The sequence below is a fragment of the Pelophylax lessonae genome (assembly GCF_965119305.1).
Source record: "Pelophylax lessonae genome assembly, chromosome: 1".
NCBI lineage: Eukaryota > Metazoa > Chordata > Amphibia > Anura > Ranidae > Pelophylax > Pelophylax lessonae.
Genome location: NC_138768.1, coordinates 60,812,195 through 60,956,373, shown reverse-complemented (window position 1 = coordinate 60,956,373; position 144,179 = coordinate 60,812,195). Strand labels below are relative to the sequence as shown.

At 44.3% G+C, this 144,179-nt stretch overlaps 1 protein-coding gene across 1 annotated transcript; it reads left to right on the top strand.

Annotated features, from left to right (window-relative positions):
* Positions 1–44,296: 44,296 nt before the first annotated feature.
* CCDC68 (coiled-coil domain containing 68) lies at positions 44,297–114,281 on the top strand. Its single transcript, XM_082274444.1, has 11 exons — positions 44,297–44,409; positions 75,642–75,797; positions 77,665–77,739; positions 85,055–85,201; positions 88,070–88,195; positions 88,518–88,646; positions 94,736–94,818; positions 98,598–98,703; positions 102,350–102,433; positions 108,603–108,679; positions 113,936–114,281. The coding sequence occupies exons 2-11, from the start codon at positions 75,666–75,668 to the stop codon at positions 114,006–114,008; spliced, it is 1,032 nt and encodes a 343-aa protein (XP_082130570.1). The 5' UTR covers positions 44,297–44,409; positions 75,642–75,665; the 3' UTR covers positions 114,009–114,281.
* The last annotated feature ends 29,898 nt before the right edge of the window (positions 114,282–144,179 follow it).

The window sequence follows — 144,179 nt, the reverse complement described above, 5'->3', positions numbered from 1 at the left end:
GGGGGGGCATCACCTGTCTGGGCTTGTATGGTGTAGTCTGATGTTTAGATTATTTTGCCACAGGGATGTCGCTATGGGGGCATGTATAATTGATAACCCAATATCTACATCCTGTTGTGGTATGAAGGTTGCATATGTGGGTGTAACTCTGTAATCTTTATAATAAGATACTTATCTCGATGAATATTTTGGTAATTACCATCTATATGACAGCATGGTTTTCATCAGTGGATAGTGTGTTTTTTTTTTTTTTTTCACTGATTTAGGTTTTTTCTTGGTACATTTATGTTGTAACGGATGTTGAAAGTGGAATTGAAGTAATATACATATGGGGATTTACAGATTGATGGAACTAGAATGATACTGCTTAGAATGATCACACGTTAGAAGTGGGGACTTTTTTATACTCCTCTATGTCTATCTGAATAGGTACAAGTTTGGTCCCCTTTCTCTGTGATCGCGGGCTATCAGACTTTGATTCCTCTCTTCCCCTCCCCTATGCTGGGGATGAGGTACCTTGACTAAGGACACATTTTGGATGGTGGTATCTTCTATTACAGAATTGGTGGGTAAATGAATCCCCCTTACTTTTCTTAAACAGCACCATCTTAACTATGCTACAGTGGAAGGTTGGGCCATTTGTTTCTTCCTCCTCTCCTGCCTTGGTTGGATGCCCTTTGGGCGGGCCCCCTTTTTCTGGGCTTAGACTCACCTTACCTTCATGTCTTGGTCACTGGGGGCTATCTGACTAGATTGAAGCAAGCATCCAAAACTCCCTCATAGAAAGTAATTCATCTCTGTAAGTTAAAATAAATTTGAATACTAATTGAATACTAATTTTAATGTTTATTATAAAGAAATATACTTTGTATTAGTTTGCATTTTTTCTTTTTGCTTTTGTAGTAACTCACCTAAACCCGCTCTATAAACACCCCTTAGGAAGCCATAAGGCAAAACGCATTGGAAGGAGTCCCGTCCTCTTCATACACTGTGATACACAGCAGCAGAGTTGGCAGGGGAGGAACTCCTTTAGTTTGAGTGTGGTGTTCCCATGAGTTATTTACTATGATGTGCAATATCAATTTCTGGATTTGATTTTATGTCATTTTGTTATGACCAAAACTTTAACTATCAATGTTTGGATTTAAATAAAGCAATAATTTTTACGATATGTATGTCTATTCTTAGTAGCACTGAAGGGGGAGGTCAATACCTATAAAGTCCTGTTGTTTCCAATTTTTTCATGTTTCTCTGCTCGCATCCAGGAACACATTACCATGTTTTGACCTGCAAAATATTGTCTTTCAATAATCTGCCACATTTTGTTGTCTGCTACACCTACTGCTTGCAATAAAACCTGTGAATGGAAAAAGACACGTTTTGGTGAGTTCAGCTATCTGATAATGGCTGTCCGTGGTGATTATATCTGCTTATACAGGCCAGGCATAGGTCTCAGCAAGGGATAAGTCACTATTACAACAGTTGGAGTCAGAATAACCACAAATGTACTTGGTTCTGTATTCTCTAAAAAGGGCCATACTGGGAGGTGGGTAGGGGTTTGAACCAAGGAATGGTGCTTGAAGGTGGGTAGGGGGTGGAGACAAGGGGTGACTCTGAAAGGGGGAGTTCCTGCACCTATTCTTTAAGAAAAAAGCCCTGCTTTATGCCTATGTATTCTATATGACTGTTTTCCTTTGTTTATAAGGGGCGTACTTTGTCATGATAATATGCTCTTATACCCTTGAGAGCTTCTTTGTCTTGTCTTATTGTATTCTTTTTTGCACTTGCAATAAAAAGATATTAAATAAAAATTTATACGGGAGCTGTTAGTCACTATGTCCAATTTTTCATGAAAAAAAAAAAAAAATTCACAGTTAAAATTTAGTTGGTTTAGGGAAAAAAAAATCTCCATCCTGCTCCTTCAAATTTTCTCGTCACTTTAGTAAACGATGACTGTCGATTTGACCCCATCATTCACAAACTGAACCAACATTCCTGAAAATGAACATTTTCAAACAAAATTCACTGGTGTGTGGTCAGTTTTAATCCTCAGTGAAAATCATCAGGATTGTACAAAGGCAATGCGGCCAAAACTTTGTTGGCGCCTGTGCGTATTATATTTCCCAGCCGGGAGAAGCAACAAGTTCTGCAGCTTTGTAATGTGATATTCTTATTATATTCAGTAATTAGCACCGTGCTAATCAGATAAATAGAAATAATGCTTGCATTGTTACCATCATCCTGCAATTATGTGCTGTAAAGCCAGGCTGTATAAACAAACACAAAGTACAAGCTGCTTGGAAGTAATGCTGAGTAGTGTTGAGCGAACACGGACTGTATTATTCGTGTTCGTACCGAATAATTGGATTTTTTGTACCCGAACACGGACACGGACACTTTACTGTATGTTCGGGTAAAAATCCGTGTTCGGTCGTTTTATTTCCGGGTTTTGCATGCTTTGGCGCTCTTTTCATGGCGGGCTTTCAACAGCCAATCAACAATCGTTTAACTGGTGTGCCTTAAGCCATCCCAGCCATGCCTGCAAATGTCTCAGTAGCTGTGATTGGCCGTCTGAAGCATGTGACCAAGTCTTTATAAGTTCGAGGCAGCCGCAGCGGCGTCATTATGCTGCTTAGATTCAGGGACAGAGCACACATCAACGTGCTGGCTGCTGATTAGGGAAAGATAGGCAGGAAAAAACCATTTGTGTCCGGATAGAATTGAGGGACAGGTCGGAGTGTTTAGGCAGGGCGAGTTGTAGGCATTTTAGGGATAGAGTCTGCTGAATTATATAGGGTCAGTGTCTTCTACAAACTACAATCGATATTGCTGTGTGGGGGGTGGGGTGAATCTGCACTCAATCCTGATCTACGATCTCTTCTCAATCCTGTTAGGGACAGAGTCTGCTGAATTTTAGGGAAACTGTGTTCTACAAACTACAATCGATATTGCTGTGTGGGGGGTGGGGTGAATCTGCACTCAATCCTGATCTACGATCTCTTCTCAATCCTGTTAGGGACAGAGTCTGCTGAATTTTAGGGAAACTGTGTTCTACAAACTACAATCGATATTGCTGTGTGGGGGGTGGGGTGAATCTGCACTCAATCCTGATCTACGATCTCTTCTCAATCCTGTTAGGGACAGAGTCTGCTGAATTTTAGGGAAACTGTGTTCTACAAACTACAATCGATATTGCTGTGTGGTGTGGGATTGGAGATAGGCAGGTGTCAGTGATCCACATCCATTTTTCTGTGTGTGAGCTGCAGTGAACACAATCTTTTTGGGCTGCAGTGAACACAATCTTTTTGGGCTGCAGTGAACACAATCTTTTTGGGCTGCAGTGAACACAATCTTTTTGGGCTGCAGTGAACACAATCTTTTTGGGCTGCAGTGAACACAATCTTTTTGGGGTGCAGTGAACAAAATCTTTTTGGGGTGCAGTGAACACAATCCTTTTTGGTGTGCAGTGAACACAATCTTTGTGGGGTGCAGTGAACAAAATCCTTTGTGGGGTGCAGTGAACACAATCTTTTTGGGGTGCAGTGAACAAAATCCTTTTTGGGGTGCAGTGAACAACATCCTTTTTGGGGTGCAGTGAACACAATCTTTTTGGGGTGCAGTGAACAAAATCCTTTGTGGGGTGCAGTGAACACAATCTTTTTGGGGTGCAGTGAACACAATCTTTTTGGGGTGGAGTGAACAACATCCTTTTTGGGGTGCAGTGAACAAAATCCTTTTTGGGGTGCAGTGAACAAAATCATTTTTGGGGTGCAGTGAACACAATCTTTTTGGGGTGCAGTGAACACAATCTTTGTGGGGTGCAGTGAACACAATCTTTTTGGGGTGGAGTGAACAACATCCTTTTTGGGGTGCAGTGAACAACATCCTTTTTGGGGTGCAGTGAACACAATCTTTTTGGGGTGCAGTGAACACAATCTTTGTGGGGTACAGTGAACAGAATCTTTGTGGGGTGCAGTGAACACAATCTTTGGGGGGTACAGTGAACACAATCTTTGTGAGGTGCAGTGAACACAATCTTTGTGGGGTGCAGTGAACACAATCATTGTGGGGTGCAGTGAACTCAATCTTTGTGGGGTACAGTGAACACAATCTCATACTGAAGGTTTGAGGGTGCTGCCTGTTCCATACTCCCCCTACTCCTCATCTAGCCTTTTAGGGGTACAAACAATAGTAATTGGGGCCTAGTGTGGTTGTGTACGTGTGATATACATACACTTTTTTGGGATCATATTTTCTATTCCGCTATTTAATCAAAAACCTTTGGGGATCAGTTAAATTGGGGGATAGTCTGTGTTGGTACGTGTGAGAGAGATCCACCTTTCCAAGTTGTTGGGGTTCATCTCATACTTCTGAAGGTTTGAGGGTGCTGCCTGTTCCATACTCCCCCTACTCCTAGCCTTTTAGGGGTACAAACAATAGTAATTGGGGCCTAGTGTGGTTGTGTACGTGTGATATACATACACTTTTTTGGGATCATATTTTCTATTCCGCTATTTAATCAAAAACCTTTGGGGATCAGTTAAATTGGGGGATAGTCTGTGTTGGTACGTGTGAGAGAGATCCACCTTTCCAAGTTGTTGGGGTTCATCTCATACTTCTGAAGGTTTGAGGGTGCTGCCTGTTCCATACTCCCCCTACTCCTAGCCTTTTAGGGGTACAAACAATAGTAATTGGGGCCTAGTGTGGTTGTGTACGTGTGATATACATACACTTTTTTGGGATCATATTTTCTATTCCGCTATTTAATCAAAAACCTTTGGGGATCAGTTAAATTGGGGGATAGTCTGTGTTGGTACGTGTGAGAGAGATCCACCTTTCCAAGTTGTTGGGGTTCATCTCATACTTCTGAAGGTTTGAGGGTGCTGCCTGTTCCATACTCCCCCTACTCCTAGCCTTTTAGGGGTACAAACAATAGTAATTGGGGCCTAGTGTGGTTGTGTACGTGTGATATACATACACTTTTTTGGGATCATATTTTCTATTCCGCTATTTAATCAAAAACCTTTGGGGATCAGTTAAATTGGGGGATAGTCTGTGTTGGTACGTGTGAGAGAGATCCACCTTTCCAAGTTGTTGGGGTTCATCTCATACTTCTGAAGGTTTGAGGGTGCTGCCTGTTCCATACTCCCCCTACTCCTAGCCTTTTAGGGGTACAAACAATAGTAATTGGGGCCTAGTGTGGTTGTGTACGTGTGATATACATACACTTTTTTGGGATCATATTTTCTATTCCGCTATTTAATCAAAAACCTCTGGGGATCAGTTAAATTGGGGGATAGTCTGTGTTGGTACGTGTGAGAGAGATCCACCTTTCCAAGTTGTTGGGGTTCATCTCATACTTCTGAAGGTTTGAGGGTGCTGCCTGTTCCATACTCCCCCTACTCCTAGCCTTTTAGGGGTACAAACAATAGTAATTGGGGCCTAGTGTGGTTGTGTACGTGTGATATACATACACTTTTTTGGGATCATATTTTCTATTCCGCTATTTAATCAAAAACCTCTGGGGATCAGTTAAATTGGGGGATAGTCTGTGTTGGTACGTGTGAGAGAGATCCACCTTTCCAAGTTGTTGGGGTTCATCTCATACTTCTGAAGGTTTGAGGGTGCTGCCTGTTCCATACTCCCCCTACTCCTAGCCTTTTAGGGGTACAAACAATAGTAATTGGGGCCTAGTGTGGTTGTGTACGTGTGATATACATACACTTTTTTGGGATCATATTTTCTATTCCGCTATTTAATCAAAAACCTCTGGGGATCAGTTAAATTGGGGGATAGTCTGTGTTGGTACGTGTGAGAGAGATCCACCTTTCCAAGTTGTTGGGGTTCATCTCATACTTCTGAAGGTTTGAGGGTGCTGCCTGTTCCATACTCCCCCTACTCCTAGCCTTTTAGGGGTACAAACAATAGTAATTGGGGCCTAGTGTGGTTGTGTACGTGTGATATACATACACTTTTTTGGGATCATATTTTCTATTCCGCTATTTAATCAAAAACCTCTGGGGATCAGTTAAATTGGGGGATAGTCTGTGTTGGTACGTGTGAGAGAGATCCACCTTTCCAAGTTGTTGGGGTTCATCTCATACTTCTGAAGGTTTGAGGGTGCTGCCTGTTCCATACTCCCCCCTACTCCTAGCCTTTTAGGGGTACAAACAATAGTAATTGGGGCCTAGTGTGGTTGTGTACGTGTGATATACATACACTTTTTTGGGATCATATTTTCTATTCCGCTATTTAATCAAAAACCTCTGGGGATCAGTTAAATTGGGGGATAGTCTGTGTTGGTACGTGTGAGAGAGATCCACCTTTCCAAGTTGTTGGGGTTCATCTCATACTTCTGAAGGTTTGAGGGTGCTGCCTGTTCCATACTCCCCCTACTCCTAGCCTTTTAGGGGTACAAACAATAGTAATTGGGGCCTAGTGTGGTTGTGTACGTGTGATATACATACACTTTTTTGGGATCATATTTTCTATTCCGCTATTTAATCAAAAACCTTTGGGGATCAGTTAAATTGGGGGATAGTCTGTGTTGGTACGTGTGAGAGAGATCCACCTTTCCAAGTTGTTGGGGTTCATCTCATACTTCTGAAGGTTTGAGGGTGCTGCCTGTTCCATACTCCCCCTACTCCTAGCCTTTTAGGGGTACAAACAATAGTAATTGGGGCCTAGTGTGGTTGTGTACGTGTGATATACATACACTTTTTTGGGATCATATTTTCTATTCCGCTATTTAATCAAAAACCTCTGGGGATCAGTTAAATTGGGGGATAGTCTGTGTTGGTACGTGTGAGAGAGATCCACCTTTCCAAGTTGTTGGGGTTCATCTCATACTTCTGAAGGTTTGAGGGTGCTGCCTGTTCCATACTCCCCCCTACTCCTAGCCTTTTAGGGGTACAAACAATAGTAATTGGGGCCTAGTGTGGTTGTGTACGTGTGATATACATACACTTTTTTGGGATCATATTTTCTATTCCGCTATTTAATCAAAAACCTTTGGGGATCAGTTAAATTGGGGGATAGTCTGTGTTGGTACGTGTGAGAGAGATCCACCTTTCCAAGTTGTTGGGGTTCATCTCATACTTCTGAAGGTTTGAGGGTGCTGCCTGTTCCATACTCCCCCTACTCCTAGCCTTTTAGGGGTACAAACAATAGTAATTGGGGCCTAGTGTGGTTGTGTACGTGTGATATACATACACTTTTTTGGGATCATATTTTCTATTCCGCTATTTAATCAAAAACCTTTGGGGATCAGTTAAATTGGGGGATAGTCTGTGTTGGTACGTGTGAGAGAGATCCACCTTTCCAAGTTGTTGGGGTTCATCTCATACTTCTGAAGGTTTGAGGGTGCTGCCTGTTCCATACTCCCCCTACTCCTAGCCTTTTAGGGGTACAAACAATAGTAATTGGGGCCTAGTGTGGTTGTGTACGTGTGATATACATACACTTTTTTGGGATCATATTTTCTATTCCGCTATTTAATCAAAAACCTCTGGGGATCAGTTAAATTGGGGGATAGTCTGTGTTGGTACGTGTGAGAGAGATCCACCTTTCCAAGTTGTTGGGGTTCATCTCATACTTCTGAAGGTTTGAGGGTGCTGCCTGTTCCATACTCCCCCTACTCCTAGCCTTTTAGGGGTACAAACAATAGTAATTGGGGCCTAGTGTGGTTGTGTACGTGTGATATACATACACTTTTTTGGGATCATATTTTCTATTCCGCTATTTAATCAAAAACCTCTGGGGATCAGTTAAATTGGGGGATAGTCTGTGTTGGTACGTGTGAGAGAGATCCACCTTTCCAAGTTGTTGGGGTTCATCTCATACTTCTGAAGGTTTGAGGGTGCTGCCTGTTCCATACTCCCCCTACTCCTAGCCTTTTAGGGGTACAAACAATAGTAATTGGGGCCTAGTGTGGTTGTGTACGTGTGATATACATACACTTTTTTGGGATCATATTTTCTATTCCGCTATTTAATCAAAAACCTCTGGGGATCAGTTAAATTGGGGGATAGTCTGTGTTGGTACGTGTGAGAGAGATCCACCTTTCCAAGTTGTTGGGGTTCATCTCATACTTCTGAAGGTTTGAGGGTGCTGCCTGTTCCATACTCCCCCTACTCCTAGCCTTTTAGGGGTACAAACAATAGTAATTGGGGCCTAGTGTGGTTGTGTACGTGTGATATACATACACTTTTTTGGGATCATATTTTCTATTCCGCTATTTAATCAAAAACCTTTGGGGATCAGTTAAATTGGGGGATAGTCTGTGTTGGTACGTGTGAGAGAGATCCACCTTTCCAAGTTGTTGGGGTTCATCTCATACTTCTGAAGGTTTGAGGGTGCTGCCTGTTCCATACTCCCCCTACTCCTAGCCTTTTAGGGGTACAAACAATAGTAATTGGGGCCTAGTGTGGTTGTGTACGTGTGATATACATACACTTTTTTGGGATCATATTTTCTATTCCGCTATTTAATCAAAAACCTCTGGGGATCAGTTAAATTGGGGGATAGTCTGTGTTGGTACGTGTGAGAGAGATCCACCTTTCCAAGTTGTTGGGGTTCATCTCATACTTCTGAAGGTTTGAGGGTGCTGCCTGTTCCATACTCCCCCTACTCCTAGCCTTTTAGGGGTACAAACAATAGTAATTGGGGCCTAGTGTGGTTGTGTACGTGTGATATACATACACTTTTTTGGGATCATATTTTCTATTCCGCTATTTAATCAAAAACCTCTGGGGATCAGTTAAATTGGGGGATAGTCTGTGTTGGTACGTGTGAGAGAGATCCACCTTTCCAAGTTGTTGGGGTTCATCTCATACTTCTGAAGGTTTGAGGGTGCTGCCTGTTCCATACTCCCCCTACTCCTCATCTAGCCTTTTAGGGGTACAAACAATAGTAATTGGGGCCTAGTGTGGTTGTGTACGTGCGAGATACATACACTTTTTTTGATCATATTTCCTATTCCGCTATTCAATAAAAACCTTTGAGGATCAATTGAATTGCGGGATAGTCTGTGTCGGTACGTGTGAGAGAGATCCACCTTTCCAAGTTGTTGGGGTTCATCTCATACTTCTGAAGGTTTGAGGGTGCTGCCTGTTCCATACCCCCCCTACTCCTCATCTAGCCTTTTAGGGGTACAAACAATAGTAATTGGGGCCTAGTGTGGTTGTGTACGTGCGAGATACATACACTTTTTTTGATCATATTTCCTATTCCGCTATTCAATAAAAACCTTTGAGGATCAATTGAATTGCGGGATAGTCTGTGTCGGTACGTGTGAGAGAGATCCACCTTTCCAAGTTGTTGGGGTTCATCTCATACTTCTGAAGGTTTGAGGGTGCTGCCTGTTCCATACCCCCCCTACTCCTCATCTAGCCTTTTAGGGGTACAAACAATAGTAATTGGGGCCTAGTGTGGTTGTGTACGTGCGAGATACATACACTTTTTTTGATCATATTTCCTATTCCGCTATTCAATAAAAACCTTTGAGGATCAATTGAATTGCGGGATAGTCTGTGTCGGTACGTGTGAGAGAGATCCACCTTTCCAAGTTGTTGGGGTTCATCTCATACTTCTGAAGGTTTGAGGGTGCTGCCTGTTCCATACCCCCCCTACTCCTCATCTAGCCTTTTAGGGGTACAAACAATAGTAATTGGGGCCTAGTGTGGTTGTGTACGTGCGAGATACATACACTTTTTTTGATCATATTTCCTATTCCGCTATTCAATAAAAACCTTTGAGGATCAATTGAATTGCGGGATAGTCTGTGTCGGTACGTGTGAGAGAGATCCACCTTTCCAAGTTGTTGGGGTTCATCTCATACTTCTGAAGGTTTGAGGGTGCTGCCTGTTCCATACCCCCCCTACTCCTCATCTAGCCTTTTAGGGGTACAAACAATAGTAATTGGGGCCTAGTGTGGTTGTGTACGTGCGAGATACATACACTTTTTTTGATCATATTTCCTATTCCGCTATTCAATAAAAACCTTTGAGGATCAATTGAATTGCGGGATAGTCTGTGTCGGTACGTGTGAGAGAGATCCACCTTTCCAAGTTGTTGGGGTTCATCTCATACTTCTGAAGGTTTGAGGGTGCTGCCTGTTCCATACCCCCCCTACTCCTCATCTAGCCTTTTAGGGGTACAAACAATAGTAATTGGGGCCTAGTGTGGTTGTGTACGTGCGAGATACATACACTTTTTTTGATCATATTTCCTATTCCGCTATTCAATAAAAACCTTTGAGGATCAATTGAATTGCGGGATAGTCTGTGTCGGTACGTGTGAGAGAGATCCACCTTTCCAAGTTGTTGGGGTTCATCTCATACTTCTGAAGGTTTGAGGGTGCTGCCTGTTCCATACTCCCCCTACTCCTCATCTAGCCTTTTAGGGGTACAAACAATAGTAATTGGGGCCTAGTGTGGTTGTGTACGTGCGAGATACATACACTTTTTTTGATCATATTTCCTATTCCGCTATTCAATAAAAACCTTTGAGGATCAATTGAATTGCGGGATAGTCTGTGTCGGTACGTGTGAGAGAGATCCACCTTTCCAAGTTGTTGGGGTTCATCTCATACTTCTGAAGGTTTGAGGGTGCTGCCTGTTCCATACCCCCCCTACTCCTCATCTAGCCTTTTAGGGGTACAAACAATAGTAATTGGGGCCTAGTGTGGTTGTGTACGTGCGAGATACATACACTTTTTTTGATCATATTTCCTATTCCGCTATTCAATAAAAACCTTTGAGGATCAATTGAATTGCGGGATAGTCTGTGTCGGTACGTGTGAGAGAGATCCACCTTTCCAAGTTGTTGGGGTTCATCTCATACTTCTGAAGGTTTGAGGGTGCTGCCTGTTCCATACTCCCCCTACTCCTCATCTAGCCTTTTAGGGGTACAAACAATAGTAATTGGGGCCTAGTGTGGTTGTGTACGTGTGATATACATACACTTTTTTTGGATCATATTTTCTATTCCGCTATTCAATAAAAACCTTTCTAGGGCAAGATCTTAAATTACAGAAATATGAGGAGACCGTCAAATAAGGGCCGTGGCCTGGGTCGTGGTGCTGCTGGTAGAGCTCCTGTTGCAAGGAGAGGACATGGTCGATCTGTGCCAGCTACACGCACAAGTGAAATACCTTCCTCAAGTGTGAGTAGGCGACAGAACCTGCATCAGTATTTGGTAGGGCATCAAACGCCCCTAGAAGTGATGAGGCCAGAACAAGTTGAGGCGATAGTAGATTGGTTTGCTGCTGACAGTGCCTCCAGTTCCTTCACATTGTCTCCCACCCAGTCTACTGCAGAAAGGTCAGAGTTGGCACCTGCAGCCAATGTCCAACCGTCTTTCACCTCACCCCCTTGCAAATCAGGCCAGCAGTCTGAGCCCCAAGCCATACAGCAGTCTCTTATTCTTTTTGAGGACTCTGTCAGCAGGGTTTCCCAGGGCCATCCACCTAGCCCTGCCCCAGAAGTGGAAGAGATTGAGTGCAGCGATGCCCAACCACTTATTCCTCAAGATGAGTACATGCAAGGATCATCGCAGCACGTCTCCGATGATGACGAAACGCAGGTGCCAACTGCTGCGGCGTTCAGCATTGTGGAGACCGACAAGGAGGGCAGGGGTGAAGACTGGGTGGAAGATGATGTGGAGGACGATGAGGTCCTCGACCCCACATGGAATGAACGTCATGCAGGTGAACTGAGTAGTTTGGAGGAAGAGGCGGTGGTCGCACAGAGCCACCAGCACAGCAGAAGAGGGAGCAGGGTGCAGAAGCGGAGCGGCCGTGCCCTAGACACTACGCCCGCTACTGCCCAACGCAGCAAGGGAACGAGCGCACCAAAGTCAGCTCAAAGGAGTTCTCTAGCGTGGAAGTTCTTTAGAAAATGTGCTGATGACAGGACACGAGTGGTTTGCACCCTGTGCAATCAGAGCTTGAAGCGAGGCATGAACCTTCTCAACCTGAGCACAACCTGCATGATCAGGCATCTAAGTGCAAAGCACGAGCTGCAGTGGAGTACACACCTTCAAAACCAAGAAACGTCTCTGGCTCATCCTGCTTCCTCTTCTGCTGCAGTCTCGGCCGCTCCAGCCACATCTGTAGTGATACCGGCACCTGCCACCCCGCAAACAGACGATCTGTCAGCAACACCACCACCTGGGTCACCAACAACCATCTCCACAATGTCCCGTGGAAGCGTTCAGCTTTCCATCTCCCAAACACTTGAGAGGAAGAGGAAGTACCCCCCTACCCACCCGCGATCCCTGGCCCTGAATGCCAGCATTTCAAAATTATTGGCCTTTGAAATGCTGTCATTCCGTCTGGTGGAGACGCACAGTTTTAAAAACCTTATGTCGGTGGCTGTCCCACAGTACGTCGTGCCCAGCCGCCACTACTTTTCCAGGCAAGCCATCCCTTCCCTGCACAACCAAGTGGGGGAAAAAATCAGGTGTGCACTGCGCAACGCCATCTGTGCCAAGGTCCACCTAACTACGGATACGTGGACCAGTAAGCACGGTCAGGGGCGTTATATCTCCCTAACGGCACACTGGGTAAATGCAGTGGCGGATGGGCCTGAGGCGGATAGCAATTTGGCGCATGTCCTTCCACCACCGAGGATTGCAGGGCGCTTCAGTTTGCCTCCTGTTCCTAACTCCTCCTACTCCGCTTCCTCATCCTCTACCGCCTCCTCATCCGGACAGCGTAACACCTTCACCACCAACTTCAGCACGGCCAGGGGTAAACGACAGCAGGCAGTTTTACAACTTGCCTGTTTGGGGGACAAACCACACACCGCGCAGGAGTTGTGGAGGAGCATGGAACAGCAGACAAATGAGTGGTTGCTGCCAGCGAGCCTCAAGCCCGGCCTGGTGGTGTGCGATAACGGGCGAAATCTCATAGCAGCTCTGGGCCTAGCCGGTTTGACGCACATCCCTTGCCTGGCGCATGTGCTGAATTTGGTGGTGCAGAGGTTCCTTAAAAACTACCCCGATATGTCAGAGCTGCTGCAGAAAGTGCGGGCCGTTTGTGCGCACTTTCGGCGTTCTCACCCTGCTGCTGCTCGCCTGGCAGCGCTGCAGCGTAACTTCGGCCTTCCCGCTCACCGCCTCATATGTGACGTGCCCACAAGGTGGAACTCCACCTTGCACATGCTGGAAAGACTGTGCGAGCAGCAGCAGGCCATAGTGGAGTTTCAGCTGCAGCACGCACGCGTGAGTCGCTCTGCGGAACAGCACCACTTCACCACCAATAACTGGGCCTCCATGCCAGACCTGTGTGCCTTGTTGCGCTGTTTTGAGTACTCCACCAACATGGCCAGTGGCAATGACGCCGTTCTCAGCTTAACTATCCCACTTCTATGCCTCCTTGAAAAAACAATTCGGGCGATGATGGAAGAGGATGTGGCACAGGATGAGGAGGAGGAGGAGGATGAAGAGGTAACATTTCCAAGGCTTTCAGGGCAGTCATTCGCAAGGGGCTCCGAGGGTGGGTTCCTGCACACGCAAACGCCAGGGACGCAATTGTCCAGCAGGGGCACAGTTCTGGAGGATGAGGAGGATGAGGAGGAGGAGGAGCTGGAGGAGGAGATGGAACCATGTTCACAGCAGGGTGGCACCCAGGCCAGCTCATGGCCATCACTGGTGCGTGGCTGGGGGGATACAGAGGACACGGACCATACACCTCCCACAGAGGACAGCCTTTCGTTGCCTCTGGGCAGCCTGGCACACATGAGCGATTACATGCTGCAGTGTCTCCACAACGACCGCCGAGTTGCCCACATTCTAACTTGTGCTGATTACTGGGTGGCCACGCTGCTGGATCCCCGTTACAAGGACAACGTACCGTCCTTAATTCACTCACTGGAGCGCGATCGCAAGATGCGCGAGTACAAGCGCACGCTGGTAGACGCCATGCTGCTGGCATTCCCATCTGACAGCGGGGCCACAGTGGAAGCACAAGGCAGAGGAGGAGGAGGAGGAGGTCGCCAACGCAACCAGGGCACCGCCAGCACCTCAGAAGGCAGGGTTAGCATGGCCGAAATGTGGAAAAGCTTTGTCAGCACGCCACAACAAACAGCAGCACCAGCAGCTCAGATGGAACGTCTTAGCAGGAGGCAGCATTTTACCAACATGGTGGAGCAGTATGTGTGCACACGCCTACATGTAGTGAATGACGGGTCTGCCCCCTTCAACTTCTGGGTCTCCAAATTGGGCACATGGCCTGAGCTTGCCCTTTACGCCTTGGAGGTGCTGGCGTGCCCTGCAGCCAGTGTATTATCTGAACGGGTATTTAGCACGGCTGGGGGCGTTATAACAGACAAGCGCAGCCGCCTGTCCAGAGACAATGTGGACAAGCTCACGTTCATTAAAATGAACCAGGCATGGATCCCACGGGACTTTTCCGTACCTTATGCAGAATAGCAATGGATACCGACCTTACCCACCCATTGTTCCATTTTTGCTCTTTCTCACTCTTTTGGGGTGTACCCTCATTTAAAATTTGTGAAAAGAAGCAGTGTTGGCTACCTCGTCCTCCTCCTCAGGGCCAGATTAATGTAGGGTCTATTGGAGCTGCAGCTCCAGGCCCCTACCTTTTATATAGGCCCCGGGTTGGCCATATTCACTGTTACCGCTCTTCTGTCACTTGTAAACACAGAAGTCTGGCTTCTATGCTCGCTTCCCCAGGCAGCACCCTCAGAACCTCCCCACACAGCGTGAAGGCCGGACAAGGAGGGACAGTTGGCGATGCATGGATGTGTTTATGGGCTTCAGAGACAGCATCCCATGTTGAATTAGGCATGCATGGCTGCACCCTTCCTCCTCTGGGTGCATGGCAAGGCACGGCCCTAAGGCCCTTCAAAATCCTCAGCACCAAGCCCATGATGCTGTTAATCCGGCCCTGGTCCTCCTCCACCGCCGCTTCCACCTACACCGCCCATAGGTGTGCGCAGCCTATTGCATTAAGGTGTGCACCCCAAAGTTGAAATACACATGCATGTGTTTGCCAGCAGGGAGAGTAATGTATCGGGGCCATGTACCTGTAGGCAAGGAGAAATAGAGCAGAGCAGGTCCCAGGGAGATCTTTCCCATCTCCTCACTGGCAATGCTATGTGCCCTAGGTGATTAGGGTGTGCCCAGGCACACCCAGCACACCCTGTGCGCACGCCTATGTCACCGCCACATCCACCACCACCTCAACCTCCCTCCTACTCCATATGGGCCTCGTCCTTCAGAGATGAAGAAGAACATTGTTTTATTTTTCTGTTTTTTTTTGTTGTTTTAAGTTATTTCCCTATCCACATTTGTTTGCAGAGCACTTGCCATGCTCTTAATTACGTTTTGCTGCCATTTGCAGCACTCTAGCCCTTTCCTTTGGTGTTTTAGAGCCATTTTAGTGCCTTAAAGTTCGGGTCCCCATTGACTTCAATGGGGTTCGGTGTCCGGGAAAAGTTCGGTAAAAGTCCGGGACACGGACCCGGACTTTTTTTTAAAGTTCGGCCGAACCCGTCGAACACGGACATCTAGGTGTCCGCTCAACCCTAATGCTGAGCAGAACTGTAATACACAGAATACACACAGGAGGGACCAGCTATGTGTGTGTTTAGTGAAGAGTCAGACACACCTTGATCTGTGACCTGTGGGATGTTGAAATTGCCTCTTGTTACCATGCCAGAGATCTCTAGTAAACACAAGCACATATATTATATTTAATCAGCTGATGGTAGACAGTTACAGGATGTCCAGGAGAATTTAAAGGGATTGTCCACCTAACACAGAGACTTTGGTTTAAGGTGGATGTTGATGCCCTGATCACCCTCCCATCACCTTTCTACTCATCACTTATTGCAAAGTGGAGGAAGGATAACCCTTTTGTCGTCTCTCTACCTCAATGCAATCTTACCTTATTCTTATTTTCACTAACGTTCACTATAACCCTAACACTAACTCCCTGTGACCCAATAACACATTTTCACTATAACCCTAACACCAACTCCCTGTGACTCTAGAACTAACTCTCTCTAACCCTAACACTAACTCCCTGTGACTCTAGAACTAACTCTCTCTATGACCCTAACACTAACTCCCTGTGACCCTAGAACTAACTAGAGATGGACGAACATCGGCAAGGGCGGTTTGCGAACGTCAGCCGCAAATTTTCTCAAAAGTCCGTGAACCGCAAGTTTGCGAAAATGGGTCCGCATCCATTCCACAATTTGGCAGAACCTACAGACCCATTGTTTTTCATTTCCAGTCTGAAAAATTAGGCATTCACAGGATAAAGAAGTAAGTGTCGGCCATTCAAGGCCCCAAAAATTAGCCCACATGCGTTTACCTGACAGCTAAAAACGTAGTATTCTGTGGCTGAAGGTACATTAGGCATTCACAGGATACAGAAGAAAGTGTCGGCCAGTATTGGCCCCAGAATTTAGCCCACATGGGTTTACCTGACAGCTAAGAACGTAGTATTCTGTGGCTGAAGGTACATTAGGCATTCACACGATACAGAAGTAAGTGTCGGCCTGTATAGGCCCCAAAAATTAGCCCACATGCGTTTACCTGACAGCTAAGAATGTAATATTCTGTGGCTGAACGTACGTTAGGCATTCACAGGATACAGAAGTAAGTGTCGGCCTGTATAGGCCCCAAAAATTAGCCCACATGGGTTTAACTGACAGCTAAGAAGGTAGTGTATTTGATGGCTAGAGGTACATTAGGCATTCACAGGATACAGAAGTAAGTGTCGGCCTGTATAGGCCCCAAAAATTAGCCCACATGGGTTTAACTGACAGCAAAGAACATAGTGTATTTGATGGTTAGAGGTACATTAGGCATTCACAGGATACAGAAGTAAGTGTCAGCCTGTATAGGCCCCAAAATTTAGCTCACATGGGCTTAACTGACAGCAAAGAACGTAGTATTTGATGGCTAGAAATACATTAGGCATTCACACAGTATAAAGAAGTAAGTGTCGGCCTGTATAGGCCCCAAAAATTAGCCATTCAATGGACATGAAATGCCTTTTATGCCACTGTATTTAGCGAAGACAAGGACCAGGAATTGTTGTGGGTGGATAGTGGTCTGGCAGATATTTGTGGCCTGTCATGAGGAATTTCAATAAAACATGGTCTACTGGTCACATGTATTGAATTCCTCAGGGATCCATGCCTCATTCATTTTTATAAATGTGAGGTAGTCTACACTGTCATGAGCTAGGCGAGTGCGCTTATCGGTCACGATCCCCCCTGCTGCGCTGAACGTCCTTTCGGACAGGACACTGGACAGGGGGCAAGCCAACAGTTCCATTGCAAATTGTACAAGTTCTGGCCAGAGGTCAAGCCTGCCCAATCAGTAGTCCAGGGGTTCATCACTCCTCAGAGCGTCCACATCGGCCATTAACCCAATGTAGTCGGACACCTTTTTTTACGCTCCAACATTTGAGCCACAGAAGCCTGCCTTTTTCCAGAACAACGTGACGATGGCATCATGGAAGATGGAGTGGAGGACAACTGTGAGGAGACAGGAGAAGGAGAAGAGGCTGGACAGTGAGAGCCTGGAGTGTGGCTTTGTGGGTTCTGACGGTGTTGCTCCCACTGGGCTCGGTGATGGGATTTCAAGTGCCTTCTTAAGGAGGTTGTCCCTAGGTGAGTGTTGGGCTTACCGCGACTTATGCGTTGACTGCAAAGGCTGCAGATGGCAACACTGTTGTCAGAAACGGACACATTAAAAAAAGCCCACACTGCGGAGCCATGTGACGGCGTCCTGGGAGCGCCAGATGTGACTGTACATGGTTGATGGCTCGCTCCTGATACTTTTGCAGTCCGCTTTGTACCTCTTGTGCAATGCAAGTTCTGCCTGCCTCTCCTCCCTATCTGCCGGTCCGCCAGTTCTACAATTAATTGGCCAGCAACTGTTGTCACTGTGTGTAGCACAGTTAACACAGCAAAAGAGGCCAAATTTTTGCAGAACTAAAATACAATCTTAGAAAATTATACCAGTTGTTCAAAAAATTGGCCAGTGAGTTTGGCACTGTGTGTACCAGACTTAATACAGCAAAAGAGGCAATATTGTTGCAGGACACAAATACACTTGTAAAAGTATACTCAGATAACACCCCACTTCAATCTGTGGTATTGGGGGGCCACAGGTTTATTACAACAGTTCTACAAATAATTGGCCAGTAACTGTTGTCACTGTGTGTAGCACAGTTTACACAGCAAGAGGCCAAATTTTTGCAGGACTAAAATACACTCTTAGAAAATTATACTGTTAAATAACACCCCACTTCAATATGTGGTATTGGGGGGGGGGCACTGGTCTATCACACCAGTTCAAAAAATTGGCCAGTGAGTTTGGCATTGTGTGTACCAGGCATAGCACAGCAAAAGAGGCAATATTGTTGCAGGACACAAATCCACTTGTAAAAGTTTACTCAGATAACACCCCACTTCAATATGTGGTAATGGGGGGCCATTGGTCTATCACACCAGTTCAAAAAATTGGCCAGTGAGTTTGGCACTGTGTGTACCAGACTTAACACAGCAAAAGAGGCAATATTGTTGCAGGACACAAATACACTTGTAAAAGTTTACTCAAATAACACCCCACTTCAATATGTGGTATTGGGGGGGCATTGGTCTATCACACCAGTTCAAAAAATTGGCCAGTGAGTTTGGCACTGTGTGTACCAGATTTAACTCAGCAAAAGAGGCAATATTGTTGCAGGACACAAATACACTTGTAAAAGTTTACTCAGATAACACCCCACTTCAATATGTGGTATTGGGGGGCCATTGGTCTATCACACCAGTTCCAAAATTTGTCCAGCAATACCAAAACATTTGCAACCCTTTAAATGACTTTTGTGGACATTAACAGAGCGATTTGTGTAACTGCAGCCGATCTCTCTAACTGCCCCTAAAGCACAGACTGGATACCTGTCCCTAAGCTGAAAAGAGACTGGACCTATACCAAAATACCAGCCCTGAAAAATACTTTTGTGGACATTAACAGAGCAATTTGTGTGACTGCAGCCGATCTCTCTAACTGCCCCTAAAGCACAGACTGGATACCTGTCCCTAACCTGAAAAGAGACTGGACCGATACCGAAATACCAGCCCTGAAAAAGACTTTTGTGGACATTAACAGAGCGATTTGTGTGACTGCAGCCGATCTCTCTAACTGCCCCTAAAGCACCGACTGGATACCTGCCCCTAACCTAAAAAGATACTAGTAGACCTATACCGAAATACGTACCAGCCCTGAAAAGGACTTTTGTGAATCTTCACAGAGCTATTTGTGTCTGGCAATCTCTCCCTAATGAGCACAGACAACCTCCCCCTACGCTGGCAAAAAGCAGAATGTGAAATGGCCGACAGCTCAGGTCTATTTATACGGTAGGGGGCATGTCCATGTGCTGAAATGTTTTAATTGGCTGTCCCGTTCCACCTGACGGCTGTGTCATGGGTCAAAGTTCTCCCCAATGTAAACGAATATGGCCGCCGCGAACAACGCCATGTGTTCGCAAATTTGGAGCGTAGCGAACAAGCAAAATTCGCTGCGAACCGACCACCGGGCGAACCGCAAGGCCATCTCTAGAACTAACTCTCTCTATAACCCTAACAACAGCTCCCCGTGACTCTAGAACTAACTCTCCCTATAACCCTAACACTAACTCCCTGTGACCCTAGAACTAACTCTCCCTTTAACCCTAACACTAACACCCTGTGACCCCAGAACTAACTCTCCCTTTAACCCTAACACTAACTACATGTGACCCTAGAACTAACTCTCCCTATAACCCTAACACCAACTCCCTGTGACCCCAGAACTAGCTCTCACTTTAACCCTAACACTAACTCCCTGTGACTCTAGAACTAACTCTCCCTATAACCCTAACACCAACTCCCTGTGACCCTAGAACTAACTCTCCCTATAACCCTAAACACCAACTCCCTGTGACCCTAGAACTAAATCTCCCTATAACCCATTAACTCCATGTGTCCCTATGGCTAACTCTAACTAACTCCCTGTGACCCTAGAACTTTCACTATAACCCTAACTCCCTGTAATCCTAGAACTAACTCCCACTATAACCCTAACACTAACTCACTGTAACTCTAGAACTAACTCTCACTATAACCCTAACACTACTTCCCTGTGACCCAAGAAATAACTCTCAATATGACCCTAACACTAACTTCCTGTAACCCTAGAACTAACTCGCTAAAACCCTAACACTGATTCCCTGTAACCCTAGAACTAACTCTCACTATGACCCTAACACTAACTCCCTGTGACCATAGAACTAACTATATATATGCTCTTGGGGGCTAAGAATATGCATGCATCATACATACTAGGTGGAGTAGAACTGGGGGAATCCATAGCGGAGAAGGATCTGGGTGTTCTGGTAGATCATAAGCTTAATAATAGCATGCAATGCCAAGCTGCTGTTTCCAAAGCAAGCAAAGTCCTTTCTTGTATTAACAGAGGCATAGACTCCAGAGAGAGAGATATAATTTTGCCCCTGTATAAATCATTAGTAAGACCTCATCTGGAATATGCAGTTCAGTTGTGGGCACCAGTTCTTAAAAAGGATATTGGGGAACTGGAGAAAGTGCAGAGAAGAGCAACCAAACTGATAAGAGGCATGGAGGAGCTCAGCTATGAGGAAATATTAGAGGAACTGAAGTTATTCTCTCTTGAGAAGAGGAGATTAAGGGGGGATATGATCAACATGTATAAATACATAAGGGGTCCATATAGTGAACTTGGTGTTGAGTTGTTCACTTTAAGGTCATCACAGAGGACAAGGGGCACTCTTTACGTTTAGAGGAAAACATATTTCGTCTCCAAATACGGAAAGGTTTCTTCACCGTAAGAGCTGTGAAAATGTGCAATAGAATCCCTCCAGAGGTGGTTCTGGCTAGCTCACTAGATTGCTTTTAAAAAGGTCTGGATTCTTTCCTAGGTGTACAAAATATAAATGGGTACTAACATTTTTTTTAGGTAAAGTTGATCCAGGGAATATCCGATTGCCTCTCGGGGGATCAGGAAGGAATTTTTTTCCCCTGCTGTAGCAAATTGGATCATGCTTTGCTGGGGTTTATTTTCGCCTTCCTCTGGATCAACAGCGGGTATAGAATTGTGTATATGGGATTGTATGCTTGGGTTTTCAATACTGTTTTTTTTTTTTTTTTTGGTTGAACCGGATGGACTTGTGTCTTTTTTCAACTTGACTAACTATGTAACTATAACCCTAACACTAACTCCCTGTGACCCTAGAACTAGTTTTCACTATAACCCTTGACCCTCAAACTAACTCTCCTTCTAACACTAACCCTCCCTATAACCCTAACACTACTCCCTGTGACGCTAGAGCTAACTCTAACTATAATCCTAACACTACTTCCCTGTGACCCAAGAAATAACTCTCTCTATAACCCTAACGCTAACTCCCTGTGAACCTAGAACTAACTCCATGTGAACCTAGAACTAAGTCCCTGTGACCCTAGAACTAACTCTCTCTATAACTCTAACACTAACTCCCTGTGAACCTAGAACTAAGTCCCTGTGACCCAAGAACTAACTCTCTCTATAACTCTAACACTAACTCCCTGTGAACCTAGAACTGAGTCCCTGTGAACCTAGAACGAACTCTCTCTATAACCCTAACACTAACTCCCTGTGAACCTAGAACTAACTCCCTGTGAACCTAGAACTGAGTCCCTGTGAACCTAGAACGAACTCTCTCTATAACACTAACTCCCTGTGAACCTAGAACTAACTCCCTGTGAACCTAGAACTGAGTCCCTGTGAACCTAGAACTAACTCTCTCTATAACCCTAACACTAACTCCCTGTGAACCTAGAACTAACTCCCTGTGAACCTAGAACTAACTCCCTGTGAACCTAGAACTAACTCTCTCTATAACCCTAACACTAACTCCCTGTGAACCTAGAACTAACTCCCTGTGAACCTAGAACTAACTCCCTGTGAACCTAGAACTAACTCTCTCTATAACCATAACACTAACTTCTTTTGAACCTAGAACTAACTCTCTCTATAACTCTAACCCTCCCTATACCTCTAACATGTACTACCTGTGATGATAGAACTAACTCTCACTATAATCCTTACTCCCTGTGACCCTCAAACAAGCTCTCCCTCTAACCCTAACATTAACCCTCCCTATAACCCTAAAGCTGGATACACACTATACAACTTTTGTTTAGATTTCCTTTACACAACTATGAAGTGCAAGGGGCTGCCTGATTGCATACAAATTGAAAGTGTTTCGATCTGACCTCATATTATATAGTTTTGGTAAATCTAAAGGAAAAAAAATCTAAAGACAATTGTATAGTGTGTGTAGCAAGGTTTCCAGGCCTATGGCCTGTTGTAGGTCTGCCATTAGTACCGGAATGCTCTCCAGCCCATGTGAGCTGAGTCCCCAGGTGTGACAATTGAAACAGTGACAACTCCGGCATCTTTGTTTGTGGTTTTTATTATAAATTAAGGGTATGGGAGAAGGGAATGAGTGGGATACTCCTTTAGGCTTGAACTAATTACAATTGGGACTTTGATCCTGGAAAAATGCCCGTTGGCGCTTCCTTGACAGTTGACACTAGCCAGCTCCAGCCAATGCTCACTGACTCTGAGAACACTCTGTATAACAGATGAAGTGTTGAATCCCTGACCTATAGTCCAGTAGATCCAAGACTGAGAACTGTAGAACTCCTGACACTGCTTCACTTGTGTAAGTCTTTGAATACTTTCCCCCGCCTGGCACAGCTTGAGGTAGTATTTTGTAGAACTCCAGATAGCTATCACTGTAACTGGCACACACAATACAATTCAGGGCCCCGACTGCTGGTGCCCCCTTTGCTCCTTGAACTCTTCAGGGTCCACTGACTACGTACCCCCTTTACACTTCAGGGTTCTCAACCTAGGTACCCCCTTTACAGCTAGCTGACCTTGGATCCCCAAACCTCTTCCGGAGTGGTCCCCTTTGACTCTAGGCAGACCCCCAGGGGCAATCCTCAGTACTCACAACCTTTGTAGGCTTTCCTGGGACTGGACCCCTCTCTCTCTCTCCGCAGGCCCTTGGCACACCGGATCCCCCTCAGCTCAACTCCGCACCCTCTGGATTCTCAGGTGACACCCCAAGACATCCGCTTCCTCAGACAGGAGAGACAGCCGCACTCTCCTTCCTGAGACTCTGCTCCCGCCAAAGACACCGTGCCACGCACTGCCCCCCAAACTTATACCCACTCCCAGAATCACTTGCAGCGTAATCTGCCTTCTGGGGTAGTTACAAGCTGGGATGTGTCCCCTGATTGGGCTTCCCACACTGGCCTATGAGAAGCCTCTCATAGGAGTCAGTGGGGATACTTCTCCCTTCAGCAGGCACACCTAGAAGCCATGACACCCTGACTAGATAAATCACAGCCCTGCTGTTAGGCAGACAAAGCCCACTATAGTTTTACCTAGCACCTATTTGTAGGGTGCTACATGTGTATGGCCCATTAGGCTCCTTTCACATGGGCAGTGCGTCCGACGGAGTCCATTCTGCTCAGTGGGGGATCAATCCGCCAATCCCCGCTGAGCAGGCGGATGACAGATCCCTCTATGCTCTGTGTGCATAGACGGAGCTGTCAGATCCCCACTCTCCTCTATGGGGAGATCGGATGAGAACGGGCCACCTGTCCGTTCTCATCATATCCCATCTGATCCGATCCTCCAGATGGATGTAAAAATTACATTTTTGTAAGAACTTACCGTACAATTCTTTTCTCTGAGTCCTCTGATAGATGCATTGATTGGTTTGCACAAAAGTTATCGCATCTACAAACTAGGGGAAAGATTTATGTCATTTTTACTTATTCTTTTACTAGTAATAGCTGCGATCTGCAATTTTTGGCGAGACTGTGGCATTGCTACGGACAGATCGGATCCCTAAATGACATTTTTTACACTTTTGGTGTGACCTGTGACGTTACTACAGCAATCAGTGCTAAAAATATGCACTGTTACTGTACTAATGACACTAAAAGGGAAGGGGATAACCCAGGGGCGTTAAAAGGGTTAAGTGTGAGCCCAGGGGGTGTTTTTTAACTGTGAGGGGGATGGGCTTGTCATATCGACACAGAAACCTGTGATCCTAAATAGGAGGAACACAGGGGCTCTGTGTTGATAGCAGAATGCCCAGATGAAATCTTTTTTATGACGAAACGTTGGCGACTCCAGACGCAATTGTCCATGAGCCGGCTACCATAATTTCTATGCTGATTGGATACATGCGGGGCGCCGCTGTTTGGATCCCCAGCTACTAAATCTATGTGCCTGTTCTTATCTACTTATATGTGAGTAGTTTTTTTAATAAATATACTATTTTATATCTTAAGGGATTACGCTATGGTCTTTTTGTACCATTTTTTTTTTCTTACACCCTCATCTGACCTTTATGGAGCTTTCTTGAGGAATATATTATCTTCTGATGTTATCCATGACCCCTTGGAGTTCCTGAGATCCATGCTATATCTGGTGAGGCTGTCTCATTCATTTGAGTAGCCATGGCTATTTGGTAAGCTGCTTCTCACACTTGTGCACAGAGGTGTCCCCTACTCACAGAATTCCTGGGTGTCATAAGGAGGAAGAATTGATTCATATTTCTGGATTCACTTTCAATATATGGGACTTTTTTTTCTTGGTTCTTCAGTCACTCCCGCTTTATTGTTCTCTTTATATGAACTTTTAAGTTTATCATTTTTTATGTCACAAATTATTTTAGCGCTGCACTTTTTGGATTATAGTGTTTACAACAGCAGACTGCGTTCAGTGGCAGCTGGTGTTCAAAATTTTTTTTTGGGGGGGGGGGGGTGCAAACAGAAAAATGTAATAGGCATTGCTTTGCGGCAAAAAACGCTGTAAAAAATTGCATGACTTTGAGGTCAGTAATTAAGGTATAGTGTGCCCCCTTCAATTCAGAGTGACCACAGCGTGCCCCCTTTCAATGCAGAGAGACCAGCGTGCCCCCTTTCAATGCAGAGATCAGCGTGCCCCCTTTCAATGCAGAGATCAGCGTGCCCCCTTTCAATGCAGAGAGACCAGCATGCCCCCTTTCAATGCAGAGATCAGCGTGCCCCCTTCAATGTATAACTGCAGCGGCTTGTCCGCAAGTCGTTAAAATGCAAATCAACTTTTTTGAAATGCAGTTTTCTGGATTTTTTTGTTGTTATTCTGTCTCTCACTGTTAAAATGAACCTACCATTAAAATTATAGACTGATCATTTTTTTGTCAGTGGGCAAACGTACAAAATCAGCGGGGGATCAAATACTTTTTCCCTCACTGTATATCGTATTGTTTGCACTCCCACCACTCAGCACTGCACACCGATATTTTAACCCTTCCTGCGCAGAAAGATACCGAAGCCAATGCCAATCCACATTCCCTGACATACACACTCAGATGACACATGACAATGATGAATGATTGTAGTAAAACTGACAAGTTCCTGGAAACCCGAGCCATCCATCACATAGTAACAGGTCGCTGGGAAAGTTATTTGGATGAAATGTCACAGGATCATGCGGTCACCACTCGCACACCCTGACTATAACGCATCAAATTACTGGGTTTATGTGCTCCTGTCAGTCGTCTGGTGGGTTTGTAATCCGTAAATTGGGCTGATAAAAAGATTGGTGCAATCTGTGACATTCAATTAGTCACAAAAGGTTGACAACAGTCACTAAGTGCCTCGGGTGTTCGCTAATTGCAGCACATTAAGATGCGTATGTCTTTTCTGCGTTACCATGGAGACCTTCTAGTCACAAGGTTAAACGCGCCATAAACAACAACAGCAACATGCTCGCCTCCGGGCTATAAAAACTTTTAATGCTAACCAAAGCATGAGCTGCGTGTTTACTGAAGCTGGCCATAGATGGATTGAACCTTGGCTGGTTCATCAGGGACTGGACCAATTTTCATCCATCTATGGTCACTCCTGCTCAACAGAAGTCAATCTAAGGCCTCAGGCACAGTGGATGTTATAAAAAAACGCCAGTAGCTTTGTAGTGAGTTTTTCAGCATTTTTCAGCCTTTTTTTGGCATTTTTAGTAACTCCCACTTTCCCACAATGCAATGCTTGCCAGACAATGCTTGCCAGAATTTTATCGCATGAGTGTTCACACCCATGCGATAAGATTTAGGAGCGGGGAAAAAAGGGTCCTACAACATTTTGGTGCAAAACTGATGCAATTTGAACCATACAAAATATGTGTCTCAAATCACATTGCACAGACATAGCGTGTGATGTGCACAGGAATGCGGTGCGTTTTTGGTGCAAATCCCATGCGGTGTTCAGCATGCACCAGTGTGAACCCAGGCTATGTTCCATGAACGACACCTTGAAACAGAACCCAGGCTTAAAAAAAGCAATGGAATCAAAAACGTCAAAAAACGCCAGTTAGCAGCCTTTTTTGGAGTTTATCAGCGTTTATCGACGTTAGAGCGTTTTTACAGCTGAAAAACATCACTCAAATCCACTAAATTTTGGGGGTTTTTTTCCAGCCAGAAACTGCCCGTGCCAAAAACTGCTGATAACAACCTATGTGTGCATGAACACTAGCCAATACTAGCCAGCAGTACCCACCAGCAGTACCCACCAACAGTACCAGCCAGCAGTACCTACCAGCAGTACCAGCCAACAGTAGCAGCCAGCAGTACCCGCCAGCAGTACCACCAATACTAGGGGTTATTACTGTGTAAACTGGCACCAATACCACGGAAAAGAAAATGGCAGTAGTCCCAATTTTTGTGTCACACAATATTAACACAACAGTTTATGAATTTTTGGTAAAATATAAAAGATGAGGTTGCATCGAGTAAATAGACACCCAACATGTTAAGCCATAAAATGAAATGCGCCCATGAAATAGTGTCAAACTTTGGTACCCTACATTTTCCATCGGCGACATGTTGAAAATCCCTACAAGTCATCAGTTTAGAGTTAACTGTAAATAATGGGCCTAGAATTATTACTCCCACTCATATGAAGAGATAAGTAAGTAACATGTGCAGTCAAGAAATTTTTTCTTGCGTAGCCGACGACAACTTGTGTGTTTGCGGTTGTAAGTGTGTATACATGGGGTGGGGGGGGGGTAAAACATTTTTTTGGGGGGTGGGGTTCAGGTGCTTGATTGTAAATTAATTTTTTAACATTTTTTTTCACTAAGCTTTATTTGTTATTTTATAGGGGACAAAAAGTCCCCTATGTGATACTTTTTTGTAATAGATTCCCTTTTTTTTTTAATAATATTTTTTATTAAAATAAATCAACATACATGAAAAGGAAAAACATGAGGCAAAACGTATACAAATGAGACATTGCATCGAATAAACATTTGTGAATGTCCAACGAAAAGAAAGAAAAGGAAGGGAGGAAAAAAGGGGGGAGGGGAGGGAGGGGAGATGGGGAATGGAAGGCAAGGATCTGGAGGGGGAAGGGAAGAGGGATGTTCTGACCACATCAGAATCAGTAGCAGTCAAATAACAGATGCACAGTAGTCAACAGAGTCAAGCAACTCTAATACCGGCATTCACTTCAACTATAGAAGGCAAGGCTAGGAATACACTAAGCAGTAGGTCTATTCCCTGTATTATACCAGGAGGCTGGGGGAGAAGATGAGAGAGACAGAGGGGGGAGAGAGGCAGCACCCCCACAGCATCCAGTGGGAACATAATCGCCACAAGAGTACCGCCCCCCCCCCCCCCCCCCACCACCCCCGAAACTAACAGCATCAAGAGGAGTATTTCAAGTGCAGCCAGGCATTCCTAAACTTCGGGTAAGAAAGGCGTTGAACGCCAGAGATCTCTCCATGACATAGTTAGCAGTAATAGATTCCCTTTAATAAAAAACCCCTAACATCTCGCCTCTCTTCCACTGGAGCTAATGGAGCGCAGATTGCGCCAACTTAACTTCTTCTCTGGCCACAGCAGTCGAAGAAAGTGACAGCCAAACCAGGAAGTGACATAATACATAATGCTTCCATGTTTTTACAAGGTAGGGGAGAGGTCAGCGAATGGATGGCATTGTCTGTCCGCCAGTGGGAGTATAGGAAACATGGCGGGGGCGCACGTGGGGGAAACTAATGTTTTATGGATGTGTGCAAGAGATCAAGCACCTGCACAAAGCACACCAAGATCCAAGAAAGAATACAAGACTCTCTTGTATTTACACAATTTTTGCTCATCCCGGAGTTCAGCTTTGGGCTGGAGCGTCCGTAGCTAAATTTAGTGTGGTTTTGCAGCTAGGCTGTTACAAGCCTGAGCTTTGTTTAAGTTTTCAATGTTTGTTGGGTTCCTCCTAAGCATAGGACATTGATTATTCCTGCCAATTGCCGTTGGGTTGTCTCCATTAGTTAGTGTGAGAAGTAACAATTTATTAAGTTATAAATAATTATCTGCTTTGCCTAATGACTGAGGATTATAATCCTGGGATGTGCGCTAGGAGTAGAGGATAAGTATTAGGAAAGACTTCTAGAAGGGCCCATGCCTCCCAGGCTTTGCCTATTAGGACAGCCATTGGAAGCATTTGTACTTGCCTACCAGGCTTTGCCTGGAGTGGATTCCACAATTGAGAGGTCTCTTTCTGGGGCATGGTACCAGCCAGGTGCCTGAGCCAAGGCTCACAGAATCTAAGCTGATCTATATAGGGCTTTGCATGAAGTGGATACCATAATAGGGAGGTCTTTTTCTGGGGCATGGTCCCAGTCAAGTGCCTGAACCAAGACTCACAGAATCTAAGTTGGCCTATGTTATGGCTAAGAGGATCTTGAAGATGGCTACTGGTCTGGAGCATCTTCAGAGGAGTGTGCTATGCAGAAGAATGTTCAAGAAATCTTGGGGAAGCTGCTGTCAGATGGACATTTAGGCTGGGTTTGCATGTCAGGACACTGTGACTGGCTTTCAATAGAGCTGGTTTGCACAGCTCCAGGACAGCTGCGGAGTGGTTTGCACTAAATGCGTGTGAGTCTTCTGGTCCGTTTCAGGTCCGAATTCAGCCAAAAATTCAGACCAAATTCAGACCTGAAACAGTGAACGGGACACAATGGACCTCCTGCTGCAAGCCACTCCGCAATAAAGTGTTAACCCACCCTAATGGAGAATCAGCTCTTTAAGGTACCTATGACCACTTTAATAGGGTCAAAGGGTTCATTCAGATTGGGAGACCACTACTGAAAAATCAGGGACCACCAGTGGTTGCTCTTAAAGGATCTATTGTTATTGGAAATCTGCTTCTGAAGAACCTTGGGTCATCAACCATTCTTGTTGCTGACATACATAAAATGGCCTGCTTTTGAGTACCCTGTATAAACTACACAAAGACAAAAGTGAGACAAAAGATAATAATTAATGCAATTGGTGTGCCTCTGAATTGCTGAGTAGTACATAGAACGTCATGAAAACCAATTTTAAACCAGCAGCTCCATTGAGAGTAAGTGCTACACTGTCAGGTGCAGGAAATTAAATCTTTGTTCCTGTGTGTGGCCAATCCTCCTCAATATAACTGAGCATGCCAGAACCATGCAAAAAAATCCCTGAAATAAAACAATATAGTGGGAGCTTTCCATGATATGTCAGTCATTATGATGCAGTGGTGCAAAGCACAGACACCCAGTGGTGTATTTAGGTTTTGTTCTGCCCTAGGTCTGACTAAACTTGTGCACCCCCTAATTGAAATATGACTCACCCCTTCCTGTAAAGGCCACACTCCTTCCTGTTTATGACCCGCCCTTTCATCTGTAAATCACAGACCATCAGAGCCCATCAGTGCAGCCTTATCAGTGCAGCCTCATTACTGCCCATCAGTGCAGCCTCATCAGTGGCCATCAGTACAGCCCCATCAGTGGCCACCAGTGCAGCTTATCAATGCCGCCTCATCAGTGGCCATCAGTGCAGCCTATTAGTGCCCATCGGTGCAACATATCAGTGCCCATGAGGGCACCATATCAGTGCAGCCCCATCAGTGAAGCTTATCAGTGCCACCTTGTGCCCATCAGTGCAGCCTCATCGGTGCTCATCAGTGCAGCATATCAATGCAGCCTCATTAGTGCCCATCAGTGCAGTTTATCAGTACCCACCATTGGCTGCTCATTAGTGGCCTTCGGAGCAGCATATTAGTGCCCAACAGTGCAGCATATTAGCGACCATCAGTGCAGCATATCAGAGCATATCAGTGCAGCCCCATCAGCTCTTTTAAGATATTTGGACCTGTGTTTGCTGCCACTGATTGTAATCATAGGATTATGTCACTTATTTGTATAATAAATAAGAAGTCCAGAGTCATTATACAAATAAGTGAAATAATCAGTGGCAGCAAACACAAATCCAAATTTTTTGCTGCCCCCCCCCCCCCCTACAAAGTGCTGCCCTGGGCCTTGTTGGCCTAGGCCAAGATACAGCACTGCAGACACCTATGTATTGAGCATATTGAGAATTTCTAAATAGATTAAGCTTGACAAGAAAGGAAAAAATGTCCTTTAGAATTTTGTAATATAAATATGTTGGCCATTTCACCATTTTTTTTATTTTATTTAAAAAACACATTATTTGAACTAGACTAGTGCAATAATGAATAGTGCATGCTCATGCCTATATAGAGAATTTAAATAGAAATTCCACGGGCATTTCAGACTTTGTTGTTTAATTGGAGAACCTCCCATGTTTTGATTCTTGACTCACCCCAGAGCTCATAAATTAATGATTTTTTTTTTGGCTGTAAAATATTTATGGTGATTATTACTGAGTGCATACATGCTATAAACCTAAACTGCACATAATCGATACATTTTATGTTTAACTAGCTGTCATCACAGCTCATTGTTTAGTGTCAGAGCTTGCTGTGACATTGACGTGTGTAATTCATGAGATTGAAAATGCTGCATAGGAAATACCGGGGACAGGGAAATATCTGAAAAAAAAAAATGCTGACAGTTTACAACTTTTGCAAAAATCACACAGAGCTTGTCATTATTATTGATTTGCTTATCTACTGGCATTACATTTCACTGAATGACTTGCATTTTTTTTTCTAAGAATAATATATTGAGCTATAAGAGTATACTGTATTAAAAACTTTCCATTGGTAGTGCCAGGTCACATGGGCTGTACCAGCAACGTTGACCTACTGTCCAAATTGGAAACAATTCTTCACTATACTAGATGAACAAAACTGATACTAAGATGTCAACCTAGAGATGTTCTTTTCAAAAGATTTGGGCTTCTCCAGAGGTGGATAGGGGTTACTTGAGAAGTTAGAAGTGGCAGATTGATTACCCGCCTTGAGTATCAAATACTTACGGTACACTACATTCTTTTTCTATTATTATATTCAAATTTACAGATCATGCTGATGTACCATGATGGCGGTTCCTCATTCGGGGAGGGTGTTCGTTGTCTACACAGGAGCTCATGCATGTACCTACCCAATTGGATTTGTAGCTTGTACTTGCGTCCTTTACCCATTTTTATTGTGGCTGATCGATGTCAGCTAAGCATCCATTAACCCTTGGATGCTATTTCCCATGCGGCTAAGGCCTTATTTTCTACATATCTTACCTGCTCCTGTTCTGATCTGCGGCACCCTCCGCGTTAGTTATATCTGGCGCTATTGCGTTATTTTCCTCCACAGTATTATACAGAATACCTTATTATAACGCTCCAGACGAAGCTAATTGTAGCGAAACATGTCGAGCAATGTGAATATTAACAATTTGAATATTTGAATACAGCATCAACCGATCTTGTTGGATGGAAGTCTCATCTTCTGTCACCCTTCATCAGATCTTCTTGATGTGATGTATCTATTCGTACTCTACTATAAGAGCCGGTTCACACTGGGGCGACTTGTCAGGCGACTTGGTCGCCTGACAAGTCGCCGTGGGTCGCCTGCCATAGATTAGCACAGGACCCGTTCTAATAGGAGCGACACAAGTCACTCCGACTTAGAAAAAGGGTCCTGTACTACTTTGGGGCGACCTGGAGCGACCTGCATTGACTTCAATGATATGAAGTCCGTGCATGTCGCTCCGAGGTCGCGGTGCACGCTGTGCATCGCGACTTTCAAAAGGCGGCCCTGGCAAGTCGGATCGCCTCAGTGTGAACCGGCTCTTAAGAGTTTTGTTTGTGTATAGTTTGTTATTCTGTATCAAACATCTATTAATTCTACTGTTATAGTGAATTAGTCTGTGCCTTATTTAAGGCTAAATGTTTACACTTTATTGTACAAAGAAACCCCTCCTTGCTTTTATAAGAATTTATTAATAAAAATGTATTTTTTTAATACTTTCGTGCCATTAAAATCCTTGCCTTCCCAATCTTTCCATACTGTCCAAATTGGAAACAATTCTTCACTATCCTAGATGAACAAAACTGATACTAAGATGTCAACCTAGAGATGTTCTCTTCAAAAGATTTGGGCTTCTTCAGAGGTGGATAGGGGTTACTTGAGAAGTTAGAAGTGGCAGATTGATCAAATACTTACGGTACACTACATTCTTTTTTTATTATTATATTCAAATTTACAGATCATGCTGATGTACCATGAGACCCAAAAAATATTTTAGGAGTTTATTGTTGTTAAAGAGGTTGAGAAAGAAAAACAACTGAGCAACACAGAACTTCCCCTAGGGCTGCATGATCAAGACTTTCAACAGTAGTCACTAGCTCATCAACTTCTCCTACACCATTTTTACACCAGCTCCAGGGGCGTAACTACAGGGGTTGCAGGGGTTGCAATTGAAACCGGGTCCCATGCTCCAGGGGGGCTGTGCGGCTCCCCTGTACACCTGGATAGGAGGAGCAGCGGGGGCAGCATGTAGAGAAATCACTGTCCTCCTTTTTCCTCCTGTAGCTGCAGGAGGAAAATGGAGGAGATTGGTTCCTCTGTATGCTGTCCCCGCTACACCTCCTATCCAGTTCACTTGTGTTCTGCTGTCTCTGGGCCCCTGTGAGCTCCCATGCCCCCCCCCCCCACTGTGCTGCCCCCCCCACTTTGCTCCCTCCCTTCTGCTGCAGGGGATGTGTCACAATGGAGAACCAGGAAGGGGTCGGTAAATATGTAATTTACCAGCTCCTTCCTTTTCTGAATGGAGAGAGTCATAGTCAGTGACATTGTAAAAAAATAACATGAAATTATAAAAAATAATACAATCAAAATACCAAAAAATAAAAACCACTGACACCAGTGGGTGAACTTCCAGGATCGCAAAGGTCCCATTTGGCATTCCACCACCATGGGGAGGCCCCAAGATGGCAGGAAGGGGGCCCACTGCAGAACTTGTGAAAGGGTCCCGCTGCAGGACCTTAATAAAGGGCCCCGCAACGAGAGTAAAGGGCCCCAGGATTAGTGGGAAGAGCCCAAGGCTTGAAGGGAAGGGCCCCGGCCAGGGGTCCGGGGGGAGACTTCATGGTTTCTTGCACCGGGGGCCCTGAAGATCCTAGTTACGCCTCTGACCAGCTCCAAAACCAAACCCCTCCAAGACCTTGTGAGAAGTGAAATTCCACAAGACCTGGATGACTGGAGCCATCTTAACTTGCCACACTTCTTTCAATTCCACCCAAAATCACTACACTCTTTACTAAATCTTATCCCCATAGAAGAACTGCGATGCCTTCTACAACCTCCTTCATATAGCATCCCACAACTGCAATATGAGCTTTCTGACCATCCAACTTACAGCTCTTAAGGGCAGCAGGAACTCCACCAACCTATCGACAAAGAGCAAGAACAAAAATCATCCTGCAATTTACACATTTCCTCTTTAATCTCCAAAATTGAGAAAATTAACTTTAAATGCCTCAATGATATTGAGGCTCTTTCAAACTCCACTCTATCTATCCCCAAAACTAAAACCCCTAGCAATACCCTTGGAACTGGCCTTTGCCTCTACAGAGAAGTGAAGATAAGTGGCAGTTGCACTTCTACTGACCATCTTGAAATCAGCAACAACATCACAGAATCCTATCACAGTTCATAGTCCTCAGATTTGGCCTAATACCTCCTAGGAGAAACTTCACAGGTTCAGTAGAGGCTTAGAAATTTCGCACAACCAGGGAATAAATATAGGGACATGGACTCAACATATTATAGGCATTGTTGAAATCTGGCCCTAAGATTTCTTTTGTTTATCTTAGATTGGTGGTTTAATATTGACACCAGTAACTGTAGCTTATCCTCACAATTCCCCAGAACCCTGTTGGTTCAATCTTTCAGCCCCTTTAGTATCAATGTACTCTTCCTTTGAACTGGCATTACCTTTCCTTCAACCACTAATCAACATCAGACCTGCTCTGAAATCTTAAGCTGGATACACACTATACAACTTTTGTTGTTCGATTTCCTTCAGATTTACCTTCAACTATGTAATGCAGGGTCTGCCTGACTGCATACAAATTGAAAGTGTTTAGATTTGACCTCCTATTATATGGTTTTGGTAAATCTAAAGGAAAAATCTAAAGACAATTGTATAGTGTGTATGGCCCATAAGACTGCATTCACATCTAAGCAGCCTGTAGCAGTGTGGTGCAATCACCTACTGCAGTGAACCCGCAGCAACCCTAGGATTGTTATACAGATTAGGCCTATTCATAAGTCTAAGCAGCAGCATTGTGTATTGTTGGAAACATTGCCTTCCTGAACTTAACTCATCACCCTAAGATGTGGCCCCATAGAAGTGATTGCAAAAATGTGCTATACTGTAGTATGTTCTAACATGGTATACTATATGACTAGTAAACAAAGGTATTTTAGTCTAGGTTCACATTGAATGCAGCTTTGAAATTGTGCAAATTCACTTTAAATCACACAATTTCAAAGCCGCATGCCAGTGCGACTTGGCTGACATCTGTGCGACTTCATGCACAGATGTCTATGTAAGTCGCACCTAAAATCGCCAAAAGTACCAAAAGTAGTGCATAAACTACTTTTTCAAATTGGTGCGACACTGCAAAGTCAGCATCACACCGATTTGAACAGCTTCATTGCCGATAATAGGGTGTGAACTGTCCTGCAATTTAACCTGTCAAATCGCAGGACAAGTCACACCAGTGTGAACAGGGGCTTACAGAAAAACATGGAAAAGACACGCTGGGGAACATAGCAAAATACAATAAAGCAGCATTAAACCTAAGACCAAAAATGTAATATTTTGCAGCTTACCAATCATTAGATGGCTGCATTAGTTTTCTTTTTGGGGGGCTTTTTTCTGTTTCCACCTAGTGATCTGGCCAGTGACACACCTCCTGTAATAGAGTGCCCCTACTCTGGATGAAGGAGCACGGGGGACACATTTGGACAGCAGTATTAATAAAGTTGGGGGGAGTACCGCGCTTTAAAAGTGCTTAAATAACATAAATAAAATATATAAATATGTAAATAAGTGAAAAAGTGCCAAAGTGCTTCTTAAATAATATTAAAATTGATGTGTCTTAATGTATACAATAATACAATCCGATATAATTTATACAATAAATATAATAGGTGATGAAATATTCATTAAAAAAATATAAATCTTATTGAAACCAACTATATCAATCCATTATACAGTGAAAAATTTATATAAAATTAAAATCGGTGACTTATTTAATTATAAAAAGTGCTCTAAATAAGTGATAACCAATAAAGTGCTGAAGTGTCCTTTTAAAATTATTTTTATAAATATATAATGTGATGAACACAATCTTCTTAATCCAAATTTCACATGCAGGTGTTTCGTGCGGTGCCCACTAGGTGTCCTAAGCGCTCACCTCACTGCTCCTTTAAAAGAGCCTTAGGTTGTATTCCCCAGTATGCTGTTCCTTCCTCCTTATTGGCATATATGTACCATTATAAATCCTTGGTTATATCTCCCTTGTAAATGCAGCTATCTTCCAGGGGATATAAGCGGTTCTTTGTATGTCCAAAAAAATCAAATTGGGCCCAACATAGTGAAGTACGTCCCATAAATTTTATTTAAAAAAAGGATAGAGTAACACTCACATTGCTTTTCGTCTTGTTTCAAGCATAACATACGATCCTTTGCCGATACGTCACTTCCGGTTTAGCTATCCTACGCGTTACGCTGCGTCATCACGCAGCTTCTTCCAGGGAAGATAGCTGCATTTACAAGGGAGATATAACCAAGGATTTATAATGGTACATATATGCCAATAAGGAGGAAGGAACAGCATACTGGGGAATACAACCTAAGGCTCTTTTAAAGGAGCAGTGAGGTGAGCGCTTAGGACACCTAGTGGGCACCGCACGAAACACCTGCATGTGAAATTTGGATTAAGAAGATTGTGTTCATCACATTATATATTTATAAAAATAATTTTAAAAGGACACTTCAGCACTTTATTGGTTATCACTTATTTAGAGCACTTTTTATAATTAAATAAGTCACCGATTTTAATTTTATATACATTTTTCACTGTATAATGGATTGATATAGTTGGTTTCAATAAGATTTATATTTTTTTAATGAATATTTCATCACCTATTATATTTATTGTATAAATTATATCGGATTGTATTATTGTATACATTAAGACACATCAATTTTAATATTATTTAAGAAGCACTTTGGCACTTTTTCACTTATTTACATATTTATATATTTTATTTATGTTATTTAAGCACTTTTAAAGCGCGGTACTCCCCCCAACTTTATTTATCTTTATTGTGTAGGTTACCAATTTTAGTACCTGCAGCATTAAAGGTGCCTATTTTGTAGACAATAATTAGAGAAGACAGCGCGAGAATTTCACCAACCCTCTATATGGACAGCAGTATTGTCATTCTGGGGGGAGGGGAGTATTAGACTATCAGATTTAAATACACTAACAAACTGAAGCCAAACTCCAGCCAATTCTTTATAAGCAGTTACAGCAAACAGTTGTTCCTGTTTGGGATACAGGCTTTATAGAAACAAATAAAACTTGTAAGCATAGTATTAAATGGTTTGTTTCATCCCTCTACATCTGTAAGAGAGCTTGTTCGTTTGAAAAACAACAGATTTACTGATCAAATAAACAGATGAAAAGAGAAGAAAGAAAGCCTAACAAAGAAAACGAATGCAGTCATCACATCTAAGAATTGGTTTACTGCAATATAATAAATGTTTGCTTTTGGGTTTAGTACTGCTTTAAAACTCCTTTAAAGTACACTGAAAAACATGTCATTATGCACGATAATTGGAAATGAAACTGCATTACCACAATTTTAGTGTTACTCCAGCTCTTAGTGTTAACAACTTAATACACTGCTCAATGTGATATTAATCTGGTCAGTTAAGTAGCAGAGGGGGTTGTAAATCAGTTTCAGCTGGTTTGGTGTTAATGAAATTACCAACAGGGGCACTTAGACTCCATTCACACTGCCGCGACTTGTGTGCCCTCAAGTCACCCCAAGTCGCTTGACATAACAAATGCAATGTAAATCAATGAGAGCCATCTTAATTGGCACTACTGAAGTCGCTCCAACTTCAGAAAAGGGTCCTGTACTACTTTGAGGCGACTTGTATCCGACTTGTCCCAATAGACTTCAATGGGAGTCGCTTCCAAGTCGGATCCTTATCTTATTTGAAGCGACTTGTGATCCGACTTTACATGAAGAAGAAGGAAAATTAGCCAGGCATTCACCACATTGCAGCCATGCCTACAGTTCCTATATACCATTATCTCTGCCTGGTCTGTGGCACTGGTGGACACATACGTGGCACTGGTGGGCAGTGGCACTGGTGGACACTGAAACGTGGCACTGGTGGGCAGTGGCACTGGTGGACACATACGTGGCACTGGTGGGCAGTGGCACTGGTGGACACTGATACGTGGCACTGGTGGGCAGTGGCACTGGTGGACACATACGTGGCACTGGTGGGCAGTGGCACTGGTGGACACATACGTGGCACTGGTGGGCAGTGGCACTGGTGGACACTAATACGTGGCACTGGTGGGCAGTGGCACTGGTGGACACTGATACGTGGCACTGGTGGGCAATGAGGAAATGAGTAAAAAAAAACAGAAAAGGGGAATTAGGTCACAACACATCATATTCTGATTGGCCAAATACAAAGTCGTCTGTCATATAAGTCGCGCAAAATAATTCACAAGTCGCGCTGAAGTCGCGGTAAAGTCGCGGTAAAAAAGTTGCTCCAAAATGGGGCGACTTATGGTCGCGGCAGTGTGAACTGGCTCTGAATGGGCAACAATGAGATGACCTACATAATAGGAATGGTTTTTACAGGTGGAGGCGGCTAAAAAAAATTTCCCTACTCATCTTTTCTGACTGTTTATTATTTGCATTTGGTCAGTATCACTACTGGTAGCATGAGGCGATACCTGGACCCTACAGAGCAGGGATCCTCAAACTACGGCCCTCCAGCTGTTGCGGAACTACACATCCCATGGCACATTGTAAAATTCTGACATTCACAGACACGACTAGGGATGATGGGAATTGTAGTTCCTGAACAACTGGAGGGACAAGCAGTTACTCTGGACAGGGCCATAGAAGTTCCTTAACCCGTCAGCAGGACCGATATCTGCTCCTTTATACAAGGAGGAACAGGATGAGCACTGCCAGAGCCCTACAAAATGATCTCCAGCAGGCCACTGGTGTGAATGTCCCTGACCAAAACAATCAGAAACAGTGGAGTTCCGGCCACAAAAAAAAAATTTCAATGAACATACCCCCGGGACAGTCAGGGCTAGTACATTCCACAATGGATAGCCTCTGATCTGTCCCGGGTCGCACTTACCTTTTAGAAGAAATACTTACTTTGAAAATTTCTTCTCCAGCGCTGCCATCTCAGGTGTGGGCAGCTTGAAGCCAGCGCGATCCTCTTCTGCGTCCTCTTCCGTCCTCTTCAGTCCCACGATGCACTGCGCCGGCCCCGCCGTCACTTCCGGGGCTGCAGCGTCATCCCTGCACAGCTTCTGGGCATGCCCAGAAGCTCTTAAGTAAGGTATGACGGCACCTGCACCGGAACTGGCGTTGGGGACGGTGCAGGCGCATTGATTCCTGGGAGCGATGACGTTCAGCTCCCAGGAATCATTGCAAAGCGGAAGTGACGGCGCGGGCCGCCGAGGGAGGAAGTGGAAGAAAGGTGAGTATATTTTTCTGCAATTACAAGGTAAGTAAAAAAAAAATAAAAAATCGTAACTACCCATTTCTGTTTCAGGTGACCTAGAAGAATGCGGATGGCCCAAAATCGACTATGTTGACTAGCGTTGAACTCCGTTTTAATGAGGGTGGCCTGAGGGCCCGACATCCTCTAGTGGGCCCTGTACTCACTGCTGGGCACCGTGGAGCTTGATTGGCATTAGCCATTGAACACCAGAACAGGCAGGTCTGCCACTGGCCCCGTGTGCTATTCACAGATGAGAACAGGGGACAGAAGTGAAAGGGTCTGGAGAAGCCATGGAGAACGTTATACTGCCTGTAATACTGTGAACTACTTTTCACCACTGCCCCCCCCCCCCTCCAGCTCTGCACACTTTTCACCTCTGCACTCCCTTTCACCAATGCAGTCTTTCTTCTACCATTTCAGCTCCCTTCACCTCTGCAACCCTTTCTACTTTTGTACTTGGCTTTGGTATCTAGGCACCCAGCAAGAGATGTGGGGCACATGCCCTGGGTGCCAAGTACTAGCGACCCCCCCCCATACTGCCTAGCTCCTGGAGATGCTCTTGGGGGGGAGGGTTGTACCCCCTTATGGCTTGTACACAAAGAAAATCGGGGGAACATTTTCGCCCAAAGAATTTTCGTACGATTTTCGTATAGTGTGTACAGAACTTTCTACAAACAATTCGGAATTTTCGTATGAAAAGTCTCAAAGGGACAAACTCCAAAATGTTTCTCGTACGGGAAAAAACAAACCATTTTCGTTTAATGTGTACCATTTTCCTACAATTTTTGTACAAGAAAAATCAGAAAAGAAAGACTGCGCATGATCAGAAACAATAAACAACAAAAAAAAAGCTTTTGTTGTACGAGAATGTTTGTACGAATTTGCGTACGAAAATTCTTTTATCGGTTCCGATTTCTTGTGAAACGAGGAAAATCAGACAATCGTTCGCCCGTTTTTCTCATAGTGTGTACTAGGGATCGACCGATTATCGGCAATGCCGATATATCGGGGGCCGTTATGCACTTTCCCCGATATATCGGAATCGCCCCCTGAGGGTACCGATATTACCGATATTTCGGGAAAGTGCTTGTACCGGAGTGATGCCTGCAGCTACCCCGGTACCGGCGTCCATAGCCGACGGTCGGCTGTCTTGTAATGACAACTGATGCGGCTGGGAAGCCGCTCGGCTGTCATTACAAAGAGCAGGAGGAGACGTCCTCCCACTGCCTTCCGCGGCTCGCTTGGTCTCCCATCCCTTTGGGAGACCCGGGCATCCTACCTGCACGACCGCCGAAGAGAAGACTCGATCAAAGCTGCATTCGGCTCTGATCGAGTCTCCATGTAAAAATCCCAGAAGTGAGGTTATGACATCTCTTCCGGGAACTCGGCGGCAAATTCAAAAAAATGTGAGAATTCAAACTTTGAATTTTGAATGTGTAGCACCCTACAAGATAGGTGCTAGGCAAAAGTATAGTGAGCCTTGGCTGCCTAACAGCAGGGCCATGTTTTTCAGCTGGGCTGTCATGTCTTCCAGGTGTTGCTATTGAGAATGGGGAGTCTCCCCACTGGCTCCATGAGAGGGTTCTCATTGGGCAGTGGAGGAAACCCAATCAGTGGCACATTTAGGCTTGTATCTACCCCAGAAAGGCAGATTCTGCCGCACAGGATTCTGGGAGTGGGTATAAGTTTGAAGGGAGCGCATGACGCAGCGTCTTTGGCAGGAAGCAGAGTATGGCTGTCTCTCCTCCTGTCAGAAGAATCAGGTTTCCCAGGCGGCTTGCCTGAGGGGACAGAGAGTTGGGCTGAGCTGAGCTGCAGAGAGGTTCCGGTGTGCCGAGGACCATCGGAGTAGAGGGGGTCCAGTTTCAGGAAAGCATTTCAAGTTCTGCAACTGCCCCTGGGGGTCTGCCTAGCAAGAGGGGACCGCTCCGGTGAAGGTCCAAGGGATCCAGGAGCCAGCTAGCGTTAAATAGGGTGCCTAGTGAGAAGACCTTGAAATATCAGAGGGGGTGCCTAGTGAGAGGACCCTAAAGAGTCAGTGGGGGTGCCTAGTGAGAGGACCCCGAAGTGTAAAGGGGGCGCCAACGGTTGGGCCCTGAAGAGTTAAAGTGTACAGCGTGCAGTGTACAGTGTTGAGAGTTGCAGCAGCACCAGCAGTTACAAGGAGCTACCTCAGTCAGTGAATGGCTGGAAGGAGTTGTTCACAGGACTTTTGAGCTAAACAGAGTGTCAAGAGTCAAGTCTTACTACAGTCCAGGATCTTTTGAGTTAACGAGAGTGTTAAAGCGGTAGTATACTCAATGTTTTTTCTTTTACCTACAGGTAAGCATATAATAAGGCCTATAATAAAACTTACCTGTAGGTACAATCAATATCTCCTAAACTTGCACGTTCAGAAGATATTTGCTCTACATGCAGCCGCTGATGCTAGTGGCGCATGCGCTCTGAAGGTCCGGCGGACTTGCCGGAAAGTGACTCCTACGCGCATGCACAGGAGTGACGTCATCGCGGCTCCGGCCACTCACAGCGCCGGAGCCGCCGAACCTGGAAGAGACGCCGAGGGAGCATGCCGGGTCGGGACTTCGTTTTAAGGTAAGTATTTCATAATGAGCTAGTATGCAATGCATACTAGCTCATTATGCCTTTGTCTTGCAGGGTTTTTTTTTTTTTTTTTTTAAAAAGCCAAGTTCTAGCACAGTTCAGCAAGACAGCAGTTTTCAAGCGCCAGTAATCGTTGGTCGGCATCCAGCTGTTTTTAACATTTTTTTTATATGAAATCCCCCCCCCCCCCCAAAAAAATGTAAAAATCTAATTTTTTTAAAATTTTTGGCCAATTTGTTTTCTGCTACCTATTTTTGGTAAAAAAAAAATCAAAATAAGCGTATTTTGATTGGTTTGCGCAAAAGTTATTGCGTTTACTAACAAAGGGAACGATTTCTGTCATTTTTGGTGTTTTTTTTTTTAACGCGTAATGGCGGTGAGCTGCGATTTTTTTTTGCGGGACTGCGTCATTGCGGCGGACAGATCTGACCCTTGACTGACATTTTTGACACTTTTGGGGGTACCAGTGACATTACTGCAGTAATTAGGGAAAGGAAGCTGCGCTAAGTGACACAAACATATGACAAGAGTCCAAAAAGTCCCAATGTTTGTTGTGAAATTGTTTGATTCAAAGTCCAATAAGGTAAGAATTCAGCCGAATTACCGACCGTGCAAAAAAATATATAGATTTACTGCTTACCAGAAGTAGCAGTAAAGTGTGCCTTGAATAAGGATTGACCAAGCCAGATGAAGAATTCCTCCCCAGCGATGGCCGTCCCGGGATCACGATATATTGAGTGAGTGAATAAAAAACAAATAAAACATAGCGTTATACTGTATATAATTCAGGTGAGTCACTCCCGAATGTGCCAAATTGGGAAAAAAGGGAAGGTGCTAATACAACCCACCACCAACACAGGCTGCTTACCAGATGTTGATATAAATTAGCCAATACAAGTATATTAAAAGATGATAGAAGCTGTGAATGCACCACCACCTTAATAATGTAATTACCAGATAGTTGTTAAATGAAGACAGATCAAAAATTAGCTCAAAGAGGGTCTTAAGGATACGCCACCACCTAGATCCAAATGCAATTACCAGACAATGAAAATGGATGTGCATATAGAGTGACTTCCAATGTGCTGAGGACCCGCTAGGAGGCACCACCAAAACAATCTGCTTACCAGAGAACGGACAAGTGAATGCAAAATCTCAATTCCAGATGTCCCCTGGGAATAACGAAATCTCCCATACACTAACGGTCCCTGGTGGTAGAGGCCGACCCACAAAGATGGCTCCAACTTGTCCCTCTGGAAAAGCGTAACCTGTGTGTATGTATATCTATGTGCCTGGGGTCCCGGCTCTCCCTCTCCCCATCAATAAAGGGAAGTCTGTGTATGCTGGAGCAATCTACATGCACACTGCAGTAATCAGTGCTATATATATGCACTGTTACTATAAAAATTACACTGGCAGGGAAGGGGTTAATTTTATTGGAGAGGGAGGGGTTAATGTATGCCTGGTGCTTACTAACGTGTGTGTGGGGAGGTGACTGAGTGACAGAAGGACAGATCGCATGTTCAGCTATGCTGAACTCTGCAATGTGACCCTGCCTGTCACTTAGGAGATCCGCCCGCTCTGTTTACACAAGGGGGCGGATCTCTAAACTAGATTCCCCGACGATCGGGGAAGAGCAGCGGCGATCGCCGCCGCTCCTCCCCTGGCCCGACTCCCGCTGTGACTGAAAACAGCGGGAGCGAGCCTCTGGCGGCGCGCGCGCGCCGCCGAGAGAGGGGAATGTCTGGTGACGTAGACCTACGTCGCCAGACGATAACGAGCCACTGTGCCGCAGTAGCAGCACAGTGAGCAGTGGGAAAGCGGTTAACTACCAATTGAATTGTGTTGGGTGTTTATTTTAGATTAAGTTATATTTACATTAATAGTGCAGTCTACATTCCCATGTGTACCCTACTTTATTCCCACTGTATCTGTTCCCAAATAAGGCAGGCTGCTAGTAAATGGTGAATTGGCCATCATGCACAATGTATCTGATTGTATTACTCCAGCATTTGTAGGTTTTTTTTTTTTTTTTTTTTTATGTCACCAGTACCAATATACAATACATATAATCACATTCATTGATATTATATTAGTATAATTTGTTCTAATTATTTTGGGCCACTTTGTATATCTATTTTTTAACGTGCAGATTGTGATTGCTTTTCTGATTGAATTGTTTGAATTTTGAAGCAGCGGTTGTGTTTTGTATGTGCGTTTGTCAGGCAAGGATTGAATTCTACAAGCGGTGATGTGTTTCCTCCTCCTAGTCCTGGAAGGTTGGGAGGTATGTGTATGAGGTTATTGTGTTACACCATAGGCTCACCTGCACACAGTGGCCACACCTGCAGGGGAAGGGTAGGAGCTGCCTATGGAAATCAGTGTATTTTATCAGTGACAACAGGCTGATGTCACCCTCACTGCAGGGAAGGTCCTCTATACACAACTAATAGGTGGAAGTAAAGCTGACCGATACTGGGGAGAGAGAAGAGGAAGAACGGCTGAACTTTGCCCAGGTGTGCTGGGAGGGGTTGTCTCACCTGAGCTCTGCTTTACCTGGATGAAAGATGTGAAGACTCCTCCAGAGAAGATGATGCATTGCACTACTGCGGAGCCCAACAGGTAGGCAGCTAATATGTTATTTGTAAGTCTGAAACAGGCAAGAGGTGGCTCTACAGCTGCAGGGGAACTACAAGTCCCAGGATGCCAAAGCTTGCTGAAAGGGGAGAATATCCAACATCAGAGGAGGTACAACTTATTTAAGTAGCTAACTTCAGAAATTTTAAAGGGATCTGTCACAAAGCCTAGGTTGTGTCCAGGTGAGAGCTACAAAATGCTTCCCTCAGAGGCTTTTCAAATAGGTGTTAAATTTCCTGAACTTTCTGCATTCTCATGGCCATTAATGAACCAGTTATGGGAACGTCAATTTCCATCCCTGTCTAAAATCACAAATATATGTGTGAGATGTTATACTCTTTTCTTGCAGACTGACACACAATTCCATTAACTGTATCCCATAGGCATGCTCAGGGGGTGTGCCAGGTGTGCCTGGGTACCCCCAATCACTCTGTGTTGTAGCAATTCCCCCTACTGCTCCAGCTTTCTGCAATGTTCCGTGGTTAAAGAAAGCCTGGACACACAGCTGCCGTTGCTGGCTTCTCCTTCCAAAAATACTTAAATTTTTTTACTAAGGCTGCGCTCACAGATTTGCGAATTGGATGCGGATTTCCACTCATCCGATTTGCATGAGAGTGTGACCGGTTCCCTATGGATCTGGTTCACACAGCTCCGGGGTGGCCACGGTCCGCATTTGGAATGGGTCCTGTACATCTTCGGTTCCGATTCAGGCAAAAATTCAGATCTAATTCGCACCTGAATCGGTGAACAGGGACACACCGGACCCCCTGCTGTGAACCGGGAGTGCAGCATATGTGTACCCAGCCTGATGGTACGGTCACACTGAACGCCGGTTTGAAATGCGTGTGGGTTCAGCTGAACTCACACAATATCAAACCCGCATTTCAGTGCGAGTTCGGAGGCGATTCGAATGATATCTGTGCGGGTTCATGCACAGATGTCTATTGAAATCGCCCCCGAAGTCGCCAAAAGTCGTGCAGGAACTACTTTTGGAAATCGGTGCGGTGCTGCAAAGTCAGGGTCACACCGTTTGGGGCAATGATGCTGCGGGCTATAGGCTGCAATTTGGCATACAATGTGACCAATGGCAAAGCTGGAGAATGCAAAATCTGGTGCAGCTCTGCATAAAACCAATCCGCTTCCAGGTTTTATTGTCAAAGCTTAATTGAACAAGCTGAAGTTAGAAGCTGATTGGCTACCATGCACAGCTTCACCAGATTCTGCACTCTCCAGGTTCAGTCAACCCCCTTATGAGTCACTGGTGAACAAGCAAGCAGGTAAGGACTAGTGATCGACCCATATCGATTTTTCATTGCCGATACCGATATTTTGCCCAATGCATCGCATCGGCCAATACGCAATGATATTTTTGTACATTTTTAAAAAAAATTGTATTTATTTTTTTTCTTGACAGGTCCTCTTGTGGAGAGACCTGGGGGTCCTGGGTGGCTGTCATTTTTTTTAATCTGGCGCCAAACAGTACCCGGAAGTGATGTCATGACATCACTTCTGGGTTTTAGCATGGAGACCCGATGAGAGCCGAATGCGAGTCTTCGGCAGCCGTGCAGGCTGTTTGCCCGGATCTCCTGGAGGTACGGAAGACCCGGCGAGCCGCGGGAGGGGGGGGGGGGACGTCCCCTCTCGCTCCTTGTAATGACAGCCGAGCGGCTTCTCAGCTGCATCGGTTATCATTACAAGACAGCCGACCATCGGCTATGGACGCCGGTACAGAGGTGATGCCTCTAGCTGCAGGCATCACCCCGGTACAGCACTTTCCTAAAATATCGGCAATATCGGTAACCTCAGGGGCCGATTCCGATATATCGAGGAAAGTGCATATTGGCTTTGCCGATAATCGGACGATCCCTAGTAAGGACTGCTGACTTTATCCGTCTCCCTGATTTCAGTGAGTGACTTAAGCTGGCCATACACTATACAATTTTCTTATTCAATTTCCTTTAGATTTACCTTAAACTATGTAGTGCAAGGGCCTGCCAGATTGCATACACAATGAAAGTGTTTAGGTTTGACCCTATATCACATGGTTTTGGTAAATCTAAAGCAAAGTTGAACAAGAAAATTGTATAGTGTATGGCCAGCCTTAGGCTAAGTTCACATGTAGACATTTTGGGGCGTTTTTCTGCTCTAGGATCAGCTCAAAAAACGACCAACAAGAGAAATCCTATTCATTTCAATGGCGCCTGTTCACATCTGAGCATTTTGACGTTTTAAGCAAAATGCCCAACGCTCAAAAAAAGAACATGAGCTTCTTTTTGGGCAGATTACAGGCGTTTTTTAAATTTTTTTTCCATTGGTCACTTGTCAACGTAAAAACACCTCTAAAACGCCCATAAAAACGCTTGAAAAAACACCTGTAAATAGCAACGCCAAGATGTGAACGTAGCCTGATACTTTGCTGAAGCCAGGGGGTCAGAACAGCCAGGCAAACCACCTTTTTAAGCAGGTCAGCAGTGGCTGCCTCTGTTCTCTCTAATCTCTGGGTTGCTTTAGGCTACGTTCACATATGGGCATAGCGGATCTCGGGCAGAATCGCCGCGATTCTGCCCACAATCCGGAAATCATTGCAAATCGCGAGATGCATGATGCCCCAAAGAAGCTCTTGTACCTTTTTTGGGCATCATGTGATTTTGTTTGCGCGATGTTACTTTGATTCGGCAGGCGGAAACCTCGCACAGCGTTTGGGGTGCCATTGCAAATCACGGGGAAAGCACAGGCGTCCCGCGATTTGCAATGATTGTAGAATCGCGGTGATTCTGCCCACGATCCGCTACGCCCACATGTGAATGTAGCCTTAGGGATCATTTATACTGTTGCATTTTATACCGTGCTAAAACGCATCCAACTTCCCCCATAAGAAAAATAGCAATCCTTCCCATCTCAGTCCTGCTGTGCAGAGTGTTTTGAAAAATACATGTCCTTTTTTTTTTCTGCTGTTTAGTACATTAGAAGGCCCATAGAAGTAAAATAATATAACAATTTGATGCGTTGGTAACAGTATTATCAAGATTTTGTCAAAGACTGTTAACCCTATTCAGTCCAAATTCTACATTCAAAAACACTTTAACCACTTCAGCCCCAGAAGGTTTTACCCCCTTCCTGACCAGGCCATTTTTTTGTGATACGGCACTGCATTACTTTAACTGATAATTATGCGGTCGTGCGACGCTGTACCCAAATAAAATGTATGCCCTTTTTATCCCACAAATAGAGCTTTCTTTTGGTGGTATTTGATCACCTCTGAGGTTTTTAATTTTTTGCGTTATAAACAAACCAAAAGCAATAATTTCGAAAAAAATAAAACAATATTTTTTACTTTCTGCTATAAAACACCGCCAATAAAAAAAAAAATAATAATAATAATTAAAATCAAATGTTTTCATCATTTTAGGACATTGTGTATTCAGGTACATATTTTTTGTAAAAAAAAAAAAAAAAAAAAAAAAAATGCAAATCAGTGTATATTGATTGGTTTGCATAAAAGTTATCGCGTCTACAAACTAGGGGATAGATTTATGGCATTTTTTTTACTAGTAATGGAGGCAATCAGTGATTGTTAGTGGGACTGTAACATTGCGGTGGACAGATCGGACGCCTAACTGACACTTTTGAGGGAACCAGTGACACTAATACAGTAATCAGCGCTAAACATATGCACACTCACTGTACTAATGACACTGACAGGGAAGGGGTTAACACCAGGGGCGATGAAAGGGTGTAACCCTAGGGGGTGCTTTCTAACTGTGGGGGATGGACTCACCTGGTGAACACAGAGACCTGTGTTCATCTCTGACAGAACGGTGGTCTGCCTTGTTTACAGCGGCAGACCGCCGTTCTGTCTCTCTGGGGAGCGTTTGCGGGTGGCCAGTGGACACTGCATAAACCGGACCCGCTTATTGGCTCCCCCCTCTGGCCAATCAGCATCATCCTTCTTATACAGGATTTATGTAGCGCAAACAGTTTAAGCAGTGCTTTACAAAATTAGAGTAGACAGTACAATTTTTAATACAGGAGGAATCCGAGGGCCCTGCTCATTAGAGCTTACAATCTAAGAGGGAGGGTCAAGAGATACAAGAGGTAATAACTGGGGGGATGGACTGATGAAGGGCATAAAAGTACAGTTGTTGGTTGGGTGGGGGCCAGATTGGCCTCTCTGAAGAGATGAGTTTTCAGGGATCATCTGAAAGTGGACAGATTATGAGATAATCGGACAGATTGGGGTAGAGAGTTCCAGAGGATGGGAGAGGCTGTGGAGAAGTCCTGGAGGCAGGCATGGGATGAGGTGACAAGAGAGCAGGAGGTCTTGGGGGAACAATGTGAATGATTAGGTTGGTATTTTGAGACTAGGTTAGTGATGTAGCTGGGGGCTGAGTTGTGGATGGCTTTGTAAGTATCTTGAATTTAATTCCTAAAATGCCCATTGCCAGACTGTCTTAAATACAGTTCTTTAAAGGTAATGGCAAGTTTGCAAATCAAGAGTTCTGACTCTGTTGGCTGCATTATTGTCCCAGGGCAGTGACTTATTAATTTCAGTGCACTTTAGGGGTATATTTATAATGCAGCCAATCTAGCATTCACCAAACATTGAAGGTATGGAATACTCACATGGATTTATTCTGTATATTTATATACTAATACCATACCAACATTTGAAAAAAAATTTCCAGGGACACTTTGCAGCACAGCTATCAATTACTTACCACACCCACTTCCCTGAAGCTCCGCCCACTCCGCATAATTAATCTCCACCTATTTATCAGATTATAGGGTCTACTTCATAAAGAGAGAATTACAGGAAATTGAAAACTTAAGGCCAAAGTAGCAGAGTTGGAATAATTCTCCCATTCAGCTGCACTACTTCTGCCTAAAGTTTAAAATTCTCATCACAATTCCCTGCAATTCTAAAGTGTGAAATGTGCTCAGGTGTGACCATAGAAAAAATGTAATATGGAAATATAAATAAAGTGCAAGGTGTTAATAAGTATGATTATACTATCTGGTATAATTAGGTTTTATCGTACTTATTTACACCTAATACTTTATTTAGATTTACATATTCCATTTTTTCTATGGTCACACCTGAGCACATTTCACACTTTATTCACCTGTCTTTGAATTCAGCCCTCTGTAGGGTGATAATTTTCATTTACATAAAACAACGTGGCATCCTTTCCTTCCTAACACATTACCCAGTCCATACCAGTATAGATCCTAACACATTACCCAGTCCATACCAGTATAGATCCTAACACATTACCCAGTCCATACCAGTATAGATCCTAACACATTACCCAGTCCATACCAGTAAAGATCCTAACACATTACCCAGTCCATACCAGTATAGATCCTAACACATTACCCAGTCCATACCAGTATAGATCCTAACACATTACCCAGTCCATATCATCCTACACATTACCCAGTCCATACCAGTATAGATCCTAACACATTACCCAGTCCATACCATCCTAACACATTACAGAGTCCATACCAGTATAGTCCATACCAGTATAGATCCTAACACATTACCCAGTCCATATCATCCTACACATTACCCAGTCCATACCAGTATAGATCCTAACACATTACCCAGTCCATACCATCCTAACACATTACAGAGTCCATACCAGTATAGATCCTAACACATTACCCAGTCCATATTATCCTAACACATTACCCAGTCCATACCAGTATAGATATCCAGCATGAGATTTTTCCCATTGAGGATTGAGGTCTGTTTTCATTTTTTTGAGCTATATATATATATATATATATATATATATATATATATATGCACACACATACACATACACGGATATGTACACACATTTATCTAGAGCTAGAAAACTATATATATATATATATATATATATATATATATATATATATATATATATATATATATATCAATTAACAGGTGTATAAATTATATCTATAAAAAAACATTATTGATAGTAGTAATTAATGGAGTGTGAGGCCTCCAGCTTGTCGGAAGGTGCTCTGCCTCCCCCTGCTGGCGGATTTTGGAAAGTGCACCATGCTGTCACCCTGCCTTCGGTGACACGTTAAATTTGCGACAGGCAGGAAGAGTGAGCGGGCACAGAGAGAGAGAGACAACCTGCTGCCAGAACTACAACTCCTAGCTGGGGTGAGAGCGACACTGTGTGGCACAAAATTTAAAAAAAATTTTTTTTGTGATTTACATTGTCCCTGATTAACAGGGACACTGTAAAATACCCGGGACAGGCCGGGATTGTCCCGGGAAAAACGGGACAGTTGGCAGGTATGTAATACATTGATTTTTGTACTTCAAGCTGCTTGGTCCCTTTGAAAGCCTTCTTTATACAGACTGTACTATACAGCTGTATTCCCCACTTTTTTAATTTTATTCACCAAACATTCACTGAAGGGGAATCTTCTAGGGCAGGGATCCTCAAAACTGCCGCCCTCCTGCTGTTGTGGAACTACATATCCCATAAGGCATTGTAAAATTCTGACATTCACAGACATGACTAGGCATGATTGGAATTGTAGTTCCTGAACAACTGGAGGACCATAGTTTTCAAAGGTTAAAGACCCCTGTTCTAGGCGGGTCATGTGTTTAAATAGCAGTGATTCCCCACCAGAGATCGTATGGTGAAAGTCACATTCACTGCTTTTTATAGACCCCCCCCTAAGGCCCCATTTACAGTTAGCTGGGGGAGACCCGGTGGGGGTTCTCTGCGATTTAGCTGCAAGTGGAAAGCAATGGGAGGCTGACAGCTTCTGCAGCTATTAGCGGCTTCCTCAAGTGTAAACTCTCCAGGACAGTCTACAACCAGGGCCGATCGCCTTGGACTGTCCTGGAGCAATTATGTGCAAGTGGCCACATAACTGTCCCCCTCCTGTTACTTACAATGGAGCAGCTAATCACAAATGGCCCCGTTTGTAAGTGTAATGGGTCCTTGAACTGATTTAATTTGTCTTCCAAATGTTGTCATCGAAAAGGGTAACTTCTTATCATTTAGTATTTGAAAATCACACATGGAGCTGAGCCCAATGGGATCTCCTGTTTGCTTTTATGTGTCATATGCTAGTCACACAGAAGCAGATCTGTCACTGGGAACAACAAACAATGAAGATTTGTTCATGCTCTATTGGGCAGCCACATCCCCAGAACCTGAGGTTAGTGTTTGTCTTTACTCATCCAACGTATAGTGCACGTGCAGTGTAACTATTCTTCTCATGGAGAGAAAAGGAAATGATTACTCAACAACAACCGTAGGTTTGCAGACTATGTTGTTTTGAGTTTGTACCCTTTTATTTTTTTAAAGCACTTTTTTTACTAGTAATGGTGGCAATCTGCGTTTTTTTTTTTTTTTTTTTCTTTTTTTTTGCGGGACTGCGACATTGCAGCGGACAGATCTGACCCCTGACTGACATTTGACACTTTCTGGGGGAGCAATAACATTACTACAGTAATCAGTGCTAAAACTATGCACTGTTATTGTAATAATGACACTGGCAGGGAAGGGGTTAACATGGGTCATCAATGGGTTAAATGTGAGCCTAGGGGAGTGATTCTAACTGTGGGGGGGCTTCTGAAATGACCATAGAGACATGTGATCCTTTATAGAAGGATCACATGGGCTCTGTGATCATTTCAGGGAGAAGAACGGTCGGCTGTGTTTTACAACAGCTGGCCGTTCTTCTCTCTCAGCGGGGAATGATCGCGGGTGTCAGACGGCAATCGGAGCCGCCTGATACACGCATTGGCTTCCCCGCTGACGAGCGGGGGCGGGAGTGCGCCGCAGGCGGCGCGCGTTCGCCCCCTAGCCTTCTGAGAGGGAGCGACGTAGACCTATGTCGCTTTGCCCATGAGCGGCTCCCTGCGGTGGGCGGTTGTAAACTGGTTGATATTATTATTATCATTATGTGTTATTTAAAGATGATAATAAAGATCATATTATTATTATTATTATTATTATTATTATTATTAATATTATCCTTTCTTATTTAGTGTTGTGCTGTAAAAATTGTTAATATTATTATCCTTCCAAGGCATTTTCTAGGCACTTCAGCACCATGACTATGATTCACATTCGGGTGCGATGCTTGAACCCACAGTGGATTTGCATCGCACCAATGTTAACCAGCACTTAAGTAGACTTCTTGTTCCCCAACAACCTGAAAGTGACATTTGCTAGTTACCCCCTTCCCCCACCCTGGCGTCCCTTTAAATGGGCATTACGCATGGTGAGGGAGGTCTGTCCAATCACGAGTCAGGAGAACGCACCCATGAGTACCCCTCTAGCAGCCACTTTGCAATAGGGGCACCCGGAAGAGAAGGGCAGAGATGGCTCCAGAGGTCCAGAGACTGACAGCAAGTGTGTTAGTGGCAGAATCACCAGGTAAAAAAAAGGGGAAAAGCCTAAAAAAACAAAAAAACAAATGCAGCCACCATCTATGGATTAATAAGCTGCCGCTTACCAGCCGCCTAACTGTAAATATACATAATTACTTTGACATTGAATACTGGGGTTATGGCAGCTCGCTGCTAAAGTGTTCTGGTTTGGCTTGAAGAAAAGGTGGCAACCCTAAGCCCGGTGCTAGGGCCTCTGGTGCTTAGCTGGGGGCCAAGGGCTCAGGTGTCAACACTTTTTTTTTCTTTTTTTTGTAGTATACAAAACAATGAAAAACAAAATGTAATACAAATAGACGTAAAACCTGATAACCTTTTTAAAAATTGTGCTGCACAAAAACGCATAGTAATTTGTTGCTTTTGCAGGTGAATGAGCGCAAAGGCAAGGTGTGTGGTTGTGCCATTAAGAAAGAAAAGGCTGTATGTGTGTTTGTGCATTGCAGGAATGGACACAATTTTTCATACGTTTCTTTAACACAAAAAAAATGTCCACCTAGGGCAGGGGTAAAGAATTAAAATTCAAGAAGGTTCAGTTGCTAAAAATTTCTTCCAGCCCATGTTCGAATTGCTGTCTAATATACCATAAAAGTAGGCCAATCATATTTAAAGTAAAAGAAAATAAAAACACCTTTCGTCTGGTGCCCCCATCGGAGTGCCCCCCTTTCGTCTGGTGCCCCCATCGGAGTGCTACCCTTAAGTCTGGTGCCCCCATCGGAATGCCCCACCTTACATCTGGTGTCCCCATTGGAGTGCCCCACCTTACATCTGCCGCCCCCCCCCCCTACGTTTGGTGCCCCCATCGGAGTGCTACCCTTAAGTCTGGTGCCCCCATCGGAATGCCCCACCTTACATCTGGTGTCCCCATTGGAGTGCCCCACCTTACATCTGCCGCCCCCCCCCCTACGTTTGGTGCCCCCATCGGAGTGCTACCCTTAAGTCTGGTGCCCTCATCGGAATGACCTACCTTACATCTGGTGTCCCCATTGGAGTGCCCCACCTTACATCTGCCGCCCCCCATGTCTGGTGTCCCCATCGGAGTCCCTTCTTACAGCTGGTGTTCCCATCGGCGTTCTCCCTTACATCTGGTGCCCCCTCTACGCCCGGTGCCCCCCCCACACATCAGAGTTGTCCACCCCTCCCCCCTTCCTTTTCCTCTGTACTGACAGATCACAACCTGCAAAGAAAGCAGCTCCTCCTTCCTCTCTCCAGTCTGTCTTCACTCCCCTGCAGATTCAGATGAGTTCTCAGTGTCAGTGTCAGCTCTCTATCGCCCCCCTGCAGGCTGGAGAGAGGAGAACGCCTAATCCTCTCTCCAGCTATCTTCGGGAGCCACCATCCAATTCTGAATAATGTGTCTGGTTTTCAGGCGGACAGATGATTTAAAACCTGGACTGTCCGAATTAAAACCCAAACAGGTGGCAACCCTAACTGGGCTAAATGCCCAGTGTGGCCTAAAACATTACCATTACAGAGATTTTTCATTGATGGAAAGAAAGGTGTTAAATGACAGCCAGGCTTGGAAGGGATGGTGTGTAAGAGTTAACCCAAGAGTAACAAAATGAGGATATGGCTGTTGTAGGTTGTCACCAATAGATGTGAGTCACCAAGAGGGCGGAGTCATCTGTCAAAAAACCTCAGGCAGTGACGGATAACTTTAATCACCCGGCTAACCTAGGGACTGTGGGAATGATGACTGGGATACTTGTTGGGATTGACAGGTTATATGTATAAGATTAGTCTGGCGCCATGTGTTTTTTTTTTTTTTTTTTTAGGGATTTAACTAATATGAATATTTTTGGTGATAATTTGGTTCTGTAGGAGTTAACGAGTGAAAAAAGGGATGAGCTGCATCCTATATTAGGAGAAGAAGAGGAGGTGGTGAGGAACTGCAAAAATGCCATCATACCGATCATAGACCAAAAGGAAAAAACCCTCCAAAGGTGGGACTATTTGTAGGCATAATCGGACACCAAAAATATCGACAAATATGTAAAAAACGTTTTTTTATTTGAAAATCAACAGTGTAAAATATCCACAACTAGGTGGAGATGCGGGCTAAAGGAGTATAGTCATGATAGAAAAATACAAAAAATAACTTCTACATAAGGAGAGACACATGAGATGAGACATCCGTTGGATTAAAGTATCTCCACCTAGTTGTGGCTATTTTACACTGTGATTTTCAAATTTTTACATATTTGTCGATATTTTTGGTGTCCGATTATTCCTACAAATAGTCCCACCTTTGGAGGGTTTTTTCCTTTTGCATCCTTTATTAGACCCAGTCTGTCTGGACAAGTATGCTCCTCTGCAGACTTGGCACCATCCACACACAGCTTAAGTCTTTTATAATTTTTGCAGTGCGATACTTTAACTGACAATTGCGCGGTCATGCAATGCTGTAATCAAACAGAATCAATATCATTTTTTCACACAAATAGAGCTTTCTTTTGGTGGTATTTTGATTAAAAATCTATTTATTTATTTTTTTTCATAATTTTTAGGCCAATATGTATTCTGCTACATATTTTTGGTAAAACAAAATCCCAATGAGTGTATTTTGAATGGTTTGCATAAAAGTTATCACATCTACAAACTAGGGGAAAGATTTATGTCATTTTTGTTTATTTTTACTAGTAATGGCGGCGATCAGAGATTTTTTTTTTTTTTTTTTTTTTTTTTTTTTTTTTTTTTAGAGGGACTGCTAACTGACATTTTTGACACTTTTGGGGGGACCAGTGACATTACCACAGTAATCAGTGCTAAAAATATGCACTGTTACTGTAATAATGACACTGGCAGGGAGAGGGTTAACCCAGGGGTGATCAAAGGGTTAAATGTGAGCCTAGGGGGTGTTTTCTAACTGTGGGGGGGGGGCGGGCTTGTGAAATAATTTCAAAGACCTGTGTTCCTAAATAGGAGGAACACAGGAGCTCGGCATTGATTCCTAAGAGAACAATGGTCTGCTGTGTTTACAACAGCAGACCGCCAATCTCTCTTCACGGGGAGCGATCGTGGGTGCCCGGTGACAATCGCGGCTGCCGGCCCCCATGGATCTGCTTCCCTGCTGGTGAGCGGGCACGTGCATGCTGCTGGAGTCAGGTATGGTGATTTGCGGGAACCTGCCGACCTGCCGCCGTATATAGGTGGCGGCTGGTCAGCAAGTGGTTAAACAAAAAGTAATTTAGTCCCAACTCTGGTGTATGGAGAGATGCCAGTACTCAGAGTTGAACATATTACAGGGCTTTCTGCACAGGGTTCATGGTTGCTATGATGCTGGTGGACCCCGGCTTCCTAGCAACCCATGACTCGTCCCTGTTCCCATTTATCTGCTCACCAGGAGATTTCCAAAGGGACAAGGGGATGGCAATGCTAGTAAAATAACTGTCCATTTATGGCAAAGGCAATAACCATATTTGGACAATGATGTCACCAGCATGCCACCCCTTTGTTTACTCTCAGCTTTGGACAGGGAAAAGGAAACAAAGGGGCAGGAATGCTGGTGGTATCATTGTCCAAATATGGGTATTACTATGTTTGTATAATGATGCCACCGGCATCTTCATCCCCTTATCCCCTTGGAAATCTCCTGGTGAGCAGATGAATGGGATTAGGAATGAGTCATTGGTTGCTAGGAAGCCAGGTGCCACCAGCGTCCTAGCAACCACAAGCTGGGGATGAGCCATCCGTTGCTATGACGCTGTAGGTTGAACACACTGAGGATGCAGTGTTTTCATGGTACACAGTTCTGACCCCCTTTATGGGAGAGTTTCATGTATCTATTCCTGACAGGTATGTGAATCCACCACCCTCACTCAGGGCTGGAACAAGGGGTGGATGGGGGGGGCGGCTGCCCTGGGTACTGTGGTATCATGTGAGAAGGGGGGGGTTTGGGTTAGGCAATGGAATTGGGGGGGGCAGCAGGGGGTATGTATTTTTCTAGGAGGGGAAATTTGGGGGGGGGGGCGGGAGTGCTAAGAGTGGTGATTTAAGGGAATTTGTGTTGGGAGGGGAGAATATTTGTGCTATGAAGGGGGATTTGAAGTGGGGGGAGAAGATGTGTACTAGCAGGGGAAATTTTAGGGGTGGAGAATTTGTTTGGAGAAATTAATGTTTTTTATAGGGGCATTTGGGGGATGGGGGGGCTGAGATAGGGGGGGATTCAGCAGGGGGGCGGATTTGTACTGGGAGGAGGGGGGGTTTATACTTAAGGGGTAGGCATGCAGATTATTGCTCTGTTTTTGTGGGGGGATTTTTGCTGGCACATATTGCTCATACATCTTGGGGGGAGGGGGCGCAGTTTAGCATGTTCACCCTGGGCTCTAGATGACCTTGTCCTGGCCGTGCCCACACTGACATTTGTTATAAGGAGGAACAAGGAAATTCTAAGGGATGTCTATGACACTGAATTCCCCATGTGTGTATACAGAGGGAGAGAATTCCTGACAGGAAGTAGGGAGAAATCTCCTCAGTTGGGACACAGATCACAAATACCCAGCAGGGGTCCCTCTTCTAAGACACAGAATGAACGAACCAAAACATTACCGACACTCAAGCTTTTCCATCAATTGTTCTTTATTGAAGATCCACCTTGTATAGGGTGACCAGATGTCCCCGGTTTCCGGTGACAGTGCCCAGGCTGGGGGAGACACTGTCCCCGGACCAAGTCTGCCCCCGGTTTTGTCACTGGATTCAGGGCTAGATTACATAGACAGGGCATCCTATGCTAGCTGAGAAACAGCCTGTGCCCAGCGCTCTGTGTATTATGTAGTCCTGTGCCCAGCGCTATGTGTATGATGTTGACCTGTGCCCAGCACTCTGTGTATTATGTAGTCCTGTGCCCAGCACTCTGTGTATTATGTAGTCCTGTGCCCAGCACTCTGTGTATTATATAGTCCTGTGCCCAGCTCTCTGTGTATTATGTAGTCCTGTGCTCTGTGTATTATGTAGTCCTGTGCTCTGTGTATTATGTAGTCCTGTGACAAGCGCTCTGTGTATTATGTAGTCCTGTTTCCAGCGCTCTGTGTATTATGCAGTCCTGTGCCCAGCGCTCTGTGTATTATGCAGTCCTGTGCCCAGCTCTCTGTGTATTATGCAGTCCTGTGCCCAGCGCTCTGTGTATTATGCAGTCCTGTGCCCAGCGCTCTGTGTATTATGCAGTCCTGTGCCCAGCGCTCTGTGTATTATGCAGTCCTGTGCCCAGCACTCTGTGTATGATGTAGACCTGTGCCCAGCGCTCTGTGTATTATGCAGTCCTGTGCCCAGTGTTCTGTGTATTATGCAGTCCTGTGCCCAGCGCTCTGTGTATTATGCAGTCCTGTGCCCAGTGCTCTGTATATTATGCAGTCCTGTGCCCAGCGCTCTGTGTATTATATAGTCCTGTGCCCAGCGCTCTGTGTATTATGTAGTCCTGTGCCCAGCGCTCTGTGTATTATGTAGTCCTGTGCTCTGTGTATTATGTAGTCCTGTGCCCAGCGCTCTGTGTATTATGCAGTCCTGTGCCCAGTGCTCTGTGTATTATGCAGTCCTGTGCCCAGTGCTCTGTGTATTATGCAGTCCTGTGCCCAGCGCTCTGTGTATTATATAGTCCTGTGCCCAGCGCTCTGTGTATTATATAGTCCTGTGCCCAGCGCTCTGTGTATTATGTAGTCCTGTGCTCTGTGTATTATGTAGTCCTGTGACAAGCGCTCTGTGTATTATGTAGTCCTGTATCCAGCGTTCTGTGTATTATGCAGTCCTGTGCCCAGCGCTCTGTGTATGATGTAGACCGGTGCCCAGCACTCTGTATATGATGCAGTTCTGTACCCAGCGCCCTCTGTATTATGCAGTTCTGTAACCCAGCGCTCTGTGTATTATGCAGTCCTGTGCCCAGCGCTCTGTGTATTATGCAGTCCTGTGCCCAGTGCTCTGTGTATGATTTAGACCTTTGCCCAGCGCTCTGTGTATTATGCAGTTCTGTACCCAGCGCTCTGTGTATTATGCAGTCCTGTGCCATTTGCCAATAAAAAAAATGTCCCCAGATTTCATTTTAAAAATCTGGTCACCTTAACCTTGTACCCACAGAACCTCTGACACATTTCTGCCTAGTTACAACTAGCTGTGACTAAGGCTGATAAGGCAGGAACGTGTCAACATTTTCAATAAAGAACATTTAAAGGAGATGCTTGAGTGGCAGTAAATGTTAGGCCTAACGCAAGGTTGAGCTGTGTTTGTTTTGTCCTTGGACCTATATCCCCATTGTGTCCAAAACTGAAACAGAATAGGTTTTGCTAGCATTGGGTTTTAGGTTAGTCTTAGATATACATAGATGACTTGTTACCTGGGGTTGAATTGTGGGGTGCTTCTGGGCTCCACACGCCACTCCCTATCAACCACAATAAATTAGGAAATCTGCTGCCCACGAGACGCCACCTCACCCAACCAGTCTCCCAATTAGTGGTATCACCCCTCTGAAAAGTGATTTGTGTTAGTGGCTACCAGGTAATCGGGAGGCGATACTGCATCTAAAGAGGTAGCCTTCTATTGAATCAGCTCACCACAACCGTAAGCCAAGCACTTGAAGGGGTTGCATTTGGCGGCAGTATTGACTGCCAAGTGTGAACTGTTGTATAAATGTTGCCGGATCGCCACTGTGGCAGTGTGTACCAACATGGCTGCTGGCCATGTAAACTAGCAGCATAGTCAAAGGGTAGTAAAACCACAGCTCAACCACCTATTTTTTACTGCTCCTGTGTAAACAAGAGCTTTATGTTGACATGAAGATTTGGTTGAGCCAAGTGACTGTGTGACAATGAAGTCCTATCGTTGTGCCTGTGGAAGCTATACAATGATTTGTTGAGAAGACAAATCAAAACACGTGTATGGAGAATGTCCTTGTCCTTTTAATGCCTCCCTGTTTATCTACTAGTTATGAGTCTTGTGCCTCAGGTCAGCATTTGTTTCTACTCAAACAATGAACAATCCTGTGTATGAGGTCATACGGCACTGTTGATGAGCCAGCTCTGCGAGCCGGTACAATAAGCTGCATTCATTGTTATTGTATCTTATAGAGAGCTGTAAAGAATGTTCTGCTAGAGTGGAGATAAATAAAAGATCTCTAAGATTCTCCATACATCAGACTCCGATATGTGAGGTCATTTCACTAAGTGCTTCTGTTTGTGCATAGCTTCATTTCTGTGCTGATTGTATCGTATAGAGTGGCCTCAGGCATAAAGTATAATCATTTCATTGCTAAAGGAATGAAGGAAATAGCTGTGATTTGAGTCAACTCAAAATCTTTTCAAAACCTGTGCAGCCAGAGCAAGGAGGCGTTGCATGCTGCAGCCTCTTGTTACATGATTCTTTGTTGTGCAGCCTCTTTCTCAAAACAAGAGGTAGTAGGGCTCATGCAGATGGATGCTTTTTGGCATACAACAGAAATGTGGGTGTATTTTTTTTGCCTGGGATGGCTTTGGCCATCCTTGGTGATTGATAAGGCAAGCACTAGAGATGGGAACTCTTCAGCTACTCGGCAAAAAGGATAGCCAAGTTTTTCAAGGTTCTAAATTTGGGTGCTTTTTTTGCATACAACTTAAATTGCAGATGTAGCGATACCTTCATAGGAGGATAGGATGGGTCCTCTATTCTATGCCTTGACTTTCTAAAGAACCTCAGCCCCTCTGAAACACGAGGTTGAGTGTACAAACATACAATATCAACAGTAGTGCTATAATATAAAAACAGTGCAGCGCTAATCATTATAAAATGTATTTGAACAGACCTATTCAGACAAGGTGCAAACACCACAAAAACTAAACTGAAAAAATGGTGCAAAGCAGTTAGAGTTGGTCAGATAAGTTCATCGAGTTCTTGTATAGCACACTCTAGTGTGCTATCAGATTAGTACAGGTAAATTTATTTGTATGACTTGTGGTAGTTTTGTGAGTCAGGAATCTGGGTCAGGGTTTTACTGCAGGTCAGGTTGGATAACTTGCAGAGGCAGGTCTCTGGTGCCCCCCCCCCCCTTGTTCTGGATTTTTGGAGAAACTTCTAGAAGTTAGTGGGCGGAGGCCAGGAGGGTTGATCTGCATACTTAGGGGAACTTGGCATTCACTGGATCACCTGGGATGAATGTAAATGTTGAGCGTGACAACCCTCTGGCATACCTGCAATTATTCCTCACGGAGGAGGTAATTAAAAAAATTGTCACAGAGACAAACCGCTACCATGAGCAGCAATCCGTTATGCTGCATGCCGGGTTTTCCAGAAGCAGAAAGTGGGAACCGGTGATGAAAGAGGACATCTGGCAGTTTCTGGGAACTCATCATTCTTCAGGGGTTGGTGGGGAAACCGTTCCAGAAATGGTACTGGACCACCAACAAGGTACTGGCCACTCCGGTTTTTGGCACCGTGATGTCAGAATACCGGTTTTCCCTGATTATGATGTATTTCCACTTCACAAACAATGAAGAGTTTGATGAGGCCACGCATCCTGCGGTCAAACTAAAAAAAATCTGGGAGGTATGGCAAATTAATGTGACCAATTTCCAGCGGACCTTCGTGCCAGCGTGGATGAAAGTTTGATGCCTAAGTTGGATACAGTACATTGCATCCAAAAGAGTGTGGTTTGGCATCAAATCCTACATGCTCTGCGATTCATCCACTGGGTACATCTGGAATTCGGTAATTTACACCGGTAAAGGCACGAAGTTCAACCCCCAGGTACAGCAGCTATGGGATGGCCACATCATCTGTCCTTACACTGCTGGAGCCATTGCTGAACCAGGGATATTGTGTGACCACAGACAATTTCTATACGTCTCCGGAACTGTATGAGGTTTTGCTACAAAACAAGACTGACGCATATGGTACCGTTAGGCCTAACCGACGTGACATGCCATCTATGTTTGCCAAAAAGAAACTAAAAACTGGAGAAATGGTTGCCTGACAAAAGGGTAAGATGATGGCAATGCGATGGCAAGACAAGAAGGATGTGTGTCTCATGAGTACTGTGCGCAGCACCTCCACTGCCATGGTCCTCGCAAAAGGTGGGAAAGATGTGCTGAAGCCGCAAGTCGTGATAGACTACAATAAAACCATGGGAGGTGTCGACAGAACCGATCAGGCATTGACATTTTATCTGGCTATGCACAAACAACAAAAATATTATAAGAAGATATTCAGACATCTTCTGGAACAATGCCTTTGCTCTGTGCAGGGTATATGCATTCCAAAGAGTGACAAGCCTCTTGTTCATTCTGAGTTTATCTGGAAGGTGGCTGAGCGGATTTTTGTTAACCACCAGACGCCATCAGTAGTTGTGAACAGGCCTGGACGTCGTGGTGTTGGCGTTGTCAACCAAGAACGCCTGACCGGTCATCACTTTGTGGATTATATTCCGCCAACCGCGCAAAAGGCAGCACCTACCAGGATGTGCATAGTTTGCTGCTCAAAGAGAGATGGCAATGGAAAGAAAGTCCGAAAGGAAACCAGGTTCCATTGTCCTGATTGTGATGTCGGACTTTGTGCAGTTCCATGTTTCAAAATTTATCACACTCAGGATGTTTATTGAATTTTCTTTGTTTTTCTAATTTCATTATTTATTTATTTATTACATTATTGAAAACAATTATATTATTTATTATATTATAATTTATGATTTTGTGTTTCAAACTTTATCACATCTGGGATGTCTACTAGAGTCTTGTTTTGATCAGGTTTAAGTCAGTAATTACTAAGAATTGTAGGCCTACAATACATAACGCCCAATTTCCATGCAAAAAAATTGTACCGATTTCGGTACAAAATTCCAGACATAATCATACCGCCAGGGAGGTTAAAAACAAGAATGGCACTTGTTCATGATATACACTGCTTTAAAGAACTACAGTATATGTCATTTAGCCACTTAAGCCCCGGAAGATGTTACCCCCTTCCTGACCAGGGGGTTTTTTGCGATTTTTTTTTTTTTGCGGTATTGCGACATTGCGGTGGACAGATCAGACCCTTGACTGACATTTTTGACACTTTTGGGGGTACCAGTGACATTACTGCAGTAATCAGTGCTATATATATGCACTGTTACTGCAAAAATGGCACTGGCAGGGAAGGGGTTAACTGTATTGGACAGGGAGGGGTTAAGTGTGTCCTAGGGGCGTGATTCTAACTGTGCAGGGACATGTCTCCTAGTGTAAAAACAAAGATCAATGGTTCTACATAGTAGAACCGTCTGATCTTCATTTTTACACAGGGGAGAATGACAGGCGGCTTGTTTACATAAGCCGCTCTGTCTTTCTCCCGCTGTACCGGCGATCGTACTGTGACCGGCGGACATCGGGTCCGCCGGTCACACGCCTGCACTCCTCTGTGAACGAGCCGAGGCGGGCGCGCGCCCGCCCGCTATTGGCTCTAAAAGGAGTGACAGGCGAGTGACGTTAATTAACGTCACTCTGCCTGGCCGGGGCTGACCGCCGCAGTAAATTTACTTGCGGCGGTCGGCAAGTAGTTTGTTTACATCTCTTTAAATATTCACCAAATGGATTGTTGGCTTCAAATGGATGTGGTGTTTATTTAAGGTAACCAATCACAAGGTAATATAACAAACCATACGCAAATGAAATGTAGTCACTAATTAAACTAGACCTAAGAGCTCAGGGCAGCAATTGTCATAATAAATAAATTGACCAATAAGTTCCCTCCAGCACTGAGCTAGATGACCATTTTACTAATCTGCAAAACAACAAAGCCCAAGGCTTGGAGGGTGCATAAGAAACACATCGCTGCTCCAGTCAGTAAGGAACCTCAGCTGGGTTGCAGTGGGTGATCTTAATATTGTACAGCAGCCCCAGAGCCAAAGCCCTTAATACTCCATTAAAGCTCCTCATTACCACTAGTCAAAAGGAGTAATACCTGCAAAATAGACAAGGTTGGTAGAACCAGGGCCCAACCCATGAGGGGCCTCCTTATTACCTACAACCCCTTTCTTTACAGTAATACTTATCAATATTTATATTTGTCAAAACGTCTTTTAGAATTCTGACAAGAATAATATAGGACACACTACAAAGCATAATACATTTGTTGTATGGGAGTCTGGGGCTGGTAGTTTTCGGTAGTTAAGAATGTGTGTAAACCTAGCTCCAAACTGTCCCTAATTTGGAACCAAATCCCTGTGTCTCTTTTCCCTCCTCAGTTGTCCTTCTTTTGTGTCTGATGTATGGACCTTGTCACTATGTAAAACGGATTTGATGTCACCCAGGGTTCTTATCCATGCAGATATACTGTTAGGGCCCTAGAATGCAAGTTTAAGAGGAAGCTGGATTTTCAGTTTTCTCCAGGAATGGAAAATCCTGGTCAGGGTCCTCGAGCCCGACAGCTTCTCAGAGTATTGGGTGGGATGATGCCTCGAGCCCCATGTCCACTTTTTACCAAAAACCAGCACCCTGATAGTACAGATTTTTGAGAGGGACTTCACCCTTATCTTAACAGTTACAACAAAGCACATTTTAGATATGTTTAGTAATGGCAATGCAAAAACATATACTTATAGATAATTGCTTTATTTTTCTTTTCCTCCCTATTCTTCTTGCAGTGGCTGTTTTCACTAAGGGCAGATGAATCCATCTCTCTTTACTACATGGAATATCATCTGATGGGAAAGCACTGGTGATGTAGGCTTCCCAGAATGCATCTGTGAGTCTCTAGTTACATCACCAGTGCCTCACCCAACTAGAAAGTAAAAAAAAAAACAAAAAAAAAACAGTAATTGTAAGCAAAAGCAAAGATGTTTAACTGATGAATGTACAATGATTTCATATCAACATGCAGAGCTGCATCCTGATGTAATTTCTAGTGAAAAAGGGGAATACTGACTATAGTTCAAGGATCTACCCAGGAGACACGAGGGCTCCTCCTTATGGAGACAGACTAAAGCCTCGTACACACGCGTCGAAAATCGTCAGGGAATTTTTGCCCGACGACCGATCTGCCGATTTTCGGCTTGTTAGTATGATGCTTCCCATAACCGACTCCGACTTTTCGGCCGAAAAAAATCTGGTGTGCAGGCTATAAAATTTTTGTCCGCCGTCAAAACACGGCCGATTTTTGTGCAGTCAGTACAGATTTTGACAGGGAAAAATCTGATGAGCAAGTCTGGGCATGCTCAGAGGAGAAAGAACACAAAGAAAGTAAACCAACACATGACATCACTTCTGAAGTAGAATTTTGTTGGGCAAGAAAATTCGTGTGCAGTCTAGGCACATTCCAACCAACAAAACACCACTCTGGACAAAAGACGGACGATCGGTCGGACGATAATCGTTGCGTGTGTACTACGCTTTACGGTCTGAAAAGACAAACTAGCCAAAGACTGAAAACATTGAGTTTATGTTGTTGGGTGTGATGGTAAATCTCCTTTGTGGGCAAGTTTTCCTATTCAGAAACTTTACTTTTGAAAAAAAAATGGGCAAAAAACACCTGGAATGCACTTTACTGATTGGACTGGGGTTCATGAAAAGTTCAGCATTTGAGCTGAACCCATGCAACGTCTTCAAAAAAGGATTCTTAACTACCAAAAGTGTTTAAAGAACACTATATCTTTCATCCAACCGCTATATTATTGCATGTTATTTTGAAAAGCCAGTGTAAAGAAAACTTCGTAATCAAAAGGGCAATTGTGGATTTACAGTCATTTATTTATTCGTTTTTTTCATTATTCGTTCTTTATGGTCCATGCAATTTGGGTGTGCGTCAGAGTCCTTTTCCTACATTATATGTGCTATCATTTGTCCCATTTCTCCATCTCAGAAAGTTGGGAGGTTTGATGACAAGTGTGGGAAGCCCTTACTAAGACGTCTATCTCTCTCTAGGCAGGATGGGGCTGGCCCTTGTTTTTGAGTTTCATCAGCCCGTTTTTATGTGTGTTTTTAATTCTCAAGCCAGCACATGTCAAGTAGAAGGTTATAGTCTCGTAAACATCAAAAAATTTGGCGTGGCTGATCTTTTCACATTCATCCATCCTTCCCCTCCAGTAGACAAGGGAATCTTCCTACTAACATGTCTCAGCCAAGGTCCCAAGTAAATTTAGGGATAGTTGACATGCTGTGGCACATTTCCAGAAGGTGGTGTTCAGGTGTTCAACCAAAATTTTTCATGTACTTGATGAAATCATCATTAGCTGAAAAGCTGATTGGAGCTGTATTGCTTTGTCTTAATCTTGTTTCTAACACCACTGAGAAATGGTTGATGTTTGTTACATGCACTGGGCCTCATTTTGAGTTGAGATAATTTGCAATGCTTGAACATCTCCTTTAGTAGCCGGTTCACACTTCCGCGTGTGCGGCGATCGCATGTAATATCGGAGCGCACTGCTCCTTCATTACATGCGATCGGATGTGCAGTGCGAATTCAGCCATACACTTTGTATGGCTAAATTCGCACTGCACCCGCACAAAAGTCGCACATGAGGCATTTTTTCAGCCGCATCAGGATTGGATCGGATCGCACAGTGGTTCACACTTGTGCGATCCGATCCTGTGCAAACTGTCAGATCGCACTGCGATATGCGATCAAACTAGGGGTGTCGTTAACATTTCATTGACACCCCCAGCGTATCGCATATGGCAGTGTGAACTGCCAGATGTGCGTTTGCGATGCGGGAACAGGCTGCGAATTGGCAGCCTTCCCGCATCACACAAGTGTGACCCGGCACTAAAGCTCAGGGCACTTTAATATGCCCATAGTGTTCCTAATCATGTAATTGGCTCTGGTTTCCATAAAAACTACACTATGAGAAAATCAGGCAAATGATTGTCTGGTTTTCCTTGGGGTTTCGCAGCAAGTCGAAACCGAGGGAGGAGATAATGTACGAAAATTGTTGTACGGCAAAGGTGTGACTTTTTTTTTTTTTTTTTTATGGTTTATGATTATGCGCAGTCTTATGGATCTGGTTTTTGTTGTACAAAAATCGATCAAAAACAGTACACATTAGATGAAAATCGTTCATTCTGTTCACGTACGAGAAAAATTTTGGAGTTTGGAAATTTTGGTTTGCAAAGTCTGAATCAGATGAGGAAAATTGTTTACACGCTATACGAAAACCGAACGATCACGCCTCGTATGGAATTTTTCTTTCGATTTTCTCTTAGTGCATACTCCTCTTTATAATACTAGGCAGCCCATCACGGGGGGGGCTATATTTGAAGAATGGAAGAGAGAGTGCCTATGCAAGACTTCACAAATCAGACCTAAGACAGAAAATGACTTTTCTCTGTCGCTCATTGACAGACGTAGTCTTCTTGATTCACAAGAACTGGGTTATGTTGTCTCCGCAGGAGCAGGACTAGGCAGAAAGAAAAAACGTTCTGGCTCCACCTTAGGGGCAGTCCCTGAGGGTATATCCTCCCTCTCTCTGCTACAAGGCATCAGTTTTTTTCTGTCTAGTCAGGAGTAAGGACCTAAGTTCCTTGCTGGGATCTTTTTGGTCCTGGCAAGATTTTTTCTTTAGAAAAAATATTTTTTAGGTAGTTTTCTCCAGTGTTTTTTTCCTGTGAGATCTTCAAGCAAATACGCCGGACTGGGCGACACTAGTGGTCACCCCAGCCGGCCTACGAGCGCGCGCAGACCATTGCATTGCGCTTGGTCGGCCGCGACACATTCAAGTAAGTATGTGGGGCCGGGCGACGGGCTGGATGTTGAGATCCAGTGGTCACCCCGGTTTCTGCCTACGAGCGCGTGCAGACCAGAGCTCCGTGCTGGGTCGGCCGCGACGGAGTCCCATTGGAGGGACTGACCTTGCGAGTTAAAAGTCTCGCTTGGACGCCAGGAACCAGAGAGTCGAGGCGTCCGGAGTGGTCCACAACCCCCCACCCCGGTGGAGAGGGTATTGTGAAGAGAGGGTGCCTGTCGGTTCGGTATGGTGAGTAAACGTTCCCTTTTTTCCTCGTTATGAGGCAGTATGAATTATGGGCCCCTCCATACATGGTCAGTATATATCTGACACTAAAAGTCCCCCTTGTAAATACAGTATGTGTTTGGTGGGAAGTGGACTTGGTTTGAGAGCTAACACTCTACCCAGCAGACTGTAGTATTACAGCAGACATAGGAGGTATAATCCTACCTTAATTGTAGTGTACCTCCTGCAGATCGATAAACCGCCACTTAGCAGAGATGCAGGTGGATGTGCTGGGAAAAACGATTTCGGCAGTCCGCCGCCATTTTGCCGTAGACCGGGTGCATGAATGTCCTCAGGTCACGCCGGCCGCCATGTTTTTGGAGTCTATTGTCTCCCGTATGGGGGCGGCCATGTTTGATGAGCCCAGCTACCTCGTGGAGAGCTGGGAACGCCGGAAGGCGTACACAGGGGGCGGAGCCACGTCCTTCTACCCGGGAAAACGAACACAGCTCTTTCCAGTCTGTAAAAGACAGACGCTGACTGCAGTTGGTTGAGCCTTGGGGGTCCCTCTCTCTCTCTGTGGGGATCGAGAAGCAGGTACTCTGAGGGGCGCTATTGCGCTAGGGGGAGACACATTAAAAAAAAAAAAAAAAGTTTTTTGTTTTTTCTGGCAGAGGTGTCCTGAATTAACATGGACCCTGCCACTCATGTGTCTCCACCGGATCCCCTCGAGGTGTCTGCAGGATCCTCCAGCACCCCACTGACGGTTGAATCATTGTCAGCTATTATGGAAACTTTTGTGTCCCGGGTGGAAGTGGCTTGTCAGGGACAGGGCGCAAGAAAGCGACCCCCGCCTAACCCCTTATTATCTGAAACTTCGGATTCAGAATCTGAGCCTATTTCTGCAGTTGCAGGTACTTCATCTGGGATTGGTGTCTCGGGTACTGTCTCTTCAGACAGTGAGGAGGATGTTTCGGCATCAGCCATAGCCCGAGAGGAAGCGTTGGTAAACGCACTCATTGTATCTGTTCAAGAAACCTTAAGATTACAGGGTATTCCGTCGGAAATAGCTGAAACTGAAATCCCTTTTGGGACTAAAAAATGCATCAAAGTGGCGAAGGTTTTTCCATTGCCCAAATGTTTTGGCAATCCAATCAAAGAAGAATGGAGTCTGCCAAAACGCACCTCTGCTATTTCTAAACGCATTAACAGGCGTTATCCGTTTGAGGAAACCCTCATTAAGAAATGGACAGAACCACCTGTGGTGGATTCACCAATTGCTAGATTGAATAAAGCCACGGTTATTCCTTTAGAAGACGCTCCGTCTTTTAAAGATCCAGTGGATCGCAAGATAGAAGCTATGTCTCGCACCATGTTTTCCTTGATTGGATCAGCTTTCAGACCAATAATTGCTATTGGTCTGGTTTCGCAGACTGTAACTGAATGGACCAAGTGGTTACGCCGGGACTTAGAAGAGGTCCCTCAGGCGGTATCAGATCTGTTGGAACAAATGATACAGGGGTTACAGTTTGTGTGTGATGCGGCGTTAGACGCCACTCCATTATTGGCGCGAGCATCAGTTTCAGCAGTGGTTCTCAGGCGTACACTATGGCTAAAAGGTTGGTTAGCCGACCAAGGTTCCAAAAAAAGCATTGGCTAATATCCCCTTTTTAGGAGAGCGTCTATTTGGAGCCAACTTAGATAAGATCATTAAGGATCTCACGGGTGGAAAGAGCACCTTTTTACCGCAAAATGTTAAGGGTAAAGGAACTCGTCAAAGACTAGGGCCTTCTTTCTCTGCTCACAAAAAGTTTTTTCGTCCCGCGGGTGAAAAAATTAAGTCCTCCAAAGCTCCTTCAGGAGGCTTCAGGGGACGTTGGTCGGGCAAGCAAAAGCCCGCCCCCTCCAGACCTGAAGATAAATCGTCCAAAGCCTGAAGGTGCGCCCCCACCCATAATTGGGGTGGGGGGACGTCTTCGCCGGTTCCCGGATCCATGGCTTTCCAGAATCCCGGACAAGTGGGTTTGCGAAGTCATAAGGTCAGGGTACAAGATCGAGTTTCGATCTCTCCCACCGGCGCGATTCTTCCCTTCCAATATCCGACTATCCCCGGATCGTTTAGAAGATCTGCGGAGAGCAGTCACGGATTTACTACAACAAGGAGTGGTAGCCCACGTTCCTTGGACAGAACGTTTTCAAGGGTTTTATTCAAACCTATTTACAATACCCAGGAAAGAGGGCAAAGTGCGTCCAATTCTGGACTTAAGGGCACTCAATTCCTTTCTCAACATAAGAAAATTCAAGATGGAATCCATTCGCACAGTAGCAGCCTTCCTGCATCCAGGGGATGTCCTAGCGTCCATAGACATCAAGGACGCCTATCTTCACATTCCCATTTTCGCAGGACATCAGCGGTTTCTACGCTTTTTTCCGTAGAAGAGAACCACTATCAGTTTGTGGCGTTACCTTTCGGTCTCGCCACGGCTCCTCGAGTCTTCACGAAGGTGTTGGCCCCAATGTTGGCACTACTGCGCCAAAGAGGCATATCGATTCTAGGTTACCTAGACGATCTCCTGCTTCATGCAGAGTCTCCTCAGACCCTGCTACAAAACATAGAAATTACTATAATTTCTTTACAGGAATTCGGGTGGCTGGTGAACCAGCAAAAGTCATTTCTGGTTCCCACCCAGAGGCTCGAATATCTGGGTCTAATTCTAGACACAGTCAGGTCAAGAGTTTGCCTTCCGGTAGGGAAACTCCGGAAGATCCAATCAGCAGTCCAGTTGTTACTATCCAACAGCTGGTCTTCTCTTCGAACTTGCATGAGGGTTCTGGGGTTGATGGTGGCTTCCTTCGAAGCAGTCCCATTTGCCCAGTCCCATACCCGAATTCTTCAGCAAGAGATTCTTCTCAGATGGAATCGGAATCCGGAATCCCTGGACAATCGGATCCGATTGAGCAAACAGACCAGAGAGTCTCTGGTCTGGTGGCTTCGGTCTCCGATGCTCAGCCAGGGAAAGTCATTTCTGCCAATATATTGGACGATAGTGACCACGGATGCCAGTCTATCCGGATGGGGAGGAATTCTCGGTCAGTTATCTGTCCAGGGACTTTGGTCCCTGGAAGAATCCAGGTTGCCGATAAATGTATTGGAACTGAGAGCGATCAGACTTTGTCTGATTCACTGGACCGAGCAGCTCCAGGGCAGCCCGGTTCGGATCCAGTCGGACAACGCCACGGCCGTGGCTTATGTCAATCACCAGGCGGGCACCAAGAGGGTCCGAGCGGCCAAAGAAGTGGCTTGCATTCTTCGATGGGCGGAACGATTTGTTCCAGCTATCTCTGCGGTGTTCATTCCGGGGGTGGAGAATTGGCAGGCAGATTATCTCAGCCGTCAGACTCTGGATCAGGGGGAATGGTCCCTCCATCCAGAAGTTTTCCACCAGTTGTGCCTACGGTGGGGCACCCCGGATGTGGATCTGTTGGCATCACGATTCAACAGGAAAGTACAGAGATTCGTGGCTCGCTCCCGCGATCCTCTAGCAGAGACTGCAGACGCACTGATCGCCCCGTGGGGGCAATACCAGCTAATGTATGCCTTCCCTCCTCTCGGGTTACTGCCAAGACTTCTTCGCAGGATAGAGGAGGAAGGAATTCCAGTAATCCTGGTAGCTCCGGACTGGCCTCGCCGAGCTTGGTACGCCGACGTGGTCAGACTGGTGGCGGACGTCCCGTGGAGACTTCCTCTCAGGGAGGACCTACTGTCTCAGGGACCGATCTTCCATCCTGCTTTACGATCGCTGGCTTTAACGGCCTGGCTATTGAGACCCAGGTGCTGAAGGACAAGGGATTGTCAGCTTCAGTTATTCCTACTTTAGTTAAAGCAAGGAAAGCGACTTCCAGAAAGATTTATCATCGTACATGGAAGTCCTACATTGCATGGTGTGAACCTCTGGGGTTCCGTCCACGGTCTTATTCGGTTAGTCGAATATTAGCTTTTCTGCAACAAGGGGTTGAGCAGAAACTGGCCTTGAGCACTATCAAGGGTCAGGTCTCAGCATTAGCTATCTTCTTTTAGAAGCCTTTGGCTACTCATTCCTTGGTGCGGAATTTCATCCAGGGGGTGCGACATCTGGCTCCACCAGTGCGCGCGCCGTTACCACCCTGGGATCTTAATTTAGTATTGTCGGTTCTTCAGAAACCTCCCTTTGAAGATATTAGGGAGATTCCTCTACCTACGTTGTCCCAGAAGGTGGCCTTCTTGGTGGCTATCACTTCTGCACGCAGGGTATCAGAACTGGCCGCTTTATCTTGTCGTTCCCCATATCTGGTGGTTCATAGAGATAAGGTGGTTCTTCGTCCGAATCCATCCTTCCTACCAAAAGTGGTTTCAGAATTTCATCTGAATGAAGAAATTGTATTACCTTCCCTGTGTCCTAAGCCCAGTCATCCTCGGGAGTTTGCTTTACACTCCTTGTATGTGGTCCGGGCGATCAGGGTATACTTGAAAACGACAGACTCGTTTCGCAAGACGGATTCACTTTTTTGTGATCCCGGATGGACCCAAAAAGGGGTTGCCTGCATCTGCCGCGACTATTTCCAAATGGATCAGACAGACGGTGGTACAGGCTTATTCTATTAAGGGTCGGGAGCCCCCATTCCCTGTTAAGGCGCACTCCACTCGGGCACTTAGTGCGTCATGGGCCTTTCGCCATCAGGCGTCAGTGGTCCAGGTGTGCAAGGCGGCTACCCGGTCGTCGGTGCATACCTTTACAAAACATTATAAAGTTGATGTAATGGCATCGTCTGATGCCTCATTTGGCCGCAAGGTTTTGCAGGCCGCCATTTGAGGAGACCAGTGGTCTACCTCGAGGGTTTTTTTCCGTTGGAAATTTTCATTTGAGTCTCATTCTTTGTTTATAATGAGCCTTTAAAACTTCTAGTTTGGCACCGGTTGGGCCTTCTAGATTGGATTTTGATTTCGGTTAATCCCACCCCTCATTTGTGGCACTGCTTCTGGATGTCCCAGTTCTTGTGAATCAAGAAGACTACGTCTGTCAATGAGCGACAGAGAAAATCAGATTTTTGTAAGATCTTACCGTAAAATCCTTTTCTCTTAGCTCATTGACAGACGTAGTACCCGCCCCTCTATCATTGAGTTGGGTTGGGTTAAATTCTCTGTTGCTGCTTTGTGACAGAACTGATGCCTTGTAGCAGAGAGAGGGAGGATATACCCTCAGGGACTGCCCCTAAGGTGGAGCCAGAACGTTTTTTCTTTCTGCCTAGTCCTGCTCCTGCAGAGACAACATAACCCAGTTCTTGTGAATCAAGAAGACTACGTCTGTCAATGAGCTAAGAGAAAAGGATTTTACGGTAAGATCTTACAAAAATCCGATTTTGGTCTGCCTGTCCCCCCATGCTGCCTGAAAAACATACTAAAAATACCCAACTCTCACTTGGAGCCTTCTTCTCTGACATTCTGGTGATTTCCTGGTATTTTCCATACAAATGCCACTGGAGCCTTGGACAGGCAAACCATTTGTGCAGACTGTGCAGCTCCACAAGGGGCCTTTGGGACTTAGAAGTCCATTTATACTAGATGTGGTAAAGACAGGTACTGGGAGCTATCCTTCTGTTACAGATACCTTGACACTACTCATAAAATGAGAGCATTCTTTATGATGACCTAACTGTTCTACTAGATGAAAATATCCACACGGAGCAACTAGCACATACTTCGCATCCTACCTGGGCAGTAATCAGACATACAGAATGCTTCTCCCATTTGACACCATTTGAACTGGAAGCTAGGGGGTGTTTGGTGTCTAACCCAAGTTTCTTACTATGGAGAGTTCAGGGTATTGCAATGAATAATCTTCATTTGTACATATCTGTTTATCTCTCTCCACTTAAAAAAAAAAAAAAAAACTATAATCCAGAAGGATTATTGTGAGAAGGGACTTGGAACCTAAAGCTCCTCCACTGAACCAGTGTGTAGTATAGTAGAGCTTTCTTATCACAGAAGGTATCATTCTATATCTGGAAAGTGTCCCAATACTTTTGGTAACATAGTGTATCTTGTGACCCAAAGAAAACCTGGTGCTTTCATGACAAAACCTATTTTCTTTATTCACTGAATGCCCAGGAGCATTACCTTTCCTTTACTTCCTCATCACTCTGTTCAGTGCTAGGAGCCAAAGGGAAATACCCAGTACTTTCAAGTATGGAGGAGCAGGTGTCACATTCTATGTGACCGTTATAGGCCAATCAGTACTGTCATACCAGAAATCCCCAAAAACTTTAGCAAAGTATCTAGGATGTATGTCTGTCCTACATTTAGCTCCTCTTCCTGCTGCTACTCCATCCACCATTATTGCAACAATTACTGTGTGTCAAAACAAAAGCCGGGAGTTACTATGTATTGCATGGCAGTAGTGGCTTGAAACACTGTAAAAATGTATTGTTTCATTGTTTTTACTATTCATATATAGATAAAATGTGTGCCCTTTGATCTGCAGCTGACATTAGTTAAGAAACCTTACAATTAAAAATATATACATTAAAATAATAAAATGTATTTCTATTTAACCCTTAGTTAATTATCCCTAATTAACTCCTTCTTCTGCTTGTCCTCATATATATTATATTTCTGCTGATTTTTTACCTTTTTTTTTTTTCCACAATTTGTTTAGTCTTTTTTTATTTATTTTTTTCCATTTGATTTGGTATTTATTTATTTTTTTAATTATCACAATAAACAAGGCACATAGCAGAAAAGTAAAATTTGCTCTATTAGGCCCCGTTCACACTGGGGCGACGCTACTTCGCCGGGCGACCTCACAGGTCGCGGCGCGCTGCTCGCACCGTGACCTCGGAGCGGCCGGCACGGACTTCATAACATTGAAGTCTATGCAGGTTGCTCCGGGTCGCCCCAAAGAAGCTCCGGACCCTTTTTCTAAGTCGGAGCGACTTGTGTCGCTCCTATTAGAACGGGTCCACAGCTTCTCTATGCCAGGCGACCTACGGCGACCTGTCAGGTGACCAGGTCGCCTCCGTGTGAACGGGGGCTTAGGTATGAGAACTGAAGTGGTTAAACATCCCAAATAGGGCAGCTACTTGATAGGGAGGCTGCTGTTTTTTGTGTTCCCTGCCCCACAGCTGCACATACACAAAGGGTTGGGAGTGCTGCAGATTATTTTTTATCCAATATGGCAATATTAGGTCAATGTCATCACGAGCATTCCTGCCACTCTGGGTATGTGCAGCTGCAGGGAAGGTGGGATATACCCTGGGCAGAGCAGATTGGGCCAGAGGGGATGTAATAGCTTCTCAAGAGTTTGGTCCAAACCCAGCTCACCCCTACCGGTGACTACACCTTCCCAGATTGCAAGGATAACTTGCCACAAATGCTGTACATTGTCACTAGCAGAGTTGTAAACTTGCAGAACATTTGAAGCACATGTTCTAGTTGACACTTTTTCAAATTGTAGCAAGTCGCTAGCAAGAACAAAGTTGCAGTGGTGAGTCTACAGCAAGAGCTCTGCAAGTCTACAGCATGAAAATTCAGCCCCGTTGACCCCTGTGGTGGGATGATTATTACACAACATAATTGAACCAGAACTTGCAGCAGACTTGCAGAATATTTGCAAAGAAAGTTGATCTGGAGTCATGCAATGCAGCTTTGCTGCAATTGTGCAACAAACTTGTGAAGCCGGGCAAGTCTAGCAATAGCTTGGGAACTCATTTTCAAACTTGCAGCACAATTCCTTGCTATCTGGGTTTGCCATTTGCCGGCCTTTTTTGGGCCACAATTTCCAAAGTTCAGTTTCTCTTTTAAATATAATTTAGGATACAAATAATTATTCACTACAAAAGTTGTTCTATAAAGCATGTTATTCTTCATATTCATGGTCCATATTTTTATTGTAGAAATCTTCAGGACCCGCTGTTACAATGACTTTGATTCCATCTACTGAAAGGACTTATCTGAAAAGAATTGATGAGAGGCCAACAGAAGATGACATTTTCTTCATGTATGGATCCACAGCTGCCCATATCACAGAGGAAACTGAATATGTCTGCAAGGTGAGTTCACATACATCAAAATCAGATTGTAGAATTTCCTAGTTCCAATCATTCAAGTAGGAATACCAGCACATTAATTTGTCTCAGGCCCCTTTCACACTCGTGCAAATTGTCCTGCAAATGCAAAGTCGCATGACAAGTCGTACCCCATGATTTCCAATGAGTACTGTTCATATCTGTGCGACTCCAAATCGCATTGACTTAAAAGTGCCACGCTACTTTGGTCCGACTTTAATGCGATTTGAGGTCCATAGACCTCAAGATTACACAGGCATTGCTTCAAGTTGCGCCAAAGTCGTGTCAACGTCACAGCAAAGTCGCTGCAAAGTCACGTGACTTTCAGGTCATACAATTGAGAAAGGAGCCTCAAATGCGCTGCTGTATCATTAGTTGCAGTGCATTTGGGGTGTGTAAAATGGGCACTGTATTCAACAACTGTGGTGTGCCTGCTGAACGCACAGTAACTAATATGCGCAGATGTCTGAGATCATGGCAATACTGTATCAGTCATCTTTGGATTGAAAATCACAAAATACAACCGCCTAGAATAGACATCTGTACAGTTGCCACACTCGGTGTGTAAGGGTAACTCCACTTTCGTGGGAAAAATAATTAGCAAATAAAAAATATTCTAGCGTATACAATTGCAACACAAGTCCTATTGTAATTGAATGTTATTAAAAATGACCTTACCTTTTCAATCTGCAATGCTGTAATTTTCTGTAAAATGCAATATGGCCACCTGGAGGCGTTCTGTACACAGATGGTGTACAGGATGCCCCCAAGGTATGTCATTTCCCACTTGTGTGATTGGCTAACCAATTTTCTCAGAAGTCTGCACTAAGATACAAACTTGATTTTGAGCATCCCCTGCAACAAACATTCCGTTATTTGTGAGCGATTCCCAAAGTGAATCGCATCTAAAGGGGTGCAGACCCTGCAGCCTTCCTCAATAGAGCCCTGAAGGTGCAGCAGCTGATTGATAATTACAAAACCACTTTCATGCGGACTCAATTAGCACATGGACACAGACAAACAAACAGCTATTTCTTCAGAATAACAAAAGGTAGGAATCTGCAACAAAGTTTGTTAAATTCCTTGCAATGTACATTGATCACCCAGAGGGAAATATTTTTTTTTTTAACAAAAGTGGAGTTACTCTTTAAGTGAATGAATGGCCAGGCTATGGAATTCAATTATTTACATATTATTAACAGGTACTAAATGAGATTTAAATTAGGCCCTCACTGACCACTGCGACTGCAGGCACTGTAGAGCAATTCATCCTCAAATTTCAAAGTAGCAGAACTGAAATTGTTCATGTAGTTCTGTTAGCAGCTCAGCTTCACCTGCTTTCCCCCAGCACATTGGCGACCCAGCAGATCAGATCTCCCTGCTCTCCCAATTTATATTATAGATTAGAAGGCAACTGAGTCACTGCTGGGAGAGGAAACTGAGCTGATGTGTCACTGCTGAAGGAGGGAAGCATGGTGAACTGAGCTGCTAGGTCACTCATGGGAGGTGGGAACTGAAATATTGAGTTGGCTGGCAGGGATGAGCATAGCTTCTGGGTGGCCACTGGATAAAAGGTGGGGGTGGGGGTGGGGGCTATGAGCAGGTTGAGCTGACATAATGACTTGGGCCACTTAAGTGCTTCCTGCTGTGGACTTTGAGGATGGATGTCTAAAGCTACAGATGTCACTGTGGGCTTGTTTTAAATCGCATTTACTGTTTATTAGAAACATGTAAATACTTGAATGTGCATACCCATGCCTGAAAGCTATAAAAATGTAACAATAAACTAGTAGATCTTTCACCACAACACACAGTTTGCCTTATGTAACTGGTTTCTATTTTTTTTATCCAGATCCGAGCAACGTTAGAGAAGATTCAAAGTCAGCTCTTTAAAGATGAAAATAATGGGAAAACAGCACTTGAAGGGGTAAGTACACATGTGCATATGGATTATGGGGTCTGCAATTTTACCCATTAAAATCGAACATTAAAGGAAACTGCCACTTTCCTTAAAAATGTATATAATGTATAAAATTGATTCTCAAGTTATTTTGTAATTCATTTAAAAAATTGGTAAGTTTACTTCTTGCAGTAAGACTGTTGTGTGAGTGTATCACCTCTTATCGCTTATCTCAGAATTGGGTCCCTGTGACATAAAGGAATGGTTTGTCGCATTTACCTGACCCACAACACCAGGCCTGCCCTGTTCTGGTAGATCATGGGGAAATCCCCCCTCCGATTGGTCTACAAGGTTCCCACATGAATGGCAGCTTGTCAGGATAGAGAGGAATACTCAGTACTTTCTCAGTTAAGGGGACTTGGTATCTGGAAGAATCCCATTTACTGATCAATATTTTGGAGCTCAGAGAAATTTGGTTATTTCTTTATCACCGGACCACTCGTATGCAAGGTCATATTGCCCCAATGCAGTTGGACAACTCCATGGGCATGGCCTACATCAATCACTAAGGTAGAACCAGAAGTTTTGCAGCTCAAACAGAAGCGGATCTAATTCTCACTTGGGCCGAACATCACATTCTAGCTATTTCTACCATGCACATCCCAGGTGTTCAAAAAATTGGCAAGCGACTTTGTCCTTGTCAGCCTCTGGACCCCAGAGAGTGGTCTCTCCACTCTGAGGTGTTTCAACACATCTGTCTCCGGGCATTAGACTTTTTTAGCTTTTGGGCTAAACTACTTAAGCAGGTTAGTATCCAGGTTCAGTAATTCTCTAACATTTGCAGTGGATGCCCTAGGGCAGTGATGGAGAACCTTGGCACCCCAGATGTTTTGGAACTACATTTCCCATGATGCTCAACTACACTGCAGAGTGCATGAGCATCATGGGAAATGTAGTTCCAAAACATCTGGGGTCAGGGCCAGATTAAGAGCATCATGGGCTTGGTGCTGAGGATTTTGAAGGGCCTTAAGGGCCGTGCCTTGGCATGCACCCAGAGGAGGAAGGGTGCAGCCATGCATGCCTAATTCCACATGGGATGCTGTCTCTGAAGCCCATAAACACATCCATGCATCGGCAACTGTCCCTCCTTGTCTGGCCTTCGTGCTGTGTGGGGAGGTTCTGAGGGAGCTGCCTGGGGAAGCGAGCATAGAAGCCAGACTTCTGTGTTTACAAGTGACAGAAGAGCGGTAACAGTGAATATGGCCAACCTGGGGCCTATATAAAGGTAGGGGCCTGGAGCTGCAGCTCCAATAGCCCCTACGTTAATCTGGCTCTGTCTGGGGTCACAAAGGTTTGCCATCACTGCCCTAGGGGCTCAGTGGAATCAATTTACCCTGATCTATGCCTTTCCTCCTCTAAAATGTATAACTTTGCTTCTCCACATGATAAAGGTAATTATGGTGATTCTCATCCCATTGAATTGGCCCAGGCAGATGTGGCACTTGGACGTTTTCAGGCTCCTGGCAGACTCTCTGTGGGTCCTATCAGATCTAGATAGTCCAGATCTTCCGTCCAGGGACTGGTTAACCACCCTGCTTCTCAGTCGCTGACTTTAACAGACTGGCTTTTAAATCCCGGACCCTGAGGGATAAGTCAGTCAGTTATCCCTACACTTTTTGAAGGCTAGGAAATAGACTTCTTGTATAGTCACACCTCGAAAGCATATTTCTAAAGCAATTTTCATCCCAGGATGTACTTCTGTAAGTTGGAGGAATCCTGTTTCTCCATGCTGTTCTGGACCAACACTTGGTCTTGAGTGCCATCAAGAGTCTAATTTCAACCTTGGGGATTCTTTTTTCAAAGAACTCTTGCCTCTCACTCTCTGCTGAGATCCTCTGTGCAGAGTGTCGCTCACATTGCTCCCTCATTATGTACCCCTGTGACTCCGTAGTATCTCAACTTGGTACTGCCGGTTCTCCAAAAACTGCCCTTTGAACCTGTCTAGGATATTTCCTTATCTAATCCTCATTGCCATTACTTTTGCGAGACAAGTTTCTGAGTTGGTGGCTTTATCCTGTAAGGAGATCTTTCTTGTGCTACACAAAGACAAGGTTGAGTTTAAGCCCAAGGTTTCTTTTCTCCCTAAGGTGGTTTCGTTGTTCTTCCCTAATCTGGACTGTTCTCTCTTCTCTATGGCCTGCTTCCAAAAATCCAAAAAAGCTTTCTCTCCATTATCGAGATGTTGGTTAGCTCTGTTTGAGTCTGTCTCTTATCGTTATCTTCTTTCGGAGAATCTGATACTCTGTCATTCTTGAGTGTCTGAGCAAGGGACAACCTGCTTCTCATTTCACTATCTATAGGTGGATTCAGAAGCTTATTATTCTGGCCTATGGATTGAAGGGCAAAGTTCCACTTTTTAAAGTGAATTCCACTAGATCAGTTGGTGCTTCTTGGGCCTTTTAGCATCAGATATCTGTTTCTCAGATTTGCAAGGCTGCCAACCGGGGTTTTGTTCGCATGTTAAAGTTCTACCAGGTGGATGTTTAGTCCTCTAATGTCCGCTTCAGTCATAAGGTTCTTGATCAAGCTCTGTGAGCTCTATTGTGTCCCCTTTGTTCACCAATTGGCCATGCTGTTGTTTGCTGTGTTGTCCGCCGCTCTGTAGCACTGCTTTTTAATATCCCAATGTACTTGAATACTCCTGTGTTCCATAATGTATGATTAAGGAAAAAGTATTTATTTTTATTTTACCTGTAAAGTCCTTTTCTTTGAGTACATTAAGGGACGCAGGTCCCTCCCCTCTGTCCTTATGATCAATTCTTACTATTGCTTGCTAATATAACTGGCATGTTGGGAGTGGGAGGGGTTATACCAGGCTGTCTTACTCTGTTTGCTAGTGTCCAATCTCCTGTAGGCAGCTGCATAAAACTCAATGTACTTGAACACTCTTGTGGTTTACAGGTATGATAAACATTCTATTATTACTTGATGATCCTAGTGGTATAGCTGTATTTTTTGCCTTTTTTTCAACATGATGATAATGCTAATTATTCTGCAATAAAATCGCACAGCAGTGTTGTTGACTTCTGAATGGAGTAGTCTTAGGCAGCCCATAGATACATTTTTTTTTATTTTTTTTTACATTCCCATCAACACATTCAAAGTGGATGGGGGGATCTTGGTATTCTGACAGTGGGAAGACTTCCCCCCTCCATCAGAATACACTGATAAGCACTACCATCTATAGCCACCTGCATTGATCAAGCATCAAAAATCCAACAGGGCGGTTGTACAGAAGTCGGACGGTCCATCCTGCCCATACATGGATCAAAGTTCAGCTCTAAACAGGCTGAATTTTAATCCAAGTATATGGCCAGCATTAGATTGACAAGTAGTTTTAAATAAACTTGACAGACAAACTTATACCCAATTCCAGATAACACCTTTTAAGTCATTACAGTAATGGCTTTTCTTTTTTTTTTTTTTGGGGGGGGGCGGGGGGGGGGAGATGACCATTGTAAACACCCCCAACAGCGATGTCCCAACCGCTGTTACCATCACCGTCAACCGCTGTAACTGTTTTATGGACAGGAAGTGGATACATAATGTATTTACTGGCAGGATTCATTGAAAATAAATTGTAATGGAGGTGGAGGGGAGTATCAAAACTTAGGAGAAACAGTTTTGCCTAGAATCTAAGGAAATAAAATAATCCGGATCAAGGGTCTCTACAATAGAAGAGCTTTTATACTTACCTCTACAGCAGCCCATGTTCCCCTCATTCCAGCCTTTAGCTTCTGGGGTCACAAAGGTTTGCCATATATACACATATATATATATATATATATATATATATATATATATATATATAGTATGTATGTATATGCAATTAATTTCTATACACTAAAACACAAGTATGCACGGCATACATGCATAAATGGCAGCAATGTGCACATAGATTTGAATTTTCTTTCTTGTGTTAATAGAAAGATTGAGAGATTCCAAATTCTTTTGGGGTTTTTCTTTTCTTTTTTGTTTTAGCACACACTTTGTTTCCTTTGGTTGTTTGCTTTAAACTGGCATTTGGTTAGTGAAACCAGATGTGTATTACACTATTGACACACTGTGTGTACTAACTGGGTGTATATATCTATCCTGCCCTGCACTAGCTTTGTCCTGTTTTTAATGGATGAAGATAAGTAACAGTTTTGATAGTATTTTCCGACTTTGTTTCTAGGTGTCATTTAAAAAGAAAACTAGATTGGTTTCGGGTGAATTTAAGGGGAACATAAATCAGTTTTTAAAACGTAGGCTGATAACTGTTTTTTCTATGTATATAAAATCTTTATTTGACAAAAAACATTTAATAAAGTGAATGTCCATGACACAAGCATTTCCTTTTGAAGTGGACAGTTTATGAAACTAAAAAGTTCACATTACTCACAGACCAAAACCTCCCTTCCCAATACAAATGACTTAAAACACATTGAAAAATGCATTTTCTACAAAAAATGTTAAAAAACAAAAAAACTTTATCAGGGTCCAGCTTTAGACACTTCCAGAAGGTATTGGTGACTCCAACGTGCCTCACTGCTTCCTCTTGGTCTTGTAAGAATTCAAGGATTCAAAAAATGTATTGTTATAAAATCACACCATGAAACTCAGGCAGGGCTTTACACAGAACATACCGCAAACATTCATATCAACATTCAAAAATAGATCACATCATCCTATCCTAACTATTGAAATTACAAAATTTAAAAACTGCTCTGCCCAAGGAAAAAAAAAATGTATTTGTACGAGCCCCAGTGCTCCTATAACGCTTCTTCGATGTTTGCATCTAAAAAAACAAATCAAAACTTGAATGGGTAGTACTCCAGCCCATTGCAGGAGTGTATTCTTGCCACATGACTAGGGGATTAAAGATGATTTGTCTCCATTCTGCTCTGACCATCACTCTCCTCCTCCATTATAAATAACCACATGACCACAGGTTGGAGGTAAATGGCCATAGCAGCCTTTTATTAAAAAAATTGTATACATAACAGGTAACTAACACTTTTAACCCAGTTTTTTACTGGAGCCTCAAGGTACCGATAGGCATCAAAGAAGGAGGTACCTGCATCGACTTAATTAGGCCTCCAGCCGCCACAGCACCGGCTCGGAGACAACCAGTCGCAGGTACCAACATACCAACTACTGGGAGCCATACCTCGGACCGGTCCCTACCAAGTATAAGTTTGCACCATCAGGGAGCCGTACCTCAGACGGGTCCCTACCAAGTATAAGATTTGCACCATCTGGGAGCCGTACCTCAGACGGGTCCCTACCAAGTATAAGATTTGCACCATCTGGGAGCCGTACCTCAGACGGGTCCCTACCAAGTATAAGATTTGCACCATCTGGGAGCCGTACCTCAGACGGGTCCCTACCAAGTATAAGTTTGCACCATCAGGGAGCCGTACCTCAGACGGGTCCCTACCAAGTATAAGTTTGCACCATACTAACCTACCAGGACCTTGTACCCCGCTTGCTGCCATGACAAAGAACCACCCCAAAAGAAGAAAGCCTCTGTTAAAAACAAAAAACAAAAACAAGGGAGGTGGACCGCAAAACCAAAAGTCAGAAAAAAACAAGAAAATGGGGGGGTGGAAAATATTCTCCAATGCAGCTTTCCTCTGACTGAAGACTTCCTGAGGTCCCTATCTTGACCTCTCCCTGTAGCTCCACCCCTTCATGGCCAAAACACCAATTAAAAGTCCCACCACTTATATTTTCTATCGTACTGGGCGGAAAACCCCTCCTTGTCCCAAACCCCTTTAACCCCTGTCATGGCGGCCCTCCGTCCATGTCTCTTCTCTCCTTTACCCCGGGCCTCTCATTCTTGCTAACTCACCTGTGAAATCTGTAGAACAATGTGGAGAGAGGGTTCTTCTAAGGGTATACCATTTACAGTGTTAGCAGTAGATGTAAGTAAAATGTGCTTATCTTGTAGAGTTACTGACTTACACTGCAGCGTGTATGTCAGCCATCACGCTTTAAATGCTGCTACCCAGCAATGCTGCAAGGTGAGCACATTTTATCTACAGATTTTACAAAGCTTCGAGATCAGGAGAAGAGGAGTGACTCCACAAACTGCCTGTACTAGGCATTCTTCTAATCCTGTGATCCTATGATGAGTTGGTCGTGAGTTGCCGTCATTCAATCGTTCCCTTCCATGGGAGACACAGCGAATACAGTCGCACCTCTTGAAAGTGTAGGAAGCTGGGCCCAAGTATTTGTTTTTATTTATTCAATTTTTTTTTCATGTTAAATCTTAAATGGCTTTTGAAAACGATTTATATTTGGCAGGTGGAGGGCTAACATTAAAGCCAATCTTTTAATTTTGATGGATTTGCCCTCAGATTCTGTAGATTAAGCAACATTTTATTTGGAGCCCACCTTCCCCAGAAGAAGAAAAATGAGTCAGTGCACTGATTTATTCAGTTCTGTGTTTAAAGACAGTCTTTTATCACTAAGGAATTACAACCGTCAGACCTCTTAGAAGAGAAGAGCTCTTACACCCACCTATCCAGTGGTACATGTGTCTTAACCTGTTTTATGGATTCAACACTTGGATACCTGTGTCCCCTAATTCCCACCATGGCTCCTTCTTCTGACCCCCTGTCACTGCTGATTCCTTTAGTGATGTAGGGTTTGGAGAAGTGAGTATAGGAGATCTTTTCTTCCGGGGGGCTCATGATATAAATTCTGACATATGTCCTTAATAATCAGCTTAAGCTATTGAGCACTGTGAGCAACTACCAGCAGCACTGAATTGATTGCAAATCTTTGATTCACCTATTTGCATTCTGGCATCTTCAGATTACTTTTAGAGAAGTATAGGGTTTCCTTTATGTTCAGTGGTGTCCTGAGGAAGCATGGTCACATGCTAGCGTACCTCCATCCATCTCCTCCTGTGCCTTTTTTTTGACCACCAATGATACCATGACTGAGAAAAGTCTGTAGGTGGCAAGCAGTATATCCAAGTGTGACCATCCTAGCTTTGGCTGCCATTTCTATGTCGGAGCACCTCAGGTTTAGGGTTTCCCAGAGCACTCTGGAACTTATCTAAGGACCCTGGGATGCTGCACCAAGAAAGGTGAGAACACTTTTAGTCACCAATCTCCAAATTAATCAATAGGGTGTATATACTGCTGATGTGTTTTAATTCTTGAAACTTTATGATAAAGTGGTGCTAAACCCTCAGTGTTTTTCATTGGAACACATTGAGCACAATAAATTAAGCATTCCCAATTAAACTATTTGTCCAAAAATTGTTACTAATTCTGTATCCTTTTAGAATGCCTCTGATGTACAGCAAAATGGCTACACACAGCAAGAGGACAATTCTTTTAGCTCACGGTACAAGAGAATCATCGAAAAGTTAAAGGACCAGGATCTGCAACTTGAAGATGTGCACAGAGAAAATGAGGATCTGCAGATAAAGGTACCACCATCCAGTAACTGGCAGCCTTAGTCATCTAAATGTTAAGGTCTGGTCTTCATAGAGCACCAGAGCATGCATGTTTAACTGAATGAAAGCGGAAGATGGAAGGGAAGTAGATGACGGTTCCCAACACTGGCTTATCTCAGAGAAATGATAAGAATTAGGGAAGTGTTTCTAATTTTATTTCTTACTGAGGTTAGTGTTTGCATTGGTGTCTGTCACTCTAGATAGATGGATTGGTGTATGATCATCTCATGTCTTCAACTATTGTTTTAAGACTGGCTGTCTAATATGACCGATAACTGAGATAAGCAGCAGGGTAGAATGTTCTGTTAGCTGTACAATGCAAACTTTAATTGAGGGCTTACACTTTTTTATTTTTGAAATAGACTTCCAGTATTGGTAGGGAGTCAATCAACCGTAAATTAATTTAAACTTGCTTGCAATAAACATAAGTCTATACCCAGGCTAAAAAATAAAAAAAATAAAAAAAAAATGAAAACAAGTAAACAAAAAATGAGGGCAAACTCAATGGACCACTTGGTATTTTTCTGGTGTTAACACTTTTCTAAACTTGAGGGGTAATCTAGAAATTTACAAAAACAAACATACTGTAAGAGTCGGTTCACACTGGGGCGGCACGACTTTGTACTACTTCGGGGGCGACTTGTGCAGTCCCGCGACTTGCACGGACTTCACATAATGGAAGTCTATGCAAGTCGCTCTGAGGTCGCCCCGAAGTAGTACAGGACCCTTTTTCTAAGTCGGAGCGACTTGTGTCACTCCTATTAGAACGGGTCCTGTAGCAGTCAATGGACTGCGAGGGAGCGCGACTTGTCAGGCTACTTTTACTGTAAAATTTAAAAATTTGGCAAAAGTTCACATTAGTAGAGGGACCCTAAAACTGATTTGTGTAATTCATATATGTTTGCAAATGTATGCAACTTTTATTGTAAGGTACAATAAACAAAATATTTGCATATATCAAAATGAACAGAAACCTATTTGTCCTTCAGTTTGTTACTTGGCTTTGCATAAAATATGACTGGAAGAATGCATATGAGGTGGTATCAAAGAGTTTTGAGACTAGCTCTGTTTACAAGAAAGTACTTCTTTTTTTTTATCTACGATTTTGCACACTATCACCTTCAAAATAGTCCCCTTGCATAGCAATACAGCACTCCTAGTGTTCCTGCCATTTCTGAAATGTGTCCTGGAAGTCTTCTTTTCGAAGCGTGGTCAAGCACCTTCTGGGATTCACGCTGGATCTCTGCAACGGTGTCAAAATTGCGAACTTTGAGCTGGATCTTCATCTTCAGGAAGAGGAGCCAAATCTGGCGAGTAGGGTGGGTGCGGAAGTGAGATCATGTTGTTTCCTGCGAGAAACACACATTTGTTTTAACTTGCTGTCCATGATGAAATAGCAGACATGGTAATGCACGTGGTTAGAATAGCACCAGTTGCACAGCTTCCGATGTACACAGGACAATCGTGTTTATTTACTAAAGGCAAATCCACTATGCAATACAAGTGCGCTTGGAAGTGCAGTCAACCCCAATATCTTTTGGCAAACTGACCTATGAAGGTCTGTGCTCCCTGTGACTGTGCATGCAGCCTTGTGCTGCCATCTGTTGGCGTGTTACAAAAGTATTCTCAAAACTTTTTGATACCACCTCATATACTAAATAGCCAAAAGTTAATGGACACCAGACCATCACACCTGCTGGAGCTTGTTGGACATCCTATTGCAAAATCATGGCCATTACTATGATGTTTCCCAGCTATAACATCCTCCGCTCTTCTGGGAAGGCTTTCCTTAGGATTTTGGTGTATCGGTGGGGATTTATGCCCCAGAAGAACCTCTAAAAAATGTCTAGTCTTGGAGAACCCTTAGTAAAACCAATTTATTTTATAAGGGATCAATTGGGAAAATGTCCCTTACATTGGTGGTCAGTAGGAAGAATGCCACCCTTACAGACAGCTAAAAAGATTGGGACACACCGCTGGCTCTGGTGCAGGGGAAGACTGGGCCAGGGGGCAGGGGGGAAATTGACCCCTGGGCCGCTCTTCTGCCCCGTAAAAAGGCTGCACAACTTCTGCCAGACATACCTAAAGTTTTCTGGTGAAGAGAAGCAAGAAAATCCCTGCTGCTGACCTACTGAGTGGGGGTTGAATACAAGGACGGGGCCCAAGCCTCCCCCCCCCCCCCCCAGCATGGATGATGTAAACTGTGTCTGAGCAGAAGCCGGTTCAATGCCCTACTGGAGACTCTCCTCCAGCCCAAACCGAGCTGTCCCAGCTCCCCCAAATCGCCCCCTGCTGGCCAGGTCAGAAACCCGGATTCAGCCAGTGAATAGAGCGTACATGGAGCGGAGCTTCAGCCTGGAATGGGGGCCAGGAAGAGGGAGGGGGGCCAAATCACTGCACCATGGGCCTCTGGTTTGTACTTGCCCCTGAGCTGAAAGTTGCCAGTCTGCCCCTGCTCTGGTGGCATAGGTTCTTAAACTGTGCAGATAACTTTTGGATGGAAGGTCAAATTAACCTCTAAAGGGTTCTATGGAACCCTGAGTGAGCATGTTTGCTGTAAAAAGTTTTTGTATTCTGTAGCATTAACAGTACCCTTCACTGGAAACACGTAAACGAAATCCTTTGGAGGGTATCTGCATTCTTTTGGCTATATACTTTACCTGCAAAGTTCAAGTGTGTGTTGACCTACTTTTAATAAAAGAAACATTGGGGTTCTTTTAAAAATCCTGTATATTTTTCAAAAAAAGGACGGACTACAATACAGTGGAGGACAACCATCAAAACAATAGAATGATCATTAATGTCTCTAAGCTAATTTATGTTGCCTTGTTTCTGCTGTAGTTGGAAGCGTCACGTGAAGCTGGGGCTGGAGCACTAAGGGACGCCACACGTAAGCTGTATGAAAACTACAGGAAACAGTCTGAGCAGATACAGGAGAGTCATGAAGAAGAGAAGCAGAAATTGCAGGTAAACGATGATTACAGCCTAACTGCGGTGATTATATAATTTTATTATTAAAAGGTCAGTCCACTTCAAACTAATATTTATGTTAAAGCTGAACTCCAGGTAGGGATTTTCAACAGCTTCAGAATCTCCTTCCAACTAACCTGGACATGTTCTTAGCTTAAGTACACCCCACCAGATCCCTTCAATAAACTCATTGGAAATGTACAAATTGCTGTGAATCCTCAAGGTCGAGGCAGGTGTGGGAACTGAAGAAATGTTATAGTAACTTGAAAAACCTGATTAGAGTGATTGGGGTTTTGACTGAGTTTCACATTTTTTACAGATTGCTGCAGTTGAACATCAGGATCAATTTATGAAAAGTGTTCAGAAACTGAATGAGGTGGCGGAGAAGATACAAGAAAAACATGGAAGAATCCTTGAACTGGAGAAGCTGATGGAGAGAATGGAAGCCGTGAGTACTTGAGCTTTATGTGGGTTTCTATAAAGGATTTTCTCACTTGAACTTCTAGTTCACCCTGAGACTGAACTGTGATCATTTACTGGTCATTGTTTAAGAGGTCAGCCACCAAATTAGGTTTTATCCATGTAGAGCCCCAAAGTAGCCGCTGGATTGTTCGGGTCCTTCTATCTTCCTTCAGTGATGACTTGCCCGGAACTGACTCAGGACTTATTGACACACTCTCTGCTTGCAAAGGGCTTTATTAAAAAAGTTAAAAGCCTTGACTCTGACACATTTGAAGGGGATGTCGACATTTAAAAGGCTATGGGATGGGAGGTGAAGGATGGATACTACCTTGGATGTCGGATTGAAGGGGTAGTTTCACACACCTTACTGAGACCAGGGTGGCTTTTTTTTTTTTGCTGATAATGTTTTTTTTCTTTAACCGCTTCCATACAGAGCAGTTAGACACCCTTCCAGCCCAGACCAATTTTCAGCTTTCAGCACTCTCACACTTTGAATGACAATTGCTCAGTCATGCTACACTGTAACCAAACAAAATTTTTATCATTTTTTTCACACAAATAGAGCTTTCTTTTGGTGGTATTTGATCACAACTGGGGTTTTTTTTTTTTTCGTGATATATGCAAAAAAAGAGCAAACATTTTGAAAAAAAAACACTTTTTTTTAGTTTCAATTATAAAATTTTGCAAAAAATTAATTTTTCTTCATACATTTGGGCCACAATGTATACTGCTACATGTCTCTGGTAAAATTAACCCAAATTAGTGTATATTATTTAGTCTGTGTGAAAGTTATTGAGTCTAGAAGCTATGGTACCAATTACTGAAAATTGATCACACCAGATGTACTGACTGCCTATCTCCTTTCTTGAGGCCCTGAAATGTCAGGACAGTACAAATACCGCCCAAATGACCCCTTTTTGTAAAGTAGACAGTCCAAGGTATTTAGTAAGAGGCATGGTGGGTTTTTTGAAGTTGTAATTTTTTCCCACAATTCTTGGGAAAATGAAGAAAAATTTTTTTTTTCTTTTTTTTCCCACAAAGTTGTCAATTTATAAGCTATTTCTAACACATAGCATGTACACAGCAAAAATTACACCCAAAAATACATTCTGCTACTCCTTCCGAGTATGGCGATACCACATGTGTGAGACTTTTACACAGCCTGGCCACAAAAAGAGACTCCACGTCCAAGAAGCACCTTCAGGCGTTCTAGGAGCATAAATACACATAAAACTTTCTTACTACCTATCACACTTTTCAAGGCCCTAGAGCACCAATACAATGGAAAAGTCCACAAAATGACCCCATTTTGGAAAGCAAACACTCCAACGTATATTCTATGAGGCATTATGGGTCGTTTGAACATATCATTTTTTTCCACAGGTTTTTGGGAAAAAATGAAAACTTTTTTTTTTTACACAAAGTTGTCAATTTATAGGATATTCCTAACACATAGCATGTACACAGCAAAAATGACACCCCAAAATACATTCTGCCACTCCTCCTGAGTATGGCAATACCACATGTGTGAGACTTTTTCACCGCCTAGCCATATAGAGGGGCCTAACATCCAAGGAGCATCATCATGCATCCTAGCCACTTGCCTAGGCCTATTTTTGACATTTGGTGTTTACAAGCTAAAATCAGTTGTTTTGCTAGAAAACTGCTTATAACCCCCAAACATTATATATTTTTTTTTTTTTAGCAGAGACCGTAGAGAATAAAATGGAGATTATTGCAATATTTTTTATCACACCGTATTTGCGCAGCGGTCTTCCAAACGCAATTTTTTTGGAAAAAATTCCCTTTTTTTAATGAAAAAATAAGATGCCAGTAAAGTTAGCCCAATTTTTTTCCATAATGTGAAAGATAATGTTACGCCGAGTAAATAGATACCCAACATGTCATGTTTCAAAATTGCGCACGCTCACGGAATGGCGACAAACTTTGGTACTTAAAAATCCCCATAGGCGACAATTTAAAAATTTCTACAGGTTGCCATCTTTGAGTTACAGAGGAGGTCTAGGGCTCAAATTATTCCCCTTGCTCTAACAATCGCGGCGATACCTCACATGTGTGGTTTGAACACCGTTTACATAAGTGGGCGGGGTTTCTGTATGCGTTCGCTTCTGCGCGCGAGCTCACGGGGACAGGGCGCTTTAACTTTTTTTTTTTTTTTTTTACTATTTATTTTATTTATTATTTTTTATTTTTACACCGTTTAAAAAAAAAAAAAAATTGATCATTTTTATTTCTATTAAAAGGAATGTAAACATTCCTCGTAATAGAAATAGGCACGACAGGACCTCTTTTTTGTGAGATCTGGGGTCAAAAAGTCCTCAGATCTCACAAGTACACTAAAAGATAGAAAAAAAAAAAAAATTATTATATAAAATGAAAAAAAAAAAAAAAAAAAAGGACCTTTAAACCGGTTGCTAGGCAACAACATTTTCCGTAGCTCCGGTCCTCCAAGACCATAGAGTCGAGTGAGGGCAAGCTTGCCCTCACTTGACATCCTGTCTGTGAGGATCTGGGACCGGATCGTTTTCCCTGCTGCCGGCGGGTCCGGTAAGTGGGGAAAAGGACCGGAACGCAGCGGGAGGGGGGGGCGCCTCTTCCGGGTGATCCCACGGCGAATCTGCTGCTGGGACCACCCTTATCGGAAAGCCAACCGTCCACCGTTTAAAAAAATACCAGGGTTATGGCAGCTATCTGCTGCCATAACACCGGTATTTAGGTTTAAATGGAGGACGTATATAAACCTTTTTGGACTTGGACATGGTGGCTGTATGAAGGGTGACAGGTACTCGGGTACTTTGTTGGGCAGGTGACCGGTACTCTGGTACTGATGAGCAGGTGGCAGGTACTCGGGTACTCCGATAGGCAGGTGACAGGTACTCGGGTACTCTGATGGGCAGGTGACAGGCAGGTGATGGGTACTGATGAGTAGTACTGATACTGATAGGTGATACTGTACTGATGGGTACTGATGATCAGTACTGATACGTGATAGGTACTGAAGAGTACTGATGAGTAGTGATGGGAACTGATGAGCAGGCGGCAAGTACTCGGGTACTTCAGGCGTCAGGTACTCTGATGAGCAGGTGGAAGGTACTCGGGTACTCTGATGGGTAGGTGACAGGTACTCAGGTACTCTAATGACGGGTACTCCGTTGACAGGTACTCAAAGTACCCGAGTACCTGTCATCAGAGTACCTGCGTACCCGTCATCAGAGTACCTGCGTACCCGTCATCAGAGTACCTGCGTACCCGTCATCAGAGTACCCGAGTACCCGTCATCAGAGTACCCGAGTACCCGTCATCAGAGTACCCGAGTACCCGTCATCAGAGTACCCGCGTACCCGTCATCGGAGTACCCGCGTACCCGTCATCGGAGTACCCGCGTACCCGTCATCAGAGTACCCGCGTACCCGTCATCAGAGTACCCGCGTACCCGTCATCAGAGTACCTGCGTACCTGTCACCAGCCCATCAGAGTACCCGAGTACCTGTCATCTGAGTACCTGATGGGCTGGTGACAGGTACTCGGGTACTTTGATGGGCTAGTGACAGGTGCTCTTTATTGGGGGGGGGGGGGCAATCAGTGTGTTTGGGGTGCACTGTACTTGGTAACTAGCTGTTACCACACTCTCTTCCTCACACAGGATCAGTGTGTGAGGAGGAGAACACGGTGACAGCTAGTTACCGTGTTCTCTGTTGACATTTGTGACCGGCTGTGATTGGACACAGCCGGTCACGTGGTAAAGAGCCAATTTCATTGGCTCTTTACCTAGATCGGGGATCGACTCTGTCCGAGGGACGAGCCTCGTCCCCGATCGCTGCTCTGCGCGCCCCCGGGGGCGCGCATTGCAGAGAGAACGAGCGGCTCGTGCTGGAGCCGCTCATGTGATCGGCTGTGATTGACACAGCCGATCACATGGTAAACAGCCAATTTCTATTGGCTGTTTTACCTTGATCAGGGATGGGCTATGTCCGAGGGACGAGCCTCACCCCCGATCGCCGGGGGGAGATCTGGGCGACGTCATATGACGGCGGCCCGGATCCTTACAACCACTTTGCCGACGTCATTTTACATGACTCGGTATGGAAGTGGTTAATATCTGAGTATGAGGTTAAATGTTAGCCCTGTTGGGGGACACAAAAGGGGGGAAAAGGTACTTATCAGCCTCTAAGGTACATTGCTTTAAAAGACATTGCTTGTGGCTAGTGTGAATACGGTATCATTTACACTTCCAAAATAACAGAAAACAAAAAAATGGTGTCTGCAAAAGTTTGGGCACCCTGCAGAGTTAATATCTTGTACTGCCCCCTTTGGCAAGTATCACAGCTTGTAAACGCTTTTTGTAGCCAAGAGTCTTTCAATTCTTGTTTGAGGTATCTTTGCCCATTCTTCCTTACAAAAGTCTTACAGTTCTTTGAGATTTCTGGGCTGTCTGTCACGCACTGCTCTTTTAAGGTCTATCCATAGATTTTCAATTATGTTGAGGTCAGGAGATTGTGAAGGCCATGGCAAAACCTTCAGTTTACGCCTCTTGATGTAATCCCCCGTGGATTTCGAGGTGTGTTTAGGATCATTATCCATTTGTAGAAGCCATCCTCTCTAACTTCAGCTTTTTCACAGATGGCATCAAGTTACCATCCAAAATCTGCTGAAATTTTATTGAATCTATTTTTCCTTCTACTCGTGAGATGTTCCCTGTGCCACTGGCTGCAATACAACCTCAAAAGCAGGATTGATCCACCCCCATGCTTAACAGTTGGACAGAGGTTCTTTTCATTAAATGCTGTGCCCCTTCTTCTCCAAACGTACCTTTGCTCATTCCGGTCAAAAATTTTAATTTTAACCTCATCGGTCCACAGAACTTGTTTCCAAAATGCATCAGGCTTGTCTATATGTTCATTTGCAAAGTTCAAACGCTGATTTTTGTGGTGAGGACGTAGAAGAGGTTTTCTTCTGATGACTCTTCCATGAAGACCATATTTGTACAAGTATCTCTTTATAGTGGAATAGTGTACAACAACTCCAGTGTCTGCCAGATCTTTCTGGAGGGATCGTGCAGTCAAACGTGGGTTTTGAATTGTTTTTCTCACAATCCTGCGAGCTGTTCTGTCTGATATTTTTCTTGGTCTTCCAGATCTTGCTTAAACTTCCACTGTTCCTGATGACTGCCATTTCTTAATTACATTCCGAACAGAGGATATAGACATCTGAAAATGCTTTGGTATCTTCTTATAGCCTTCTCCAGCTTTGTGAGCGTCAACTATTTTCAGTTTCAGTTTTCTAGACAACTGCTTAGAAGATCCCATGGTGCTGATTGAACGGGGCAAGGTCAGATGAATCTGGGCATTTAAAACCTTTGAGATTGACATCACCTGGTCTTCCCAGACGATGATTGAGAACAATCCATGACACTGGCAGGTCTCAGCCTTGCAAAGGGGGCAGTGCATTTTATAAATTCTGCAGGGTGCCCAAACTTTTGCAGACGCCATTTTTTTGTTTTCTGTAATTTTGAAAGTGTCAATGATGGAAATAAAATTTAACTTTTGCTGACATATTATATGAATGTCTAATCTGTAATGTGATGCCTTTTGGAGATTTTTCCATCTTTCCGTGGCTTCTTTATGCACATTAATACAAATTTTTACCTGGGGTGGCCAAACTTTCGATCCCCACTGTTAGTATTGGGGGCGCTGGGGGGGGGGGGGGGGGCTGCACACAGAAGATTTTTTTTATCTTGATGCACAGAATCCTACTGCCTTTACAACCCCTTTAAGGGAAAAGGAAATCTTGAAAGGATACAGATGACAGACAACAGTACTGACAGGAATAAATGACCATCCCTACTCTCCTCATAACCAAAAATGAAAGCAAGCAACATAGCAAAAGGAAAAATCTGATTCACTGTAAGAGGGCAACATACACAGTTTTTGGTTGGGAGATTTGTTGGCAAACAGGGATTCCAATAGGAAGACTGATGAACATTGGCATGCAATTTTTCCTCCAGCACAGTACTTATTCAATCATGTTCAAAATGAGATCCTCTGTTTTCAATAGGAAAAAGCAGCATTGATGGAAAAGAAGAAATTACTGGAGAATGAACTGTCCAAACGAACAGGAGATCCATCCAACAAGAACGGGTCAGTAATCTGATATTTTATACAATGTGGAAAAAAGGTTCAACTCACACAGCTAATGCACCATAATAAGGATCCTCATTTTCAGAAAAATTAGTTAGGCAGCCCATGCATTATGCTCAATTCCCCCATCAATACAGTGTTGATGGGGAAATTCCTCCCACAGCAGTATTGTGTTCTTCTGATGAGGAGCACAGGGAACCTTCTCCTCCAGCAGAATACAATTATCACTGCTGGGGGTTAAAGTGCAGTGATTGAGTGAAAAAAACAAAACAAGACAGGCTGTTTGTATGACCAGCCTCCCCATAGACAGATCAAAATTCATTCAATTCTTGGTGAACCAGCTGAATTTTGATCTGTCTATGGTCGGCTTTAGTTTCAGCTGACAGCCAGGGCGTTCCCCTGTAACATAGTTTTATTATGGGGTAATACTGCCAGTAGATCTTTTGTTCTTAAGGTCTCATTCACTCTTGTGCAACTTTTCATGCAACTTTGGACACCAATACTTTGGTCTGACTTTCATGCAACTTGAGGGCCGTAGACTTCAATGTAAACCCTCAAAAGTCACATGAAAGTCGTACCTGCATGATATACACGCGACTTGTGTGCCACTTTGTAGAGCACAAACAATCACATTGGTCAAAGGCAAAGTTGCAACAAAGATGCACTCATCCAAAGTCGCACTGTAAAGTAGCAATGGAAATCACACTGTTTTGAAGTCGCACAAGTGTGAATGGACTCTAAAATGGAAAATTGTATCAAATACTTACCATCATTTTCCTTTTCTAATGCCAGTACATGGCAGCATACATATGATATAGCTTTGCCCCTATATCCACCCATAGGTCTTGTTTAAATATATAAAGGTCTGACTAAGAGCAACCTCCCCCATTCTCCGTATAAAGCACAAAGATCAGAGGGAAGGTTCGCATGCTGCCCTGTATTGGCATCAGGAAAGGAAAATTACTGTAAGTATTTGATACAATTTTCCATTTTCCTGACCCCAACATGGCAACATACCTTTGACAATAGACATAAAAACTTGAATAGTTTTCCTCCCAAACTCTTCTGTAATTAGAGCTGCTGGGTCCACTCTGCCCTGTAGTGTCTTAAGAACGTACAATGTGATGACTAGCTCTGCAGACTGTCTCCAAAGATGCTGCCCAAGAAGAAGACATTGCCCTGGTTAGGTGAGCTCTAACCTAGGGATGATCGAACTCATGAAAAGTTCGGTTCGACCAGAACACCCGAATTTCCTGAAAGTTTGGTTAGGATTTCCGAACCCAATTGAAATCAATGGGACCCGAACTTCGGGAATCAAAAAACACCATTTTGAAGCCCCAAAACCTAATAAATGCCCCCTAAAAAGTGCCTAGGGTTCTGGGTCATGCCCCAGAACCAGAATTTTAGCATGTCAAACCTTCAAAAATTACTTTTTTGCTTCACTGCGCCTTTCTTTTGCTCCTCATAAAGCAGATGTGTGTGACGCCTTTTGCAGTGGACTTAACGATTACAACAAGAACAGGCGTTAACTTGTCACTGAGGCTTTAATTCACTGCAAAAGGCTTTGCTACTCTGCCTCACACACATCTGCTTTATTTAGCGACAACTTTGGGTTGTATAGCAGTGTGCGTCTTGCAGGTGATTTTCACATCGCACAGTTGATAAAGCCTGAGTGACAACTATACATAAATTAAAATTCATCACAAAAAAAAATGATTATTTTTCTTAGAATTTCAGTAGCGCAGGGATGGTGTTACCCTCCTTTCATAAAGTGCAAATAAATAAAGTGCATAAATAATACAAAACATCCAACTAAGCAAGAACAGAGTCCTTCAAAAGTCTTTGTTTATGTAGTGCCAGAGCTGGCTGACATCACTGGCGCAGCCAATGCTTGTTGGAATTCCTTCCTGATTTTAGGGAGTTTCTGAAGAGGCAAGGAAACTGTGGCCACCTGAACTAAGCCCCTAGATAGACCATGCTCTGTATAGGCTCCAGCTGGCTCTTTTGATAATTGACTATCCAGCCGCATTTCCGTAATGTGGACAGCAGGAGCTCCCTCTGTCTCTGCAAGAGGTCTTAGTCTTGGGCCATGAGGATGATGTTATCCAAAAAATTATGGACTCTGAGCCCTTTCTTCCTCAGTGGGGCCAGAATCGCAATCAGAACTTTGGTGAGAGTTCGAGGAGAAATTAATAGGCCGAAGGCTAGGCAGACAAATTGGTAATGTCTGTCCCCCAAAGTAAGTCTGAGTAACTTCTGGTATGACTGAAGGATCGGGACATGCATCCTGCAATTCCCCAAAATCATTGAGTCCCTGGTTGGTTTACCTGGATTATGGTGTGGAGAGACTCCTTCCTCATTCTCTCTATCCGAACAAATTTGTTCAACTTCTAGAGGTCAATCACTGGTCTGAAGCCCCCCCATCTTTTTCTGGACCAGAAAGCATGGCGAGAAGAAGCCTGTAAACCTCTGACAGGCCGTAACTGGTATGATGTCCCTTGACTCATAAAGATGCTGATGTACTCCTGAAGAGCAGCAAACTTCAGAGCTGATTGGGTTGTCTTGGTGGGAGTAAAGGAGGATTCTGGGGGCTAAGGTTTGAAATGCTAATAATGGCCCTGTGTCACTGTTGATCGAACTCGCTGATCTTGGCAATGACCTTGCCAGGACTGAGCAAATCTGAGCAGCCTGGCTCCAACCACCTCCTCCTGGGCGGGCCTGGCATCAAAAAGACTTCTGGGTACCTGAGGGAGCCGCAGGTTTAGGAAGGTTGACTGTGTACCCCTTCAACTCCTTCTGGAGTCCTTGGGTGGGCAAAAACTCCCAAAATCGCGGTATCTGTTTGGCGCCCCTCTGGTTAGTCACCCTGTTTGGCATATGGACTTCTGCTTTTGGGGGAGAAGTCCTGATCTTCCTCCTCCTGTAACCCAGGAGATGGCTGTCTCCAGTTTTTGACCTTTCCATCAAAAGGTAGCTTACAGCAGTTTTGTTTTGAGGATGGGTCAGCTGCCCAGGGCTTTAGCCACAGAGCTCGTTTGGCTGTGACTGAGCTAGGCATCGCTCTAGAGGACCATTAAAAGATGATGTCCTTGCCTGCCTCCCTCACAAAGTTAGCTGAAAGACACCTCTGGATAGGACGCTGAGCATGTATACTCAATTTCTTTGGTCGACCATGGCGAGGCCTGTTCTGAGTGGAACCTGTCCTATTAAACCGCTGTATGGTCTTGGCCACCATGCTGCATCTCAGTTTCAGGGTCTTGGCAATCTTCTTATAGCCTAGGTCATCTTTATTTAGAGTAACAATTCTTTTTTTTCAGATCCTCAGAGAGTTCTTTGCCATGAGGTGCCATGCTGAACTTCCAGTGAGAGCGATCACACCAAATTTAACACACCTGCTCCCCATTCACACCTGAGATATTGTAACACTAGCGAGTCACATGACACCAGGGGAAGGAGTGGCTAATTGGGCCCAGTTTGGACATTTCCACTAAAGGGTGTACTCACTTTTGTTGCCAGTAACTTAGACATTAATGGCTGTGTGTTGTTTTGAGGGGACAGCAAATTTACACTGTTATACAAGCTGTACACTCACTACTTTACATTGTAGCAAAGTGACATTTTTTCAGTGTTGTCACATGAAAAGATATAATAAAATATTCACAAAAATGTGAGGGGTGTACTCACTTTTGTGAGATACTGTAAGTTGTAAGCCTGCAGATTCCAATGTCGCTGTATATTTTACAAATATAAAGAAAATCCTGTAATTTCCTTTGTTTCAGTTGTGTGGGAATGCAGACAAAACTCTCTACAGTCCAAGAGCAGATTGACCACCTGCAGCAACTCATGATGTCGCAGCACCAACATCTCCGGGATCTGATCCAGGAGGTGAGACGTTCTTATTCTTCCTTATATCCTGGGCTGTATTCACCATGAACAGGCATGACTAATGTCTAGGGCAGTGTTTTACAGCACCCTTCAAAAGTATGCAAAATTTTGAGGCACCCCAGTCACAAATCAATGGGAAACCAGAGCCTGGGGCGATGCATACAACTGCCTTGATTATATTATCTTCACATCAAAACCCACAACCCCCCCCCCCCCACCCCATCACATCAGAGGTCCTCCCATCACATCAGGAGTCCCCCTATCCCATCACAGCCCCCCCTTCCTATCAGAGGCCCTCATTACATTCAAATTCCCCCATCACATTAGAGTACCACCATGGCAGTGTAGCCCTATCATATCAGAGTCTCCCCATCTCCGAGCCCCTCATTACTCAGGCCCCCCATCACAGAACCCCCCCAACCACACAATCTTCCCCATCACAGAGCCCCCAATTACCCAACCCCCTCTTCAAAATGAAATTCCTGCCGCAAACAGGATTGCTTCCTTACGGAAAGTGGGGAAACCTCTGTAAGGGCCAGTTCACACCATAGAAACACAGTCCGTATGCGTTCCGGATGCTTTTCTGGATGCGCCGTTTTGATGTGTTTTGGTGTGTTCTACTGCATTTTTGGTGCATTTTTGGTGCGTTTTTGATGCGGTCCAGTGCATTTTTCTCCTCCCTCTTTTTCCTTAGGGCCAACAGGATTTCTTCCTTAGGGAAAGTGGGAAACCTCTGTAAGGGCCAGTTCACATCATAGAAACGTAGTCCAGATGCGTTCCCGATGCTTTTCTGCATGCGTGTTTTTGATGCAATCCAGTGCATCCCCCCCTCTCTTTTTTATTAACCTTAAATAAGAACATATGTGTTGCAGTGTGCTTTTGGTGCATTCCGGTGCCTTTTTTTGATGTGTTTACAGCATACCAGTACAGTCTAGTGCAGAAAAAATGCAGCACGTTGTACTTTTTTTTTCTGGAAATGGAATTCACTGGAACTGACCACACTGGTGTAAACTATGCCATTGGAAACCATATAACCTACTATCCATGTGTTTTTGATGCATAGAAAAAAACGCACTGGACTGCATGTGGTGTGAATTGGCCCTGAAAGGAAAGTGGCAAACCCAACATGCATTTGAAAGCCCAGGATGGTTCACCAAAATAATGTCATGGATGCACCCTTTCATATATGTTTGTTTTGTAAAGATTATATAGAGTAATGAAAACGTATATAACAGATGAATGTATAATAAAAAATAAAGTTAAATACATTTACCAGAAAAGTTAGTTTTTCATCATTTGTTTAAAAAACTATTTCCAGCCCAGTTAGTTTAATAAATGTCTGTATTCTGACACTTTCTTTTTGCGCCATCTTGTGGTGACTGGGGAAATTACAACTCCTGTTATGTATTAAAATTATCCCGCATCCGCTTACAGCTCTACAATGGGTGTCTGTGTCAATGGGTCATCTTTTGTTTAACATATAGTAGTTTCTGGTGTAAAAAAAAATAAATAAAAGAATGCAATAGAAATTATATTTTAACTTTAATTATATATTCTTAAAGTTTACAGTACACTATATATTAATACAGAATCACCAGGGGCATAACTACAGGGGTTGCAATCGCTACCGGGCCCCATGCTCCAGGGGGCCCGGTAGCAAACCAGTGGGTGAACTTCCAGGATCGCAAAGGTCACAATTGCGACCGGACGCTGGCATTGCACCACTGTGGGGAGGCCCCAAGATTGCAGGAAGGGGGCCCACTGCAGAACCTGTGAAAGAATCCTGCTGCGGGACCGTAATAAAAGGCCATGCAACGAGTGTAAAGAGCCCCAGGATTAGTGGGAAGAGCCCTGGGCTTGAAGGTAAGGGCCCCGGCCAGGGGTCTGGGGGGCCCTTCATGGTTTCTTGCATCAGGGCCCTGAAGGTTCTAGTTACGCCTCTGAGAATCACCAAGCAATTTATTAGGGTAAATTTAGATCTGCAGCAGAATGTGACGCCCCCCCCCCCCCGAAAAACAACTGGTGGTTTGCTTTCTCAGAGGTGTTTGATATGTCCTTGCCACCTGTTTTTACCCTGTAAATAAATGCTGCACCATTGCACTTCAGCTGCATGCATTACACACATTGCTGTGCAGCCCCATTCATTGTAATGGGTAGTGTACTGCAATGGTGCTACCCACTGAACATTACAGGGGGTAAAATATTTATTTACTGCAATAGTGAAGCAAAGCATTGCAGCTGCAGAATGTGTATATCCCCCATCCAGGTACTTTGCAGCTTAAGGGGGAAAGAGTGGTAAAAACGCTGCTTAACCACCAGTTTTTACCACCACCCAACCACAAGTGTAAACAAGCCCTGAGGAACACAATACAAAAACTGGGTAGGGGCTTTTCTTTTCTTTTGAAACAACCTCAATTCCACGAGGGTGGGGGTGGAGGGAGAGAAAAAAGAGAGCAGGACGGATGTCTCCCTATTCAAGGACAATTACCACTAACCATTATCCGTTATACTATCCCACCCAGGGGCGTAACTACAGGGGTTGCAGGGGTTGCAGTTGCAACCGGGCCCCATGCTCCAGGGGGCCTGTGCGGCTCCCCTTTACACCTGGATAGGAGGGCCGGCAGGGGCAGCATGTAGAGAAATCATTGTCCCCCTTTTTCCTCCTGTAGCTGCAGGAGGAAAATGGAGGAGATTGGTTCCTCTGTATGCGGCCCCCGCCACTCCTCCTATCCAGTTCACTTGTGTTCTGCTGTCTCTGGGCCCCTGTGTGCTCCCCTGCCCCCCCTCCCACTGTACTCCCTCCCCTCTCCTGCCGGCTGCTGCAGGGGATGTGTCACAATAGAGAACCAGGAAGGGGTCGGTACACATGTAATTTACCAGCTCCTTCCTTTTCTGAATGGACAGAGTCATAGTCAGTGACATTGTAAAAAAATAAAATAAAATGATAAAAAATAATACAAATAAAATATCAAAAAATAACAAACTACTGACACCAGTGGGTGAACTTATAGGATCGCAAAGGTCACACTTGCAACCGGGCCCTGGCATTCCACCACCGTGGGGAGGATCCAAGATGGCAGGAAGAGGGCCCACTGTAGAACTTGTGAAAGGGTCCCACTGCGGGATCGTAATAAGGGCCCCACAATGAGATTAAAGGGCCCCGGGATCAGTGGGAGGAGCCCCAGGCTTAAAAGGGAAGGGCCCCGGCCAGGGGTCCGGGGGGCCCTTCATGGTTTCTTGCACTGGGGCCCTGAAGGTTCTAGTTACGCCTCTGATCCCACCTATACAATGCTGATATCACATGGATAGTTGAACCAACGTACCACATGTTGAAAAATCTTTGCCAGAATTAGGTTCTGAACACTATTGATCCACTTAGCGGAAGTCCACATTTAGTAACGACTCCCATAGAAATTAGTTATTGGCAGCAGACTCTGGTATACTCTGTATAATAGCGATCAAAGCATAATCTGAGGATGGTTTTGCACACAAGTTTACAGTCTAGTAAATCCATCTACACCATCTATATACCTGTCAGAGCTGATAGAAAACTAAGACTGATTTTATGAGATGACGTGGTTTTGATCTTCTGTTAATGTACCATTATGTGATAAAGGTTATTGACTTCTTATTATTGTAATGACAGCGGGAGGATTTAAAGAACCGTCTGAAGGAGCAGGACACCACCATCGGGGAATTAAAGGAAAAAGTCAATTTTCTGGAATGTCAGGTAAAGCCCATGTCATCATTGTAAAGGTATTAGCAATTCGTTTAGAGCTGTTGTCTTTTTTCTTTTCTTTTATATTATGCCATTCTATATCTTGTCATTCAATCTATATCTTTTGTTTGTGTTATATATAGCAATCCTTTTTTTAAATGAGACCTAAAGTTTAGCCACACCTAGGCTAATCCTCATCTGTTCTACAAATTTTTGATACATTTTTAGTTTTTTCTCAAATCTGGGCAGCTATCGGAACAAGGCAGAAAGTCATTCTTTGCAGCTGAACTTTTCTGACAGATATTATCAATCTGAATGTAGTAGTGTAACTTTAACCACTTAAGCCCCGGAGGATTTGGCTGCTTAAAGACCAGGGGGTATTTTGCGATTTGTTTTACTGTGTGAATTTAACGGACAATTGCGCGGTCGTGCGATGCTGTACCTAAACGAATTTGACGTCCTTTTTTTCCCACAAGCAGAGCTTTCTTTTGGTGGTATTTGATCACCTGTGCGATTTTTACTTTTTGCGCTATAAACAAAAAAAGAGCGTCAATTTTGCAAAAATAACAATATTTTTCAAATTATTTTATATGAAATTCCCCAAAAAAAGATGTAAAAATCAAAATTTTTTAACATTTTCGGCCAATTTGTTTTATGCTACATATGTTTGGTAAAAAAAATCGCAAAAAGCGTATTTTGATTGGTTTGCGCAAAAGTTATCGCGTTTACTAACAAAGGGAAAGATTTTTGTCATTTTTGGTGGTTTTTTTTAACGCGTAATGGCGGCGATCTGCGATTTTTTATTTTTTTTTTTTTTTTTTTTTTTTTTTTTTTTTTGCGGTACTGCGACATTGCGGCGGACAGATCAGACCCTTGACTGACATTTTTTTGACACTTTTGGGGTTACCAGTGACATTACTGCAGTAATCAGTGCTATACATATGCACTGTTACTGCAAAAATGACACTGGCAGGGAAGGGGTTAACTGTATTGGAGAGGGAGGGGTTAAGTGTGTCCTAGGGGCGTGATTCTAACTGTGATTGGACATGGCTATTGGTGTAAAAACAGATCAACGGTCCTACATAGTAGAACCGTCTGATCTTCATTTTTACACCAGGGAGAATGACAGGCAGCTTGTTTACATTAGCCGCCTGACTTTCTCCCTTCACCGGAGCGATCGTGAGTGACCGGCGGACGATCGGGTCCGCCGGTCACACGCACTGACTTGTCAGTGAACGAGCCGGGGCGGGCGCGCGCCCGCCCGCAATTGGCTCACAAGTCAGTGACAGGCGAGTGACGTACCCCTACGTCACTTTGCCTGGCCGGGGCTGACCGCCGCAGTATATAGTCGTGCGGCGGTCGGCAACCAGTTAATAAAATATACAAGCTGCGCTATAAAATAAAAGTGACAAAGTGATGTCACCCAAACAATAAAGTAAAAATTATATATAAATATACTGTCCAAAGTATTGTAAAAAAAAAAGTTTTTTGTAGGTTTTACTAAAAACTTAAATGCAAAAAACCAAATACAAAAAAAGAAACAAGGAAACCAAAAACTATAAGAGACAGCAGCCTTATAAACCCACCCAAAGCTAGCATGAGGAGCATCCATAGACATAATGACATTAACCAATAACTAGAATCACATCACAGACTTACCAAGCTAATTATCCCAGTGATGTACAATGCATACTCACTCCCCAATTCTCTCAGGGGACAGCAAGTAAATCAAGATTTTCTGATGTAAACCATAACAAATATACCAGCGGGAAAAATGCAAGATGAACAATTTTAAAACAGCAGTAAACTTAGTTTTTTAAAAACTTGTTGACATGCAGGGTATTTATGACAGAAGAGACCCTGTCGATTTCTTCTTTCAAAGATGCTTCCTCCTGCTTGTCAGCCATTGTGTGCACTGAGCCGCCCATGCACACGTTTTCAACCCCAATTTGTGGCGCTGCAATGGTACTCCTGCGCAGCAGTGACATTATCGTGGCCCAGTCATTCATGCGGTCGAAGGCATGTATCCCGGAAGGAAGACTGGGCAAAGATGTAAGCTCCCAGGGCCTGCTGGATTGATCACAGCCCAGCGCTGGAGCGCTCAGTTTGACAGGCAAGTTTGCCATAATGTGCTAATATGCTGTGCATTCTAGCACATTATGGCATCACCCATCTGGGGATCCTCAAAAAGAAGAAATGACAGCAGACTTTAGCTACCACTTTAAAGAAGATTCTTGAAATTTCAGATGATGGTAGTTTTGCATTTTTTACAGTTTAAGTTATTCGGAGTGGATGAAATCAGGAAGTTGGCCACTCAGCACAGATGCCAGTCACTGCCCTACGTCTCCACCTTGCTTAATCAGAGAACTCTTTCGCTTTGAGAAAGTGCAAAGCTTTCTCTGAATGGTGCCTGTACTGAGCTGCCAACCTCCTGTGTTTATTAAGCAGCAGGACAGCTGCTCAGCATGGGACCTGGAAGCAAATAAAGAGCACAGGAAAAGTGGTGACCACTACCAGCTTCTAGAGGATCCTACAGGTATGGTATATAGCAGTGATGGCGAACCTTGGCACCCCAGATGTTTTGGAACTACATTTCCCATGATGCTTCACTACACTGCAGAGTGCATGAGCATCATGGGAAATGTAGTTCCAAACCATCTGGGGTGCCAAGGTTCGCCATCACCGGTATATCGTATATACAGTGCTGTGAAAAAGTATTTGCTCTCTTCCTAATGTTTCATTTTTTTGGTTATTTGTCACACTTAAATGATTCAGATCATCAAACTAATTTTGCAAATGCAAAATTCAGTTCTTAAATGATGAGTTCATTTACTAAGGGAAATAAGCCGTCCAAACCTGCTTGGCCCTATGTAAAAAAGTAATTGTCACATGGATAAATTTCAGCCCAGTTTTCTTTGCAGAATTGCTTTCATTCAGCCACATTGGAGGGTTTTCCAGCATAAATGGCCTGTTTAAGGTCATGCCACAGCAGCTCAATCGTATTTAAGTCTGGACTTTCACTAGGACACTCCAAAAGCTTTGTTTTTTTTTTTTTTTGTTTTTTTTTTTTAACCATTCAGAGGTTGACTTGCTGGTGTGTTTTGAATCATTGTCCTGCTGCATTATCCAAGGGTGCTTGAGCTTGAGGCCACAAACTGACGGCCAGACATTCCTTCAGGATTTTCTGATAGAGGGCAGAATTCATGGTTCCATTATTATGGCAAGTCGTCCATGTACTGAAGCTGCAAAGCAGCCCCAGACCTTCACACTACCACCACCATGTCTGACTGTTGGTATGATGTTCTTTTTATGCTTTAGTTTTATGCCAGATGTAGCAGGATGTACACCTTCCAAAAAGTTAAACTTTTGTCCCATCAGTCTAAAGAATTTTTGCCCAAAAGTCTTGGGGATAATCGAGATGTGTTTTTGGTAAATGTGAGATGATCATTTGTGTTTTTTTTTTTTTTTTTGGTCAGCAGTGGTTTAGCCTTGGAACTCTCCTGTGGAAACCATTTTTGCCCAGTCACTTTCTTCTTGTTGAATCATGAACACAGGCAAATGAGGCCTGCAGTTCTTTATATGATGATCTGGATTTTTTTTTGGACCTCCTGGGTCATCATTGTGCTCTTGGAGTAATTTTGGTTGGTCAGCCACTCCTGGGAAGGTTCAACACTGTTCCAAGTTTTCTCCATTTGTGAATAATGGCGCTCTCAGTGGTTCACTGGAGTCCCAAAGCCTTAGAAATGGCTTTGTAACCCTTTCCAGACTGATACATGTCAATTACTTTGTTTCTCATCTGTTCTTGAATTTCTTTAGATCGTGGCATGATGTGCTGCTTTTAGAGATCTTTTAGCGTGCTTTACTTTTTCAGACCGCTTTTGTTTACCGATTTCTAGATTCAACAGGTCTGGCAGTAATCAGGCCTGGGTTTGGACAGTTTTTTTTCCCTTAAGAAATTAAATTATTTTAAATCATTTAAAAACTGAATTTTGTATTTACTCAGGTTCAGTGGCGGCTGGCCGATAGGGGGCGCAGGGGTGCCGCCCCCCCCCAAAAAAAGAAAGATTTAAAAAAAAAATGTAAATTATTCGCCCACTAGGGGCGCCGGCCTGTGTGCTGGGTATGGGGGGGGTGGGGATTGGCACTCTTCAGGGGGTCATCGGGGCGCAGAGCAATGCGCCCCGACACCCCCACTTTAGAGATGTCCTGACTGTGATTGGTCCAGACTTCAGCCTGGACCAATCACACAGGAGGACATCCCGGGTGACGTGATGCGTGGGGGTGGTGCGTGCGTCAGTCACTCACCGTCCCGGCATCACGTCCTCACCTTCCCGCCCGCCGGCGCCGTCGGACCAGAGAGAGCCGGCGGGAGAAGAAGAAGAGGGAGTCGCGCCGTCAGCCCGGCGGGCGGAAGAAGAAGAAGAGGGAGTCGTTCGGGAAGCAGCACGCAGGTCACCGTGAGTGAGGTAAGTGATGCCTCGGGAGGGGGGGGGGAGGGCCCACACACTGTCTGGCTGCTTTGAAGGGGGCACGCACGCACGCTGATCTCTGCATTGGGGGCACCCTGTATGCTAGTCACTACATTGGGGGCACGAACGCTGATCTCTGCATTGGGGGCACCATGTACGCTGGTCACTGCATTGAAAGAGGGCATGTACGCTGGTCACTGCATTGAAAGGGGGCCTGTACTGTGGGGTTTGTGCTGTGAGGTCTGTACTGTGGGGTTTGTGCTAGGGGGTCTGTACTGTGAGGTTTGTGCTAGAGGGCCTGTACTGTGGGATTAGTGCTAGGGGGCCTGTACTGTGGGGTTAGTGCTAGGGTTAGTGCTAGGGGGTCTGTACTGTGGGATTAGTGCTAGGGGGTCTGTACTGTGGGGTTTGTGCTAGGGGGCCTGTACTGTGGGGTTAGTGCTAGGGGGCCTGTACTGTGGGGTTAGTGCTAGGGGGCCTGTACTGTGGGGTTAGTGCTAGGGGGCCTGTACTGTGGGGTTAGTGCTAGGGGGCCTGTACTGTGGGGTTAGTGCTAGGGGGCCTGTACTGTGGGGTTTGTGCTAGGGGGCCTGTACTGTGGGGTTTGTGCTAGGGGGCCTGTACTGTGGGGTTTGTGCTAGGGGGTTTGTGTGGGGTTTGTGCTTGAGGGGTTTGTGCTGGGGAGGGGGCCCGTACTATGGAATTAGTGCTAGGGGGCCTGTACTGTGGGGTTAGTGCTAGGGTTAGTGCTAGGGGGTCTGTACTGTGGGATTAGTGCTAGGGGGGTCTGTACTGTGGGGTTTGTGCTAGGGTGTCTGTACTGTGGGGTTTGTGCTAGGGTGTCTGTACTGTGGGGTTTGTGCTAGGGTGTCTGTACTGTGGGGTTAGTGATAGGGGGCCTGTACTGTGGGGTTAGTGCTAGGGGGCCTGTACTGTGGGGTTAGTGCTAGGGGGCCTGTACTGTGGGGTTTGTGCTAGGGGGCCTGTACTGTGGGGTTTGTGCTAAGGGTTTGTGCTTGGGGGGTTTGTGCTGGGGGGGTATGTACTGTGGGGTTTGTGCCAATCTCAGTCAGTGTATCCCATAATAGGGTGTCTCTCACAGTATATCCCATAATAGGGCCCCTGTTCCCTATTATGGGATATACTAGTACTGATGGACCCCTTAATATGTGATATATTGGGGAGAATTTGTTCACTCAAGCAAAATACAGGGGACAAAATGGGTGGAGTCTATAAGGGGTGGGGCTTCTGAGAAATGTGAGGGGTGAAAATGGAAGGGCGGGGTTTTGTGCCCCACCATCTTAAAACTTCACCAGCCGCCACTGCTCAGGTTATCAATGTGTAATATGTTTGATCATCTGAATCAGTGTTACAAATATGCAAAAAAAAACCCGGAAGGGGTAAATACTTTTTCACATCACTCTATATTATAAGGGTCGCTTTTTCTAGCTATGTCTCCATTTATTTTATAGAACTATTTTCCATTAGTTTTGCCCATTCTTCCAATTTTTGGCAAATGTGAAAATAACCCAGCAAAGTCTATTTCAATGGTAGGTTTGACAATTTATTCATAGGCTTTCTTTGGGATGAGCATTTGAATTTGCATGTGTCTCTGAATGCTCTCACATTAGCAGAGTGATATTAGAATAGGAACGTAATGCTGTTTTCTTTTACTAATGATTGATTTCGTTCTGTAATTGATTTTCCACCAGAACAAAGAGCTGAAGTATAAAGTAGATCACTGGTCCAGTCCCAGCAAGTTCAAAATCTCCAAAGGAACATCTGTAAAGTAAGATTTGTTTTTTATTTCTCTATATTTAAGGTCTGTGACTGGACAGTTTATGAATTCAGAATAAAGAAATCTCATACCTTTTACACTTGGGAAGTGCAAGAGCAACCAATCCACTTTCGATTTCCATTCTGCAGCTGCAGATTGGTAGAAGACCTGGAACACCTAGGGGCATCAATAGACGCAGAAAAGGGGGTGCCGCCAGAACATAGGTGTGGTTTAAAGTGATGTTCTTAAATAGGGACTAGGCTTCTGGATCTAAAGATTGCAATGAATGGACTTATTTGCTGTACCTACAGTATATATTGCCTACAATTTCATAATACCTTAAACTGTGTGAAATTGTAATATTACTGTAATGGTGAAGAGCCATGGATTGATCAATATGTTCTATGTAACCAAGGCTTTTAGATTTAAAATTCTCATCATACACTATACATACTGATTGTACAATCTACTTTAGATCTACCATCAACTATCTACCCTGTTTCCCTGAAAATAAGCCCTACCCCGAAAATAAGACCTAGCTTTTATTTTGGGGATGGCTGGAATATAAGCCCTACCCTGAAAATAAGCCCTAGTTAAAGTCGTTGTAAAAACATGGAAACCATTTTGTAAAAAGATTATATAATATGTGTGTCTCGTTTTGTAACTTTATTGTGGAATATACCTTATTTACAGTGCCGCTGGGTGCTCACATGACCTGCCGTAGATCTTTTGCTCTCCTCCCAGTTGACGTCAGCGTGCCCTTACTCTGCAGTGCTCAAAGCTGGGAAGAAGAGTTCCGGTGGGTCATGTGAGCATCCAACGGTGCTGTAAATAGGGTATTTTCCACTATTAAAATACAAAAGGAAACACACTGCACATTCTATAATCTTTTTACAAAACTGATTTTGACCAAGGTTTATTTTTGGGATTACAGAATGTCCTAATGCTGACTCCTGGGCTGACAGGGGACACAGGACATTTTTTAAAAACATTTTATTGTTTTATTCCAGGTTGTTTAGAACAAAGAGAGGGGTAAATGACACAGTACACTGTGCTGTCTATCATGCCCTAAAGCAGGGGTGGGGAACCTGCGGCCCGCACGATCCTTCTGTCCGGCCCCCCGTGCCGATGTGTCAGAAGGAGCCGATGGCTCCGTTCTGACACTGTGAATTCTCCGAAAAGGGTGGACCCAAAGCGCAGAGCAGCGCGCCTCGAGCCCGCCCATTTGTGTGACAATAGCGAATGAAAATTCGCTACTGTCTCACGGATCCGCCTCCTCCTCGGCCAATGTCATTGGCCGAGGAGGAGGCGGGAGGCGGGACGCGGGAGGACTCGAAGAGACGAAGAGAGGAAGCCGCCCGCCGCTAGAACAGGTAAGTCAAGTGCACTGGGGCTTGGCGCGCTGTTCACTCTGCATTGTGGTCAGTCACTCCGCATTGAAAGGGGACACGCTCTGGGTACTCCGCATTGAAAGGGGGCACGCTGTGGGCACTCCGCATTGAAAGGGGACACGCTCTGGGCACTCCGCATTGAAAGGGGACACGCTCTGGGCACTCCGCATTGAAAGGGGGTCACGCTCTGGGCACTCCGCATTGAAAGGGGGTCACGCTCTGGGCACTCCGCATTGAAAGGGGGGCACGCTCTGGGCACTCCGCGTTCAAAGGGGGGCATGCTCTGGGCACTCCGCATTGAAAGGGGGCACGCCGCATTGAAAGGGGGCACGCCGCATTGAAAGGGGGCACTCCGCATTGAAAGGGGGCATGCTGTGGTCACTCCGCATTGAAAGGGGGCGCGCTGTGGGCACTCCGCATTGAAAGGGGGCACGCTGTGGTCACTCCGCATTGAAAGGGGGCACACTCTGGGCACTCCGCATTGAAAGGGGGCACACTCTGGGCACTCCGCATTGAAAGGGGGCACGCTGTGGTCACTCCGCATTGAAAGGGGGCACGCTGTGGTCACTCCGCATTGAAAGGGGGCATGCTGTGGTCACTCCGCATTGAAAGGGGGCACGCTGTGGTCACTCCGCATTGAAAGGGGGCACGCTGTGGTCAGTCTGCATTGAAAGGGGGTTACGCTGTGGTCAGTCTGCATTGAAAGGGGGCACGCTGTGGTCACTCTGCATTGAAAGGGGGGCACGCTGTGGTCACTCCACATTGAAAGGGGGGCACGCTGTGGTCACTCCGCATTGAAAGGGGGGCACGCTGTGGTCACTCCGCATTGAAAGGGGGCACACTCTGGGCACTCCGCATTGAAAGGGGGCACTCTCTGGGCACTCCGCATTGAAAGGGGGCACGCTGTGGTCACTCCGCATTGAAAGGGGGCACGCTGTGGTCACTCCGCATTGAAAGGGGGGCACGCTGTGGTCACTCCGCATTGAAAGGGGGGCACGCTGTGGTCACTCCGCATTGAAAGGGGGCACGCTGTGGTCAGTCTGCATTGAAAGGGGGCACGCTGTGGTCAGTCTGCATTGAAAGGGGGCATGCTGTGGTCACTCTGCATTGAAAGGGGGCATGCTGTGGTCACTCTGCATTGAAAGGGGGCATGCTGTGGTCACTCTGCATTGAAAGGGGGCATGCTGTGGTCACTCTGCATTGAAAGGGGGCATGCTGTGGTCACTCTGCATTGAAAGGGGGCACGCTGTGGTCACTCTGCATTGAAAGGAGGGCACGCTGTGGTCACTCCGCATTGAAAGGGGGGCACGCTGTGGTCACTCCGCATTGAAAGGGGGGCACGCTGTGGTCACTCTGCATTGAAAGGGGGGCACGCTGTGGTCAGTCTGCATTGAAAGGGGGCACACTATACCTTGATTACTGAAGGCCCCTTTCACACTTTTGTGACCTCAAAGTCACACAATTTTTACAGCGTTTTTTGCCGCAAAGCAATGCCTATTAAATTTATGCATACATTTTGTACGGCCCCCGAATGATGTTACAAAAATCCAAATGGCCCTTGGTAGAAAAAAGGTTCCCCACCCCTGCCCTAAAGGATCAGGATTTTTTTTTTTGTTAGGGTTTCAACCACTTTAGGAGCGTCATGATGACATGACTGTTTTTGAATAAATGTAAATTATTGTACGTACCGTAAATAAATAAGACACCCCCTGAAAATAAGCCCTAGTGTGTTTTTTGTAGCCAAAATTAATATAAGACCCGGTCTTATTTTAGGGGAAGCACGGTAGTGCACTGGCCTGTCTGATGGGACACTGATTGAACTGGTTGTTTAGATGTGTCCTCCTATTACAGAGTTTTGGTAACTAAAATCAGTGACGGCTGGTGCTAAGAATTTTTGGGGGGACGCAAACAAATCCCTTCAGGTACGCACTCCCCAGAGGATACCATGAGACTTACCTACAAACAGAACCCTCCAGCGGACACAGTTCCTCTGATACCTGGCAGCTACCATGTTAACCGGGTCTTCTTCCTGGGTTCCAAATAGTCAGCCTCCTGATTGGCTGGGACGAGAAGCCAGAATTGACGCAATGGTGAATATTGATTTGCTAAAACCTAAAGTGGGAGTGTTCACCCCGAGGACAACCTAAAACAAGCCTATTAGAGCCTCAGGCTCTAATCACATTCTTGTAAAGGAATGACGGACCTAATAGAAACACATTAGTCCAGCGATTTTTCAATACATTATGTTATGACTAACATTTTTTAACTAAAAGATGTTAAAAAATGTTAGTTATATCAGTTATTTAAAAATAAATTGTTCTATGATTAGCTTTCTTACTTGCAAACTAACTTGGGGGGGGGGGGGGAGTTCGTCACCCCTTATGGACCAGCCACCACTGACTAAAATATAGATTACACAAGCTCACAGGAGAAGTACAGCCAAGGCTCATTTGGCTGTACTTTTCCTGTGGATCACAGGAGTGCAGTTTGTTTTGTGACCCATTTTTTAGCAGACAGTGGGCTGAAGCCCGCTGTCGGCTGACATCACAGAACTTGTCCAGGCTTGAGAGAGATCGTGACCATATGGTTGGGATCGGCCAACTTGAATGGACCGCCCCCTCCACAGCCCAGCGCTCCGGTGAGCCAGTGAGCGTGGGGGGGTGGCTCTGAGAACCAAGCGATCAGCGGTGTTTCGTTGTTTGATCATTCGGTTCCCAGTGTTAGAGCCGGCGGGAGACAGCTAGGTAAGTATGATTCACAAATCAAATCATTGATCCAGAGGAAGACCTAAAACCCCAGCAAAGCATGATCCAATTTGGTCCAGCAGGGGAAAAATTCCTTTCTGATCCCCCGAGAGGCAATCTGATATTCCCTGGATCAACTTTACCTATAAATGTTAGTATCCAATTATATTATGTACAGTTAGGAAAGAATCCAGGCCTTTTTTAAAGCAATCTACTGGCTAGAACCACCTCTGGAGGGAGTTTATTCCACATTTTTTAACAGCTCTTAGTGTGAAGAAGCCTTTCCGTATTTGGAGATGAAATCTATTTTTCTCCAGATGTAAAGAGTGCCCCCTTGTCCTCTGTGATGACCTTTAAAGTGAATAACTCAACGCCAAGTTCACTTTAAGGACCATGTATTGTACAATCAGATTTCAAAATGTTTGGTGAGCTTTATCAACTATGTTCTATTTACTGCTTATCAATATAGGACATTGGACCTGATTCCAAAATATTTTTTATTGTAATAAGTCTAATGAAGGGTGGTGGAGACAATTTCTAAGTTTAGCCTCCATTCACTATTAGCGTGAGTGTAGGCAGACAATTTAGAGACTTCTTTTGCGTGTGTGAATGTGCATTTTCTTCCATGTTTTTGGCGCCTTAGCTTTTAAATGAGAGAGCATGAAAAACATATATGCTTTTCAGGCACTCCACAAAACAAGTAGAGAAAAATCTCAGCCACCACACACCATACAAGCCCAGCTTGCAATAGGTGATAGCAGCCTCCAAGTGCCAAAACCAGGTAAAATTTTGCCTATACGGACACTACAGTAATGTAGACCCTGCCCGGTTTCCACAGCAGTAATGTAGACCCTGCACGGTTTCCACAGCCGTAATGTAGACCCTGCACGGTTTCCACTGAAGCAAAGTAGACCCCGTAGTGTTTCCACTGTGTCCAAAAGCAGTGGGAGGCAGCTGAGCTAACATGAATATTACCTGCTGCCTACAGAGGGCACCACCTTACCTCTTAATGGAGGTAGCCTTAGGTACAGTTGGGGCTACATGCTGCACCCAAGATGATATCATTGCTATTCTAAAAGTTCAGATATGCTGTTGAAAGCACATTTCATTAATTCATTGCTTTTATTTTCCAGTGAATCAATGCTTGGCAACCAATCGCCCTACTTCATGCTTCTGAAACACAAGAAGCCTATAGGGAGCAGCTGATAGTGCCGTAATACCAATCAACCCTCATCTGCCGGACTTACTACATGATGGAATTTCATTTCAACATCTGAGTCCCTATCGTCTCTTTTCAGCTTGGCAGATAGCTCTTCATACACAGGGTGGCATCTTGCAGCAGAATGTCTGCTTTATTGTTCGCCGGACTGAGGAGAGGAAGAGAGACTAAGGGTTTGATGTTATCTGAGCAATCAATAACTCTTGAGTGCAATCTCATTTCTTTATGCTGTTAAAGAAGAGCCCCGGGCAACTCAAATATTCAACCTCTGAGCTGCTGATACTTTTCGAGAAGAGTTCACCATCTTGTTTTCCAGTATGTACAGGCATGGTTGTGTGGGCTAAAGAGAAGGCAGTAGCTGGAAACGGGGGCAAGCTCAATTATGTGTTTTCTTAGTTCTGGACATTGAGAAGTTGAGAATATGGACAACTTCAGAGATTTCATTACTTAAGTAGCCAGGTGCACAAAATATCAGGTCGGAAACTAGAACCAGAAGTTGGTCTCTTCTGTAAGAGTCTAAAGGCAACATTTTATGCTTAAAAGGACTCTTGTCATTTTTTGCATTTAAAGCCCCATGTGCACTGGGCGTTTATTCCTGGTACATGGAGCCCTGGCATTTAGCTGCAGGTACATGGCACAGGTGTCCAGTACGCAGACTTCTTGCATTCTCTTGATTCATCCTTGGGTGCATACTAGACGTTACCACTAGATGCACCATCCAACCCTGTCCCAGCCATAGCAGCTGTCAGCCTCTCTTGAATTCAACAGACTGCCGGCAGCGGGGACACTTGGACAGAACACCTGTAAAACTAACTGAAAATCTTTTTTTTTTTTCTTTTTGGATAAAGTAAGGGGGGTGGGGGGTATAACCCTTGCCCATTCAGGAGATTTACCTTAACTTCTTCTTCCATAGCCATAACAGAATGGCAGAGGAAATCCTTCCAATATGAGAGAATTCCTTCTTGTCACCAAAACTAGTATCCCCATTCCTCTGTATTGCTTTTCTGGTGACACCCAAAATTTGGGATTTTTTTCATTTTCATCGATAGCTGTAAACAAGGGAAATAGCAAGGGTGAGTCCCCCTAGCTGGAGCACAGACGATAAAAAAAAAAAAAAAAAAACAGACAATGGTCCAAATCCCTCTCCACTCTATCCAAATACCCAAAAAAAATGTTTGCCTTTTAGTTCTATTCACTATAACAAAAAAAAAGGTTAAACACTCACCTTAGTTCTGGCTTCTGGGAGATTATGGATGACGTTATAGTGGTTTACCACCACCTCCTGGTGTAGCTGGACACCGGAATTCCCACGATGATGCATCCCAGCTCATTGCAGGAGTGCATTCTCACTGGATTTCAAGTGGCCAAGAGGCAGCAGTGAGGCGTGGTGACATCACCTGGACCTCCTGAGAGCCGGGACCATAGTGAGTCGTTTTTTACCTTTTTAATTGTGAAATCTTTATTGTTAAAGTTTTATTTGCATCCAATTTGTTTGGTCAGTATGGAGCTGGCAGGGAAGACCTTGCAGTTGCATGGAAGGTCTTCTTTAAAGGCAAGTTCACACCTTTAGCACTTCCAACCATCTTACTGAAGAGTGATCCATAGTTGATCCCTTTTTCAGAGGGTGGTAGAGGAGGCATTCAGGAGGTGATAATTTCTGCCGCCTCCCTGTAAGACTTTTTTTTTTTTTTTTTGACAGCCGAAGCATTTGGATTACAGCTGTATTGGGGCCCCATTCACTTTAAAGCATCACATTTGCAGAGGTACTGCCTTCCCTGTGTGACATGGGGTATCATTTTTGCCACATAGAAAAGTATAACAGGCAAGACATGTGTAAGACCCTGAGTGGCTGCATGTTATTTTTAAGTGGGCGGTTGCGAAGGAGTACAATTGGGATTGAACTGGTTTATAACTGCCCCCGGGCACTCATATGTAGACTGTCACCTAAAGGGCTGTACACACGAGCCGAATATCGGGCAGGATTGCCTGGTTCAATAGAAACTGGCCAACGTGCAGCCCGTGTGTACGGCAGCCGGTCCAACAGAAGCCAGCTGTTTGGCTGGCTTCTGTCGAAGGGGCATGAACAAAAAAGTTCGGCCAATGGCTGAGATTGCTGACTGGTGTGTTCTGGCGGGGAAACCCAACCCCCTGTCAGAATACAATAGCTTAGCGGAGGAGAACACTGTACTAACATCAGATGGTTAGTACAGCGGCTCCTCCCGAGCTCCTGGTTTAAAAAAAAATAAAAATGTATAGTGTACCACGCTTAAGGGAGAGGTGGAAGTCCTCAACCCTGTGTAACCTCTGACACTGTCCAACAAAGAACTTACACAGGGTTTGACTCTTGGCTCTGATGGAGGAAAGAAGTTGCAGGGTAACCACATGAGAATTTATTTGCACTAAGCAGGTCAGGGAATGCTGATTCACTTCAGATGTATGCATGTTCAATAAGCTTGTATATACTTATTTAATTTGTGAAATAAAAGACTCTGCATGAATACTTTGGGTGATGTATAGTTTTCAAAGGGCATGGAGAGAACTGTGATGCTGCCAAAGCAACTGGCTTTGGTCTGGATATAAAGGTCTTCTACTTCTCCCTACATATTAGGCTCTGTTCACATATTGGTGTCTCAGATCCCGAATCATTGCAAATCGCAGGACGCCCGTACGGTTCCCGTGACTTGCAATGGCACGCGTAACGCTGCGCGATTTGTCGCCTGACGAATCACAGTAAAATCGCACAAGCAGAATCGTGGGGTGTGTGTCGCCCAAAAAAACTTCTTTTGGGGCGACAGGTGTCCCACAATTCTGTTTACGCGATTTTAATGCAATTCGACAGGCGACAATCACTGCAAAATTGCTCCACGTTTGGTGTTCCATTGCAAGTCACGGGAATCGCAAGGGCGTCACACGATTTGCAATGATTTGGGATCACAGCATATATGACAATGGGGTCACTGTACTCCAATGGCCTCCACAGTCACCACATCTCAATCTAATAGAGCCCCTTTTGGATGTAGTGGAACGGGAGATTTGCATCAAGGATGTGCAGCCAAAAAATCTACAGCAACTGCGTGATGTTATCATGTCAATATGGACCAATCTATGCCATGACAAATTAAGGCAATTCTGAAGGCAAAAGAGGGTCCAAGGTGTTCCTAATTAGGTGACCGGTGAGGTTATGTCCCTGGTAACTATTATCGCCCAAGGGGAGAGGTTCTGCTTTTCTGCTTCTTCCCTAGGTAGTAACTTAGGTGATCCAATTGGAATTTGGCTCCCTTCCCACCCGTAGCCTCTTGGGACCCATCACAGGTGTCAGAAGGCCGTGGGACCATTCACAAAGCGCATTGCGGTGGGAAGCCACAAGTAGCCACAGCTGGCTTTCCACAGTTAGCATGGCAGCACCGGGGACCCGGGTGAGAACAGCTCTGAATCCCTGGACAGTGTTTGTAGCTGCTCTTTTATTTTTTGGGTGGAGACTGAGGAACTTCTTTAAAGTGAGTGAAAATCCAAAAAATTGAGTTGTTACAAGAATAGAAATAGAGTGGAAATGTTCCAGTGGATATTTATCCTGGTGACAATGGTAAGTCAGAATTTACCCTATTTTGGAGAATTTCATGTAGTCTTTTGCTTCTATTTGTGTCTACAGGCCAGGAACTGGGGACAGATGCACAATAAAAAATACTGACCAAGGTTTACCCATTCCATACTCTTATATGTGAATGTAAAACCAAAAAATGTTTTGGTTTTACATTCACTTCATATTCTTAACCCCCTCGCATCTGGACGCTGAGCCTTGTCTCTTTCCATTCACCTGTAGGTGGGGTGCAGCGTGGTGCGACGGCAATAATTCACACAGTCAGGTGCAATAATAAACTTGCATTTTAGCAATGCAGCAACAGTTCACAACAATCCTGGTGGGAAGGATTGGCCAACCAGGTGCACTCAGTTACAGCAACGTGAACTAGGCAGGTTCCAGCCAGAATGACAGCATCTATAGAAAGGGGCAGAATATGGCCTGGCCGTCTCGTGTCCAATTGGAAAGCTTTCCCGAAGACATGAGACCCTACGCTTTCCCTCCTCGTCAGCAACCTTTCCCTACCACTAGTACTGTCCCTAACAGACGGGGTACCTTTTCCTGCACTACCCACTTGCATAAAGCGTGTGTTGCACTGTCACATATGCTGAAAGTATGGTCAATAATTCCAATGTGCGCAGATAGCGGGCCGGGTGAAACCCAAAGTGTTTCATTGAAACGTTTCTGCAATGACATAAAGCATGACCTTCAGTCTGATAGACAGGATAGCAACTGCTATTCTGTTCCTATATATATATATATATATATATATATATATATATATATATATATATATATATATATATATATATATATATATATATATAATATTATCTCTTTCTCATTTACAGGAATAACGTCCTCATAGAAAATAACAAACAATTTAACGTGCTGATATTACTCAATCTGCACCACCGTGGTCTAATAATACAATTTAATATAATTTAAGAACATAACACTATGATAACCACATTCCCGGTACACTGGCGCCATGTGACACATCAGTGTACTCCACTAACGTTTGTGCAATGTGTTGTTTAATCACACAGTAGTGACTGCAGCCTTTACTGATCACAGGGATGTAAAATAAATCAATTTCGCCCTGTTTATAGCCCAAGATATGCTCCCTCTTATCTGCAATGAAATAAAGCATGACCTTCAGTCTGCTAGACAGAATAGCAACTGCTATTCTGTTCCTACCAGAAACCAAGGTCTGTCTTTTTGGTTCCCCCTGCTATATTAGCAGTTTCCATTAAAATGTGTTCTCTGTCATTCAGGATTTTATACTGCCATCTACTGGTGATATAATAAAACTGCCATGAGTTTTACTTTCTCTATGAACAGAACTATAATCCTGGACTGATGGAGCTGGAAATGTGATACTTATTAGTTTGTTTTTCATGGGGTACCTGATTTTGACATCCCTTACACGTGCCAAATCCGGGAGGCTCCAAGAAGACGTTGAGTGACGAAACTAGTAGGGCAGGGCCTAAGACGCCGAAGGAATACACTGCAATACCAGACACACACTTATGGTTTGCATCTTTACAACCGGAGCAGTGTTTTATTTGTTTGCACAGCATCCTAATGTCGGGCAGACACTTTTTTTGTGAGTTGAACCATTGTGTTTTTCTTTATCAATACATTTTAAAACGGAATCACACTATTTTCGGATTCTTTTTTCCTCCCCTCCTGCATAATACCGGGCATTCCTCCTTCCTGAGAGATACCAGAAGATATTGGGAGAACATGTGTAACAAACATTGACTGAGCGTGATTTCTGGTTGCGACCAGCCCATCATCTGGTGAGTCTATCTAGGGAGACTAGTGGTGTGACCCCCCCACGAGTGAACACTGAAGACACCTTTATATGTGACTTGCACTTTTCTTGCACTTGCACTTCCTTCACTTGGGACCTGATTAGTGATCATGGACTGTTTACGTTTTTGATAGACATTTTTTATCATCTTATGTTATATAACCATCATTTTTACTTATTGATCACACATATTTCACTTACAGTGTCACCTTAATAGTTTTCTTCTTTTTGCATTTTTTATACAAATTTTTATTTTTTTTTGTTTTGGAATTATTATATGGAATTATATTACACAGAAAATTCCCAGCATTTGCCCTTTATCCACATTTTTTGGATCGCACTTCAAATAGTTTTTTTGCACAATATATATTTTTTTTAAGAAATGGAATCATTTTCTAATTGCACTTATATTTTTTTGGATTGCATAATAAGTTTTGCACTACATCTTCACTATAGAGGTTTTGTCAACACTTCTCAGGGAAGTGAATGATTTATTTGCGTGTGCATTTTATATAGATTTCCCAGGAAGCTGGTCATCTTTTGTCCCTCATATATAATTGGATAATATTGTTTTATAGCCTTGCTTCATATAGTTGGAGTCTTTATACGTTTTTATAAGTTTATTATAAGATTGGAATTCCCACATTTTTTTCTTTGTAGATATATGGGCAGTTCGAATTGTGGTGTATAAGACTAGAATATCACCCACAATTGATATCATCTGGGAAATTCCTAGTATTGCGTTGATCCTTTTTTTTTTTTTCCTTCGTAAATAGGCTCTGCCTGACTCAAGATAGCTGCCAGAGTCACCTGGGGCAACAGAATACAATTGCATTGCTTCCCCAGTGATCCAGGAAACCATAGAGGAACTAGGTTCCTACTGAGTTCCTCTCCAGCCTCAGAGCCACTGTGGTTCAGCACCACCTGCAGTGGAGAAAATAAACTACACCTGTCTACACACCTGTCAAGTATCTGTACCTCACTGGGCAGTAGAGGCTCTGACATTTAAATGGCAGGGAAGGGCTAAGTGTCAGGAAAAGGTGTGACTTCATATAAATGTATGCAGGCGTTAAGGTAGCAACCACATTTTGAACCTGGGATTCAAGGAATATCAAATGACACTAAATGATATTCTTCTTCTCCAAAAATATTTCATTCACATCCATTACTTAATTGGCTGGTAATCTGTTTTTCAATAAATTGTTTTGTACTGATTTTTCTGCCTGTTTAGAACATCCTCCATGAGCTCCCGAGCCTCTCCTTTTCCCCCTGACTTCACTGCTCTATACACACTACAAATCCCATAGACCAGTGGTCCTCAACCCTGGTCCTCAAGGCCCACTAACAGGCCAGGTTTGCAAGATAACGGAAATACATCCCAGGTGATATAATTTGCTGCTCAGTGATTGCAGTACTCTAGTCTGCATCTCCCCAAGGTAATACTTAAAATCTGGCCTGTTAGTGGGCCCTGAGGACCGGAGTTGAGGATCACTGCCATAGACCATCTCAGGTGCAAGCAAGAGTGGCTGGCTACATTCCTACATATAGCGGGACCATTGAGAACAAACATAGCCACCCTGTAACAGAAAGGCGCATAATATCGGCATTTTCCAGGAACCCCAAGGTGCCAGCAGTTTAGCCCTTTTGTTACTTTAACCACTTGACCTCTGGAAGTTTTACCCCCCTTCATAACCATGCTATTTTTTGCGATACGTCACTGCGTTCCTTTAAATGACGATTGCACAGTCATGCGACGCTGTATCCAAATCTATATATATCCTTTTTCCCACAAATAGAGCTGTCTTTTGGTGGTATTTCATCACCCCTGTGTTTTTTTTTTTTGCGCTATAAACAATAAAAGACTGACAATTTTGAAGAAAAAAAAAAATTTTTTTACTTTCTGCTATAAAACATATCCAATAAAAAAAAAATGTAAGAAAATCAAATTTCTTCATCAATTTAGGCCAATATGCATTCTGCTATATATTTTTGGTAATAAAAAAAAAAAAATACCAATAAGTTTTTATATTGATTGCTTTGCGCAAAAGTTATCATGTCTACAAACAATGGGATATTTTTATGGAATTTATATTTTATTTTTTACTAATGATGGCAGTGATCAGCGACTTGTAATGGGACTGTGACATTGCGGCGGACAAATTGGATGCTAATTGAAACTTTTTAGGGACCAGTGACACCAATACATTGATCAGTGCTAAAAATATGCACTGTCACTGTACTAATGCATAGCTCCCAACTGTCCCTGATTTTGAGGGACTGTCCCTCATTCGGAACAAAGTTCCTCTGTCTCTCTTTTCCATTGGTCTCTCATTTTGGTCTGATCTATATAGTTGTATATAAAATGCAATACTTATCTATCAAAACGTGTTTCCCAGTGCCAAACCCAGGGATTAGCCGGTGTATTGAGGGCGCAGGGAAGCCACCCCCCCATCCATGCGTCCAGCCCCCTAATCTGCATGCAGGGGCGCCGGGCGCATGGAGCTTAATGTTTTTTTTTTAATTTTAAATCACCTGATTAGAGCCAGAGGCTCTAATAGGGTGATGCAAAGGGTGGAGCCGGGGCACAGAGCAGTGAGCCCCGAGCCCACCCATTGTGTGACAATAGCGAATGAAAATTTGCTATTGTCACACCGATCCTCCTCCTGGCCAATCAGGAAGCACGTTCGATACGCGCTTCCTGATTGGCTGCAAGGCAAACCCCTTGCCATTGGCCGAGGAGGAGGGGGGAGTGGGAGGACTGGAGGAGAAGCCGCCGCCGGGGGACTGAGGAGAAGCCGCCCGCCGCCGCTGCTGGTCCAGGTAAGTAAGGGGGCATGCACGCTGATCTCTGCATTGGGGGAATGTATGCTGGTCACTGCATTGAAGGGGACACGCACGCTGATCTATGCATTGGGGGAATGCTGATCTCTGCATTAGGGGAATGTATGCTGGTCACTGCATTGAAGAGGGCACGCACGCTGATCTCTGCATTGGGGGAATGTATGCTGGTCACTGCATTGAAGAGGGCATGCATGCTGATCTCTGCATTGGGGGAATGTATGCTGGTCACTGCATTGAAGGGGGCATGTATGCTGGTCTCTGCATTGGGGGAATGTATGCTGGTCACTGCATTGAAGGGGGCATGTATTCTGGTCTCTGCATTAAGGGAATGTATGCTGGTCACTGCATTGAAGGGGGCGCGCACGCTGATCTCAGCATTGGGGGAATGTATGCTGATCTCTGCATTGGGGGAATGTATGCTGGTCTCTGCATTGGGGGAATGTATGCTGGTCTCTGCATTGGGGGAATGTATGCTGGTTACTGCATTGAAGGGGGCATGTACGCTGGTCACTGCATTGAAGGGGGCATGTACGCTGGTCTCTGCATTGAAGGGGGCATGTACGCTGGTCACTGCATTGAAGGGGGCATGTACGCTGGTCACTGTGCATTGAAAGGGGGCACGCTGGTCACTGTGCATTGAAAGGAGGCACGCTGGTCACTGTGCATTGAAAGGGGGCACGCTGGTCACTGTGCATTGAAAGGGGGCACGCTGGTCTCTCTGCATTGAAAGGGGACACGCTGGTCTCTTTGCATTGAAATAGGGCACGCTGGTCTCTCTGCTTTGAAAGGGGGCACACTATATCTTAATTACTGAAGGCCCCTTTCACTTTTGCGACCTCAAAGTCACGCAATTTTTTACAGCGTTTTTTGCCACAAAGCAATGCCTATTACATTTTTCTGTTTGCGCCCCCCCCCCCCCGCCCCAAAATTTTGAGCACCAGCCGCCACTGGCCAAACCTTTCATCCAATTTCTAAATTGCTGCATTTTTAGCCAATATAAAGGAATAGTAGTGGTAATCAAAAAGCATTTGTGGGTTGTACCAATCTTTTTTTTTTTTTTCAGTTTTCTTTTAAGAGGGGCGTGGCGGGGGGGGGGTGTGCTATGCCTACATACTTTTGCTAATAGGTGACCCTCATTACCATCTCAGAAAGTTGGGAGGTGTGCTAATGACACAACATCAGGGGCAATCAAAGGGTTAATTGTGTGCCTAACAATGTGTTTTCTCACTGTGGGGGAGGTGCTTTTACTATGGAAAGTCATTGATGTTTCTGCTTTGCAGGAACACCAGATCAATGCCTTCCCCAATGACAGAACGGCGATCTGGCTTGTTTACATTGGCAGAACGCCTTTCTGGCTCCCTGCCTAACGATCGGGGTGTACCGGTGGACATCGAGTCCGCGCTACCCGCAGATAAGCTCCCGCTGTGTCTATTAACAGCAGAAGCAGGTCGCCGGCGGCACGCATGCGTGCCCCAGACCCGGAAGTGCAGGATCGTGTACTAGGTACGTGTTCCTGCGCAGGAGAGCCGCCTTGCTGCTGTAGAAGTACAGAATACGGTCGGCAAGCGGTTAAACATGTCTTAGTTCAGCTCAGGTTCATTTTAAGGCATTGATATTATATGCACGTGAAAAGCCTTTAGATAAAAGCCACGAACACAAGTTGTAAATCATTACCAGCTTTGATCTATTACTTGCTGAGCATAACCGAACCAAAATTCCATGTAAACATTTTGAAAATGAGATCGGATGCACGCCAGCGAATCAGATGAAAACTACCGCTGTGACTCTCCGCCAGATTGTCTTTTATTAATGTGTAATTAGTCTGCCATAATATATTCATTAAAACAGTCTTTCACCGACTAATTTGATTGGATTACTACAGGCTTTTAGCAACCAAAAGTTTTAGGCTTTGATTAAAAAGGACGTGTAAGGAATTAAAAATCTGAAGAACCTAATGAATCCATTCTTTATAACCGCACATTCAGCGTGCACATTTTAACTACTTGCCGACCAGCCACCATAGTATCACCACGGCAGGTCGGCTCTGTTATGCAAAATGACGTACATGTACGTCCCTTTGTTGTAGCAGTTAGTGGGGGGCGCACGCACGTGCCGATTGGCCAGAGGGGGAGCCAATCAGCGGGTCTGGCGGCTGCAATGTCTGGAGGGCACCCGCGATCGCTCCCCGTGGAGACAGAACGGCGGTCTGCCGATGTAAATATGGCAGACCGCTATTCTGTCAGTGATGAACACAGGGATCCTGTGCTCCTCCTATTTAGGAACAACGTCAGTTCCTCTCTCTGTGTTCCCTGCAGCCATCACCACCGGCCGCAGCGCTCCTGGACTCCGCAATTGGACAGTGGAGGCCCCAAAAGGTGGGAGGGAGCAAGGGACCCTCTTCCGCCACCCGCTGAAGCGATCGAGTGGCTATTTAGCCACTCACATCACTTCTGCTAGAAAGGGAATCGCCGGCTGAAAAAAATCCATAAATAGATGATACCAGTAGGTGCAGATATAATCCCCGTATAACCAATGAAACCCGAGGACGGCCATGGACAGCCTAAGGGCGGGATTTGTTAAAGGGTAACTCCACTTTCATGAGGATAAAAATCGCAAATAAAGAAAAAAAACTATTCAGCATATATAATGGTGACACAAGTCATATTGTAATTAAAAATGACCTTTCCTTTTTAATCTGCAATATGGCCGCCTGGAGCTGTTCTGTACACAGACCACACCCCAAAAACATAATTTCCTGCTTGTGTGATTGGCTCACCAATTTTCCCCAAAGTTTGCCTAAGGCTGGCCATACAATTTTCTGTTAGATTTACCACAAACCACATAATATGAGGTCAAAGTTAAAAAACACTTTCACTTGTATCCAATTAGGCAGGCCTTTGTACTACATAGTTGAAGGTAAATTTCAAAAAAAATTGTAAGAAAATTGTATAATGTATGGCCAGCCTAAGATACAAGTCAGATTTTTGGCATCACCTGCAACAAAAATGTCATTTTTGTTGAGATACTCTCAATAGGAACACGTCTAAAGGGAGGCAGACCCAGCAGATTTCCTCATTAGTGCTCTGTAGCTGCACAGCTGTTTGATAATTATGAAATCACTCCCATTAGATTCACTTTCCCACATGAGCACAGAGAAACAGAGGGATTTCTTCAGAATAACAAAAGGTAGGAATCTGCAACAAAGATTGGTAAAATTCTTGTAATGTACAGAGATCACCCAGAGGGGAATATTTTTTTTTTCTCAACAAATGTGGAGTTATGCTTTAACCGGTTGCCGACCGCCGCACGACTATATACTGCGGCGGTCAGCCCCGGCCAGGCAGAGTGACGTATCGGTACGTCACTCGCCTGTCACTGACTTGCGAGCCTATCGCGGGCGGGCGCGCGCCCGCCGAGGCGCGCGCCCGCCGCGGCTCGTTCACAGGCAAGTCAGTGCGTGTGACCGGCGGACTCGATGTCCGCCAGTCACACTGCGATCGCTCCTGTGAAGGGAGAAAGACAGAGCAGCTTGTGTAAACAAGCTGCATGGCAGTTCTCCCTGTGTAAAAGTAAAGATCTGACCGTTCTACTATGTAGAACGGTTGATCTTTGCTTTTACACCAATAGGAATGTCCCTACACAGTAGAAAGCACGCCCCTAGGACACACTTAACCCCTCCCTGTCCAATAAAGTTAACCCCTTCCCTGCCAGTGTCATTTTTGCAGTAACAGTGCATATGTATAGCACTGATTACTGCAGTAATGTCACTGGTAACCCCAAAAGTGTCAAAAATGTCAGTCAAGGGTCCGATCTGTCCGCCGCAATGTCGCAGTACCGAAAAAAAAATCGCAGATCGCCGCCATTACGCGTTAAAAAAAAAAACACCAAAAATGACAAAAATCTTTCTCTTTGTTAGTAAACGCGATAACTTTTGCGCAAACCAATCAAAATACGCTTTTTGCGATTTTTTTTTTACCAAACATAGGTAGCATAAAACAAATTGGCCGAAAAATGTTAAAAAATTTTGATTTTTACTTTTTTTTTTGGGGAATTTCATATAAAAAAATGTGAAAAATATTGTTATTTTTGCAAAATTTACGCTCTTTTTTTGTTTATAGCGCGTGATCAAAAAATCGCACAGGTGATCAAATACCACCAAAAGAAAGCTCTGTTTGTGGGAAAAAAAGGACGTCAAATTCGTTTAGGTACAGCGTCGCACGACCGCGCAATTGTCCGTTAAAGTCACGCAGTAAAAAATCGCAAAAAAAACCCTGGTCCTTTAGCAGCCAAATCCTCCGGGGCTTAAGTGGTTAAGGAGATTCACCCTCTCTATTTGTCCTGTTTACCATTTCTATTGAAAGTAAAAGAAAATCCCAAATTTTGGGTTGGCCCTATAAATGTAATAGAGGGAAAATCTTCCAATGGGGACACTAGTTCTAGTGGCCTGGGGGTCCCCAAGGAATTCCTTTTTATTTTCAGGGATTTCCTCTCACTTCCTGTTTGGCTATGGGGCAGGAAGTGAAGGGAAATCTCCGCAATGGGGCACAGATGCTGAAAAAAAAAAAAAATCTGAAAGCGGTTATAAACCCTCCCAAAATGAAAATGGAAAAAAAACTTTTTGCAAGTTCTACTTTAAGCTTTGACAGTGAAACCTGGAAGTTGATTGGTTTCTGTGCAGAGCTGCTCCAGTTTTAGTGAATCTCCCCCAAAGTTTATGTAGTGGTACCTCTGCAGGAGCGGCTTGGATATTGGTTTGCCTGGGCCTCCAATTGATTAATCCACAGCCAGATACAGGGTATTTTCACACTGCCAGGTGCACACACTTCTTCCGCTTGTTATCTTCAATGACCAGTCTAGGGAATTTGTCTTTATTTTATTTTGAGAACTTGGATGGGAGATGGGATTCAGTAGGATACTCCAAATCAACTATTCACAGGTGAGGACAACTCTCTCAATAGAACTGTATTGCAGATTATCTATAGCACTATATAGCGCCTGTATCGGATGAACAAGTCCCTTTGTAGCAGAAGGAACTCAGTGAACTTTGTCTCTTCAAGACACTAGGCAGTGTCCCCTTTAGCTTGCACCCAGTAGCTGATTTCTAGCCCCAGAGTGTGGTGGGAGGAACAGCCCGAGTATCAGACATCCCCTGTGGGGATCTGTGCTCACAAGGCTCCTGAAGCACACATGGCAGCCTTCTTCAGTAGTACCAGATAGGATCCACAGACATCCTCCCTCAGTCAGCTCTCATAAGGACCATGGGTTGCAACTTCAATGTTTCAGGCCCTCAGGTCAACCACCTGAGGCCACATGGCATCCTGTGCTGGGGAGAGGTAGCAGCCCCCTCCCCACCTCGACCTCTCCCTGTAGAGGTAGACTTGACCAAGAGCCACATGCTCTTCAGATATAAATACAGGTACCCAGCATGCCTTGGGGCTCATCCCCTTCTAATTGGCCAGGGCTGTACAGACATCCCTGCTCTCATCTACTAGGTTTCCACCCACTGTCCAATATACTCCATAGCTATTGGGTCAGTGTGAAACATCCAGACAGCATGATCAGCACCTGAGCACACTAAGCAGATCTCACTAAACAATCGCAGCTCTCCGTTAAGCAGACATCACATAAATTTGCCTGACTGTTTCCCTGTTAGGCAGAGAAACCAAAAACTATATACACCCACCTAGGAGGGCGTTGCATCTATATCAGAGACAGGTAGCAGTAGAGCAGTAAGCATACTGGGTACACTACAAGTTGTAGTGTAGGCTCCCCATGATTAAGCTCTGGGGGGTGGAGCGAAACTCTTTGGAGGGGGCGTGGCCTGGATAAAGTCCAGGCTGAGATTGTCACTCTGATCCCCATTGCAGGACTACATGGATGTTCAGCATTGGGGACTATCTCTTTCTTCTCTCTTGAGCTAAAGCTTAGAGCCAGGATGCGCTCTGTCCCTTGCTAGCACTCCCTGCGGCAGAATCCACACACATACCCCATATCGAAACGAGCCTGAGCGACACACAAATACCAGGGGTCACAAGGTGTAGGGACCCGGCCATATTTGTTTTTGTATATTTAGGTATTTAAAAGCGATGTATGGCTTTTTTTTTTCCCCATATACACACTTCCTTAGGTGGATGCCGCATCGGGCCTCTATACTGAGAACTGAGTGATCGAACACTGCTGATCACTTGGTTCTGACAGCTCCCTGAGCAGAGAGCTGCTGCCTGTCAGTCACCGCTCTCTGTTCTCCCTCCTCCTCGCTCATTGGAGCACTGGGCTGTGGAGGAGTGGCCGGCTCAGGCTCCCGGCGGCTCACTGAGAGGCTCAGCTGGGTGTCGGTCCAGGCACCTGGCGGATCCCGACTTTCATTGTCTTGGTGACGCGGTGCCTGGACCGACTTCTGTGATGTCAGCAGAGAGCAGACTTCAGCCCGCTTTCTGCTGAAAATGTATCCATAGAAGATGTACAGCCAACTAAGCTTTCCCCGTACTTCTCCTTTAAATAACGTGGACAAATTATGCAGCCCCTTACCATACCTCCCATCTGTAGAACTTAAGGAAGAAGGACGGCTTTTGGGGGACAAACATGCGTCGTGCTGCGCATTGTGGCTACATCACACTGAATATTGGCCGTGGCTTAAAGGCATATTTTCACCTTGACCAAAAAACTGTCCAAGCAGGTAAGGGGTGTCTGTAGATGAAAATAAACTTTGAAGCTTCAACCAAAGTTGACTAATGCCCTTGCTATAGGTGCACCTCATGCAGCCTGACTGAAAAACTCCCAGAGACTGCATCATCCTGTTCTGCCTTGTTGCTAGGATGTTACTAAGACACTCCAAGCTGTTACTGTCAACCCCCTCCATCACAGGAGTGAGCTCTCAAATGCTGAGCTCAGAGATACTGTGTCAGGATAAAGAAAGTGCAAATGAAGGGGGTTCAATCAGAGAAAGAGCTCACTCCTGTGATGCTGGAGTTGAACAGTAACAGCTAGGAGTATCTTAGCAATGTCCTAACAACAAGGCAGAGGGGGTAATGCAATCTCTGGGAGTTTTCTATTCCGGCTTTATGAGGTAAGTAAATGGCCTACATCTACTGTATTACAAGGACATTATTCAACTTTGGTCAAAATTGCACATAGAACAAAAAAGCACCACGGACGATGCCATTAATAATGTTTTCTGTGTGCAGGTGGCTGCTGAAATCCTCAGTCCTCTGCCCCTGGATAACCGTGATCTTCTAGTTCTGGGGGGCTAATATGAGTGGCTGCACCTACAACAGGTACCCGTCACATACAATAAAGGTGCATATATAATAATATCACAAACAAGATATACTACAACACACTAGCAGCGCTAAGAGCATAAAAAATATATATATAAATGCAGTCCACTGGGATAAAGTCCATGTGCTCATATGATCATGCAGTGTGCCCAGAATATTCTCTCCTGACAATCCAAGGTCGTGAGTATGTTGGTGAATACACCGGACCCTCCACCTCACCAATGTGCTCCCCCAAATCAGAAACACTCACCAGAAATCTGGTCAACAAGCGCCTGTAACATCAGCCTATCACAGGCTTAGAAACGATCTCCTCAGGAATTAACCAGGAGCGCCGGCACTTGAACCGTCTCAATCAGATCAATTAATCTACTATGTATTTCCACTTCTTGCAAAGCATGCATAATCACTTGTAGCCACCCCCTCCAACACCAATCCTCCCATCAAAGCACTCAGGTACCCGTCACATGCTGACTATGCCCATCCTTTCTGCCCCTGTGCTACATTCATGGAAACCAAGCTATCAGTTATCACTATGAAAAGCATTCTATGAACAGAGGAAATGGAAATGAATGTAAGGTCCTCCTCCAAATACAGAAGACTTTTCATTGTGGGAACCAATAGTATGGCTTCATTGAATGGTGTAATGTGCTCTGAGAGGTACTTCCTAGCATAAGCCATAGGTGTAAACAGCTGCAAAGGGACAGTCTTTATTCCTAACTCTTCAGCAGACTAATGTTGGGGCTCAGTTGTAACGTTGGTGTACATGGGAACAGTCCCAGAGCCTGCAGGTAGCAGTAAGGCTACTAGATGGCTGTATGGTCATTTCCTAAAGGGCTCAGTCTCAGCATCCAGTCACACTCCACTCTCTGCTCTGCACCCAGGTGACTCTGCCTGTCGGCACACCTGGGCTCTGCACTCCGGATCCCACCCAGGCTGCCATTATGCAGCAATGGCGGTGCACACTTTTCCTGATATAGCTGTTAACCAGTTCAGCACTACCGGGCAGCAGCTATATGGAGCAGCTGCAGCCAGTGTTTTTCTCACTCTCCAATCTTAGCCAAACACCTCATTACACTAACAAATTGAAGCCAAATTCCAGCTTACACCTTAAAATCAATTACAGCAAAGAGTTTTTTTTTTTCTTTTGGGATAAAGGTTTTTCATAAAAACAAATCACCATTAGCACCCCTATCAGTATTAAATGGTTTATCTCGACACTCTAACTGCTACATCTGTAGGACAACTTTGTTCTGTTGAATAAAAAAAAAAAAAAACAGACTTATTGACCAGATCACCAGTTGAAAATATACGGAAGAAAGCCTAAAAAATAAAATGAATGCAGCCACCACATATAATAATTAGTAAATTGCCATATAATAAATTATTGCTTTTGCGTTTAATATGGTTTTAGACGCCCTGTAGCAACAAAGTGGGTGTAAAGAAAACCTGTCTTGAAAAGAACATTAAGACCGAAAATACTAGTTGTCTGGCTGGCCATCAAGAGAGAGAGAAGCACTTACCTGGTGTAGCACCCTACAGGTAGGTGCTAGGTAAATGTATAGTGGGCCTAGTCTGCCTTACAGCAGGGCTGTGATTTGTTCGGTAGGGTGTCAGGGCTTCCAGGTGTGCCTGCTGAAGAGGGAAGTCTCCCCACTGGCTCCTGTGAGAGGCTTCTCATAGGGCAGTGGAGGAAGCCCAATCAGGGGCACATCCCAGATTGTAACTACCCCAGAAGGCAGATTGTGCTGGAAAGGATTCTGGGAGTGGGTATAAGTTTGGGGGGAAGTGCGTGGCCCGGTGTCTTTGGCGGGAGCAGAGTCCCAGGAAGGAGAGTGCAGCTGTCTCTCCTCCTGTCTGAGGAAGAGGATGTCTCTGGGTGTCGCCTGAGAATCCAGAGAGTGCTGAGGGGATCCGGTGTGCCGAGAACCTGCGGGGAACGAGAGGAGTCCAGTCCCAGGAAAGCCTACACAGGTTGTGAGTACGGAGGATTGCCCCTGGGGTCTGCCTGAAGTTAGAGGGGACCACTCCGGAAGAGGTTCTGGGATCCAGTGTCAGCTAGCTGAAAGGGGGTACCTAGGTTGAGGACCCTGAGGTACAGAGGGGGGTGCATAGTCAGTGAACCCCGATAAACGCCTGCAACAAAAACGCCCCAGTGTGTTGTTGCAGGCGTTTTTTTTGGGCATTTTTTGGGTGTCTATGGAGGCAGGCATAACATCTGAACTTCTGTATAGGGGTATATATATACACACACACACATATATGTATATATACACAAACATAGGTGTGATAGGAGCGGAGCCACATCCCTGTGCTAATACAAACTCTAAGAATTTTTTTTTTTCTGGTTCTGGACATGCTACAGAGCTGAAACTTCACAGGTACACCTTTTAGACCCCCCCCCCCCCCCCAGACACTAAATCCAAAGAAATCTCTTTTTTTTTTTTTCAATAATAATAATAATAATAAAAATAATAATAATTGGCTCTCTATCAAAAATGACAATTTTTAAGAACTTTTTTTTGTGTGATTAATAGTCCCTGGGGCATGACCCAGAACCCTAGGCACTTTTTAGGGGCATTTATTGGGTTTTAGGGCTTCAAAATGGTGTTTTTTGATTACCGAAGTTTGGGTCCCATTGATTTCAATGGGGTTCTGGAATGTTCGGGTGTTCTGGTCGAACCAAACTTTTCAAAAGTTCGATCATCCCTAGTTAGAATCTCAGTTGGCGGGGCGGGGGGGGGGGGGGATGCAGTAAAACCGTAGCTCAGCTGCCGGTTTTTGCTTCCCCCTGGTGTGGTGGAAATTAATGGAGTTTGAAGCATAGAAATTTGCTCGGTGCGCTGAAAACTTTGCTGCGCTGAAAAGCACATTTGCGGATATTATTACGCGCCAAGCGCCATTAATCCCTTATACTGAGAAGTACCATGTAAAGCTCTTTTGTATAAAGTTATCCTATCGCGCTCTGCGCCAAAGAGAGAAACAGGCAAGAAGCTGTATCGCGATCGATGTCCATAGAAGCAGTCCTGCCCAAAGCAGCACTCTTGTTTATTTTATAGTCAGAGAACAAAAGGGGTTTACAGGGGAGGTGGGGTCAACACAACCAATTACAGACATGTATACTTTCAAAAGTACAATAGGAAAGGGGGAGTGTAGGACAAACCTGACCATGTGGAAGGGTTCCCAACTGTCAAGTGAAAGCGGCACAATGCACTATTGCTAAAAAAGGCTGCCAAACACTATACAATGGAACTAGCATAGATTCCCATGAACGTGGCCACACCAGCATGCACTCCTGTCTTAACCTTTTTGAGTGAATCCTATATAATATACAGTCAGGTCCATAAATATTGAGACATCAACACAATTCTAATCTTTTTGGCTCTATACACCACCACAATGGATTTGAAATAAAACAAACAAGATGTGCTTTAACTGCAGATTTTCAGTTTTAATTTGAGGGTATTTACATCCAAATCAGGGGAACAGTGTAGGAATTACAACAGTTTGTATCTGTGCCTCCCACTTTTTAAGGGACCAAAAGTAATGGGACAGATTAAGCACTTGCCAACTGCCTAACGTAGATCTACGTCGGCAGTCAGCCCCTCACAGGCAAAGCAACGTAGGTCTACGTCGCTAGCCTGTGAGGCTCTGGGGAGCGAGCACGCGCCGCCGGAGGCGCGCTCCCGCTCGCTCAAGGACCCCCCCCCCGCACCTGTGCCCGGTGGTCCCGATGTCCGCCGGGCACTCACAATCGTCCGTTAGAGTGGGAGAAAGGCAGGCGGCTAATGTAAACACAGCCGCCTGTCATTCTCCCCTGTGTAAGAATGAAGATCACACGGTTCTACTATGTAGGACCGTTGATCTCTGTTCTTACACAAGTAGCCACATCCAATCACAGTTAGAATCACGCCCCTAGGGACACACTTAACCCCTCCCTCTCAAATAAAGTTTCCCTCCCAGTGTCATTTTTACAGTAACCGTGCATATGTGTAGCACTGATTACTGTAGTAATGTCAGTGGTAACCCCAAAAGTGTCAAAAATGTTAGTCAAGGGTTTGATCTGTCCGCCGCAATGTTGCAGTCCCGCAAAAATCGCAGATCACCGCCATTACTCGTTAAAAAAAAATGACAAAAATCTTTCCCTTAGTTAGTAAACGCAATAACTTTTGCACAAACCAATCAAAATACGCTTTTTTGCGTTTTTTTTTTTTTTTTTTTTTTTACCAAACATATGTAGCATAAAACAAATAAAAAAATTTAGATTTTTACATTTTTTTTTGGGGGGGGGGGGGTTTATATAAAAAAAATGTGAAAAATATTGTTATTTTTGCAAAATTTACGCTATTTTTTGTTTATAGCGCATGATCAAAAAATCGCACAGGTGATCAAATACCACCAAAAGAAAGCTCTGTTTGTGGGAAAAAAAGGACATGAAATTCGTTTAGGTACAGCATCGCACGACCGCGCAATAGTCAGTTAAAGCAACACAGTTCCGAATCGCAAAATAGGCCCTGGTCAGGAATGGGGTAAAATCTTCCAGGGGCTTAAGTGGTTAACAATCATAAATCAAACTTTCACTTTTTTTACAGCTGAAGTATAGAATGCATAGACATCACCAGGCTGGGTTTCATCCCTGGTGATGCTCTGCCAGGCCTCTACTGCAACTGTCTTCAGTTCCTGCTTGTTCTTGGGGCATTTTCCCTTCAGTTTTGTCTTCAGCAAGTGAAATGCATGCTCAATCGGATTCAGGTCAGGTGATTGACTTGGCCATTGCATAACATTCCACTTCTTTCCCTTAAAAAACTCTTTGGGTGCTTTCGCAGTATGCTTCGGGTCATTGTCCATCTGCACTGTGAAGCGCCGTCCAATGAGTTCTGAAGCATTTGGCTGAAAATAAGCAGATAATATTGCCCAAAACACTTCAGAATTCATCCTGCTGCTTTTGTCAGCAGTCACATCATCAATAAATTCAAGAGAACCAGTTCCATTGGCAGCCATACATGCCCACGCCATGACACTACCACCACCATGCTTCACTGATGAGGTGGTATGCTTTGGATCATGAGCAGTTCCTTTCCTTCTCCATATTCTTCTCTTCCCATCACTCTGGTACAAGTTGATCTTGGTCTCATCTGTCCATAGGATGATGTTCAAGAACTGTGAAGGCTTTTTTAGATGATGTTTGGTAAACTCTAATCTAGCCTTCCTGTTTTTGAGGCTCATCAATGGTTTACATCTTGTGGTGAACCCTCTGTATTCACTCTGGTGAAGTCTTCTCTTGATTGTTTTCTTTGACACACATACACCTACCTCCTGGAGTGTGTTCTTGATCTGGCCAACTGTTGTGATGGGTGTTTTCTTCACCAGTAAAAGAATTCTTCGGTCATCCACCACAGTTGTTTTCCGTGGTCTTTCGGGTCTTTTGGTGTTGCTGAGCTCACCGGTGTGTTCTTTCTTTTTATGGATGTTCCAAACAGTTGATTCCCCCCCCCCCCCCGGAATGTTTTTTCTACCTCGTTGGTGGGTTGTTTTTTTTTTTTTTCAGCCTAATGATGGCTTGCTTCACTGATAGTGACAGCTCTTTGGATCTCATATTGAGAGTTGACAGCAGCAGATTCCATGTGCAAACAGCACACTTGAAATTAACTCTGGACCTTTTATCTGCTCCTTGTAAATGGGATAATGAGGGAATAACACACACCTGGCCATGGAACAGCTGAACAGCCAATTGTCCCATTACTTTTGGTCCCTTAAAAAGTGGGAGGCACATATACAAACTGTTGTAATTCCTACACCTTTCACCTGATTTGGATGTAAATACCCTCAAATTAAAGCTGAAAGTCTGCAGTTAAAGCACATCTTATGTTTAATTTCAAATCCATTGTGCTGGTGTATAGAGACAAAAAGATTAGAATTGTGTTGATGTCCCAAAATTTTATGGACCTGACTGTAGTTCATAAAAACCATATTTGATAGCGATTATGCTACTGTTCCATTAAATGAGACTATATCTGCAAAAGGAAAATGCAGCAGTGTTTCAATAATGCGGATCAAGCATAATAGAAATCTACCAGCCATTATTTCAGCAAAAGGGCAGATACTTATCAAAATTATAATACTTCCACATCCCAAACATATCTCCGCCAGTGTATACCGGGGCCCTGGCTGGCTGATATACATTTGCTCGGTGGAGTTTGCATCGTATTGCCATAGATCCAGACCAGCGTTCGCTCCAGCGGTAGCTGCTCAGAGCGCTAGCCGTTCGGGAGATCAGGCGAGTGGTATGCAGTCTCCATTTAATGGAAGGTTTCCACAACTAACAGCGTTTCCTCAATGTCAGTTAAAGCTATATTCGCTGTGCATAGTGGATACCAGTAAACCGACACTGGGAGACATACTGGCAATATAAATTAAACACATCCTGAAAAATGTCCACAAAAATATTAATAACATTTCCACAACGTTGGTCGCAAGTGGGTAAGACTATAATGTCTGGATTGCTTTACTTTGCTTGACTTTGGGTAAAGAAGAACAGGCGTGTTGAGCCTGCTGAGTTCTTACAGTTTAATATCTACAGTATTTACGATGATGTTACTCAATAACAACCGCCTATGACAAGCAATCATATATTTTCTTTTATGATCAATTTCCCTCGAATAATGACAACTGGAAGCTGATTGGCTGTTTTAGGCAACCCAGTCACTACTTACCATAATCCCTTGCATCTTAATTATCTAATAAAATTAAACAGAACAGCGATTAGGAATAGATTTAATTATTTTATTTTTTTTTTGTCCGACTCCGGGCTGATGTTTTTAGAACTGTTAGCTCACGGGGAGAAATTAGTTTGACGGACTGAACAAGATGTGAAACTCGGAGAAAACCGCGCACATTAATGTATCCATTTAATTAGCACCTGCGGGAAGGAAGGTCAGTGAATGACATCTATTAAGGAAGTCTTTCAGGCGTTGCGCTTGCTCGGTGTTCTTTTCAGAAATTTTGTAATTGTGTGTCAAACTTTATTCCTCTCTTTACGAGAATTACAGTCAGGGGTGAAGTCAGCAATGAACTTGGATATAGTCAGCTTGTATGTACTTGCTGGTAATGGAATATTTTTTTTAATATTGCGAGTAGGGATGGGCGAGGTTTAGAGTTTTCATTTCCACAACCTTTCAGTGTAAAATTAAATCGAATTTTGCAAAATACCTTCCAGCCAATAGGAAAGGTGAAATGAATGTGTATGTAAACCCTAACCGTGAAATAATTTGTTCCCTTTGTCTTTTTTTTTTTTTTTTGTCTTTTATTTTTTATTATTTTATTTTATTAGTTTATATATTTTTTTACATATTCTTTGTCCTATGTATTTATTTATTTATTTTTGTCTTTTAGTCTGTCCTTATGAATAGGATACCCACTCAGGCAAAATAAATAATTTTGTTCCTGAGGAAGCCTTGATTTCCACGAAACGTGCAGACATCCTGGAAGTCTCCCCTATCTTGTATAAATAGGGATAAATAAAGATGGCATGCCAGTAATATAAATGGCTTCACTGGATTGTGGATCTACAATATACAGTATATTGAGTCTTTTTAGGGAAAATTAGTTATGTTTTTTAAGGGAGTAATGCATTTGTGTATGTATGTATGTATATATATATATATATATATATATATATAAAAAAAATTTTTTTAATAAATATGTTTTTTTTTTTTCTATAATACATTTTGTATTGTAATCTGCTGTTTAGCTGTCCGTGCCTGTGTCCCATGCCACCATGCTGGTCCTTCCCAGCCGGCTGTCTCTTCCAGTTGCATGAACTCCAGCTCCGCTCTCTGGATGTTCGTTGAATGGGTTTGGATATGTGACCGGGACAGGAGGTCACAATAGGTGGCAGGAGAAAGACACGTCATTTTCACCTTGGTGAAAATAGAGGTGAGGGGTGGGGATGCTAAAAAAAAAAAAAGTACGCCCCCCCCCAAAAAAATAAAAGTAAAAACGTAAATGGCTATTAATATATTAATATTGTGGAGGTGGGGGCAAAGGCAGAAACTTCAAGTCAATTTGCAGAGTGAAGTGAAAAGCAACTGGGCAGGGTTGACACCGTTAAGTCCTCACAAATGCTATGTGCTAGGACCTAGGAGCTGTGTGCATTTCTGGCTGAAGAATAGTTATTTTTCTGTACTTGCAGAGCCCTTAGAATGATACAACCTGGACTGTGCATGTATTCCTGTGATGCACTCCATATGTTTATTGTTAATGGGCTGTAAGGTTGTTTTTAAAGTGTTACTAAGCCCTGGAACCTGCAGTCACTATATCTGGTCTCCCACAGTACACAGAACATGGAAATGCAATTATTTTAGTAAATACAGGTGTATCTCATAAAATTAGAATATCATCAAAAAGTTAATTTATTTCAGTAATTTAATTCAAAAAGTGAAACTCATATATTTTATAAAGATGCGTTACACACAGAATAATATATTTCAAGCATTTCTCTCTTTTAATTGTTATGATTATGGCTTACAGCTAGTGAAAACCCAAGATTCAATATATCAGAAAATTAGAATATTACATAAGACCAGTAAAAAGAATAATTTTTAATACAGAAATGTTGGCTTACTGAAAAGTATGTCCATGTACAGTATAGTATGCACTCAATACTTGGTCGGAGCTCCTTTTGCATGAACTACTCCATCAATGTGGCGTGGCATGGAGGCGATCAGCCTGTGGCACTGCTGTGGTGTTGTTGAAGGCCAGGTTGCTTTGATAGTGGCCTTCAGCTTGTCTGCATTGTTGGGTCTGGTGTCTCTCATCTTCCTCTTGACAATACCCCACAGATTCTCTATGGGGTTTAGGTCAGGCACGTTTGCTGGCCAATGAAGCACAGTGATACCATGATCATTAAAGCGGTGTTCCGCCCCCCCCTCCAAGAATTAAAAGCCAGCGGCTACACCTACTGTAGCTGCTGACTTTTAATATTAGCATCTTACCTGTCCTGGAGTCCAGAAATGTTGGCACCGCAGCCGATCTTTCCATCGGCTGTCGGATGCTGCTGCCGCCATTGCTGTTAAAGGAACCCGGGTCCCTATTGCCCATGCGTGAAATGCACTGTGCTCTCTAACTGGCCCAGAAGCAGAGGAAGGAGGAGGAGGGGGGCCAAACATCTGACATACTCTGCTGCGGCGAGGTCCGACGGAATTGGGGACAGGGTACCTGTTTTTTGAAAATGTAGCACCGGGGGGGGGGGAGGAGACAGTATAAGCGGAAGTTCCACTTTTGAGTGGAACTCCGCTTTAAACCAAGTATTGGTAGTTTTGGCAGTGTGAGCAGGTGCCAAGTCCTGCTGGAAAATGAAATCAGCATCTCCATAAAGCTGGTCAGCAGAGGGAAGCATGCAGTGCTCTAAAATTTCCTGGTAGAGGGCTGTGCTTACTTTGGACTTGATAAAACACAGTGGACCAACACCAGCAGATGACATGTCTACCCAAATGACTAGGGGATTAAAGATGATTTGTCTCCATTCTGCTCTGACCATCACTCTCCTCCATTATAAATAACCACATGACCACAGGTTGGAGTTAAATGGCCATCGCAGCCTTTTATTAACAAACTGTATACATAACAGGTAAATAACACGTTAAACCCAGTTTTTTACTGGAGCCTCAAGGTCCCAGTAGGCATCATAGAAGGAGGTACCTGTGTCCGACTTAATTAGGCCTCCAGCCGCCACAGCACCGGCTCGGAGACAACCAGTCGCAGGTACCTGAGACGGGTCCCTACCAAGTATAAGTTTGCACCACCTGGGAGCCGTACCTCAGATGGGTCCCTACCAAGTATAAGTTTGCACCATACTAACCTACCAGGACCTTGTACCCCGCTTGCTGCCATAACAAAATTCCCCAAAAAAAAAAAAATGTAAAAATCTAAATTTTTTAACATTTTTGGCCAATTTGTTTTCTGCTACATATGTTTGGTAAAAAAATCGCAATAAGCATATTTTGATTGGTTTGCGCAAAAGTTATTGCGTTTACTAACTAAGGGAAAGATTTCTCCTAAACCTAATCCATTCCAATAAACAAAAAGGGAAGAAACCGCATGACGGACGTCACTAGCCTGTACGTGCGGCGCCTACGGCGCATGCGCGGACTGGCTTTAAAAGGCCAGGGAACTGCTGTCCACCTTCACTTCCCTCGCAAACAGGGAGAAGGTAGGACGTGAGGAGCACCTGCAAAGACTGAACCAAAAGTAAGTACCTCTGCCTTAAGATTCCCATCTTGACAGAAACTGCAAACTACTCACCTTGCAAACAATCATATCCACAGCAGGAGAATCCAACCATCTCCACTCCCACCTCGTTCAGTCCTGCACACCATTTTATTTTTAGACCTCCAGACCCCAATATATTTTGTATTTACAACCATATCTGATTAATTATGTCCACAATAGGACAAGACATCCATCCTAACTAACTATCCTATACTAACAAATTACAGTATAAGACCACTGCTGCGATCAATCAGGGTTAGTTATAATTATATTAATATAATGACTACATATATATTAGATACTATATATCATATTCTATATCTCATTGCTGCCAAACTTCTGATATCTGTAGAATTACCTGCAGACCCAGATGGGACACCTTATATATCCTGACATGATCCAACGTGGGCTTTAACCATTCCGGTTGCTCAGTGGTCTCTCTCTTTTTCAGCAAACAAGTGTAAGTGCACCCCTGCTATATTAAAATACAATCTTCCTCTGCATTAATCTTCCTACATAACATATAGCCATATACCTCTGCAGGACAAAGCCCCCCCAGGTTCTCGCTGTTAAGTGAAGGGCAAAAGAACTAAACTTGGAACAGAAAATAATTTATGTACGTATACTGCATTTCTATTCTATTTTATACCACATGACTAAACCTGTGGTATATTTATATTTATATAACAATATTTTTGTATACCATTGTTATAGAAACGGTGACAATAATCCTTGAAAAAGGCTTGCAAAAAGCCGAAACGCGTAGGAGACGCATCAGGAATCTTCTCTGATCAAACCTCCAAGCCCCACAGCATGGAGGGACAGAGACATAAATATTCCTATTAAACAGTCACCCAATGACACTTGTCACAATACTTTCTAGCTTCTAGCACCTACTCACTTGGGTCTATAACCCATCACACAAAAATATGCTCAAACGCTTCTTATGTTTGATGTAAAAATATTTTTTATTTTATTTCTATTAAATACAACTTTTCTTATATCTTGTATATTAATTCACTTGACTCAAAAGTCCCTCCTAAACTTGGCTTGAGGTACCATCCAACTATATACTAATCTATCTAGGGACGAAGGCAGACATTTATACTTTAGCCCTATAGAAATCGAAACCAACTACATTTTGCGTTTACTAACTAAGGGAAAGATTTTTGTCATTTTTGTTGTTTTTTTTTACGAGTAATGGCGGCGATCTGCGATTTTTTTTGCGGGACTGCGACATTGTGGCGGACAGATCGGACCCCTGACTGACATTTTTGACACTTTTGGGGGTACCAGTGACATTACTACAGTACTCAGTGCTTTACATATGTTTTCATCATTTTAGGCCAATTTGTATTCTGCTACATATTTTTGGGAAAATAAATCCCAATAGGCGTATTTTGATTGGTTTGCGCAAAAGTTATTGAGTCTACAAACTAGGGGAAAGATTTATGTCATTTTTATTTATTTTTATTTTTTTACTAGTAATGGCGGCAATCAGTGATTTTTAGCGGGACTGCGACATTGCGGCGGACGGTTAGGACCCCTGACTAACATTTTTGGGGGGCGGGGGACCAGTGACATTACTACAGTAATCAGTGCTAAAAATATGCACTCTTACTGTAATAATGACACTGGCAGGAAAGGGGTTAACTCAGGGTCGATCAAAGGGTTAAGTGTATGCCTAGGGGGTGTTTTCTAACTGTAGGGGGGTGGGCTTGTGAAATTAACACAGAGACCTGTGATCCTAAATAGGAGGAACACAGGAGCTCTGCATTGATTCCTTAGAGAACAACGGTCTGCTGTGTTTACAACAGCAGACCGCCATTCTCTCTCCACGGGGAGTGATCGCGGGTGCCCGTTGGCAATCTCAGCCACCAGCCCCATGAATTTGTTTCCCTGCTGGCTCCCCAGGAATGCTCCCGCGAACCGTTATACAGGTACGGCAGTTTGCGCATCGGAGCCAGCACGCCGCAGTATATCTGCGGCGGGCAGTCAACAAGTGGTTAAAAAAAAAAAAGTGCTCTGTGGTGGATCAGCTTTTCAGAAGGCAGCTAAGCAGCTGCTGCAATGGGTTCAGGAAGCAATCCTGCTGCTTTTTGAATGCATTTTTTTTTTGTTGTTGCAGAAAACCAGTTTCTATTGGGACTTGTGACAAGTGTTTGGCTTGTGGTTAAAGCCCAACCCCATTATTTGACTTTAATTAACAAGTTTAAAAGGCTTCGCAATTGTCAACTCGACAAACTTGTAGAGCTCTCTCCAGTTGCATGATAGCTTTTAGGTGGACAGTCAGGGGAATGTAAAAATGCGGCTCAAATGTCTGTTTTTACTGACCCCTTGCGGCCCATTTGAAAGAGGCCTAAGGGGGTTTTTTTTTGCCATCTTCTGGATCACCTGGGGTTTTCCTGACACAAGCATGGCAGCATACTTGGGTTTATATCCATCCCTTTCCCGATCACAACTAGTTTTATTAGCAATGAAACACCCACCTGAAGGCAGCATTCTCCTTCTGTACCTCACTGCTTGTGGGGCAGGGGTGATGGGGTAGTCATCACATTCTCCATATTCCCTTCTCGTTGGGAGCTAAGCAAGGGATACATGAGATGTATACTTGTAGCTGCCCCAGCATACCTGCACAGGATGAAAGTCCATACTTTGCAGAGTCCATAGAAGGTTTCTTCAGGGAGAACTGCAAGTCACAGGAATCTCCCCTAATAGTGGGAACATGATGACACTGGCGATCCAGACTCCGGCAACAGCAGCAAGCAGCACACCTTTCTAGCTCTGAGCCCCAGGCCCCGAACTTTGGATGCGGACCCCCTGTTCTTTTTATATCACACATAACCAGTGGGCCAGACCCAGCAAGGCCTGCCAAAAGAAAACCTGGGAACACAATTAGTCATACCCTTCCCAACCTGCCAACATGCTCAGCCATTAATGCTGTGGCTAAGAAAAAAAATGTATTTTATCCAACTGGCCAGCCGTACAGATCCAGTCTTTCCTTTTACAAAGCTCCCTCTTTGCATTTAGGTAAAGACAGCTATTTGAGGGAAGCCTGTCCCATAATCAGGAGATTGGGGGTTGCAGGATTATGGCCTTTAAGGATTTCACAATTGCTTATTACATTATGGCACCACATTTGGGGCACCCATCGGACCTCCTGCTGCCTGTGGACTGCCCAGCTCCTCTTTTGCCTTGAGAATTATTAGACACTAAACCTAGTCAGCCTCTATGGCTGGTAACAAAGTCTTGGCAGTTCTTTGGTCGCTGGGTGAAATTAGGATGGTCAGAGAGTCAGTGAGATCATGTTCAGTCCAAGATTGGTGGCAAGTTCCAATGGGGGATGAAGTGTCCAGCATCTTGAGCTGAGAGATTTTCAGGCCAGTTCGCAAACACATCCAAGCAGCTTTGGTTATGCTTCAAATAGACAAAACTACAGTAATACCCTATATTCTCTGCAAAATGGGATGCAGAATTGTTCACTGATGACAGAGGTATCTCCCATTCTGGTTTGGGCACAGCAAAGTATGTCCCACCTCAACTCTTCTTAAATTCTGAATACCCAGAATTTCCTGGTGGATGCTTTAGGCTGCAAAATCTTAGACAGCAAGGAATGGTCTCTGAACCAACAAGCCTTTTAGTATATATGGCAACCCCTTTGAACATGAATTACAGTGGCTTCTTGTCAAGAATCGGTTTCCCATCGGTGGAAGCAGTGTATGTGCTGATTATCAGTTGGGTATGCAGCTTAGTTTATGTATTTCCAACAGTCCCAGTGATCTTCAGGCTCTGATCTACAGCCGTCCAAAGGTGGTAATAGCCATCATTCCCTTTGCAGTCCCTGACCCTGGAACCTTCTATTCTCTTTTCTGATTATAAATCTTGTTTAACAGGACCCAGTACTTCATCAGAACCTGTAAGATTCTGGTACCTCCGGTACCCTTCCAGCCCATTTCTTCCGCATTGCGTCCCACCTTTTCAGCTAGGTGGAACGCATATACCTGCCTATCTTTTTAAGCCGCATGACGTCATCACTAGGCGCCGCTCTGAGCGGCTATTTCAATCGCCGGCTTTCACTCACAAGGTGTTCGTGCAAACCGCTTGTTATACAGCCTTGTCTGACGCTGCCGAAGCTTCCAGCTATTTCCCCAGTATCTGGATAGACCGGAGTCTCGCTACTTGATCCTGTATCTCGCTACTGATCCTGTATCTCGCTACCTGATCTTCATCTCATTACCGGACCCCTCATCTCTCTAAACCTACTAGTGATAAGTACCCCACAGGGGATTCCTTCCTATCAACTTACACTATCTACTCTTGCATACTAAGGACTGTTGCTATCTATGCATTACTATTTCTATCATCTGCACTGTTACAT

What these genes read in the sequence shown, in the direction of transcription:
- CCDC68 (XM_082274444.1), top strand. Translation starts at nt 75,666, where the DNA reads ATGACTTTGATTCCATCTACTGAAAGGACTTATCTGAAAAGAATTGAT. An exon ending in GATCCATCCAACAAGAACGG is followed by an intron (nt 94,819 to 98,597) that starts GTCAGTAATCTG and finishes CCTTTGTTTCAG; the next exon opens with TTGTGTGGGAATGCAGACAA. An exon ending in TCCGGGATCTGATCCAGGAG is followed by an intron (nt 98,704 to 102,349) that starts GTGAGACGTTCT and finishes TTGTAATGACAG; the next exon opens with CGGGAGGATTTAAAGAACCG.